The sequence below is a fragment of the Barbus barbus genome (genome assembly GCF_936440315.1).
Source record: "Barbus barbus genome assembly, chromosome: 40".
NCBI classification, from domain to species: domain Eukaryota; kingdom Metazoa; phylum Chordata; class Actinopteri; order Cypriniformes; family Cyprinidae; genus Barbus; species Barbus barbus.
Window position 1 is genome coordinate 20693167 of NC_136718.1, and position 129213 is coordinate 20822379.

The 129213-nt window shown below is 36.4% G+C and overlaps 9 protein-coding genes and 1 pseudogene across 14 annotated transcripts in view; 5 read left to right on the plus strand and 5 right to left on the minus strand.

Annotated features, from left to right (window-relative positions):
- Positions 1 to 8513: 8513 nt before the first annotated feature.
- LOC306859752 (testis development-related protein-like) lies at positions 8514 to 23879 on the plus strand. Its single transcript, XM_079400992.1, has 4 exons — positions 8514 to 8979; positions 14359 to 14406; positions 19028 to 19143; positions 21329 to 23879. Exons 1-4 carry the CDS (start codon positions 8893 to 8895, stop codon positions 21759 to 21761), a joined length of 684 nt encoding a protein of 227 aa, XP_079257118.1. The 5' UTR covers positions 8514 to 8892; the 3' UTR covers positions 21762 to 23879.
- A 370-nt stretch (positions 23880 to 24249) lies between these two features.
- LOC306859502 (F-box only protein 25-like) lies at positions 24250 to 32860 on the minus strand. Of its 2 annotated transcripts, XM_079400545.1 has the most exons (11): positions 32764 to 32860; positions 32226 to 32376; positions 31319 to 31419; positions 30607 to 30656; positions 30348 to 30440; positions 30135 to 30228; positions 28341 to 28525; positions 27676 to 27858; positions 27239 to 27382; positions 26335 to 26361; positions 24250 to 25202 (listed from the first exon to the last, which is right to left on the minus strand). In XM_079400545.1, the coding sequence occupies exons 2-11, from the start codon at positions 32351 to 32353 to the stop codon at positions 25113 to 25115; spliced, it is 1095 nt and encodes a 364-aa protein (XP_079256671.1). In that variant the 5' UTR covers positions 32354 to 32376; positions 32764 to 32860; the 3' UTR covers positions 24250 to 25112. The 2 variants fall into 2 exon arrangements, with proteins under 2 accessions (XP_079256671.1, XP_079256672.1); XM_079400546.1 differs by lacking the exon at positions 26335 to 26361.
- Positions 32861 to 34629: 1769 nt separating this feature from the next.
- On the minus strand, positions 34630 to 36996 carry LOC306859194 (protein FAM110C-like). The gene is made up of 2 exons (XM_079400100.1): positions 35853 to 36996; positions 34630 to 35120 (listed from the first exon to the last, which is right to left on the minus strand). Exon 1 carries the CDS (start codon positions 36924 to 36926, stop codon positions 36000 to 36002), a length of 927 nt encoding a protein of 308 aa, XP_079256226.1. The 5' UTR covers positions 36927 to 36996; the 3' UTR covers positions 34630 to 35120; positions 35853 to 35999.
- Positions 36997 to 43741: 6745 nt separating this feature from the next.
- LOC306859663 (low molecular weight phosphotyrosine protein phosphatase-like) lies at positions 43742 to 57665 on the plus strand. 3 transcript variants are annotated; one of them, XM_079400813.1, is made up of 7 exons: positions 43756 to 43802; positions 44710 to 44783; positions 45474 to 45587; positions 45662 to 45775; positions 48979 to 49040; positions 52519 to 52624; positions 57309 to 57665. In XM_079400813.1, the coding sequence occupies exons 1-7, from the start codon at positions 43760 to 43762 to the stop codon at positions 57384 to 57386; spliced, it is 591 nt and encodes a 196-aa protein (XP_079256939.1). In that variant the 5' UTR covers positions 43756 to 43759; the 3' UTR covers positions 57387 to 57665. The 3 variants fall into 3 exon arrangements, with proteins under 3 accessions (XP_079256940.1, XP_079256941.1, XP_079256939.1); XM_079400814.1 differs by lacking the exon at positions 45474 to 45587 and having other exon boundaries at positions 43742 to 43802; XM_079400815.1 differs by lacking the exon at positions 45662 to 45775 and having other exon boundaries at positions 43751 to 43802.
- Positions 57517 to 63199, minus strand: LOC306859664 (ALK and LTK ligand 2a-like). Its single transcript, XM_079400816.1, has 6 exons — positions 63163 to 63199; positions 61998 to 62282; positions 61297 to 61350; positions 61134 to 61214; positions 60828 to 60901; positions 57517 to 58881 (listed from the first exon to the last, which is right to left on the minus strand). Exons 2-5 carry the CDS (start codon positions 62221 to 62223, stop codon positions 60837 to 60839), a joined length of 426 nt encoding a protein of 141 aa, XP_079256942.1. The 5' UTR covers positions 62224 to 62282; positions 63163 to 63199; the 3' UTR covers positions 57517 to 58881; positions 60828 to 60836.
- Positions 63200 to 97418: 34219 nt separating this feature from the next.
- On the minus strand, positions 97419 to 99050 carry LOC306859356 (transmembrane protein 18). Its single transcript, XM_079400371.1, has 5 exons — positions 98682 to 99050; positions 98395 to 98512; positions 98136 to 98190; positions 97966 to 98059; positions 97419 to 97873 (listed from the first exon to the last, which is right to left on the minus strand). Exons 1-5 carry the CDS (start codon positions 98772 to 98774, stop codon positions 97778 to 97780), a joined length of 456 nt encoding a protein of 151 aa, XP_079256497.1. The 5' UTR covers positions 98775 to 99050; the 3' UTR covers positions 97419 to 97777.
- Positions 99051 to 99630: 580 nt separating this feature from the next.
- LOC306859693 (cyclin-T1-like) lies at positions 99631 to 108832 on the plus strand. 2 transcript variants are annotated; one of them, XM_079400875.1, is made up of 9 exons: positions 99638 to 99846; positions 100634 to 100715; positions 100823 to 100951; positions 102499 to 102559; positions 103747 to 103809; positions 103927 to 103972; positions 104388 to 104551; positions 104768 to 104838; positions 105089 to 108832. In XM_079400875.1, exons 1-9 carry the CDS (start codon positions 99677 to 99679, stop codon positions 106328 to 106330), a joined length of 2028 nt encoding a protein of 675 aa, XP_079257001.1. In that variant the 5' UTR covers positions 99638 to 99676; the 3' UTR covers positions 106331 to 108832. The 2 variants fall into 2 exon arrangements, with proteins under 2 accessions (XP_079257000.1, XP_079257001.1); XM_079400874.1 differs by having other exon boundaries at positions 99631 to 99846; positions 103747 to 103972.
- Positions 108833 to 110999: 2167 nt separating this feature from the next.
- LOC306859378 (melanocyte protein PMEL-like) lies at positions 111000 to 116212 on the plus strand (the record flags this gene model as incomplete). Its single annotated transcript, XM_079400393.1, has 12 exons — positions 111000 to 111042; positions 111244 to 111357; positions 112064 to 112210; positions 112339 to 112479; positions 112958 to 113119; positions 113202 to 113567; positions 114456 to 114647; positions 114781 to 114921; positions 114997 to 115102; positions 115186 to 115391; positions 115496 to 115589; positions 115786 to 116212. 12 exons carry the CDS (start codon positions 111000 to 111002, stop codon positions 115922 to 115924), a joined length of 1851 nt encoding a protein of 616 aa, XP_079256519.1. The 3' UTR covers positions 115925 to 116212.
- Positions 116213 to 116841: 629 nt separating this feature from the next.
- On the minus strand, positions 116842 to 120384 carry LOC306859379 (tubulin alpha-1A chain-like; annotated as a pseudogene). The gene is made up of 3 exons: positions 120249 to 120384; positions 120017 to 120165; positions 116842 to 117359 (listed from the first exon to the last, which is right to left on the minus strand). The product of its transcript is annotated as a tubulin alpha-1A chain-like (transcript).
- A 6780-nt stretch (positions 120385 to 127164) lies between these two features.
- LOC306859649 (tubulin alpha-1A chain) overlaps positions 127165 to 129213 on the plus strand; it is a 2671-nt gene continuing 622 nt past the window's right edge. The window contains exons 1-4 of the mRNA XM_079400782.1: positions 127165 to 127279; positions 128193 to 128415; positions 128499 to 128647; positions 128725 to 129213. The exon at positions 128725 to 129213 is cut by the window's right edge and continues 622 nt beyond it. Coding sequence (XP_079256908.1) covers positions 127277 to 127279; positions 128193 to 128415; positions 128499 to 128647; positions 128725 to 129213 — 864 coding nt within the window. The 5' untranslated portion in view covers positions 127165 to 127276. The remainder of the gene's footprint in view (positions 127280 to 128192; positions 128416 to 128498; positions 128648 to 128724) is intronic.

A 129213-nucleotide genomic window follows, 5' to 3' on the forward strand; every position in this document is an offset into this window, starting at 1 on the left:
GTTACATGTAATCATGTTATTGATACTGTGTGTGCATGTTTTTACTTGCTATATTTTTTCCTCTTATAGCCTAGCTATATTTCGCTCCAGTGGTCCAGCAGATCAGTTTTTGTGACGTCCAGAGAGTTGTTTTCCAGTACATGAGGCACAAACATGACTAGTTGTCAATACTAAACTGCCCCTCTGTGATCTGATTACAGTTTCATAGCCTTTAGATTGTTTACGCTCTGCTCAACCCTTATTAGGGTGGGACATTATACCTGTTATTAAGTGAAGATCTGCCCCGAACTCATTAGTTGTATCCAGGGCCAGCTGGGGTATGTGGGACCCCAGTGCAAGTTGTAGCTGTGGGCCTCAGTTAAAATCGCTGTGGGATCCCCCAACAGCCAGGGGCCCAAAAATCGTTACTACCTTTCTCGCTACTAGCAACATCCCTGGTTGCATCAATAGTGCTCAGTGCAACAGAAGCTTCAAACAGGCTGTATGAACAGCTCTGTTCATAAATCAGTGTTAAGAAGCTTTAAATCCCACTTTGATTCATGACGTTCACGTCATCTGTTGCAACAAATGTGGAAACAATGAGACTGTGACCTAATCCAATGGTCTGCATCCTAAATGTCAATCAGGAAAGTTCATTTGTTCTCATGTTTACATATAAGTAGCCATGAAAATATACATAGAAAATGAAATACTTATTATTATGTCTTTAATAGTCTCGCGTAGCCAGACCTTCAGCTGTTTAGCCAATGTTTCGTGGGCGTGACGTCTGAGGCTGAGACTAGGTCTTTAATAACATTCTATAATAACCAAAACATTATTATTCATCGTTAATGGAATGTTTTTCTTTAAACGTTATTACTTGATGCATGTTTCTGAACGTTAATAGAACATTCAAAAGTAACATTCCATTTGAAAAATTATAAAATTGAACTTTTCCTGTTTCTCTAACGTTTGCATAACCGAGAAAAAAAAGTGTAAAATGTTTAAAAATGGACATTTTGAACTCTCAGACAACATTGAGAAATAATATTTAACTCACTTAATGGGAACATTAGCAAAATATTCTTAGGACCTATTTTTGTTAGCTCAAGTTGGCTCAATTACAGTAACAGATCCAATTATTCATTAATTGCAATTTATGTTGACCAAACCAATAGACTTATATATCTGGCCTGTATTCCAAAAACGTTCCAGTTTTTTTCTGAGCATCGGGCACACACACGCCATCCCTTCACAAAAAGATAGACAGGATTTCTTGTAGACATGTGACCAGTTATATAAGCAGCCAAAGCTTTATAAGTCTGCAAGTGTCTGAAGAGCAGTGGCAGATCCGTCTGTTGTGTGTGTGTGTGTGTGTGTGTGTGTGTGGACAGGATCTTTTTGGTTCTCTGGCCAGAGGGACTGATCTGCTCCAAGAGACGCGGCTGAGATGTTCTTCCGCATTCCTCTCCTGACACCTGGATACATTCGATACCTGCAGGTGAGTGTCCAGTTTCTAACTGAGCAAAATAAATGAGCCTTCTCCAAACTGTGGAAAGTGACTTACTTTCTTTATGTTGGAGGTCCTGGTGATTACTGTAAATGTAAATATAATAATGCTAGTCCAAATTCGCTTATAAATTACTTATGGTTTGTCTTATATATTTGTGTGTGTGTGTGTGTGTGTGTGTGTGTGTGTATGCATGTATGTATGAATATATATACGTATTACTCTGTCTGTAGAAAACGTTTTTTAAACTCTAGCAAAAATATTTTGTATAATAACACAATTAAACAAATGTTACACATTTTACAGTGTGTACACAAATCAGAGAGTCTCAGCATGCAAAACAATCATTGAATTCATTCATGTTTTATGGGGATTCTAAGACACCAAGATACATTTTCTATGGAGTCTGAAAATCTAAAAATGCTTTTGTTATAATAAATTCTCCTAAAAGGGAATTTCAATGTTCTTCAATAATTTTTATATATATATTAAAAGGGCCTTGCACCTCTTAGACCCCAAACAAACATCTAACATGTGTGCGTTGTTTTCTTGTAATGGTTGTAGTTTGATATGCAAGTAAACATAAAAAAAATTTAAAGTGACTGGGCATGTAAGAGATACAGTAGGGCACAACTTTTTACAATAAAAATATTATTTGTTATTAATAAATTTCCACAGGAAATTGGATACCAAGCCCAATGACATGAGACGCTTGCTCCAAATCTCTAAAACTCTCTTTGTAGTTATTTTTGGCAACAGATTCATCTGCAATTAATCACCTTTGGCATTTTGGTGTTTGTTTCCATCAGTGATATTTTTACATGATATAAAATGATTCTTTCCTTTTTGATGGAAGATTGAAGGTGGCAGCACTATATAGTAGTAGACTATAAGAAACACTCAATTGTTTGCAAACCGTATTAATGGAAACTGCTTATATATATATGTTTGTTTATCATGATAAGCTTCTTACCGGTCTTAATCTTGATCTAGGAAATTCAGTAATACTTCTCAAACTTGTCTGATGTACCAAGTATTTCTGAGAACTACTTCCTGGATGGATCTTCTCTCATCTCATGTTTATAAAAGAGCCATGAACACTGAACTTTGACCTTTTGCTTTTAGACTCAGGCGGTGCGGACCTGTCTGCAGAGGGAAGGGCCTGTTGTACCCCGCTTTGCCATGCTGCTAGGCCTTGTGGGTATTGGGATGTCAGGATACAGCTCTCGCCAGCTGACCTTATACCACAAGCCATCGCCACATCTCCTGCGGTGAAACACAACGCAGGAAACAGAGAGAAAACGCATCGCTTTTGTTTAGAGGTGCGTTCTTTCTTAAACAGACTGAACAACCCAAATATCATCATTATAGTTTTACCCCATCATGCTGAAGCTCATAGTCTTGCTTTGAGTGCGAGGATGGACGATCTTCAACCAAGCTCTCCCAAACTTGTTCTCTGGCAACAATGGAGTGAATTAAATGCTTTTACTTTTTAATTAGTTAGTGAGCATCCTTCTGAATCATAAAATGACAAAGGGGATATTATATGGCCTTTTGGACCTCTAGGTTGTCTCAAAGGCTACTTCAGTTCACCATTTGGGACAGGGGTCGATTTAGCACTGGATTTTATTTTGGATATAATCCCAATATGCAATCCCAAAAATAACTGTTTGTGCACCTAAAGTTCCTATAGACCACCACAAGGTCCGTAGTAAATGCAAACCAGCCAAAAACCAGCAGTTAACAAGATTAGCACAGCTGTCACAGCACAAACATTATACAGAAGTATGATTTCAGTGTTTATTGATCTTCTTAAAGTAATTTTAAAAGACATATTGCTCTAATGAAGAGAGCAATTTCAGCAGGTCACCTTCATAGCTATGAGTCACTATTTGCAGGACAGGGCGTCATCCTTAAAATACACTGAGCATTTAATATCCCATTTGTCTAAAGCAAACAATTTCTCTCTGGCTGTCAGGAAGTTATTATTTTTATATATATATATATATATATATATATATATATATATATATATATATATATAAACTTTATATAATTAAAATTGCATAGATTATATACATTTTAAATGTTTTTCTTTGTATATATACTTAATTTATTATACATTGTCACACTTGTAATTTTGTTTGTATAAAGAGTTTTTGAATGTACAGTACGTATAATGTAAATGTAAATAAGTTTATTAAATGCATACATTTATATTTGAAATGTATTTTATGTTATATAAATTGCATAGTATATATGTGTCCCCTGGAGCACAAAACCAGTCTCAAAATTATTGATTTTTCCTTTATGCCAAAAATCATTAGGATATTAAGTAAAGATCCGTGAAGATATTTTGTAAATTTCCTCCTGTAAATATATCAAAACTTTATTTTTGATTAGTAATATGCCTTGCTAAGAGCTTCATTTGGACAACTTTAAAGGCAATTTTCTCAATATTTATTGATTTATTTATTTTGCACCCTCAGATTCTGGACATGGAAAATGGACTTCTCACTGGTTTTGTGGTCTAGGGTCACATATTTATGAATTCTTTAGCTTTGAGAGTAGGACAGTGTTTTTTGATGGGCCTCCGGCTTTCCATTCACAAGCGTGTACAGAAATCCTCACCTGGCTTTTCTCTTCCAATTTGGGTCTGGCATTCTGGTTTGCCAACCTCCGTGTCACCCAGACAGCAGACGTAAATTTGTAACCACCAAAATAGCCCATGAAGGACACTGACCTTTCAGAAGCTCTCTCTTAACTAGGCTTCTGGTCAATATGATCTCATAAAAGTGATTATTTATGGGAAAAAAAATGGTGTGTTTTGGCATTGACGTATGTAATGAATATCTCACCGACAGCGAAATGTCATTGGTTTTGTGAATGGGACAAGATTGATGTGAACTTGAGTGCTGAGTCATGTAATGATGTCATGGCGTCTCAGACAGACACTCAAGAAGAAGAAGAGCTTATGTTCTTAAAACGGTCTAATCTGCTCATCCAATTAGACTTGGCTGTTAATGTAAGGTCAAAGACCTTTATTTAGAAAACAAACGGTTGGCCTCTCAAATGGGGACATTGTGTTGTTTTGATTCTTTGTGGACGCTCTGACGGATTTGCAGTGATTTTTTGAATTGTTGAGTTTGTCTGCAATGATTGTCACTATGTTTGCACTTTGATGACAGGATTGATTGTATTTTCAATGCTCTTTTTAAAAAAAGAGAGTATAGCTTATGTTGTAACATCTGTATTTATTTACAAAATAAAATATTCAAGCACATAAAGAGACTTTATGCACATTTACATACCTATTTAAATGAACACAGTATAGATTTCTGTTCATTTAATGTAAATCTAATTAAAAATAGAGCTATAATTTTAAACCTTATTTTTATAATTATTTATTTATTGGTTGTTTGTTTAAGTTTTAAGTGAACGCATTCATAATGTAGGCACAAAGTATGCACACAATTATACCTGATAGTCCAAATACCAAAACTTCAAATTCACTGGCAAAGTCATGCAGTAGGTGGCAGCACTGCACCAAAACCTCTGAAAATAGCAATAACTTGAACTTTAAAAGTAGGCAGGAAACACTCATCCACTAAAATCTGATTACAAGCTACTAAACTGTTCATGTTTGTGTTTATGTAAGACAAAGAAACACTAAATAAGAGTTTTTTTATGAATGTCTGATCTTCCAGACAATCACCTGTGGTCTTTAGTAGCTATGTTGCAAATGCACTGACACACTTTAGCTACTAAACTCTGCAAATCCAAACCAGAATCAGCCTGTCGGAATTACTTCTCCTTTAGGCATGCAACCACATACATTCAAGCAGCAATTTAAAGGGATACATGAACCTACATAAATGTGTGCCCAAACAATCTCTTTCGTCTTTGCACACACAGATTTGTTCTGTTAGGTTAATAGTGCACCTTTCACGAAGGCAATCTAATTATGTTTGCTTGCCGGTCATTAAAGACCATTGGTCTTTTGCCATTGCACTTTATGTGTGTGTAAGTGGCCGTGTATGCAGAAAGAGAGAATAGGGGTAATATCCTCGGGATGAGTCAGCGTGTGATCAGTCTTACGTCCTTGATATGGGTGTGGGCTGGAAAGAAGATTTATAAATGAACAGAGCACTTTCTCTCACGACTCTCTCCCTCTCTCTCTCTCTCAAAAAAAATGCATGTTCATAGGCCTACATTACGTTTAGGCGTAAAAATGAATCTTAAAGCGTTTTTTTTACCTTGAAATATCAGGTTTAAATCATTATGATGGTGCAATGCATTCTAATAAAGCGAAAGGCTCCTGTTTCTATCCCAAAACATGTTCTAAGTTTTATTATTATTAGTATTATTAATGTTGAAAATGATTGAGCTGCTTAATTTTTGTGGAAATACATTGTAATACATTTTTAGCAAAAGAACATCCTGTATTTGAAACATGTTTGTTGTAAATATTATAAATGTTTTTCAGTCACTTTTGAGAAATTTAATGTATCCTCGCTGAATAAAAGTATTGATTTCTTTAAAGAAAAATTTTGAATGTAGTGTAGACAGATGCACATGCACTGTATCTTTGGTTTAAAGTATGCAAAAACAGTCTTCACAGATCAATTCTGTGCACATCCTAAATCAGACAGGACTCTTATCACACCAGCGCTCAACACAGGTTCTGTTTATGTATTTACTGTAAACATGCCTCTATAAAGATGATGTCTGATGACCCTTCTGATCTGTAGTTTTTTGTGTTTTCTCAGATAAGGTCAGCTGTTCTGACTTTGCTGTGTGTAAATTGTAATATTATAGCATAAGCTGCAGTTTCCAAGGTATTCTTCATATTTGCCAGAACTCACAGTGGGAAATGGTCAACTTCATAAACAGCTTCATAACCCTCAAGTTCATAATCTCCTTAATGAAGACCCCGAGGAGACCTTAGAAGTGCTCTGCATGTGTTTAAATTCTTCAAGCAGTTAACAAAGAGTATATTCTTTACATTTAAAGCATGGGAACATTCACATCACATGAGCACATTTGTACACATACTTCCAAGTTATGTCTGATAAGCAAGACTATTGATTAAACAGACTTATTAAATGGAAAACTTTACATTGAATTCACATGGATATGCTGCTTAGCTCTTTTACAAATAGTGTATTCTTCACATTTAGCGTGAACACATTCAAAATATACCCAACACATTCATGGATTTTCTTCAATGTTGGGTATTTTTATTGTAAAAAGAATATTTTTTTGAGAAAAGTTTATTTTTGTTAAATAGAGGTTATATTATAAGTGCAATATTTGTTTTAATATATCTTGTGTAACAGTGGATTAAATCCCAAATCACAACCATCCCTCACATGTTTCCACCATGATACACACAGTGCCCTCCATAAGTATTGGAACAGTAAAGACAAAATTGCTCTGTTGGCTGTGGAGTCAAGACATTTTCAAATATGATTAAAAGAAGAATATGAGACAAAACTACAGAATGTCTAATTTTATTATTAGCCGTTTCAACACATACAGTGGTGTGAAAAAGTGTTGGCCCCCTTCCTGATTTTTTTATTTTTTTGATAAAAATGTTTCAGATCAAACTAATTTAAATATTAATCAAAGATAACACAAGTAAACACAACATGCAGTTTTTGAATGAAGTTTTTTATTATGAAGGGAAAATAAAATCCAAACCCACATGGCCCTGTGTGAAAAAGTGCTTGCCCCCTAAACCTAATAACTGGTTGGGCCACCCTTAGCAGCAACAACTGCAATCAAGCGTTTGCGATAACTTGCATTGAGTCTGTTACAGCGCTGTGGAGGAATTTTGGCCCACTCATCTTGGCAGAATTGTTGTAATTCAGCCACATTGGAGGGTTTTCGAGCATGAACCGCCTTTTTAAGGTCATGCCACAGCATCTCAATAGGATTCAGGTCAGGACTTTGACTAGGCCACTCCAAAGTCTTCATTTTGTTTTTCTTCAGCCATTCAGAGGTGGATTTGCTGGTGTGTTTTGGATCATTGTCCTGCTGCAGAACCCAAGTTCGCTTCAGCTTGAGGTCACGAACAGATGGCCGGACATTGTCCTTCAGGATTTTTTGGTAGACAGCTGAATTCATGGTTCCATTTATCACAGCAAGTCTTCCAGGTCCTGAAGCAGCACAACAGCCCCAGACCATCACACTACCACCACCATATTTTACTGTTGGTATGATGTTCTTTTTCTGAAATACTGTGTTACTTTTACGCCAGATGTAATGGGACACACACCTTCCAAAAAGTTAAACTTTTGTCTCGTCGGTCCACAGAGTATTTTCCCAAAAGTCTTGGGGATCATCAAGATGTTTTCTGGCAAAACTAAGACAAGCCTTTATGTTAATTTTGCTCAGCAGCAGTTTTCGTCTTGGAACTCTGCCATGCAGGCCATTTTTGCCCAGTCCCTTTCTTATGGTGGAGTCATGAACACTGACCTAAACTGAGCCAAGTGAGGCCTTCAGTTCTTTAGATGTTGTTGTGGGGTCTTTTGTGACCTCTTGGATGAGTCGTCGCTGCGCTCTTGGGGTAATTTTGGTCGGCCGGCCACTCCTGGGAAGGTTCACCACTGTTCCATGTTGTTGCCATTTGTGAATAATGGCTCTCACTGTGGTTCGCTGGAGTCCCATAGCTTTAGAAATGGCTTTATAACCTTTTCCAGACTGATAGATCTCAATTACAATATATGTGTGTGTGTGTGTGTGTGTGTGTGTGTGTGGCCCATAAAAAACACAAAGTGCCCTATATAAAAGTATTTGCACACTTTAAATGAATGCATTCAGTGCACTATTGCAAAATATCAAACCATCCATAAAAACATTATTGCAATTTTTAAAATTCATTTTTATTTTTTACTTAAAGATTGAGCTTTTGCCACTTGGTTTGATATTTTATCATTTAATGCTATGCCTAGCTTTTGAAAGCTGAGTTAAGCGTCTAATTTAGCAGGCTCACTAAAGTCTACTTATGAAAAACTTCTACACTGCTTGAACCTCTAAAGACATATTTGACTGCTCATGATAAGACCTCCTGTCCGGGTGGGAGGGTCTGAGGGGGCCGTGGCCCCGCCCACGTTGCCACGACAACCAGCTGATCAGCGGCAATCTGATCCACGATGGGAGGAGCGGCGGTCCAGGTGCTCTAGCCAACCGTGTGCTCAGACGTTCATCAGAAGATAGTGGGCCGGAGGAAAGTGTGCGTGTGGGGTATCGCGAAGGGCAGGGCGCGATCACAGACGTGTTATTGTTCTGATTTAACCGCTGCCTCCTCTCGATCTCCTCACCCCAGAGTCTTCACTCGCATCCCATGGGCTTGGAAAATATCGTGCTTCTGAGATATAGCTGAACTGCCTGCGCGTATAATGTTCAAGAAGAGCAAGAGCAAAGTTCTGGTGGATGAAGCTTCAGAGGAGGACGACGTGTCGTGGCATCACGAGCACGCGAGGAAGGTAAGGTGGGATGTTGCCCGTGGGCTTCAAACTTGAGAGATCAGATGTACTTGAGTCTAATAGTTTGGCTGTGTCGCATTTCTGCCTGTACAGTAACTGTATTGTTTACAAAGCGGATGCGCCCCGGAGTCAGTGAGTCGTAAAATCTGATTATAAGAACAGCAGCGAAATAATAATAATTATCATCCCCTATCATTTAATCCACTTATTAATGTGTCACCCTACTTTTGAAATCGCTCTTGTTTGACAGTATGAAGTTCTGGAGGTATTCAAGTATGAAGCATATGGATCATGCAAAGAAGGGGAAATCGGAATATTTTGAGGAAAAGCACAGTATTTATAGTATGGATGAATTAGAATATACATAGGAATATGTGATTAAACTACACAGTAAAAATAACTGTTTACAAGCTTTTTTGGTTATTTAAATCTCATTTGCATAAACCAGATTTCCATATCTAGATAAGGCCCCATTTTGGTTTTATAAATCGGAATGCAATCATTTGATCCGTTTTAATCAGAATTTTGCGTCATGGAAACCCATAATGAGAATGGCAGAATGTGAGTGTAGAGAACAAAAAGTGTATATACATAACTGAATGTTCCTTTGTTTTTGCGTATGCCATCGGCCCTTAATAAACCCATATCTGTTGACTAGGATGAATATGGAAGGAGAGAACAGGACAATGAAAATATAGCAAAAAGAGAGTATTTGTAATTATGCAGATATGGGAGAGTGAGAATATAAATGGGAATATTCCAATAAAAGAATTGAGAGTGTGGTACAATATCTGTGTTTACATGCTTTTTGGGGTTATATTTTGGTTATTTAGATGGCATGAGTATTAACCAGATTGCTGTACACAGATTAGGCCATGGGTTTTAGAAATCAGTATAGAATCAGATGGCCTGTTTTAATCAGAATTTTGGGTAATGTAAACACCTTATTTGAAATATGCATCATCGGCTTATGTCATCGGCCATTAATATCTGTTGACCACTAGGGTTGACCAATATAGTGTGGAATGAGAGAATAGGACAATGAAAATCATGTAATATACCACCAGAATAAGAGTCAAGAGTATGAAAATGGCAGAATGAGCGTATTTTCCACTGGAGTTCAGATCAGTCATGAGAAGTGAGTACATAACATATAAAATCATACTTTAAGTTTTTTTATTTACGTTTCCCTGTTTCTCTGAGATGGTGCTGTGATATAATACTGATCATGTAGTTTGATTGTCATGGATAAGATAATAGATCTATATTAATTAAATGTGGCTTTGCTGTGGCTGAGTTTAGATACAGATTCATGGCATTCGCCTCCGTCCTCCTTTTCAGATCTAATGTTCTGTCAGCTGTTAGACTGCAGGAGTCAGATAAGGTCCCTACAGCGTAACAGCAGGAGACGGTTGCAGATAAGCTTTCTTTCTCTCCCCCTCACACTTTTTTAATGTATTTCAGAAGCTTGCACTAAAAAGTTAAACATTCCCACTGCGTTCTGTTTCAAGTGTGATATTAGACGGCCTTGACTAGGCCACAGTCACATTCTTCCCAACAGAATCTGTTCCACAAACATGTTTTTGGTCTCAGAGATGGGACTCGTCTGATAGTGAAAGATATTATGACAACTAGCTTAGCTGCTAGACCAAACTAGACCAAAAAAAAACATATTTTACGAGGTGGCTGATTCGTACGAATTTGTACGACCTCACTCGTACAGATTCATATGATTTTTGCTAAATCGTACGTATTTTACGAGTTGCCAATTCGTATGAATTTGTACGAATGACCTACACCTTACCCCGCCCCTAAACCTACCCGTCACTGGGGTTTAGACAAATCATACTAAATCAAACGAGTGAGGTCGTACGAATTCGTAAGAATTAGCCACCTCGTAAAATATGTACGAATTGCCGTGAGATAGCATTGGTCTTTCCAGTTTTTTTATTTACTATTGGTTACTCGCTTACCAATAACACCATCATCTGCTCGAACAACTTGATGGAAATGCACCTAATTCCCTTTTTTTGCTTCATGTTTGGATGGAAACCCAGCTGAAAGTTGGCCATTGATAGAAGACCAGATTTTTTCAATATTACATGCAGCAATATGTTACCCTAACTGCTTTCTATTTAATTAATTTATGTGAAAGTTAAGATGATAAGGTGACTGATTATCCAAAAATACCATGGTATTTTCAAAGTTTCATAGTATTTTATATTAATTTTATATATATTTCCAAGTAATATAGCAAACATCTGATACCATCTCTGTACCATGGTATTGCAACAGTAAAGTAAGTAAAGGAAAGAGCTTCAAGGAACACCATGGTACTTTTATGTAAAGAAAAAGAAGATTTTTAGTCATTTTAAACCATATGAATGTCCAAAAACAAGTGCTGGCAAACGATTAATCGCATCCAAAATAAATGTATTTGTTTACATAGTATATGTGGATGTACTGTGTATATTTATTATGTGTATATATAAATACACAAACATGCATGTATACAGTATATTTAAAAAAAAAAAATTAATATATTAAATATTTGTGTAATATACATTTTTTTAATATAAATATATACATGTAAATACATGTAAATGTTTTCTAAATCTATGTTGTATGTGTGTGAATTTATATATATATATACATAATAAATATACACAGTACACACACATATATTATGTTAATAAAAGCTTTTATTTTGGATGCGATTAATTGCAATTAAATTTGACAGCACTACCAAAAACCATTACCATGATGCCAAAAAATTTTAATATTTCCAAAAATATGGAAATATATTGGTACTTTGGTGTTTATACTGAATGTTTACCATTGGTATTTACACACTTTTTTAAAAGTACTGAAAACCTACCATGGTACTATCATGTTTTTTGGATATGTACCATGGTTTTACCTTGGAGTACCATCATACCATGGTACTTAAATTTCATATATCAAATATCACTGTACTCCCATGGTACTTTTTGTAAGGGCATGCAAGGTTCTTCAAAAAAACATCATGGTATTATCATAGTACATGCCCACTAAAACAAAGTATTACTGAGGCAAATATTCAAATATTTCTAAACATACTGTACTTTGCAAAAAATACTTTGATATATACCATGGTACTACTGAATTAGTATTTACACAGTGATAAAAAAAAAAGTACTGAAAAGACCATTGTAACACCTTGGAATACCGTCTTGTAAATACTATGGTACATGAACTTTAGGACCCTAAAATATGTCAAAATACCATAGTATTACCATTTGATACTGTACCGTTGCGTGTACTATCACAGTACTTTTTTTTATAGTTTATGCAAGGGACAGATAAAGCATAGTACTATCAAAGTACAAAAACATATGACTGTTGTAAACTATTTCCATTGTACCATGTTCAAAACAAGGTAGTACCACGGTAATTTTGATTAAGTTTATAGCTCATTCTAATAGTGGTATAGGCTTGTGGATAGTATGTTGGAGAGGGAAAGGAATGTTCTGATGTTGTTCGGTCTACAAAGGGATATTTCAGTGAGCTCCGCTTCCTTCAGCTGCTAGTCAGTTTGTTCATCCAGAACTTGGTATGTAAAGCAGGAAGCCTGATGGATGAGGACACTTACATTCAGCTCCAGTTCTATTCAGGTTCTGTCAGGACTGTCAATTTTGTAGAAAGTTTGGATTTGCCAGGTTGCCAGTAGGTAAACATCATTATTTTGAGGAACAGTCTTGTTGATATTGTGGTTAGTTCCTTCATAAATCAACTGAAGGCAGAATAAATGGACTCCTATGACCCTGTATTCCTCAATCACAAGCTTTTTTTCAGTAAAGTCAGGTCTGAGCTGTCCCTAATATGCCACAGTCATAAGAAATGGCAGAGTGCAGAGGGCAAAAGACTTAAAATATCCCAAACATTCCTCTTTGCTCAGTCTCCGCTTCACTCCTTCATTTATAAATTAGCACTCGAGAGAGTATTTGCACTAATCAGGCCAAACGCTTTGGTAAGATGGGGCGGAGGTGTGTGGCAGTGATAGAAGGAGTGAGAGGGAGTAGAAATGAAGGAGGCAGAGGGTTGTGGGTAGAAGGAGGAGGGAGGAGTGACATGGACATTGCAGAACAGAGGTTGATCTCTCTCTCTCTCTCTCTGTTTGTAAGAATCATATTCTGCCTTCAAGCCATTTGAGAACAAAAGTGTTTGCTCTGGATTTGCTCTTTAAACCTTGTCTTATTGACATAAGTGTTGGCCATAATCAAGGGTCTATATTTTACAGATATTTTACATTTTATATATATCAAAGCATTTGGAGTCAGTAAAGCAGTAATATTATGAAATATTATTACAATTTAAAATAATGTTTTCTGTCTTTATATATATTAAAATGAATTTCAGCAGTGTCACATGATCCTTCAGAAATCATTCTAATGTACTGATTTGGTGCTCACAAAACATTTCTTCTTCTTATTATTATTATTATCAATTTATTAACAGTTGTGCTGCTTAGTATTTTTGGGGAAACTGTGATACACTTTTTTAGGATTCTATATTGAGGATGTAAGATTAGGAATGTCTTTGCTCTCACTTTTGATCAATTTAATACATTCTTGCTGAATAAATATATTTAATAAAAAGTAAATAAATAAATGAAACTTACTAACTCTAAACTTACAATCATTTACATTATATTCTGGGGTCCCAAGAGCAAAGATGACAGATATTTTTTATTAAATATACATATAGTCATAATTAGGTTTTCATCATGAATGTGTATTTTGTATGCTGTTAATGAAGAATAGCGATAAAACATTACCAAAATATACACCAGTTCATGAGGGTGAAAGTGTTGTGACAACTACATTTCCCATAATTCCCTATAGTGATAAAGCATCAGTTACACACCTAATGTACATCCTTTGCTCTTCAGTTTGTTGCGCTAGAGCTAAAAGTTTCTTGTCTCTGTAGGGCAGTGAAAATGTGAAGTAAGAATTTTCCAGGAGGCAGCAGTAGTGCAGGTGGGGCAGGAAGGAAGGGGAAGAGGTCAGACCCTTACCAAGAAGTTGAATGCCAGAGCAGTTCTGATTGATCACCCAAAATAGAAACACTAACAGATCAGATTATTACTTGAAAATAGTGGGATATCCATATGAGTTTTTAATTCCTCACCATATTTGTGTTACGACTGTTTCTTGACAGAAAACAAGATGATTTTCAAGTCCCTCCTCAAATGTGCAAGACCTTGTTTATGTTAGTGTGCTAAAAATATTCCTCGCATTTGTGTGTGTGTGTGTGTGTGTGTGTTCGTATACATTATCACGTGTTTAAGTGTGTGTGCATGTTCTCATTGTTTTGTTCTCCTTGGCCTTTGCTTTTCAGGATAAAGACTCTGAAGGAACAGAGGAAGTTCTGAGCCCTTCAACAAAGGTAAACACACAGCAATATACACACGCATAACATTTTGTTGCTTTGAACAGAAATGCAAAAATTAGTTGACAGTGTCCGAAACAATACCATTGCAGCATTGTTAGGATGTGAGTCGAAAAGCCTGATGTAAAACACTGAATTTCTGTTGTCTTTTTATTTTTGTTAGTTCTTAGTGAATGAACGCATTGAATGGCAAGATTTTGATAGTACGGTATGTGTGTGTTGTGCATAATCTGTTAAACATGTAGAGAGGATGTGACGCATTCTTTCAGAACAGTCTGGACAATAGCAAAAGCCGTCTTTGAGACTAGCAAACATTCAGTGGCGTGCTTTCCTTTAGTGAACTGCTGCTGTCATGTCATATTTTAAGTTGTCTAATAAATATCTGAACTATTCTGTGTTTAGTAGAATTAAACAGCTGTTTTTGGCCTTCTGTGTAATCAGGGGTTAACCTTTGTATTGTTAGCATGAGCAGCTGGTACTGTAAATGCAACGAAATACACATTTATGCAGTGTAAAAAGCTCCACCATAGACCTTACCCATATTTAATTTCTGACAGGAATGAAAATGAGACCGTGAAGGATAGAAGTACAGCACGTTCAGTGGATTATACTGTTCTTTAACAACATACCAATTGTTCAGCTGACAAAACATCTTTTCTAAAATAACTTGCAGTAGACAAGAGCTCCACAAAAGAGGTTTGAAAGTTATGAGTCGTGAAAATTAAGTGATTTTGGACCTTTACACAGCACATTCCTCTTACCCCTCACAGCCTCATTTTCATCCACATAAATTCAATATAGCATCTAAGGTCTATTAGCAACTATTCAAACGTATCTGTATATTAGGATGAAAATATTTTTTCAATGCAACATAAATAACAAATATTTAATTTATGTTATAGTGAGTGTTTATTTATTTATTTAATTAATACATTTTTGTATTTCTTTGTTTTTAATTTGTTTTCATTTGAATTGCCATTAATTTTCCCCAAAGAGAAACTGATTTCAGGATTCCATAGAATCCTAAGTGTTTGACTACCATATATACGTCGTGGTCTGAATTATTGGCACCCTTGGCAAATATGATAAAAGAAAGCTCTGAAAATAAACCTGCATTATTAATCATTTTGATCTTTTATTTAAAAAATTCACAAAAATCTAACCTTTCACTGGATAATAAGAATTTAAAATGGGGGGAAATATCATTATGAAATAAATGTTTTTCTCAATTAACGGCACCCTTTTATTCAATACTTTTTGAAACCTCCATTTGCCAGTTTAACAGCTCTAAATTTTCTCCTATCATGCCTGATGAGGTTAGAGAACACCTGACAAGAGATCAGAGACCATTCCTTCACCCAGAATCACTCCAGACCCTTTAGATTCACAGCTCCATGTTGGTGCTTCTTCTCTTCAGTTCACCTCACTCGTTTTCTACTGGGTTCAGGTCAGAGGACTGGAATGGCCAGCAGAAGCTTGGTTTTGTACTCAGTGACCCATTTTTGTGTTGTTTTTGGATTATTGTACGGGTGGAAGATCCAAACATGGCCCATTATAAGATTTCTAACAGAGTCAGTCACTTATTGGTTTTTTTATCTGTTGGTATTTGATAGATCCATGATGCCATGTGTCTAAACAAGATGTCCAGGACGTCCAGCAGAAATATAGGCCCACAACATCAAAAACACAGCAGTATATTTCATTGTACACATGGGGTACTTTTTATTCCTGTGTTCACCAAACCCATCTTAAGTGTTTGCTGCTAAAAAGCTCATTTTGTAGTTTCATCTGACCATAGAAGCCAGTCCCATGAAGTTCTAGTCGTGTCTGATAACTGAATATGCTGGAGTTTGTTTTTGGATGAGCTAGGATAATTTTTCTTGAAACCCTCCCAAACAACATGTGGTGATGTAGGTGCTGTTTGACCTTTTTTTTTTTTAGGTTTTCTGACCCCGAGACTCAACTATTTTCTGCAATTCTCCAGCTGTGAGTCTTTAGCCACTCAAACTCTCCTTCTCACCGTGCATTAGGACGATATAGACACACATCCTCTTCCAGGCAGTTTCGTAACATTTTCTGATGATTGGAAGTTCTTAATTATTGCCCTGATGGTGGAAATGGGAATTTTCATTGCTCTAGCTCTTTTCTTAAAGCCACTTCACTAATTTGTGAAGCTCAATTATCTTTTGCTTCACATCAGAAATATATTCTTTGTTTTTTTCATTGTGATGGATGAAACCATTTCCATTTTCAATTGTTTTAGTTCAATGAAAGGTTAGATTTTTGTGATTTAAAAAAAAAAAGATCAAAAGGATTAATAATGCAGGTTTATTTTCAGAGCCTTCTTTGATCATATTTACCAAGGGTGCCAATAATTCTGACCATGACTCTATATATATATATATATATATATATATATATATATATATATAAGAAATTAATTTGTGATTTTAAATATATTTGCTTATTCACAACCGATGGCTATAAATACATAATTTTATATTGTAGCATCATTCCATGATTTCTTAATTTGCAAGTCATTTGATTGTAGTTTATTCCTTCATAAAATATTTTTTTTCTTGATTTTTCATATACTTTTTCCCTTAAAATCAAAGGTTGTAATGTGATACATTTTTGTTGGTTTAATGAGCTTAACAACATATAGAGATGTTTTCCCAATTAAGACTTTTACGTTCTATTATTATTGTTATTATTATTATTATTAATTTATTTATTGTTTTTTATTATTATTGTTATAAAAAATAGGAATTGCTTCCAGAACTGAGTGACCAGGAGCAAAAATAGCAGCATTTAGTGTGTGCTTTTTAAAAATAATTGCTCTTTTTATAAGTTTTGTGTTCTGATATTTACAGCATGTTTTCACAGCACGATGAACTCTTTTTAATCCCAACAGATCATGAGAAATCAGTTTTCCTTGATATGACCACTTTATAGAGGCTAACAGATAGAGTTAGACTTCCACAGAGCTCTGCTGTTTCCTCGAGTGATAGCAGGAGCTCCGTCTCAAGTTAAAGTGACAGTTGTTTATTTCCACTGCGTGCTTTAACCAAGCGGAGAGAGAGAGAGGGAGGACAAGACAGATGGAGCGATTGCAGCCAAACGAGTGTTGTGCTTTATTTGAGGTCAAAGAGAAGTCCGATAGTAATGTCTGTTTATCCGATGGAATGAATAATGTGCCCTAAGACTCCTAATGCTGATAAATGCTAAATAAATGTGCTGGAACTCATAATAAGAACCGGTCCCGACATAACAAGCGTTTATGTGTTCGTGCATAATCAGATAGCATGTTTTAGCACAGCGGAGTGACAGAACACAAAGGTCTTTGGTTTGAGACAAGACCGGGAGTGGCGAATAAAAATAACCACGTGCTTTTACCTTTTTTTAGTGTTTGGTACATTTTAATTCCTCCAGACACGCAGTAACAACTACTGAATATCTGGATGATACACAAATGAATGCAATGTAACTTGTAGATCTTTACATATTTAGAAAAGATGCATTTGGGTGAATCTTGCAGAAAAATATCTGGGTTATATTTCAGCATCAAATCAAATATTAGTTTTTTTGTTAAATTACCATAAACAATATTGTAGATATTTTTATACAATAATACAGTATAAATGCTAAAGTATAAACTTGGGGGGGATTAGTGAATGTCATTATAATTTATAATAATTTTAGTCAATTTTAGTATGTGGTTAAAACATCCTCCTTTGAATGTTTCAATGATTTAGATTTTTTTATTTAATGTTTTTTTTTAGGAAGTTTAGGATTTACCATAAAAACATTTTAAACAAATATTTATTTCTTGCTGTGAAAAAATCTTTGAGCGCAACAATGAGCGTAACGTGCTTATATATATATATATATATATATATGTGTGTGTGTGTGTGCAAAATATGAATATAAATGAAATATATATATATACTACAGTGTCATTAAAAGAATGTTTTAACCAATTATCTTGATTTTTTATTTTTGTTTTTTGATTTTGGAGTCTCATATAACCCAAAATATGGTGTGATTTAAGATATTATTTAGTTACATTTTGTTTTCTATTTAAATCGAGAGAGAACATTCTGTACAAGGCAGATCAGAACAAAATGAACAACTTGTGAAAGGGAGCAAGAAATTGTGTCAAAGGTTCTTTCCTATATAATAAGCTGCAAAGCTGGGCCGGTATTTCAAATCCTGAGGGTCACACTGAACGCAGACAGGAGGGAGTCTGAAGGAATGAGTCAGATCGCCAAATGACCCAAAACATGCGCACACACACACACACACACGTGTGTCTACCTAGAGATCCGTCCCTGCAACCCGCTGTAATCAACATAGGCCTTTCCTGTTTTTACTGCGTGAAGCCCTCTGTCCGTCCGATACAGCTTTCTACTCCTGCGTTCAAGATGTCTTAGTTTGTGCCAGGCCTAAACCTACCATCATCTCTTTCCATCTGTATTTCTGTCTCACTAAGAAACCAAAGCTTAGTCTTTCTGACCCATAACACACAAACAGTCGTTTTACTTTACGCAGAGCCCTGTTGTATGAATAAACGAGCGATTTCTGTATGGTTTCTGACTCTGTTTTTGACCTTTTGTAGGATTCAAAATTAAAGAAGGTTAAATCAAAGAGAGAAAAAGGAGACAAGAAGTTGTTTCCGTCTCAGGACGATGAGCACATCTTGCTGACAGGAGTCACTGTCTCTCACAGAAGAGGGTAAGCTAAAGCTAAATGAAGCATGTTTTGCAAGCCTCAAAATTCCAATATGTATTTTTTTAGATGATTACAATAATTTTAGATGATTATACCCAGTAAGTAGGGCTAGGTGGGACAACCAAAATCGTATAATTTAAATGTATGAGTAATTTTATATTACAGTAGCAGTATACAGTATTCAACACTTGAAGTGGATCAAAAAAGTTAATCAAAGTTGTCCTAAGACAAGAACATATTTTGGTTTTAGGACAACTTTGATGAAAGGTTTTGATCCACTTCAAATGTTGACTGGCATATGTCATGCCATAGGTATCTTTTCTGAAAGTTTAACCTAAAAATGTTCTTTTAATCATGTATTGATTGCTTATTTATTATTATTATTATTTGTATTTTTATTTTTTCATGACACCTTCCAAAATATAATATAGACATTTTTAGTTTTTTGGTATTTTTATTACTTCTAGTCATTTTTAGTAGCTTAAACATACCGTGTTGACGTTTTAATGATGTTTAAGAGATAGAATGTACGTCAATTCAATGTTTTTGAGATGATTATCACACACACACACACACACACACACAAAGACGTTCAAAATAGAACACAATGGTTTCTAGCTTATGTGCTTCTGCATTGGATGTGCTTAGTGGGAAAATTCAAAACCACATTGTCCAAATATTTTGGTCTGCCTCGAGCTCGCGCCATTTGAGCCAGAAATTGCCATGTTGGGCTGCTGAAACAAACAAAGCCATGTTGTGAGAGCAGCACAGAGCTGCAGTGTTTACAGTCAGTCTTTGGGGGAAATTTTAACACAAGAGATACACACACGACACCTTTGAGTGCCTAGAAATGAACATATCCATACTGTATGCAATAAAAATAGAGATAAATATATCATATTTACATAGCAATGGAATGTCTCGCATACATGTTTTTGTACATAAATATAGTGTGACTTTAAATAAGCAAGTCAATCATCAAGTAAGTGTCTGAAATGGAAACCGCACCCTGTGGCCCAGCCTCTGTCCTTCCTGCTGAAGCATATGTGACTGCCGTGTGCCATTATGACAAAAAACTAAACACCACAATGTACGGACAGCATAATAAATTCTTGAGAGAGTCTTGTATCGTTTCATATAAGCAAAAAACAAATAAATATATGTATATACACTATATTGCCAAAAGTATTGGGACACCCCCTTCTAATGAACAGGTTTGACTGCTTCCATGAGTACAAATCTTAAAGGGTTGGTTCACCCAAAAAAAGACAATTCTGTCAATAATTACTCACCCTCATGTCGTTCCAACCCCATAAAACCTTCGTTCATCTTCGGAACACAAATTAAGATATTTTTGATGAAATCTGAGAGCTCTCTGACCCTCCGTGGACCGCAATGCAACTGCAATGTTCCCAGGTCCAGAAACGTAGTAAGGACATCTGTAAAATAGTCCATGTGACATCAGTGGTTCAACCGTAATTTTACGAAGCTACAAGATTACTTTTTGTGCGCAAAGAAAATAATAACACAATATATTCAACAATTCTTCTCCCCGCGTTACCATCTTCTGCCATTTTGGAGAGTACCCCAGAACATAATCAACGTAATCAGCGTTGTTTATGTTCAGCATGTGCACGCTCTGAAATATATATATATATATATATATATATATATATATATATATATATATATATACACACACACACTATAATATATGAGGAGTAACGCCGATATGAGAGAACTCCGTTTTTAACAATTTTCAAAAATCCAGTTTTTTCATTGTGCCTTCCAATTAATCTGAATTAAACTGCAGTTGGGTTATTTTGATTTGGTTAAAAAAATAACTAAAAAATACAGCTAACTAACACAGTAAAACACAATAATAACATGATAACATAATAAAAAACACGATTTTTGAAAATGAAAAAAACTATGAGTTATGTTTTTGCAAATAAACTCTTCATACATATATACAAACAAATAAATATATATATATATATATATATATATATATATATATATATATATATATATATATATATATATAGTTTTTTATTTTATTTATTTTTTGCTGAAACTTCTTGGAATTTCTTTAATTATTGAATTTTTTTTCAGTCTTCCAAGCAGTACCAGAGGTGTTAATTTATGGTAAAATAAAAAATTCTTAATTTTCTTCATTCTCTCCCAGGTCTGCTAAGAAAAACTGGGAGGATGACAAGAGTAAAGCCAACCCAGAAAAAGACAAAGCGCACTGTCTGTGGGACAACATCACAATGACGATGAAGCAAATCACACCCACGAGGAAGATCGACAAGATTGAGGGCTGGGAGCCACCTCAGCTGAATGACGGAATGGAGGAGGAAAGAAATGAGCTGGAGAAGAAGAGGAGCGACTCGTCCCCGCTGTCCTCCCCTCTGTCACTGTCTCTGCCGCATTCTCTGGGTTTGCCGTCCTGGGTTGGCTTGGGTTCAGAGGAGGACTCGTCTCGTTACGCTAGTCTGACTGAATCACAGACGGGCGGCCCTGCCCAGTGGGCAGCTCGGGCGCGAGATAAATTAGCCGCCGTTCGTCGCCGAAGTCCAGCCAGTCAATCAGAGAGTAGTTGGGAGGGGCTAAAATGATTTACATATTAATGTCTGAGGATGGCCACACCCCCTTTTATACCAACTCTAATTAGACAGCCCACCGATGTGAAGAGTAGGACCAAGAGTGCCTGCTTCCAAAGCCTGTCAACGATTTATTGTCACTCTCCCATTTGATATAAAATGTGTGTCAAACTTTTGAATGGAGCTCCTTTAGAGAAATCACTGGATGTCCTCGTAGTTAATCACCATGCTGTTTTGTACATTACTTTTAAAGGCTATAAAAGACATTTAAACACTCAAAGGGAGAGTTCAACCAAAAATTAAAATCGTCATTTATTCACCCTCATGTCATTCCAAACCTGATTTATAAAATGTTCTGTTTTGTTGAACACAAAAGATGAAGATTAGCAGAATCCCAGGAACCATAAACCTCAGTCAGCCATATTGAGTTTAACACGGATGATAACGAGTCTGTGAGGGATAGGCAGTTCTTACAATAGTATGTACTGTATACAGGTCCTACAGGTCTTTCAAAACTGTTTTAAGTTTTTGTCTACCAAAAGTTTTTCAGAAAGACATTTCGAAGGCTTAACAATCAGCATGTTTTTAAATAGCGGTACAAATTGAGCGCACTGTGCTACTTCTATCCCTCACAACCTCGTTTTCATCCCTGTTAAAAAAATATGGCGCTATACTGACCAAGGTCTATTGTCCATTTAAAAGACATGGTAGCTGCTAAAATGTCAACAAAGTATCATATATATATGTATATATTCCAAATTACTGTCCAGACAGCCTATGTCATTGAATACAGCAATAAGTCTCCATTCATCCTTCTCCAGTCATTGTATGAAAAGTCAGTCAGGACATTCTGCTAAACTTCTCTTTTTCACAGAATAAAATCAAACTGGTTTGTGGTGACATAAAGGTGAATAAACGACGACAGAATATTAATTTTGTAGGTGAACCCTGTCACTTTAAATCCACATTTTATTAGTGCCGATTAATCTGAGGCTGCAGTACCCATCTTCACAGACAGATTGCCATATACTCACTCCTGCTTGAATCGTCGATTCACTTGTGACTTGTCGTTAATTTATGCCGCTATGTAGTTGAAGAGTGAATGTGAAATGATGTAGAAACGCCTTCCACTGATCAGTGATTTACTGCCTGCTGATTCACAATCATAATGTACTGTAATTACTCTATGCAATGATTTTCTTGCTATAATCCCAAACTACTTGCTATTTTGATCATGCTTACAATTTATTCAGTGCCACTATTCAGTCACAAGAACTTACTGTGACTTGAAAAGACATACAGGGAACAGCTATGAATTGAATGTGTATGTGCTCGGTTCAGTCGCTGGAGATTTTGAGCTTTAATCAAACAGCTAATTATAGTTATTGGATTAATTTGGTGAAAACACCGTCTTCTAGGATTGAAACTAAGTTCTGAAGCAGGTTGGATGAGTATCCAGGTTTCTGTTACAAACCTTGATATTTGAAGCCTTCCAAAGACCTCAAGAGCTGTGCCGATTTATTATGAAGTATTCTTCTTTGCTGTGCCTCGACTTAAAATTCATTTTGAAGTGTGATCACAACATGTTAACCCTTTATTCTCTTCCAACACCCCCAACATGAAAAAAATGACAATCACCATTTAGAAGTCTAATATAAAATGTATTTTATAAGCCTTTGGCCGATGCCATTGAACTGCCTAAGATCTTTGGTTTGCTAGAAGAACATTTCTGAGTGTCTTATTGCTGATTTTAGGAGATTATTTATAATCGGATTCTGAAAGTAAGTGGGTTTGCTGCTTTTAGTTGTTCATAGTAGCTTTATGTGATTAGTCTACCAATGTGTTTGAAAGATGATTACAAATTGTTAGTTTCAGATTTTTGCTCTTTATATTTGGGGCTTTGGCGAGAATCTTATTTTGATTTCTGTCTTGATACTACTGAATGATTTTTTTTCTGTATTATGATTTAAATGCAAATAATAAAATGTTGTTCCAGGGGTTCAGATAAATTGGTGAATCTGACTAAAAAGTTACTTTGTATTCCTCGCTAAGGTTTTTAAATGTCACATTTTATTTAGAGCTGTTTTGGATGGTTTTAATAATTAAACATGATCTGTTCATATTTCTCTCCTGATTCAGACAAGATGACTTTTTCACTGAAGAAAGCAATTTTAGCTGGAAGTAACAGTTTAAAGTTGAAGCGTCTTAAAGATGGATTTGTATTTTACATACTTTTCACAAGACGTTAATTGATAGTCATGTGGATTTTTGTGATGTTTTTATCATTTGTTTGGACTGACGGCACCCATTCGCTGTAGAGGATCCATTAGTGAGCAAGTGATATATTGCTAAATTTCTCCAAATCTGTTCTGATGAAGAAACAAACTCACCTTGGATGGCCTGTGGGTTTGTAAATGTTCAGCAAATTTCCATTTTTGGTGAACTATTACTATGCCTTGGTCTCTATCAGCCTTTTTTCTGGGCACCAAAAAAAAGACCTATAGGCTATTTCCCAAAGGTTTTAATTATTTTAAGTAACCATGTTTCTTGCAAATGCTTGATAGTATCAAACACATCCTACACTTAAGCCATTTGAATGACATTTATATTACTGGAATAGTAAAGCAATATTACAAAGTTCAGAGAAAGGATATAAAATACATTTGTTCATAAATAGCAAAGCTTACATTAGATTTTCCATCTGCCCTCATGACAGATTTGACAAGTGTATCGTAAAAAGTTATTTTGTGCAGCAAATGTACACTTTAGTGTTAACGCATCAAATATATTCGCACAGCATGACAAAACAACAACGAGAACCCACGTAAACATTAACCTACGACTACTTCTGACGTGCATTTCATTGGTATAGAAAGGAAAATACATGAAAACACAAGATAACCTGTGCGTAGGATCTCCCACACTTTTCGCTTCAGTCTGTCTTTCCCAAAAGCAAGTTTGTTTTCTTTTTTTCCTTTTTTAACAAACAATCCTTCACATATTCCACCTCTTTTTGCTGTTCATCTCCCATCTTTCTGTGCTTAAAGAACAAATGAATTCTCTGAGAATGCAACGAGGGACAAAAAAAGAGGACAATACAAAAGAAACACTAATATTATGACATCTTTCCATAAGCCCTTAAAGTTTGGGTGAGGCAACAGAAAATTCAATCATTACATTTTCGGAAGTTTGAACGTTTTAATCACAGAACGACTGTCTGGGAAACGTAAAAGAGGAGAGGAAAGGATATGGTTTGGAGCACAGAGTTGAAAAGTCGAAAATATTTGATCAGTTTCAGAGTCTTGGTTAGAGGTGTTTGTTTGCAAAGGAGATCAAAAGGTGAGAGGTCCAAGAACATTCTGAATTTCAGAACTTGAAGAGGTCTATGAAGTGCTGAGGAGAGACGGGGGTTAGGCAGCTGTCCGGGTCGTTCGCTGTGCAAGGATGTCCCGAGTCCTGAGATGGAAAGAGAGAGCGGTCAAAATCAGTTTGAAACATCTTCCTGAGGAAAATGTATGCTTTTTGTCCGTGAAAAAGTCACTGCCACATTGGTCGGTTCATAGGGTCCCTTCTTCCCTCTTAAAAATAAACAGTTCCAAAAGGGGGGGTTTTACCATAGACATATATAGATTCCCTATTCGACCGCTCCAGGCACATAGATGCGAGGAAAGGTCCACTTGATGTCATTCATCATACTGTAAATTCGCAGACCATCAGCTGTTCAGGATTGTGACATCTTTCGAATATTCAGTGACTACTATAGTGAATGACATCAAGTTGACCACTACAATGTGGTGGACAGCTTATGTATAGCGCCCATAGAAAGAGTCACTAATGAGGCATCTACGTATATAAATCTATGGGTTTTACAGTGATGATTTGGAAGAACAATTTTGGGCTCCCCAAAGAGCCTTTCAAATGAACAGTTCTTAAAATAACTTTTTTTTTCTTCTTAGCGTGAAAAACATTTTAATAATCTATTCTAGAAGATGAGTTACCAGTGCTTGGTAAATTACTTATAAATAATTGTAGCCTGTTACTGATTTGTACTAATTAAAATTCGTTTTAGTAATGTAATGTAATCTATTAGACTACACATTTTAAGACTACTTTTAGATTACTTTTGACTTAATTTGTTTATCATATTTTAAGTGTAACCTAATCCAGATTACATGTAACTAGTTATTATCTAGCACTGCGAGTTACACAACCCAATGTAATATGTTAGAGGTTTGTTCAAATTCCTAATTAGTATTAGCAAAAATAATGGTCATTATGTTCATGTGGTTCAAGCATTAGTGTATAACGTTGTGGGAACATACTGACGACATAAAGAAGCAAATGGGAAAAAAAGAAGACATTTAGGTTAATATATCCACTCAATTATTACAATGAATACAAAACACGACAGATAAAGTCCAGCTGATTTTGAATGGACTGAGGTGCAAGACAGAATGATGGACAGAAACAGAATCAAGTTGACAGAGGTAATGAGAAAAATAAAAAATGACTGATGAAGCAAAACAAATTTTATTTACAGACACTCATTTCAAAACGCTGGCACACTCATATAAGATTTAGCATGTACCTTAAAGATCAAAGCCAGGTGTCTGTCCTTTAGGAGATAAGGGACCAGGAGGAGAACAGGAAAAAAATAATAGTCCAAAGGTCAAAGGGTACAGGAAGAGGCCTGATACTACAGAGTATATAAGATATAACCTGAAAGTGTTGAAATGAAACCTTTTCGAAGTAAAAATAAGTATGTTAAAAGTGAGCCTTCATCTTTCAACTTCTGTCATGTTCTTTTAAATACACTACTGTTTAAACATCTGGGGCAAGAAAGAATATTTTCTTCAAAAAATTATTACTTTTTTCAACAAAAATGCATTCAATTAATCAAAAATGACAGTAATGACATTTACAATGTTACGAAAGATTTCTATTTCAAATAAATACTTTTCATATGAACTTTGTATTCATCAAAGAATCCTGAAAAACAAGTACCACAACAAAAATATTATGCAGCAGGAATTGTTATTTCAAACATTGCACAATATTACTTCACTTTTTGGTGCCCAGAGCTTATAGAGACTGAGGCCTTAAAGGAATAGTTCACCAAAAAATGAACATTTGCTCAGCCTTGGTAAGCATAAGAGACTTTTCAAAAAACAAATCTTACTGACCCCAAATGTTTTAACAGTAGTTACTACGGAGTTAATGCTGGTCCCCTATATTTTAAATAAAGATGACTGGAACAAACTGATGCTTGTATGTTGTTCTGGGTTTTCTGCCCAGAAACTGCAATTAAAGAAGATATTTGCACACACAAAAAAAGCATGCAAGGGTAGGAGCAATCAAGTGTGCACATACTGTACAAGGCTTCAATAAGGGAAATGTCTGAGCAGAGCACTTTAATCTAAATAGTAACAAGGAGGGATGTCTTTGTTTATTCACAGACCAGAATGTTTGACATTTAAATAAAGATTTCTTACATTCCAGAAGAGGATGCTACAGTGCTTGCAGAACTGCAGAGTGTCTCCGTACTGTTCTTTCTGAGGGTAGTATTTCTGAAGTGTGTAAAACATCAGCTTCCAGTCCACATGGCCCTTCTCTGACAGAATCAAGTGCCTGCAGAACTGAACACCAAACAAAGAGCTCTGTGAGGAACATGCCTGACTGCCATCTTGTGGTCAAATCAGGCCACTAACCCAACTTTCAGCTATTTTTAATCTCCAAAGAGATGAAATTATTATTAAGTGCTTAAACAGACAATTATATCTGGGCAATTTTTCAATTTGAAGTATAACTAAATGAAATATTGATACAGTATACGTGGGTTTGCGTGTGATGGTAATGACAGTATCTCTTAACTGATGAATCATCCAATTAGGATTGTTTATGAGTGAATTTTTAAAGTCTTATTCCTCACCTGTTTCTCAGCAAAATGAAACTGGCACAGTTTCTTCCACAGATGCCAGTCCTCACTCAGCATGTGCAGTGTTGGTGTGGCTTGTCCCAGATTGACGATGTCACAGGCATCACTAAACTTATACAGGATGTTGTTTTGCATGTGCAAAGGGAGGTCACTCAGCGTCATGCCATTTGAAACTCGCTGCAACAAGACATATTTAGCATTATAGATTACATTTTACCATTGATTATTATTTTTCTGCTTTTTTATAATATTTTATAAATTTATAATATTTTGCCTTAAATCTGATATATTTATTTGTATTAATTATTTATTATTTAGTAAGGTTTAATTATTTATTAGTTTATTCAATTATAATTCATTTAAGGTTATTATTTATTATTTCATATTATGTATTATGTAATAACATTTCTTTTTTATATATAATAAATGTATTGTATATTGTACCAAAAAAATTTAAATGCTACAGGATATAGAATAATAATAATATAATCATATTATTTATTAGTCATCCCACTGCTCACAACTAGATGCGTGTTGACTGTGAAACTGATATGTGCATTTACACAAATTAATTTATTTATTTTTCGGTGCTCATTCAGAAAACCCACTGACCCACTTTTGCCCATGCCTAACCCTTAAGAAAATTATGCAAAGACTACCTTTGGAATTTGTAAATTGTTGAGCTGCTGCTGCCAGTTTAAGATGGTTTCTAAACGGCAGACCCAAATGTTGATGTTGCCAATCAGCACAGACTTCCCAACTTCTCGGATGAGGATGCAGAGTGTGGAGCTTAGATCATTCAACAACATCTTGACCAGTCGTGGGTTCTGATGGTCATCCAGAACTGCGCAATTAAAAAAACATACAAATATAAAATGTATATTTGTATATGCACATATATCAGGACAATATGTGACCCTGGACCACAAAACCAGTCTTAAGTGTCAATTTTTGGAAATTGAGGGTATATTCACACCTGTCTTGCTTGGTTCGATTAAAACGAACTCTGGTTCGTTTCCCCCTTTGGTGCGGATCTTTTGGGCAGGTGTGAATACAGCAATCGCACTCTGGTCCGCACCAAACAACCGAACCAAGACCCAGCTGAAGAGTGAGTGCACAAATAAAAATAGACCCTTTACAGTTCCGAATGATGTATTATTCTTACCTTCATGAGCAACAATTATGGAGTATTTAATTTGTTTCCACTGATGTCCCAAAGCGCACTTCAGCTTCCACTCTCCGCAAACGGTGAGCGTAATTTCACCAAGTACAACATGTTCCTGGATCAACATCCTTGTTGATCCTGGAACAACATTCCAATCAACCAATCAGAATTGAGGGATAACTTTACAGGAAATATCTGTTTTAGGCTTACAAACAAGGGTTAGGGGTAGGGATTGGGTTAAGTCTATATTTTTAGACAGTAATGTTGATCCAGGATCAACTAAAGATGCTGATCGAGGAACATGTCTTACTTGCCTAAATCACGGCGACCCTCCGCAAATGATTGGATATGCGCCTAATAGTGCACATTTATCTAGGTTGAATGTTTAAGCTAACATTTTGATATGCTTTAAGTATTTTATATCTATAGATTTTATTTTTGGCAAGTCGTAATTACATCATATAACATTGTCTCATTTGATGCTCATAAGTTTCTTCATATTGCGTTAATGTACATAACAGCAAATTAGTAAAAGAATAAAAATTGCACTACGAAAGATCTTCATGATTAGCCTGTTTTTGCACTTCCTGTTTTCCCTGCTTGAGAATTTCTGTCCAATGAATGGATGACCTTGGCACACGTGTGGTTTTGTTTACAATTTCTGGTTCACTTGCAAAAAGGGCAGTGTGAAAGCGAACCGAACCAAACAAAAAAAACAAACATTCTATTTGGTCCGAACCAAAGCAGGTGAACTATCGGACTTTCCTGGTGTGAATACACCCTGAGATCATCTGAAAGCTGAATAAATAAGCTTTCCATTGATGTATGGTTTGTTAGGATCAGACAGATTTGGCCGGGATACAGCTATTTGAAAATCTGGAATCGGAGGAATTATCATTTTGACCCATACAATGTATTTTTGGCTATTGCTACAAATATAATCCCCATCCTCCTAGTAATCCCCATCCACTTGATTGGCTCTATCACACTCTCCTCTCCACCTGTAGCTGGTGTGTGGTGAGCGCACTGGCGCCGTTGTCCTGTGGCTGCCGTCGCATCATCCAAGTGGATGCTGCACACTGGTGGTGGTTGAGGAGAGACCCCCCCCACATGATTGTAAAGCGCTTTGGGTGTACAGCAATACACAATAAATGCGCTATATAAATGCATCATTCATTCATTCAAATATACCCCAGCGACTTAAGACTGGTTTTGTGGTCCGGGGTCACATATGCCTTCCACATTTTCTATGCAACTAGATAAAGTCAGAAAAAAGAGATCTGCTCACCTTTTCTAACTATCTTCTCCAGGACATTGAAATAGTTTTTCTGAGCAGCTCCACTCAAAGACGTCAGCTGGGATTTGGCAATCAACTGCAGAAGCTAAGAGAAGTAAACAGAGTGGATGAAGTGAGAGAGGATACAGAAGGGAAGCAGAGTAAGTAAATCAAATGGAGAGAGGCATTCTTGCAATTGTTCAGCGAAGGTCGGTTCTTTCTTACTTTGACCACATAGTTGAATCGCCTCACATCCTGAATAGCGCTGGAAAAGTCTAGACGATTGAAAGCCTCCCCAAGCGTACAGTACCCATGCCTCTGGAACAACAAACACACGGTTCGTATTTGACAAAGGTTAGAAAAGACTACCGATGGGAGAACTGAGATATATAAACAATGACATTAAACGTCCTATGACTCATGTTGTTTGTTTGCTACTCTTTGAGTCTTGTACATGTTGATGCTATGACATAATTCATCTCACCTCTCGCGTACTCTCCTTCTGAACGTAGATCCACCTCTCCTGGAACAAAACTAAAAAAATATATATATGTGTATATATATATATATATATATATATATATATATATATATATATATATATATATATATATATATATATATTTAATCTATATACTATAACTTTAAAGGTATGTGAAAATTCTAAATGAAATGAAAATTCTGAATGAAAATTCTCACTTACTCACTCCTATATTGTTCCAAACATGTATAGCATTCTTTTTTCTGTGGAACGTAAAAGAAGATATTTTGAAAAATGTTGGTAACCAAACAGTTTCAAATCAATGGGAACTGAAACTGTGTGGTTACCAAATGTCCTTTAAAATATGTTCTTTTGTGTTCCACAGAAGAAATAAATGCATAGATGTCCAGAACAACTTGAGGGTGAGTAAGCGATGGTAGAATTTTCAACTGCTTCTCATTATATCTGCATTTATCTGTGATTAGCTAAGATGTTAAAAGTATAAATTAGTAATCAATGCACAGCTCTCTAGAAATCTTAATTCTGATTGGACACTTGTAGCATTCTGTGGTCATATATTTTTGTATTGGTCAGCATTCTGACCACTAAACAACATAATTGCCCATTCTCCCAAAAATCTCTGATTTACTGTGACATTTGAGATCATTGTTGTGATGATTAAGTGTGATGTAATAAAATATTATGTCATTTTTACACTGTGACTTAGTGTTGTTGTTGAAGAAGTCTTTTTTTCTCTTCTTTGCAGCTACTTCACAGACATCTCCCACGTAGACATTCTCCTTGTCATTGTCCAATCTGTAAAGTTAATAAGGTAAGTTTAAGTTTAAGTTGACTATTACATAAGTTTATTATGACTATTACAAAATATGCTTTAGACATTACATTTCCTTTTAAGCCATATTATTCAGAGTGACCTACAACAAGTATATGATCATGTGATAAACAGATGGCAAGCATACAATATAAACTATTATCTGCTAGGAGCACTAACTGGTACACATAAACTTGACACAAAATGCAATAAACCTAGTGCAAATAAACAAACCAATGCAAGTTCTTTTTAATTATTAATCTAAGTATAAATGAGCTCTGAAGATGTTTTAGCTTACATAGGTGAGTGTTCGCTCTATTGTCTAGCGAAATTTAACACATGTGATGCAGAGGTACACTAAAACTATCCAAACACCTGCTTGCATCTTCACATATCCAGACGGTTTCAAATGATCACGTTTCCTCGTAGTCTGTCTGACCGACCTCAGGTCTGTTTCCATGACAGCATGGTCAGACTAAGGTGTTTTTAGCTCAGTCGGTGTGTGTATCATTGTCAGAATGCATTCGAAACCAGTTCACGGCTGTCTATTCTATGCTACTCCAGACAATAACCACAGACGGTGAAAATAGCACACACCAGCTCTAAACACGGATATCTGACTTCCCACATGCCACATACATACTTCCTTCCTTTTTCGTCTGTTCCTCAATGCTTTTCTGAGGTTGTGTAGCCTTGTGGTTAAATATCGGAGGTGGTAGCTGAAAGGTTGCAGGTTATCACCCTAGAACTATCACTACATTACACTGACATAATTCAAAGCATTTCTTACTCTTCCAAGGAGAGTTCATTGATGTTGTCTCCCAGTTTGTGGCTGAAATATTCAAAGCGTTTCCAGCCGTCCTCAGTTTTGATCCAGCTCCAGCCTGGAGATCTCCAATCTTGGCCCAAGAACGGCATCTTCTTGCACCTGCTCCAGAGATCTGAATACAAGAGACTCTTATCTCAAACCATTATAACTCAAAGACTTATCACATATCACGTGATGAAACAATATCATCCTGATCTGATCAGAAAACACACAATAACAGTCATTCAAAGCTTAAGAGCCTCATTTCACAATCTTGATGTAAACCATTATCTTTGTAAAAACAAAAATTACGCATTTTAATGTGCATTTGTAAATGAGCTCTGGCTCTTTGATCAACTACTGAGAATAAATTTGCTCAAATGCAAACCCTGCCAAGAACCTTATCTTTTTAAACGTCGACAAAACACTAAAGACAGCTCAAATCTCTAACTCTATCGTTGTTTCACTCGCAAAATCGTGTATTTGTATTCATAATAAACGTATATTTAACTTTACTTACCGCGAGTCCTTTGTTATGATGATAATTTTCTGCTTTTCTTTGAATATTGACGGAAGTAAACATTCAGACAAGCGGAATGTAAGACACGCCTCCCGTCGTTTGTGATTGGCCGCCGTGTTTGTATTTATTTTGTTGCTACCCGGAATTCCCAAGCTGATTGGCTCTCGGCCCTGTCGATCACTGATCGATTTATTCCGAGCTCTCTGCTGCTGCAGGTTCTTACACGTGACACAGACGCCGCACATGTTGTCATGTTTTGATTTTGTGGGGGGGAAGGGAAATGGAGATAATGAATGATGGAATAAACATAGAAGTTTTGGATAAATAGGTTTATTTGTTATCCTCTCAGCCAGTCATGAGTACAAAGCTTTGTATGATAAAAACCAAATTATTAAAAAAACAAGACAATGAACAGCAGCTAGAAAATGTAAAGATGTACATTCTTAATTTTAATCATATCTTATTTCTAATGTATTCTTGTATTTATACAGCTGTATTATATTTAATTTTAATACTTATTACGAAATATTGTATTTTTAATATTAGCTTATTTATATTTGAGTTTTTTATCTTATTTGATTTACTATTTTGTGTGCATTGATGAAGTACGAGATGAAGTCTTTCTTAAAAAATAGTTTACCCTTGTCCTGAGAACACAGTTAAACTAAAACCTATCTTTATTATTCTGTATAATTAACCTTTATCTGAATGTGTGTCAGTGTTTCATTGTGTTCACTCAACATGTATTACCAAATATGACAATATTGGATAGGTTTTATTTTTATTTGTAGGACACTATTCAAAACAATTTCCTGTTTTTACGATTTTTAGAACTATATCTTTATCGTTATCTTTATCGTGCTTGGTGTGAACGGGGCTTTAGAATAGATAGTTCACCCAAAAATTAAAATTCTGTTGTCATTTACTCACCCTCAATTTCTTCCAAACCTGTATCTATTGAACACGAAAGAAGATGTTTTAAGGAATGCCGGTAACCAAACAGTTGATCAAACAGGTCCCCATTGACTTTCATAGTATTTTATTATGTAAAATACCCCCCCCCCCTTATATTTATGTCAGGTAAAGCCCTATGAAGATGAAAGTCCACACCAGGCTGCAGGGTATTAGAAGTCATGCCATTTAAACCAGTGAGAAAACCAATCTGAACATTACATGCTGTGCACATAAATGCTTAGAAGCATTTGTGAACATAGCAAGTAACATGTGTGTGTGTGTGTAGTGTCAATAAATTTTTATGCTCCAGTAAAGATTCATGACCCCTGAATAATTTTTACCATCTGAATAGAATTGACATCAGCTAAATAGTTTCTTACTTCATAATTTTCATAAAAGAGGCAAATGCCAACAACAGTCATAAATGATGCTCTTTTGTTTTTGATGCGTTTAGAAAAACTTGTCAGTTTGTATATGTAAAGCAAAAATGAGAATAATTCTGACATGCATCCGCAGCTGGAAGCCAAAAAACCTTGCATTTCCAATAATTATTTAAAGTAGTGTAAAGGCCATGGACACTCCTGCTGCAAGATCTAACCTGCCACAGCCTGCATTTGAGAGGCCAGAGGGGTAAGTTTTTGTGTGAGTGTGAAAACACTGCGTACAATGGGTAAAAGAAAAAAGTGTGTAGAGTGACGAAAAGAAGCACTGGGTCAGTTAAGTAACACCTGTAAAACCTATGTTGTAGAGTGTGTTTTTTTTTCATTATAAATATACATTTATGGTCATTAAAATACTTGTCCCATTATCTTCTTGAACTATTTTAAAATACAAGAGCTATAACCTAACAGATTTAGAAATTATACTAATGTAAACTGCATACCCTCTTAGATAACAGTAACAGGGCTAGAAAGGTAAGAAAACATTTTATTGACTGATACATATGATCACATAGCATTTTTGCATAGCATGTCAGGTTGTTTGACTCAACAATGCACACACTTTATCAAGTTACTTAAACTCTAATTTCATATTTGCAAGGCATACTGAGTCAGGGAAGATATGACTAGACAGTCAGCAGTCAGTCGGAATAAACAGACACCTAATCTTTGAACTAAAGTGACAGTGGCACAAATTAAATACACCCACATTGGGTGTGAATGTACTTGCTTTTTGTTCACCGCTTCCGCTGTTGCACAACAATGAACAGACGTGCTCGTTTGAAGCCGTATCTTTCCATATCTCAAGGCCAGGTGCTACCTTCTGCATTCCATAGCTGACAGGCTTGATGGTCTGTTGGCTTGAACGTCATTTGTCTCTGTAAACTATACTGTTTCCATAGATTCTTGTGCAAAGGTGGTTTTCACATAACAACCAAAATAAAATGCAATGGAAATTCTTTCCTAAAAAAAAAAACAAATCCAACTTTTAATATATTACACAATCAAGTAACATGATATCTAGGTAGATATCGTGGAATATGTAACCAGGATCAAGTACCGGCATGTACAAAAGGCTTAACCAAAACAGCAGTTTGAGGTCCTAAAACCAGCAAGATAATTAGCCATTTTTCAACCATGTGTTCTCTTTGGAATTTCCTATGGGTTTTTAGAATGATAGTTTTGGATTTACGAGTAAAATACGGTCTGTACTTAGCATTCCCTTAAGAAATATTAATGTCAACATAAATTACACACTAACAAGCTGTTAAATAAAGACTAAAACCACCACAAGGACATGTATGTGCTTGACAAAACTGTTGTTGTCCCTAAATAGCAATTTGTTACATATGCTTTCAGGGGTATAAATGTATGTAATTTATGTTGTGCAACAAAATATTAACCACAGACCTACACACAAATCTTAAAACCACCATTCTAAAACCTCATAAGAAATTGGTGAATGTTGAATTACAACATGTCAGCAGAGAGCGTCTCTGATTGGCTAAATACCAATAAGATGTTCACAGAGTCAAGGGATCACAGCACATTAACATCTCAGAGACATCTATTTGACATCTGCATTTGGATGTATTTTTTAGAGTGTTTGCTCATCTGCAATGTGACGTCTATCAGATGTCAAATAGACGTTTATTAGATGTCTTTAAGATGATTTACAATGTATGTGAAACTTACATCTTACAGACTGTCTGATGTTTGTACACAACAGATGCTTTCCAGATAAAGCGATCTTTAACAGACATCGTGTGCTATCTCATATAAAGCACGCAGGTCATTTTAAGCTTGATACTGGCAAAACCAGCGCTTTTAGTATGACCCAAATTAATCCAGATCTCGCAGAGTCTTTCCCGACTCCGCCGCATTTCTGCAACTGTAAAGCCACTTGATGATCCGAGCGTTGCGCTCGACCACCGACGACCCCTGACGCACAGTCTCCTGCAGTTCCTCCTCCTGCAGGCCGTCGCTGCTCCTCGAGAACCCTTCATCTGAAGTCGAGGCACTGATTTTGGAGCTGAGGTCTTCTGCGCTCGCGGAGAACTTCTCTCTGCCCAGGGACTCGATGACGTCACCCTCGAGTCCGCAGTATTTGAAGAACGCGTCGAAGTCCGCGAAGTTTTTTGAGTAGCGCGAGCTGATGTCAGAGCTGGAGCGCGCCACCCCCCTGCGGCTCCTGCGCTCCTGCTCCTGGGTTTCAGTGACTTTCCTGTGAGGAGGTCCTTTCGGCTCACCCGAGTGCCTGTTTGAGATGGGTAAAGTTACCCGAGTGGCCTTCAGTGTGGCGCATTCACCACCGCGCGCCTCCGAAAACGCGTTTGTCTTGACTTTAATAGCGAATAGCGACTTTTTAATCAATCTGCTGCTCCCTCCAGGCGATCCTCTTAAGAGTTCACACTTTTGCCTGTATAGTAAAATCGAGTCTCGTTTCTTCGAGCTGCTCCGTCTCACCACAGGCGACTGTGTATCCTCAACATCAACATTAGCGGTGTTATTGACGGACCCGTGCCAGTTTGAAGACCCTTGGCTGCTCACGGAAGCAGACTCGATGCTGATAACCGGTTCCTGAGTGGAACCCACCACTTGTTGGCTTTTTACATATTGAGGTTTAGTGGCTGCCAACCTCTCCACCGCACTGACGCGTCCTTTATTCGCCTCGCTTTCTCGCTCCATCTGTCTCCTCAAAAACTCGGGCCCCTTCACAAGAATGCGCGACGCGTCCACGTCGGCCGAGCCTTGCGTTTTCTTCAGCATTGTGCAGTCTAGTATTTTGCGTTAAGTCCACAACCGCTGTGTTGCAGAATGTTTTGAGGGGTCTGATAATGAGATGAGAACGCACTGACGCACACCTTTACCTGTTCATACTCCTCATCAACTCCACCCACTAACAGGTCAAGACAACGCGAGCTCTGGCTCCAGAGATGTGTAGGCAGTGGTGAGGAAGATGTGCAAATAGATTGTGACTTAACGTCTTCAAAGCAGGGCTTGCAAATACTTTTACAGCTATTTAGAATTGTTTTATGTTTTTATAAGAATTGACTGTCATGTCATGCTCAGTTATTTTGACCGAGAGAGGATATTATTTTTGCTGAAAATGCTAGTTACTGTTAACTTACTGACTTTGCTCACCGTAGGTTTTTAGGATTTCTTTCTCACCTTGTGTTCCTTTTCAAAATGACCGGCCTACAAAATATTGCTTGTAAATCTCTAATGTTATGTTATCATGCTGGAAAGTTTGTGAACCCTTTCAAATTTTCTATATTTCTGCATAAATATGACCCAAAAACATAATCAGGTTTTTGCACAATTCCTGAAAATAAACAAAGGACTCCACAAATCCACTGTCAGACAGATTGTGTAAAAATGGAGGAAATTCAAGACCACTGTTACCTTCCCAAGAAGTGGTCGACCAACAAAGATCACTCCAAAGTAGAACGTGTAATAGTCTGCGAGGTTGCAAAAGTTCCCAGGCTAACTTCTAAGCAACTAAAGGCCTTTCTCACGTTGGCTAATATTAATGTTCATGAGCCCACCATCAGCAGAACACTGAGAAACCATGGTGTGCATAGCAGAGTTGCAAGAAGACTGATCAGCATTTACAAGAAACCTTACCTTCAGTTACTGCAGCAAAAGGGGGTCACACCAGATACTGAAAGCAAAGATTCACATACTTTTGCAACGCACATATATGTAACACTGGATTATTTTTCTCAATAAATAAATGACAAAGAATATATTTTTCTCTCACTTGTTTGATTCGGTTCTCTTTGTCTACTTTCAGGACTTATATGAAAATCTGATGATGCTTTGGGTCATATTTATGCGGAAATATAGAAAATTCTAAAGGGTTCACAAACTTTCAAGCAGCACTGTATATTATTTCTTTGTCAACTTGCTTTCGTTCAGTTAGCACAGGTTTTTTTTTTCTTTTTGGAATTGATTGGTCATAGTCCTCATTGATTGAGCATCTGTACCTCATTTTTAGTGAATGCTGGTAAAATGATCACAAATTTTTTGGTGCATCAGCTCAAATAAATGAGGCCTGCAATCAAAAAGAAAAACAAAACCTGTGGTAATTGGAAGAAAACAAGTTGACAAAAATATTAAATCCAAAATTTGGTGATAAAATTGCATAATTTATTAGGCAATTATCAGGTAAAGGAACATTAAACAATGAAGGAATTTAAAGGGATAGTTTACCCAAAAATTTAAATTCTGTCATTAATGCATTAATTACTCACCCTCATGTCGTTCCAAACCAGTAAGACCTTTGTTCATCTTCGGAACACGAATTAAGATAATTTTGAAGAAATCCAAGAGCTTTCTGTCCTTGCATAGACAGCAACGTAACTAGCACCGTCAAGGCCCAGAAAGATACTAAAGAAATGGTTAAAATAGTCCATGTGACATCAGTGGTTCAACCTTAATTTTATGAAGCGACGAGAATACTTTTTGTGTGCAAAGAAAACTAAAATAAAGACTTTATTCAACAATTTCTTCTCTTCCATGTCAGTGTTTTTGCACCAGAGTACTACAAGGCATGTATGTGCATTCATCTGCTTGTAAACAAGGTGCAGAGCTTCCGCATCAGCAGTGCCATACGCATGCGCACTGACACAGAAAAGAAAAAGTTGTTTTCTTTGTGCACAAAAAGTATTCTTGTAGCTTCATAAAATTACAACGTCCTTATACTACCTTACTGGCCCTTGAATGTCGTCAATTGCATTGCTATCTATGTAGGGTCAGAAAGCTCTCAGATTTCATCAAAAATATCCTAGTTTGTGTTCCGAAGATGAACGAAGGTCTTACGGGTTTGGAACGACATGAGGGTGAGTAATTAGAATTTTAATTTTTGGGTGACCTATCCCTTTAAGGGAGGCTGGGTTTATTGTAAAACCTTTTTAGTCCAGGTAATATTTCTAAAGTGTAAAAAATCCAGTTCAATGATTTTGTGACAAACAACCAATATCTTTTTTTAAATGATTTAATTCTTGTTCTGGTTCTTATTGTTTCTCAACATCAGTTTATGCTTTGTGTGGCCTGATTCAACATTTCTCCCTGTGTGCAGGGTTGTAGTGTCAAACAAAGAAGAAGAAAAAAAGGAAAACATCTTTTGACATCTGACCTGCTAATTTTGTGTTTGTTGTACTCTTGTGCATATGGGACTATCCAAAGGGATCATTTCATAAGCGTTATCATGTGTGTACACTTAATAAATAGCAGCACATGCACTACACACAAACTTTAATTGGCTTCCACTCCTACTCTAATTAAAAGCATTCTACAAATTTAGATTTATGGCAGAGAGACATTGGGAGGGGATTTAGATGAATGCAGGATCTCCATGAAACCAGTAGATGGCAGCACACTTGAGGAGGTGGTGTACACTGCTGTGTGTGTGTACTTTGGATGGGTTAAATGCAGAGCACGTCACCATACTTGGCTGTATGTCACTTCACTTACTGTTTCTGTATGAGAGAGAGAGAGTGCTTGATGAGAGAGTGCAGTTACTCACTCATAACCTCTAATTCGTTATACCTCATTTCTGGGCAGTAAAATCACTTAGAATTGCTTTGACTTTTCTAAGCCATCGGTCATATGATTTTTATTTGGTGAAAAATACAATTAAACAACTCCGACCAGTAAGCAACCACCCAGAATACCCTAGAAACCGCATAGCAACCTATCAAAAACCACTGTAACAACCCCATATCATCATCCTAGCAAGATTTTCTCCAGATTGGATTCCTGCGGAGTGTTTGTGCATTGCGCAATGTGCAAAATGCACTAAACTGCAGACTTCAGAAAGCAACTGTAGCGTAACCCAGAATTCATTTCTCCACTCAACTCAGAGTCAGAACCAGGAATTTGCGCGGATATAATTTATGTGTTTTAAAGTGCCTGCTGTACAGTTAGCTGGAAAATATCCAAGGCAATAGCAGTACGCTAAAACCAATATATGGCTTATCTGACCTCAGAACTTCTAGAATTGTTCATAGATCCAGATGATATAGGGTGAGACTCATTATCGTGTCAGTCTGGTCCGAAATACGCAAACATCTTTAAATTTTCAGCATCCCACATCACTTGCAAACATTAATAACTATAATTGACGGTATCAGCACACTTATATTGGTATTGAACAGTAAGCTCAATCCAAATCCTAAAGGCCACAATGAGCTTTTTTCCCAAATACAGAGCCCTCTTCATCGCATGTGAATTATAACATGTGAAACCACTGCGTGACAAATTACAACCAAAACCTTAACCTTCCATTAACCTTGTTTACACATCTCACAAAGCAAATGGTTTTGATGTGTCCATTCCACACCTTAGAATGATCACTCAAGGACTTTCTGAACAAATACATGAGTGATTCCAGACATGATCTCTGATATGAAACAGCAATGTGATTACATGACCTTAGGTTAATCATTTAGGTCTGGAGCGAGGTATGATTATGTCAGACTCTCTACACATAACCTCTACTAGATTGGCAAGGGTGTTTAGGTCTTGAATAATGCGTTACAGCTTTTTTATTTATTTATTTATTTTAGAGTTTACAGATTTAGAGCAATAGTTTACCTAAAATTAAATATTCACTTTCAGGCCATGCAAGATGAATCTGATTCTTCAACACAACAGATTTGGAGAAATTTAGCATTACCTCATTTGCTCACCACTGGATCCTCTGCAGTGAATGGGTGCCGTCACAGTCCAAACAGCTGATAAAATCACAATAATCCATGCACAAGTAATCCACATGACTACAACAATTAAAGTCAAATAACATCTTGTAAAGTGATAATCTACAAAAACAAATCCATCATTATTCCTTCAGTAAAAAAAGATCCCTGTTATTTTCTCACATCAAAATCTACTGACATATTTCTTTAGAACTATTATGGACTGTTTTTGCTTTTAAACGGTGCTTGATATGTGTATATTTCCCTCCTGATTCAGATGAGATGACTTTTTCACTGGAGAAAGCTATATTATAGATGGACTTATATTTTTAATTATTGGAGGTTAAAACGTCTTAATGTTGGATGTGTTTATTAAAAACACACCGTTAATGAATTACTTGGAGTATTATGGATTATTGTGATGCTTTTGTCAGCTGTTTGGATTCTGACGGCACCCATTCACTGCAAAGGATCTATTGGTGATCCCCAATCTGTTCTGATGAAAAAACAAACTCATCTACATCTTGGAACCCCTGAGAGTGAATACATTTGCAGCAAACTTTCATTTTTGCACTATTAGAATGGTTCAAATTAGGAAACAAGTTTTTCATTCACTCAAATCTGAGAGGCATTTTCTGCCAAAAGCATATTGTGTCCATATGCAAGGCTGAGGATGATAATGTGAAGACATACTTAATGAAAGTTCCAAGAGTTGCTCATTACTGAGAAGTAAAACAAGAAGATTTGTGTGCGGAGCAGCTGCAAACCAGCTGAATTTGAATTTGTGAATACAACATGTAAGAGATCAAGCTGGATAGATTAATCTCTGGCTCAAGCATGATGCTAAAGGTTAAAGAAAAAAGTATTTGTGCTGCATAATCCAGTCAGTCAAACCAAAAGAATGACTATGTCAATGGATATCAGTTTTGTTGTTGTACAGAGAAGATGTGCTGGATCTCTCAGTAAGTTGGATTCATATATCACCTCCCTTAAAGTTTGGCACAGCTTGAGCCACTGGCCCTGGAATATGGTTTTCATTAAATCTCTTACTGGTCATTCTCTTTGACAGTGTTTTGCATCAAAGCCAAAAGAAGAAAGCTGATAGACCTATTAGTATCTGATAGGTAGAGTGAAATGATTTGCCTACAAATGCTGACATGTTTCTATGGAAATCATCAGATGGTTAACATGCCATTCAGACATTTGGGGTTGGTAAGATTTTTAAAGTTTTGAAAGGCGTCTCTTATGCTTACAGAGACTGCATTTATGTGATCAAAAATACAGTAAGATCAGTAATATTGTGAATTATTATTACATTTTAAGATAACTGTTTTCTATATTTTAAAATGTAATTTATTTCCGTTACAAAGCTGAATTTTCAGCAGCCATTATTCCAGTCTTCAATGTCTTATGATCCTTCAGAATCCTTCAAAGAAAAATCTTTTGTAAAATAAATAAAAAAATGTAAATAATATAATTAATACAAAAGTCTTAATTGTTTTGTGTTTTTTTTTATCAATACAATGCACAACAAACATAATGCATGTTAATAAATAAGAGTATTAAGTTCTTTCAGGGAAAAAAATATTGAACAGGAGTGTATAAAAAGTATTTTATATTTTATGTTCTTACAAGCGTTGATTTATACATACCTCTATTTTTCCTTTCTCTGTTGCATGAACAATGTAATTTCCATTTTTAACAGCTAATGATGAAACATAAACATACATAACATCACAAAATAAAAAAAACACTTTGTCTGTGTGAATTGGGGGGGGGGGGTGCAATTTATGTTCTTGTAGCTAAAGGTTAAACTAACAATGCTAGTTCACGGATTCCATTCCCAATAAACTAATAAATAAATATCTTGAATGCACTGTAAGCTGTTGTGTTTAAAAGTGTCTACCAAATGAATGTATTACTACACCACCATAGATTTACGATGCATTTAATTTAAATCCTGTCTTATTTTCATTGGCCTAACCTCATGTGTAGGCTCCTTTGTTGACTTTGTCAGATGTGTATGCACATAAATTCATTGTGCAGTAAATTCACATCTGGTGCACACTATTAAAACACTGAATAGTGGCATGCACAGGAGGTGGAGGTAGGGGGATACGAGCCACTGCCCCCTTAATCGTCAATGCTAAAGTGCCTTTTCGGGCCTATATCGAGGTGCCTTTAGAACGCAGTTTCTGTAGCGTTATCCTTCCTGCCCTGGGAGCGTGATTCCTGGGAGATCTGTGCACACCACTGACACTGAAGTATAATCTGCTTTCATAACAGAGCAAGTATGGCTAAGCAGGCCGGGCAGCTGACTGAAAAATACTGCAATCTAAACTCGTTCTAAATATGGTCTGGAAAACAGGACTTTCCCACAACCTGACCACCTAGATCTGTATCTATTCCACTAAGGGGACAGTGATACCAATAATAGAATCAGGACTGATTAGGCTTATAAATGCAAGCCTGAAAAGACATCAGAGAAAAGTTTCTGTGTAGCTTACTTTCCAAACATAATATGAGACATTTACTCAAAACTGTATACGCCACATACAGTCTGGAATTTTTTCATATTTTGTTGGAGAAGATTCCTCTTGTCACAGGGGCAGTATTGATAGTTGTGTAGGAATTTATAACTATGTAAACGTAAAGGATAAAAGTGTGTGTGTCAGGCTTTTTCGCTCTATTTATGTTTAAAAATACTGTCTACTAATTTCCTAAGAGTAGATTTTAAAAACAAGAATTATATTACCCGCTATTTACTCTATGTGTGTGAGTAAAAACAAACACAGGCTTTTTAAACTCTAGCTGAATCCTGTTTAATCTTGTTGAATTTGGAACAGGCGGTAACTTGGACAACCCTCAGCGGTGGCGCGGGGACCTATAACAGTGACCAATATGGCGACTCCCGGAGGAAGGTCGGTGTTGTTTGTGTGCTTGGGTAAGAAAGTTTTTGAAATATCACCAGACCTTCTTTGATTTGATTGTGATGTTTAAACGAGCTGCTGATAAGGCATCATTAAACCGGCAATCACACGCATATCTCATCTGTTCATATATTAATGAACACATCGCGTTAATATTGGCGTTAGTGACATAAACGATAAACTGTATATTTTGTCATCATTGATCATCCATATATTAATTCTCTAAGCACTAGTTTGGCCTTTTTCCACTGGCCTCAGTTGAGTCATATTGCTAAAACCCCGTTTAGAGAGCTTTCTTATTTTCATAACAGGTTTAGTTTTGTTTTGTTGTTTTCAGCATCTAATAAAACAAGAGTGTATAAATATAAAATGTATATCATGAATCATAAAATGTATAAATATACATTATTGTTAAAAAGTTTGGGGTCAGTAAGTTAGTTTTTTTTTAGTAAGGACATGCTCAATTGATCAAAAGTGACAGTAAAGATCTATGTCTGTGTTCTTTTCAATTTTCTGTTCAGCCTGAAAAAAAAATGTATTACAGTTTTCCAAAAAATAAAATAAGAAAATTTAATTAAATTTAAAAATTAAGTGGCACAACTGATTTCAACATTGATAATAATAAGAAATCTTACTTAAGCACCAAATCAGCAATTTTATACTGATGGTGTATATATACATTTACAAAATGCATAAACAAGAAAACATAATAAGATCAGTCTTAAAATATACAGAACAAGTGTGCTTTGCTGTGCTGTTTGTCAAGTTAATATGTAACTTAACATAATGCTTGATTTTCTGTCTAAATAAAATTAGATAGTGTATATGGGATTTACTCAGAGTTAGACAGAAGTATTAGGTTTCATATAATCCTTGTCTACGAGAATAATACATTTCTTCTTCCCTTTAATCAATACCCAGGGAATATCTGCAGATCCCCAATTGCAGAGGCTGTTTTCCGGAAATTGGCCACAGACAATGGGGTGGTGGACAAGGTAAGTCGCTGCATGTGATGCTACTTTTACTGAATGATGTATACATTATTATTTTCTCCCGGCTTACTAATACTCACAACTAATCACATGTGCTTCAGTGAATTGTGAATTCAGTGCACTGTGCATCATCTTCTGGACGAAAGTAATTGGCTGGTCTTGAAGTTTGTTAATATTAAGTGTTATTACAGGTATGTAACAAAGCGACATCTGCACTCCAGTGCAAAAGTGCACAAATATTTTGAAATACTTTTAGCCTTGCACCACATCTACCCTTTTGTTGAGAGTATCGGTATCGTGATCATGTTACGCTTGCTCTTGTGGAGATTTGATATTTCTAAGGTTGCACAAGAGACAAACATGAAATCATAAAAAAATTGCTGTTCAAAAAGTTTGACAAGAACAATAAAAGTCAAAACCTTAGCTTCATGAGCCAAAAATACAAAGAAACGGTGTCAGATTCATTCCAGCCTTAAAGTTTAAGGCCTGAAATATTCAAATATGAATGCTTGGCCAACATGGTCCCATTGTACATGCTTAACTTGCATTTTTGCGGCAATAGCAAACCGCTATATCGTAACATATAGTTCCAAGTTCTTAAAAAAAAAAAATATATATATATAAATATTAGTTTATAAATATTCATGTGTATTGCTGTTATCATCATAATGCTTTATGTATGTGTGTCTTCAGTGGAGAATAGACAGTGCCGCCACATCCACCTATGAGATCGGAAATCCCCCGGATCACCGCGGCCAGGCCTGCATGAAGCGACACGACGTGTCTATGAGGCATGTGGCGCGGCAGGTACGGTGGGGTCCTGATTAGCACTCGAAGCTAGAACCGTGTTCTCTCTGTGTGTGTGTGTGTGTGTGTTACAGTGGGTTATAGACTCTGGTGCCACCTCAGATTGGAATACTGGCAGCGCTCCTGACGCCCGTGGTCTGGCCTGCCTCAGGAAACATGGCATAGAGACCGATCACAGGGCACGACAGGTACTGCAGATATGGGATTTTGTGTGTTACAGAATGAGTGCAAGAAGCTTTCAGCACAGTATTGTTGCACAGTACGATATATATGACACATTTATCATAATTTCATGAACTTCAGTTAATGTCACTCATATGAAAACCTCAAACATACACAAAGGCAGTTTTGGCTTGTGTGAGCATTATCTAATCACAATTTACAGCCAAAGGCACTTCATCTTTGTCACACACCATAGACATTTTATCTTTTTCTGTATTTTTAAATTCTTGCCTATAAATTGATTTTGACAGGCATCCACTGTCTATCTGCTGTTGACCCCTTTTCTCCATCTCCCTCTGTGTTTTCTGCTATTTTTCATCTTTCTTGTACATTTCCTGAGGAAAAGTCTCCACAGAGTTTGTTGTTTTCAGTTGGCTTCCAAATAGTGTATGATCTTTATTTTGATAAAAAACAGTTGCTCCACAATGCATCATCAACGTATCCTTCATAGCACATACATAAATCACAAAGACACTTTCTTTCCAGTGAAGCCAAACTGGTGCAGGACAGGAAATGTAACTGTCCCACAAACAAACATAGCAGCTTTTTATTTGTTCAATTCTGTTGGATAGTTAACTATAATGATAACTATATTAAATTTGTTCACCATGAACGCATACGGCTGTTATGTTGTCTTTAGGTTTAATTGCTCAAGCCCTTTAAAGTTGGTAGATTCTGATTGGCTGTACATGTTTTTTATAGTTCAGCTATAAGATGAATGACACAGAAGAGCGATATAGTTGGAATGACTTTATAGTTACCTTCACTGTGAAAGTGCCTTTAGCAGTGAGTTTTTAACAGACTATATAGTTATGCCAGTAGGTGGCGACAAATTATTCTATGGTAACACTTTATTTTAAGGTGTCATAATACAGAGTAATTAAAGGGAAAGGGTGCCGAATTACTAAAGGTCACTGTTCATTAAATGTGCATACGAGAACACGCTTGGAAAAAGGTGTTTGCTACTTTGTATCTCGCAATTCTGACTTTTATTCTGAGAAGGCAGAATTTTAATAAAAGTCAGAACTGTAAGATATAAATTCGCAATTATGATAAAAAAAAAAGTCAAAATTGAGACAAAAGTCACTGTAACCTTAATTTTGTGGTGGAAACAAACAAAAAAAAACTGAGTTGCAAAATGTAAACTCGGAATTGCAATAAAAAAGTTAACAATTCTAAGAAGTTGCAATTACCTTTTTTCAATTTTTTTTTTTTAAATACTATAATACAGTATTATTGTGACTGCAGTAAATAAACTACTTTAATGTTACCCAAATTCATTCTGGTGATGTCTGTCCTTTTCTCTGATATGAACAGCTGCATACCACATACAGCAGGGTCACTAAATCTGCCGCCTTAGAGTTTACGGAAATCCATATCCCACTCTATTTAATACACAATGACTTCAGTGTTATCCATATTCACTCTGATGTCTAGTCTCCTTGGAAAAAAACCTTTTGGTCTGATGTGAACAGCTGCACACATAGAGCAGGGTCACCAAATCTGACAAGGCTGCATTAGAGGTTATTGAAATCATTACAGTTTGACAGTTACTCTGACATGCAATGTGCAATGTGCCAATGCATGGGCATTAGCCGACTGATTCACTGGTGACCCTGCCGTAAATCTACAGCTGTTTACTTCAGAGCAATATGCTTTCTAGGATATAAAATAAAGAAGTTAAGAAATTAAATTGGATAACAATAAAGCCACTGTGTGGGAAATAAAGCTGATTTTGTTAACATCTTATGCTGTGTTGTCAGATTTGGTGCCTCTGCTGTGTGTCTGTGACGATTCACATTAAAGCAATATGCTTTAATAGCATCTGGATGGGCTGGATTGTTTTATTATTAGATTATACAACCCCAAATCAGAAAAATTGGGACCTTTTTTAAATGCAAAATATCAAGAATCTCTCATTTGATAATTCTCTGTAACCTTTATTTAATTGACAAAAGCACAAAGAAATGATTTCCAATGTTTTCACTGACCGAATTAATTGTATTTTATAAATATATAAAGTCATTTTGATTTCGATGGCTGCAACACACTCCAAAAAAGATGGGAATTAGGCATAATTAACGCAGTCACTCTCATCAGCTTTCCTTTTAATTACAAAGTTTAATCATTTGAGAATTAGGGATACTAATTGTTAAAGTTTTGCAAGCAAAATGTTTGGCTTTATACAAGACTTCAGCTGCTCAATTATATTATATTTCAAAAACAGTCTGAATGGTAAAAAATTTAACAAGCAATAGTCCTCATACAGCTTGTCTAAAACTAAATGAACCTGTTTTACCGCACCAATTATTTGACGATTTTCAACACTTTTTTTTTTTGTTCCTTTTTTTTTTTTTTAAGCAAATCCCAACCTGTGTGGGACAAACAATAGCTTCTTTGAAACTTGTCAAATGTTAAGTTGGCCGCTGCATCACCTTGCCTGAAATCTACATGTTTTGGCCTTTTACTGTCAGACTAAGAGAAACTCCTAACTCGCGTGCTTTCCACCCACATTTTCCAGCCGTCAGTCAGATATTCCAGTCATGTGGGCAGGCTTTAGTTCGGACTTTAGAGGTCAGGTTCATACGAGGCTGTACAGAGCTGATCTCACACTAAAGACATCTTTGTCCCGTTGACCTCACACAAATCACAGCCCCCAATTATCCAAGAAAACACGTGTAGCCAAGGCAGCCCCCCCCCCCCCCCCATGTATGTGTCATTCATGATTTCCAGCATTTGCACTGTTGTATTTGTAAATTGAAAACATATATTCCTATCATGACTGTCTCTGTGCAGTAACGTCCCAAATGAATCATGTGCTCTTGCTCAATATATGCAGACACTTACATGCAGCTACAGATGTGCTTTGATCCGTTTCTTAACTCCGCGTCTTGAGTGAGGGTAGCGAATGTTCGAACAGACAAAGACGGCATGTCTACTCGCTCTCTGGCCCTTTGCTCATGTTCCCTGGAGCTTGTCTAAGCCAGCGTCGTGCTCTTTTGGCGGCAGATTTGCCTCTTTCAGTGAAGGACAGGAAGAATTAGAGAGGAAAATGGAGAAAGAGGGGTGGATGTGGGCCGAAACCACTGGCCCGTGCTTAACGGGTCACTGCAGGACAATGAGAATGAAGTGTTACATGCGTTACTCATACGGTCTTTCTGTTTGTTAGGTCACTAAAGACGACTTCATGACTTTTGATCACATCCTCTGCATGGACGAAAGCAACTTGAGGTACGTACAGTGGTTCAGTTGGTGTTCTAGAGGTGGGAAAACCATTAATCTGGTCATTCTGGTGCCTTTTGTAAAATAAAACATCTTCGCCCAACCCCCCAAAAAATAATTACCTTAAGATTTGTATTATACAGTATATTATGATATATTAAATAGAAAAAAAATATATATTTATTTTTTTATATTTAAAATATATATTCAAAATAGAAATCTTTGCAATCAATTTAAGTCTGTTCTGTCACTTTTCTTTATCAATTTAACACATCCTTGAATAAAAGTATTGATTTCTTAAAAAAGAAAGAAAAAAATGTACTCCCCCCAAATTTTTGAACAGTTGTGTATATTGTTACAAAATTTCTGTTTTAAATAAATGCTGTTCTTGTGAACTTTTAATTCATTAAAGAATCCTGAAAAAAGCATCACTGTTTTCAAAAAATAATAATAATCGGCAGAACTGAATTTTTAATATTGATAATAAATGTTTTTACAAAGGATCGTCTGACACTGAAGACTGGAGTAATGGCTGATGAAAATTCAGATTTGCATCACAGAAATAAATTGGATTTTAAAGTATATTAAATTAGAAAACTGAAAAAAAGTATATTGAACAAGAAAATTTGCAATATTATTTCACAATGTTATTGTTTTTTCTGTATTTTTGATCAAATAAATACAGCCTTGATAAGCATAAGACACTTCTTTCAAACATTAAAAATATTACTAATGGTAGATAGATAAATGCTTCCTTTGAAAGAAAATAATACTTTTGTTCAGCAAGGACACATTAAATTGATCAAAAGTGACAGTAAACACATTTTTACATTTGACATAAGATTTCTGTTTCAAATAAATGTTGTTCTTGTGAACGTTTTATTCATCAAAGAATCCTGAAAATGGGTATCATGGTTTCCACTAAAATATAAAGCAGCACAACTGCTTTCAAAATTGATAATAATAAGAAGAAATGTTTCTTGAGAAGCAAATCAGCATCACAGGAATAAATTAAATTTTTTAAATCTATTCAAATGGAAAAGTTATTGTTTAGTAATATTTCACAATAATACTGTTTCACAGTATTCATTTAATTTATTTAACATTTTCCAAATGTATGTTTTTTAAATATATTCCAAGATTCCTTTATTATTACATATTGTAGGTCATTTATATCTATATCACTCTATATTTCTTGCTGCCTACAACCATGATGTGTTTCTTACGGTGGCTGAGAAAGCTCAACGCGCTGCAAATAGAAAAAATACCTGCAAATTAAGAAAACAACTTCCTCGATTTTACAACGCACACGCTGCAAATGCTCACAACACAACCAAACAAAGAAACGCACTGCAAATAAAATGTATTTGTTTGTGTTGTGAGCATTTGCAGTGTGTTTCTTGATTTGCTGGTGCTTTTTCTATTTGCATGTGTTTTCTGAAGTTGCAGCGCGTTGAGCTTTCTCGGCCACTGTAGTTTCTGGTGTTTTCTTGTTTCATCCTCAAAGGAGATATTTTGAGGAAACGTTTGCTGAGAATGTAAGAAAAGTGGGTTTGCTTCTCATTGCGTTTACTAGTACAAAAGCGATGAGCAGCAATGACGCCCTTGACATTTGCTGAGTGTAGGAATTGACTCCCACCTTACTCCTTAGCCTTAGTCTTTCTGACATGAGAATGATGATTGATGTCGAGCGAAACTGATTGAATGAATTATGCATTACTTGGATCTGTCAACACTGCAGAATGCATTAAACGTTCTGAGTCTGATATGGGTAAGACACTGAAATAAAGGGAGCAGGAGGGTCTTTTTTCTGCCGGATGGGGTGTGTAGGGCAGAGGGGGGTTGGGGGTAGGTGTAGGATCACATGTTCCTGCTAGATCCGGTGCTTATTAAGAAGATTACTGAGTTCTTTAGATTCCTTGTCTTTGCTCTGTGATTCTAGATCTTGGCTTTCGTTTCTTCAATACTCGGCATGACAGACTGACGTAATATCTCACAGTCATATTTAGTGATGATGGTCTGTTTTGGGTTAATCGGGATCAAAAATATACATGTGAGGTCATAGCTGTTGTATTTTTGCATCTGTATTGTGACGTTATGTGTATGGGTGTTAATGGTTAAAGGTCTGAGCTGGTAATCCTAAAGGTCATAGGTTTAAACCTGGAAGAGATGATCCCTGAAAAGGAGCGTTAATGAGACCCCCTCTTGGTTAAGATGCTGAACCCCCGGCACAAGCAATTGCAAGTGTGTCAAATGTTCCTTGAAATTCCTGCGTTCTGTGTTTATTCCTGTGATGGCAAAACTTGTTTTCATAAGCCATTACTCTAGTGTCACATGATCCTTCAATAATCATTCTAATATGCTGATTTGGTGAAATATTTTTATTATGAGCAATGTTGAAGACAATTGTGCTGTTTAATATTTTTTCAGGATTCTTTGTGAAATAGAAAGTTCAAAAGTTCAGCATTAACTTGAATTCTTTAAACATACATTTCTTTTAATAATAATAATATTTTAATAATAAAAAATCTTACTGAAAACTTTTCTATTGTAGTTTATAAAACCAATTTATAATGTGTAAATAATAATAAAAAAAAGATTTATAAATGTTATGTGGAAATTTTTACTATTAGGTTGACACTGTATTTCAGATGCATAAACCCAAAGAGAATTATAAGAATATGGCTGTCAATATAATAAAATATTTGTAATTAATCTATCAAGAATGAAACAGCAATAATGTCAAATTTGAAACATTTACCTGATCACAATTTATTCTAATGTCCAGTTCTCACTATTAACAATAATTTCTGCTTCAATAAACTCCTTTACTGCTTATTAATAGTTAGTAAGGTAGTTGTTAAGTTTAGGTATGAGGGGCCTAATATATGGTCATGCAGAATAAGTCTTTGATATGTGCTTTATAATTACTAATTAATAAACAGCCAATATGGTAGTAATATACATGCAAGTTAATAGTTAGAATTGGTCCTGAAAATAAAATGTTACCATTTATCCATTTTTTTCACACTATTTTTCTCTCCTGGTTCAGACAAACCACAACTCGTTTGAAGATATGTAGTTTTGCACATCCTTGGTAGTTATTGTTTGTTTTTAATATCCTTGGTGTTCATGATCAGCCACACCAGCTGTCACTACCTAGGCGCTGTTGTGTGTGTTGTTATAAATAAATATTTTTTTTTCAGCTGTCCGGTGTGTGTTGCAATGTCTTGCTCCTGGGAGACTGTTGCAGAAAAAACAGTCAGATCCTGTCAAGATTCATTGCTGTTTAAAACATATTCCTGAATTAGTCTGAAAGAACATAAGGAATCACGCCATTAATATGAATCAGATTATGAATCAGTCCATTGGCTGCACAAGATCTAATGTGTGTGTGTGTGTGTGTGTGTGTGTGTGTGTGTGTGTGTGTGTATGTGTGTGTGTATGTCTGTGTGTGTGTACATGTGTGTGTACGGTTTTCTTACAGAGATCTGAACAAGAAGGCAAGTAGCGTGAAAAACAGTAAAGCCAAGATTGAGCTGCTCGGCTTCTACGATCCTGAAAAACAGCTTATTATACAAGACCCGTACTATGTAAGTGTACACACATGCACACAGCAGGATCAGCCCCAATCCCTGGTCGTTTATTGCCAAATACTCAATCAACGTAGCAATAGGCCCAAAATAAAATTTATGTGATGTCTTGGGGCTCATGTCACACTCACTATTCCAGCTCAGTCCGACTCCAGCTGTTAACTAGTGTGGGAACTGCTTCGGATCAATCTTGCTTTGGTAGATTATTCAGGGCTTAAAGTTCTCCAGCACCGTGCCGGATCTCCGGCATGCAGCATTTGGCTGTGAAAAAAAATAAATAAAAATCCTACATTTAAAAAAAACTAGTTGATATCACTCTCGAGTCCATGAGTTCACCTACCAATGGTATGAGCACAGCTTTCACTCTCAACCAAACTAACATTACTAGCCAATCAGAAGTTTTTGCTCTTATAAACACGAGACGCGCATAATAGTATGCAGTAGCAGAGCCGCAGCCCTGATGAATAGAGAAGGTCGACACGTTAAAAAAGCTGCAAGGTGCAATGATCGAAGATGTCCATCTAGCACATATTTACCATAGACTGTAAAAAACACGGAAAAACTAGAAAGCAGCGGAGCTTTGTAAACAGCTCAGAGTAATCATGTCATCTCCATAAGAACAATATGATTGCCAGAATATATTTACCGGGATTTTTTAAAAACATATATTCACAAAAAAAAAAATCAGTTTGAATATGGAAAGCAATAACTATGCCATAGTATTCTTTCAAATGTTTAAGTTGCCACAGTCATTGCATGTGTTGCCCGCCAACCCCATGCCCCGGCCCGCCCCACCCCGTCCCCCGAAAAAAGTTCAGGCTCAGGATTTATTTTGCTTTAACCCCTGATTATTTCAATGTTCCCCACAACAATCACTCTCTTTTAACATTTATTCTTGTATGATTCATGATAATTCATATTTTCAATTTTTGGATATTATTTGGATGTTGAAATACTTCTATCCAAGCTTAATGTGACAACTGTAGGTAAGGTTGTTGTTTTTTTCTTTTCGAAAACACTGTGGAGCATCCTGACTACTCTGACATTTACAGTCAGCATTGACCAATGGTGTGAGTTTGTGGGCGGGACCAATTATATGTACACCACCAGTGGTTGTAATTTTTGCATTTTAATGCTAGTAGTGCAGAAATAATACACATTTCACCTTTAGGATTACAGTTTTGTGGTTGGTTATGGGTTGTGATGAACTTTTTGGGAATACTTCAAGCTGCTTAATTGGTTATGGCGTGCTTGGATAAAGACTTAATCATATACTTAGCCAATAAATCATGTCCTCTGTCGGGGTCTCTGCAGAAGAACCGAGAATCTGATGCATTGTGTGGTCGTGGCCCCTGACTGATGTTTGAGAATTAGGATTCCTCAGTGGATATCTGTGTGTGTTTAAGGCGTACTCTGTATGCAGAGTTTCTTCAGCTGTCAACACGCACTGGATATGAATGTCTTGTGGGTGAGGACAGCTTTTAAGGAAAAAAAAGAAAATTCTGTCCTCGTGTCATTCAAAGCCTGTATGACTTTCTTTATTGGAGCACAAAAAGAGGGTTTGGTTTGAACTTGGTTCAAACTTCACAGAGGACCCCAAAAAAATCATGAAAATTGTCAATATGACTCTTCAGATATTATTGACTAATTTGAATATAATATTTGCCAAACCGAGGAACTGTGGTTTTGAATAAAAATATTAGCAAATGTTACAATTAAACTTGCTGACAATTAGGGCTGAATAAAATCGTTTTCCCAATTTTAATTCTAATTCGATAATGAAAAACAATTATAAGTTGTTAAAGGCTAACAAATCGTTCTGAAAAAATTGCCATATGGCCCAGCCCTAGCTTTAGCTCTCCTTCTATTGTTATTGCGTGGAAAATAGTGTCCACATTATTCAGTACATCTCCTTTTGTGTTTCATGGAGGACAGGCATGTTGGTTTGGAACATGAAGGGCGGTAAATGATGCCAAAATTGCACCATATAACAACTAGGTCAAAATCTCTGGATGAATCTGTGTGTGCATTGTAGTCTTTCAGCGTCTGTTAATGTGAAGCCAATGTAAGAGTATTATTTAGTGTTTTAAACAGAGGTGCTTAGTGTCACAAAGTGTCACAAGCACTCAATTATGACAGAAAGGTTGATTTAGCCAACTTGTAAAACCACAAAACTGATGTTTGGAAGGGAGCCGTGTCGATTAGGGACCGGGTGAGTGTGTTGAGAAATAGAAACTGGAAAGAACCTGACGGGCCACCCCAGCTGAGATCATTAGCATTCCTCCTCCAGACACTGTCAGGTCATCCCACTCACACCACCAGCTCTCCAAGACACATCTGTGAAGATCAGAAAATTCGCTTTTATTTGAGAGGATGTCTCAAGGACTGATTAAAGACACATTTTGAAGATGTTCCCTAGGCTGAAGGCTTCCAGCACATGTGGGTCACAGCCACATTGAGATTGTTGAAGATAATCATGGAAGGTGTAAAGTTGCCTTTCTGCCATCGCAGAATAGGAAACCGGACAGTTCGTAAGCCAAATGCTCTTGTGGCGATGATCACTCTTCAGATAGCTGAGTTTTCTGTTTAGTCCCTCAAGATTCAAGTGTGAGAGGAAGTGTGGTCCTTTGAGTGCAGTTTCTTTTGATGGAGGTGGTACATTGTGTGTCCAAAGATGTGATCCATGGTAATTTAGCACAGCAACTTCTCAAACTGAGCTTATAGAAGAACCTGATGGTCAAATTTTATTGTTAACAAAAATGAAACCATTAAACATCATTTTTGGTAACTGAAATAAAGCTGAAATAAAATAAAAATATAAATATTAGATGACAAATGTAAACTTAAAAACCCCAAAATTAGAAATATTGTCTTGGCAAATAACTGAAATAAGTTAAAATAAAATAAAAGCCGATTCAGAATAGGAATAAATACTATAATAGTATACAAATAGCATTAAAATAACACTGGTGTGAAACCTTTATTATATTTTTAATGTGATCTGTATTCATATTATTATTCCATATTGCAGTCTAGAAATGTTAATTTCCTCTGTTTTTGCTTTTAGATTTAGATTTACCTATTATGTCATCTAACACTCACTTAAAGTGAATTTTTAAAAACACCAGTAATATAGTAGAACTCTTAAATGTATTCTTTAGCAAATCAAAAATGATATCCATTTTTCATATGCTACACTAAAAATATATTTTGAAGTTCTAAATAAAACAAAGATAATTGTTACAAGAAAAAATCTTTCTATTTCAAAATTTTATGTTTATAGGGGTCATATGTCATCCCTTGCACATTTCTGCCTCCGGAGGCCGTTAAGGTCATTGGCCATATACAAACATATGTTACTTGCATACCTCTCTTTATAATGCACCTTCTGTTTATATTTCCTTGCAACCTAAGTTGTATGTACAGTCATTTGCACTGAGCTAGTCTCTCCCCATCTACCTCATAACTTGCACTATATGTCATAAAAACTGAATGTATATACACATTTTTATATCTATTTATATACTTTGTTATTTGCATTTCTGGTTAGATGCTAACTGCATTTCATTGGCTCTGTACTTGTACTCTGCACAGTGACAAAGTTGAATCTATCTATCTATCATCTATCATGTCAATGCTAAAAATAACATTATTTTGTGTATTTGGTGTTATGCAATGTTTACGCTGTTCGAAAAACATTATTTTCCACATACCGTATATTATTGTTGCTCCCCTCTGCCCTGCCTGCCTTAAACGCATTGATTTTTACAAAGCTCATTATTCTGAAAAGCGCTGTGTGTTCTGATTGGTCAGCGTTGTGATTGGTCGAATAGCTCAAGCGTGTGATGATAAATGTTACGCCCCTTACCATATATGGAAACACACAGCATCTCCACGACATGGCGGGGGCAATAACAATAATGCAAGGAGAATAAAAGTTCTTTCTTTGCATAAACATTTGGGCGGTGTTATGCAAATCTTCCAACATAGTTATGTAGATTTGTGGGGGCGTCTTTGAATGAGGCGTTTTAGGAAGAGGTGGATGAGTCTTAACTTTTATAAAGAATATCTCTTTGGGTTTGAGACTTTAGTCTTTGCAACTTTACGGATCTTATCTTTGCACGAACAGCTTGTAACACTCCAAAGACAAAGGAAAACTTGAAATTGCATTATATGGGCCCTTTAAGTCTTTTATGCAGTTTCCCTTCAATTACATGTGAAATTTACAAGCAATTTCTGAGTGAAAACTGTTTAAAAGTAAATGCCTGGCTGAATTTCTTTCACTGGACATTGATTATGATTCTAAATTCTATTTAAAACATTTAGTTTTTAGTATTGCTGTTTTATTTAGACAGAATAATATATATCGCTACTGTTTGCCAATGTTAATCTGATAGCCGTAGTTCATTGGTTAGTGATAAGTGGTACGATCGTGGTACGTCACAAATTAAGGAAAACATTTATTGTTTTGGTTCAATAATCCTAATGTGCATAAGCTTTTTAAATTAGTTGATTTAATTGTAAATTAGGTTGTAAATCTGCTCTTAATCAATTATCAAATAATTTCAGCTCTACTGTCTTTTGGTCATTCTTAAGTTCACATGTATCTCTTGCTGCTATGCTTGGCTGCATAATTTCTGTTTATAGTTACATTTGAATGGCTCCTGTTTTTTTTCACTTGCAGGGGAGTGATAAAGACTTTGAGACGGTGTATGAACAGTGTGTGAGGTGCTGCAAAGCCTTCCTGGAGCAGCACTCCTAACACACACACACACCGCGACCATCTCCTGAAACCTGTGACACCTCATCATGAGATGCTTGAACGTAAATATCCATTTGAAATAAGTGTCTTCATAAGCAAAACGCACACAAACCAAACAATAGCAGCGTATAGAGAAGCACTATGTCTTTAATTGTAAAATACGTTGTAATGAAATGTCATTGGATGCTTGTTTGAGAAGCTGTAAACTGCTTTTGTTGACCATTCTCTCTGAAGAGAGTAAATTCACCAAAATAAACCGGCTGAAAATGCTGAAATCACTTTTGCGTCTCCTAATTTTTTAGCAAAATTTGAGTGCATATTTATGGATTTTCCCCTCATTTCTTTGAATATAACTGTGGTTGTGCCAGTTGTTTTGATGACTTTTCCTTTCACCTCCAGTCCTTTCCTCTCCCGTTCATTCTCTTCATCTTTTCGGGAACCCTCTGGAGAATTTTCCTCATCGCTAAGATATTTATCAACAGAAGTTGACTGTTATCTTTGGTGTGGTTACAGACAAAAAATTCAACATCTCTGAAGCATCCAAAGCATCCACCATGAGTGATAAGAGATCTTGAACTCCCTTAAAAATATATTTTCTGATGTCAAGATAAGCTGTTAAACTAGATAGAGACTATGTTTTATGCTACAGAAGATTAACCTTTAATTTTTTGGTCTATTTTTATAACTTTTAAAGACCACAGTGTTTAAACAATCATAATTTAAATATATTTTCTTTTAAATATACACACATCCCATCGTACGTCAGATGCCTATATGTTTGTTATACAGATTTGTTTTGAAGTCTCATTTGTACAACATTTACATATTAAAATATACTGAATATATTCCACAGTCATACACTCACAGTCTCACACAAAATCGAAAAGCTTTTCACGGATTTACTGCAAAAATCTACCTGTTTGCTGGCAAACAGAAGCGAAAGGAAACGTTCATGCAGTTAACTGGTTTTCAGTTCTAGCAGAGAAAAGCAAATCTCTCTCTTGTCGCAGTGAACTAACACAATTTGTCATCACGGCTCTGAATTGTAGCCCCATCCGAGGCATGTCGCACAAAACATCAGCACTGACTGTGACGAGTCTCAATATCTGATGAGAAAAAAACGCAAAACCATGGCAATCCCTTTTTTCGTGATGAAACGATGGAAAATGGTTTTGTTATTTGGCAGATAGGTTCAGAACCCAATGCGCCAGATGCGTTTTCTGTTTTCTTTCTCTGTCATCCTGTGTTTTAACATTGGCTCCATGCTCTGTCCAGCAGACCGTCCTTGTGCAAGTGCATCCATTATATTGTGTCCGTTTACTGCTCTATCAATTCTTTCCCACATCTATTCCCCGGAGAGGCAGAGCAGTGTTCTGGATGCGATGTGCTGATTATGTGGAATGTTGCGTGTTGGTTTAAATTCTCTTCTCTTGTCCAAAGGCACATTGACTGCTGTTTTTTTTTTTCTGGGTCACTCTGGTTTGGCTTCAACCTGCTTGATAAAGGAAGTGAAGTTTAGTGCTGTTTCAGAATTGGCTGTGTTTGTATACATGTGTGCACTTGGATGCATCTGAAATGTTTCCTTCTGTGAAAAATTGGGAAACAGGGCTTGTTACATGTTCTCCCTCTGAAGTGGTCTTAGAAAAAAAAAAGCGCTGAAATGTAAAAGATTTCCTTAACGTTAAATCACATCTGTAATAGCTAGGATAAATGATCTAATCCTGGAATGTGTTCTGTCATAAAACGTTTAAGTGCATGTGTCCTCTCTGAATCTGCAGAACAAAGCAGTTATGTTTTGCTTTCGTAATTTACACATTTAATAGCTTTCTGTGCTTTGAATCTGCCATATCCAGAGTTCCCACAATTTCTGGCAAATTAATGGATAAGTAAATAAATATACACAAATATAAATCTACATCAAGAATTTATATACAAACACACACACATAGGGCTGTCAAGGTTAACGCATGCGATTAATCTAAAAATTTTAACCCGTTAATATTTTTTTAATGCAAATTAATCGTTTGAGAAGGTTTGAACTTCTTGCCGTCATTGCAGCGCGGAAGATAATCTATCATTGCCTGCATCCCAATGTGCACACTATCCATCCTAAATTCTATGTGGTATTAGTAATTTTCAATACGATTTAGGGCAGATAGGGTGGATAGTATGCACATTGGGACGCAGGGAGTGTGTGATTATGAGGCGCAGGGCTCGACAAAAGTGAAGCGAACTCCGAGAGAAAGAGCGAGTGTGTCCGAGAGAGAGAGAGAGAGAGAGAGAGCGACAGTGCGCGAGAGATATACTCGTATGTGATAAGGGTACAGCAAACCAGTGTTGCCAGGGTTGCGGTTTTCCTGCACAATTGGGCTGTTTTGAAAATACAGTCACTGGAAAAATTACAGAGCTGTGGGTTGCGGTTTTTTGGGCTACTTTTATAATGTACTGTGGCCGCCCAAAGTGTACACGTGTGATCACAAAAGGAAGCTATTACAAACACTCGATGGTGGTTTAAAGTGAGCTCTGAGTAAAAGTAAAAGTGTACTATTAATTTTCTTTTAATTTACTATTTAATTGCCTTATGTAGCATGATGCTAATGTTAGCTCTAATGCACCTGCAGAACAGGTCCAATTCTTCATGATGCATTTTATCATGATACTTCATGTAAGGTCGCAAGAAAATGTTTTGTTGTATTTATTTAGAAATACTTTTGATAATAGTTGGGTAAACGTATACTGGGATTGAAGTGATGTGGCTTGGTAAACGTTTTATTGCCAGTATAAAGGCTGATAATGGCTGAATAAAAACAAAAGAATAATAAGGATTATGTCTCGTACCTGGCGGAGATGTGAAGTTCTGTTTCCTTAAACCAGTTTGTCATGCATTTCTTTATTTCAACACATTTACAGGTAAATCCTAGTATTTTAAATTTGTGATTAATCATGATTAATCGTGATTAATGCGATTTAAATATTTTAATCGATTGACAGCACTAATATACATACACACATTTACACAATATGTGCTCTTTAAATGCCATAGTTAATATAATATTAATATATTTTATTTATATAAATCAATGCATTTAAAATCTGCCATAAATTATATATATATATATATATATATATATATATATATATATATATATATATATATCATCCATCTATATATAACATCTATAACATTTTGCAGATTCTGTAATATGTAAAAATGTGTAAGTAAAGAAAAATGTAAACTTTTGTCCACAACTGTATAAAGTAAAAATAAATATATTATGTTTTTATGATTTAGAAATTTAGACTTTTCCATGAATTTTTCAATTCTTTTAATTTTAATGACTTTTCCAGGGCCATGAGAATCCTGCATTCTCCCTCTGTTCTCCAATTTATTGTTGAATTACCTTCATTCAAAGAGAAACAAAATATTAAAAAGTGGCTTACCTGGTAACGTTAACCCTCTTGACATCTCGGACTCCCTGCCAGCCGCGTCAGAAGTCGCGCGCATCTTTTGTAGTCTGAGGACAGGAGTAAAGCTGGATGAGTTGGATAATCAGCTGGATGAGTCCTGAATTTGTAGCCTATAGTGTTTCTGTGTTAAAACTCCATGTGCAGGGGTAAATCAGGGGCACCTAGCCGACATGAGACTGTCATGAATATAAAGACAGTTTGTAGAGGGTCGGGGTGCATGTGGGCAGATGTGACCTGTTTGTGGGGTCTGAAGAGATGGGAATGCTTGACTGTACTCACATGCAGGGATGGTGCAGTCTCTGGTGTTATGATAAAGCCTGTAGACGTGCTTCCTGCATTTTGGACTGAAATAAAGAGGACCTGGTGAAAGAAAAACAGCCAGGTTAAAACTCTCAAACACCATTTTTGTTTCGAGGTCACAGAAAACTCAAAAGTCTCTGACCTGTTAAGATTCTGATAACCTTCTCTTTCTTTCTGACGTCTCTGGGAAAGATTTCTGTGAAAAGAAGGAAACATTCAAAAGTCAAATCCTGGATATCCTCTGATCCTTCAAGAGGGATGATTCCGAAGCTCAGACAAATCCCCAGCAATGATCGTGCTCTGACTTAGCAGTTTAGACCCCAAAACAAGCTTTCTGTACACATTATGATCACTTATTCTTAGTATTCAATATTATAACTATTCATTGAACACACAGCACTTTTTTTGAGTACTTCTGTTCCTGCTTCTCTCTTATATCATAAAATCTTATGTAGGCCAGAGACTATAGCTGGGAATAGCTGCCCACCGATACCACATGTCTGACTCGGCACACAACAGGTGCAATGCAAAACTATTTCACCTATTGCTTGGTGAGTTAAGACTTTGGCTGGTGCCCTAGTGGGTAAGTCACATCCCTCTTAAATAAAGGTCAGGGGAAAAGAAGGCACACTCTCATTGCATCAAATGAGCTTTTTTCTAAACTAACTTAACTTTTAATAATCCAAGGTAATGTATGAAATCAGTTTCTCGGTATGAAAATGGACATGTTCCACTAACGTTTCACAACCAGAAAGTGACATTTTGGCTTAACTTTTTTTACTGAACATTTTCATCGCATTAACATTTGTACATTTACATCTGTGCATCAAACGCCATGCTTACTTAAAATTGTTTCCCCGGTTTCCGATTTGAGATGATGAGTGTCCTTAAGCGCGCTCTCTTTCTCTTGCGCGCTTGCGTCGTCAGCGCTGTTTTCCACCAGTCTCATGATGTCTATTATCCGTCTGAACGTTTTCTCGACCTTGTTCACGCTGGCGTCGCTTTGTGCAGTAGTACAGATTAAGATGACGAGCCCCATTACTAGAACTGGAGCCCGCAACGCGCGCATCGCTCCCGCAACCAGAGTGCGCGCAAGTCCCGCGCTGCCCAAGTCCTGGATCACGCAGTCTGCTGAAGAAGTGACAGGGTTTATAAGATGCAAAAGTCCACTTTATGTTAAAAATAAACTTTGGAGGCTTTTGCGATTTCTTAAATAAATAAAAAAGAAGTGCAATTAACGCTTTCTCTACCAGTCAGCATGGACACACCTACACCTAAGTCATCAAAACTCAAACTATCTCTCCACACATTTTCTTCATTAGGAGATGTGGTGCTTTTAAACACCACTGAATGATTTCACATGTACGCCGAGCATTTGGCTGATTTTCCTTCACTAACGTGGTCCAACTCATTCATTTAAAAATAAATCAATCAGAACGTTAGCTTTATTGATATCATATCAATGATATGTAGGCACTTTTTATATTAGTCCACAAGTCTATTTCTCCTCGACAGCAATAAGAGCACATGAAAATTCAGATAGAGAAAGAAACCCCAAGCTCACACCACGTGTCTCTCAGTTACAGATTTCAACACGAACTGTGTACAATTAAAGGTCTCAATATGAACTCAATAATTTCTTAAATTCTTCCGAGACCAAATAATCTGAGATGCACGTGGATTATACAGTCTATATTCTTACTATGTTTACATGTTTGTCTTTTTGAGAGTTAATAAACAATACATTCGATTTAAATTACCTCACCTTTAAACTATGAAAGAGACACATACGTTCAATTAACTTCAGTTGTGTATGTCCAAACTTTGACTCGTAGTGTGGATCAGTTAACTGGTTAAACAACAACACTAAACTACCAAGCAACATTGATTAGGCTGCTAATTTACAATCCACTTTGTATATGAAGAAAAATAGAAAAGCTTAGCAAATTAGGATAAAAATGCTCAAAAAAGAATCACCATAAGTCATAAATGCCTCTAGTAAACCTACCTGAGGACTCTCGTGTTGCTGCGTTTCTTTCCCTGAATCGACTGAGCGCGTCTCGAGCGGCCGGTGTCTATATAACCCCACGCGAGGATCGCAAAAGGAGAGAGAGAGCGCGCTATCCTTTAAAGCGACTCGTCCTTTAATACGCTCAAGCGTGGGAAGTTTGCGTGGTCAGACTCCCTTCTGATGTCTCCGAGACTTGAGGAAACTCCAGTGAAAGCACGCGTCGCTCGTCTTGAACGTCTCCAAACATTCGCCGTCGATTCTCGCCAATTTATTGAGGCTCTCAGAGGAAGGAGTCGTCCCTCGAGGGTTTACATCGCCGTGTCTTTAATTAGAAACTCGTTACACATACGCCGCACATCTTCATATTCCCGTTTCTCACATGCAGCATCCCATGGACTTTTTTTCTTGCCCACTATCTCATTAGAGCACTTAGCTTGCAGGAAGAGATGCAGCTATACCAGGAACCGTCCCACCATTCTACAGACTGGAACTCCTATGGTGCCTGAAAGTCAGGTTTTTCCCCTCACACACCACCATAGATCATTCCATCCCCTTGTGTCTCCAGAGGATTGATTCGGGTTACAGATCGATGCCTGGAAGTGGCAGCAGCTGATGTAATTATTCTGCGTAATGGTAATGATAGCACAAGAGAAACAGTCAGCCCAACAGACAGGAGAAAAGTGAGTTCGGATTAGTTTGTGTTTGCTTTCGTTCATACCACTCCCTCAAAGCAAAAGAGAACATGGAGCAATATGGCTCCTATCCCGGTCACGAATGGTGATCTGCATGGGCGGACTCATAGGCAAAGGAAGGCAGCCGTCTAGGGCCCCTTAAAGTCAATTAGACCGACACCTAACACCGTAAGTGTTCACTGTCTAACACAAAATTAAACCTGGACATTGAGGAGGAGAACATGTTTAAGGAAAACGAGGAGGGCCCTGTTTGCCTCTGAATCAGTGTGCTTTTTATAACATCATAACATTGTCCAGTTAAAAACTTTGTCTTCTACTGTTTGGGAATGTTTACATGGAAACACCTTAATGTGTGTGGTTATCTTATCAGTGAAGTGCTCATGAAGGCAGGTACACCTGATAAAGTGATTACACTACAGATCTGATAAAAACCCTTTTCTGTGCAGTGAAACCTAAAGAATATTGGTCAGCTTAGTGGTTGAAGATCTAGACTGGTATCTTAAAGGTTGTTTAGGTTCATTCCATTCAAAAAGACATTTAAAGCGATAGTTCACTCATAAATGAAAGCTCATTTTTCCTCATTTACCTACTGTCCCGACTTACTCACCCCCATGTCGTTTTAAACCTGTGTGACCCTATATATCAGGGGTCACCAGACTTGATCCTGGAGGGCCAGTGTCCTGCAGAGTTTAGCTCCAACTTGCCTGAACACCCCTGCCAGGAAGTTTCGAGTATACCTGTGTTCAAGTCCTCCTGGGACGTTCGTACTTATAAATTGACAAGTCGTAATTACGACAAGATGGCGATATATAACTGTTCTACATAAAATTCTATAATTTTTTTGAACTCTACATCTACAAAATGATGAATGAAGAATGTGCATCATTGTGTTTTTGCTTATTACTGTTTTTATTCAATTTATGAAGATGTAAACATTTACATTTAGTCATTTGGCAGACGCTTTTATCCAAAGCGACTTACAATTGGGGAATACAAAAAGTGATTCATCTTGAAGAGGCAATCAGACAGAGGAAGTGCTCGTAACACCAAGTCTCAGTCATTGTTTAAATAAGTACAAGCTAGTAAGTGGAGAGAAAGATAGAGAAAAAGTTTTTTTTTTTTTGAGTTTAGGATGAAGTCAAGTACTGCTGAAAGAGATGAGTTTTCAGTTGTTGCTTGAAGATTGCCAGGGATCCGGCGTTCCGGATAGGGGTGGGAAGATTATTCCACCAGCCAGGAATGGTGAACGAGAATATTCTGGAGAGTGATTTTGAGCCTCTCTGTGATGGTACCACAAGGCGTCGCTCACTAGCAGATCTCAAACTAAACGAAGTCTATATTGTATGGTAAATTATACAATAATGTAATATTTTGTATATGTAACAGTTTTATTGTACATTACAAACAAATAATTTATTCATTTGAACAAATTTACCATCAGCCCAGACGCTGCATATCTATAGTATTTGGCTGCGTCCATTGCATCTGACACACCCCCAACTCGGAAACTCTGGGCTTAAAGAAAATTTAGAGTTTGCCCACTCATAATAACAACTTTGTGGTAGCGTTCATGTGCGTTCAACTCGTAAAATGTATCCAACATGACTTGAACACACTATAAGACCTTGATTAACTGGTTCAGGTGTGTTTAATTAGGGTTGGAGCTAAACTCTGCAAGACACTGACCCTCCAGGACTGATTCTGGTGACCCCTGCTATATATAATGTAAAACAAAAAAAGAGAGAATTAACAGAATGTTGACGCTGCTTTCTAGAAACCAGAGGATGTCAAGCTCTTAAAATCAGCATAAAAGCAGTTTGTAACATTTTGTGTGAGGTTTTCATGCGCCGAGTTAAAATATGCACATTCGCAAATGATATTTGTGAATTACAGCAGAAATAACAAGGTATAATGTTGCATTAAGCACATAACTGTGCATTGTTAACAACATAACTAAGAAGAAGCATGCGATTTAACATCGCAAAATGTGATGGGTCATGCAGCGAAAGTCATCTGGAAACAATTTTGTGTTGTTCACTAAAAAGTATGAAAATTAAAATGAATGAAAAATGTTAACTTGAAAAAAAACTATTTTAGCAATGTTACTATAAAATTACACATCTTTCCTTTAAATATATGTTAAGATAAATACTTGTTATAAGATATATAAATACTTTATAAATGTATAATTCATTTTTTAAATAATTTAATAATTATTATTTAGAATTAATTGTAAGTGTAGTGTTTTTACATTCTTTTTCGATTCATTTTTTATTTTTGGGTGAACTATTCCTTAAAGCTACTGTAAGGGGTGCTGTTTTATATAGAAACTTTATAAAACAGCTTCAAATAAATGACAAATTAGTAACTCAGGAACAGGAATTGATGGAAATTATGCCTCTTTTAGTCTCAACTCTTCTTGACCTACACACACACACACAAAAACCGTGAGAGGACTGTAAATATCTGTAAATGTATAATTCAAACATGCCACTCAAAGGATTCCCCCATAAATGATTGAAGTGATTTGAAGGGCAAGCACCAGGCCTCATTAGAATAGATTTAACTGTAAGCAAACAAAGCAGGTAAGAGAAAAATTAGTTAATCTTAAAGGGCAAGTTCGCCAATTTTTAACCAGATTTGTATTGTTACAATGTTGGTAGGAAAAATGAACAGTGTGTATAGTTTTTTCCATGTGACTTGCACCAAGAACCCCTTTATTTTTCAGCAAAAGTATGCCAAATGATATAAAATGTCTCATACGGGGAACTTTTGACAGCTCCAGAGCTTTTATAAAAACAACAGATCAAGGATCTGCTAGTAAGATCGATCCCAGTGCATTATGGGTGTTGGTGTTGAAGTTTTCTTACCTTTTTAGCCATCTCTGTTTTCTCTAGTTGTGTAGCACAAATTAACAAAATGCTTCTGCTACTTTTATTAAATTCCCATCTTGCCAGTGGTGGATTACCCCTTTAATTGAAATGATGGTGTTCTTATGTGACATACTTTGCATAAGTTTGTTTGCACTGCAGTGTACCAAACATTCAATTTTTCTTAATCTGAAATGTCACAATTTAAATGTCCAAACCTTATTAAAGCATTTGGAATAATAAGGCTTTGTCGATGAAAAGTGGTCAATCTCATAACAGAGATTTTCAGCATGGGAGTTTTCTCTTCATTGCATCCTCATTCACCTTTTGCGTCTGTTGGAGTCTTTCTCAGACTGCCCATCTGGTTTGTCTATTCATCTTCCTTTGTCCTTTCGGCTCTGAAATAGACAAGAGCTTCTTCTGCTAGCATTTGGATGCTGAAGTTGTTTTTTTTTGTAATGTGACCACCTGGGGAATCTTTAAGTCCAATAAATTTATTTTATTGTGTTCTTTTATTCCATGTTGGCTGAACTTCTTGGCGAAGTCCATAGAGATGTACTTTTCTGAGATATGCATGGCTCTGCTGGTAAAGCCAACATAAAGTTTATTTTCTAAATGGCTGCCATATTAACATCTGATGTTTTGAAGTAACAAATACACGACAAGCTATCCATCCCTTTCCTTTTCTTCAAGGAAGACAATTTCATGTAGACAATGGCCAAAGTTGACCTGGCAGGTTTTTTTATTTATTTTTGGCTTTGTTCATTTAGGACTACACCTCTTGGAAGCTCTTTTGAAAAAGCATTTACAAGACAAATTAGGCTATATTTAGGTTAAATGGATGTTGGTGAGGATGTGTGGGTTTTTGTTTGCTAATTTGTTTATCTCCTCAGTGAGAGCCTTTTTGTAACCAAGGTAAAGTACACTGGCATCAAAACAATACTTGTCCCTAGAACAAGATGGATTATTCCATTCCATTGATTCTATAATTACCTGGAAACAGTCTAAAATAGAATCAAATTTGGAAACCCATTTCCACCATGTAATAAAAATAAAAAAGGTAATTGCAACTTTTTATCTCACAACTGGGACTTTTGTTCTTGTAGTTCTGAAAAAAAAGTCAGAATTGTGAGAACAATTTTCAGAAATATGAGATTATATCTCATAATTCTGACTTTATTTCAAAAGTCCAAATAAATAAAGTATATATGTAAAGTCATAATTGACTCAAACTGTGACATATTAACTCGCAATTCTAAGAAAAAGTCAGAATTGCGATATATAATACCAGAATTGCAAGATATCCATTGTGAGATACAAACAAAGAATTCTTTAAAAAAACTGAATTGCAAGATATAAACTCACATTTATGGGAAAAAGTCATAACTATGAGATAAAAAGTTGAAAATACCTTTTTTATGTTTTATTTCATGGCAGAAATGAGCTTCCATAGTAAAACTGTATTGAAGATGTATTTCAAAACACAAACTTGAATACAACCGCATGCGCTTTTTTAAAACAGTTGTGCCCTTGAAGACTTATTTACAGATGGATTTAAGCTCCGTGCAAAGTGCCTATAGGTGTGGCTCCCCGGGAACTCAGGTGTAGTAGATACATAGGTGTTTAAAGTACTTGTGAAAGGCATGCGTGATCCTGCTGATTATTTACATGCATTTTGAAATTGTCATATGGCATAGAATCACAGTTATGAGTGATTACGTGTCAAAGGAGTCTTTTGTAAGACTGAGTTATAATCCAGCAGATAGACAGATTGAAGGATTGTTGAATGATGTCACACTGCCAGTTCGGCCTTTATCTGTGAATTGTTTTCATGCAGATGTGTGGTGCCGAGTGACAAAATGAAAGACTAGCTGTTTGCAGTTGCAACAGGTTTTTTTTTTGTAACATAGTTCAAACAACACTGCCAAATGTTTTGTATAAGAGTTTGCATGAGTGTGTGTGTGTGTGTGTGTGTGTATGCACGGTTTCCAGTGGAACTGAGCGTCAGGGGAGGACGAAACACATTCCCCATCAAAAAGAAAATAGTTATGATATGAAATGATGGAGCCGAGTGTAGAAGTCTTGTTTGCATTCACTCGCTGAGCTGTTGTTGTAAGGCTGGGAAACAGCAGCCACGCCGTGCATGGGAAGCTTCTGGACGTGTCAGTGATGTTTCTCTCTTTTTCTGAAAAGTCTGTAAAGGGTAAGTTAGGACAACAGCTACAAGCCAAAATCAGCAAGTAAGAGGAACGAGTATCAGATAGCCACCTGTGGAGGAGAGGTGTTGAAGATGAGATCTCAGGCATATCAGTCTCCTTCTCACTGTCTGTCCATCTCTCACATATACATCTGACATCAGGAACAGGGCCTGATAGTATTAAAAACATGAATGAATAATTGTTGCGTTTTGTATATATATATATATATATATATATATATATATATATATATATATATATATATATATATATACATGTACGTGTGTGTGTGTGTGTGTGTGATATGTAATGTAATAATTGTAGAAAATGTGTGTATTATATATTCCGTAATATCATTATTGAATATACATAATATTTCTTTTAACTTTAATATTAAATAATAATATAATTCCGTAATTAATGTAATAATTTAATAATTTAAATATCATTTAGATGGTTTTCATGTCCAAAAATATAAAAAAGAAGAATAAAAGTTAAGAATATTACAGTTGTGCACATTAACATTAACATACATAAAAAATAGACTATAATGCTACATAAACAATATATATATATATATATATGTATATGGCTATAATGTGTTTATTTTAGGTGTGAATCTGTGGAATGCATTTAAATGTTATGATCCCAGTCTGTGTTCCCCTGTCTTGGTCTTGAGTCAGACTTTAATTTTGAAGTGTATTTTGTTCCCCATTGTTTCTGGGTTGCTTCCTGTGTACTATTCCTATTTCCCTGTTTCTCTGTCTGCCATAGTTCCCCTTGTTTGTTACCAGTGTTGGGAAAAGTTGCTTTTAAAAGTAATGCATTACAGTATTCCATTAAAAAAGCAACTAATTGCGTTACTTAGTTACAAAAGTAATACATTAAGTTTTTGTTACCTGGGCCAATAATAGATTAAAATGATATATAAATTATATCATATAAATTGTGTGTTTATTTTTAGAATATATTATTAAAATATAAATAGAGTATTTTAATATAAATAAAATATTTACAATAATTTATTAATAAAATTCTATATTATATATATGTGTGTGTGTGATTTTATAATTAATATTAGCACTATATTATAATCATCATATTTGTTTTTGCACTCTTATCATAATTTCAGTAGATAGTAAAAAATAAGTGTAATTTTAACTGTAAAATTTTATAAAAACACTACGGGAAAAACTGTTAATTGGTTAACAGTAAGTTCCTGTACTATATAACTGTAAAAGATCTAACCAGACATATCATGTAATTTTACTGTAAAATGCTGTTAATTGCACCGTTTTTAGAAGTAAAAAGAACAAATCAATGTATAATTTACAGTCAAAAACTGTAAACTGATATTCCCAGAATTCCCTGCGTGACACACATTTGGAAGTATTTTGTTTTGAATAATCATGTTTTTTTAATAGTTTTTGTTATCAGTTATGTACATTTGGGCTTTGTTACATCTTCTGTTGTTTAGTGAATGTTTATTGCATTATTTAAGTGTCATTAATGTGTTACCATGATGGTGTTGTGTGTTTGCATGAATGACTCTGTGCACCTTCTATATATTAGTATATACTCTTGCTTGTGGTGAGAGCTATTTTTCATGTGGCTTTCTCTGTTATAGGACACAGACTGAGTGACGTAATGTGAACGGGTTTTAGTGACAGACTTCAGGTGGTGGAATGAATCAGGTAAGTGATGATACAAGGATTCTTCGGTGTTCAGAAGGGATGGTAACTTGAATATCTTTTTCCAAACAGGAGTAACTGCACACCTCTCCAACACAGTGGATCAGGACGAGACTCGGGAGCTGACAGACTTGGGATGGAACACAGCAGGTAAGTAAACAAGACGGTAAGTATCAAGCATAGAGATATGATCGCTACAGTAGTCCTCTTTGTAGGAACGAGACCGGACACTGGAGTGTTGTGAGGTGTGAGTATTTGAGGAGTGCGGGATGATTGCCATTGATGACTTGCAGGTGCCGGTGCAGGTGATTAGAATTCAGGTGAGGGAGTGCGCTGTGATTGACTGGTGATTGAGCCTGGCCGATCTGTGACATTCTCTTGTACCACCTGCATTATTATGGTGGTTGTCAATATGTTAAAGGTACAAAACAGATTTTAATGGCAGTGTGCATTGTTGAATTTACTGGTTTACATTCAAATTTTTTCTGTATTTTTTACAAAATTATTCTGGCAACCACAGCTGGCAAAATTATTTTGTTAAAAACTACAGAATTTTTTTTACAGTGTGGTTTTCTAAAGAGAACTAGAGATTAAAAAGTAATTTGAGGAATATGCTTAAAAAGAATTTTACTTATTGTAAACAATGCATCATTGCACATTATTCCTCATTTTTTAGAAAAAGCCAAAATAGAATGTATTTGACTTTATCAATGTCATGCTAAATGGCTGTTAATGACTTGAATCCTATATGAAATACAAGTCCTTTGAAGTCAAACCTTGCTAGCGTGCGTGTGGGCATGCATGTGCTTATTTGTATAATTCTCATTGTGTGCGGTATTTGTGATTGCACGTCTGGTATGTCTGCGAGTGAGTGAGCCCACATGTGCATCTCGGTAATGACCTAAACTGTTTGATCTGATGTATCTGTGATCCTTGCTGTTGGACTCATTACTACCAGTAGTGATGAGATTATCTGAGTCGTCGCGGCATAATTCGTGTGTGCGATTCATCTTCCACACCCACTGTCACGGCTCTGTTTCTCTTCCTGAGCAAATGTCCTCTGATACAACTAATGATAATGTCCTATGACCACCATTTAGGCTAACAGGAGAGGAGGGGCCGACATCCGAGTGGTTGTTGGTGTGTCGGTGGTTGGAGTTATTAGTGTGTTGGTGGTCCTCATAAGTGTGCGTGAGTTTGCCGGGTGAGGAAATGGAGGCAGAAACAGAAAGAGAGCTCTGTGATCCGTTTCTGATGAGGCACATCTGGTTGAGGTGAGAACATCTCTTGTGTCACAATCTACGGTTTGATTACAGCCAATTTGATGGCTAAATAAAAGCCCCTGCAGTTGCTCCAGTTTTTTGCTATTTGCATAATAACAAAGAATTAACAGAACAACAACATGGCAGAAGTGCTCGTTTCTCCACAGCCACAAGCCACAGTCCTGATGGAGGGTTAAACATTTACTGTAACACCAATCAAATACACATTCACTCACCAGTTGAGGTCTTTATCGTTGTATAATCCATCATTCTGGCTAATTCTGTACGATTAAAACTGTCTGTCTCTATTAAAGCTGACAATCACCCTTTCTGTCAGACCTCCAATGCTTGTTTAGGCAAATATTAAACTTTAGAGCGTAACTAATCTCACAATTGCTTTGAGAATGAATGATACCTTAAATCCTGTGGATTTGTGAAGGTCGGATGTGCTGTTACTTTCGTAATTGATCTGGAGGGCGATAAAGTGGATGGAAATCTCACACTTACACTACCTTAGGGGTTAGTATGAATTTCATTTAAAGGGGTCATCGGATGCCCATTTTCCACAAGTTGATATGATTCTTTAGGGTCTTAATGAAAAGTCTATGGTTAAATTTTCTCAATGTGTAAAACAACACCCTTTTTACCCTGTCAAAAACAGCTTTTTTACAGCAAGCCGTTTCAGTGCATTTCCCTTTAAATGCTAATGAGCTCTGCTATCTCTGCCCCTCTCCCTCCGTGGGGTGACGTGCAGTTCTCTGAGAGACTGTAAACTTTAGCCGCATTCATCGTGAAACTTGCTAACTAGCGTATTATTAGGAAAGGCGATTTGCAAAATTCTTAAAAAAAAAAAAAACTTATACTCACTTCTTCTGTAGGTGAAGCTGAATCATGAATGATTCGCGCGAACATAGACGCATTTAGGTAGATCAGGGGAGCATTCCCTTCAAAAACAAACAGCGGCTCAGATGTCGGGAGTAAATGAGGACTGGTATGTTCATTATTACATCCAACAAAAAAACACCTCAATTGCTTAGGAGACATTCTTGTCTACAACCGCTCCGGCGTCGAAAAACAATGGCGGACTGATGACAGCCCACTCAAGGCAGGTCTAAGGTAAGACCTTGTGAATTAACAATCGTGGGAGGGTCCTGGGTCCGTGTGACGTCACACAGCCAAGAATCTGAGAACGGCTTGATTTGAAAAAGGGGATATTATTTATCTGGATTTTTAAAAAGAAAAAAACACTGGGTGGATTTTAATCATTATAGGGTGGTTGTGTACACAAGTGAATTTTACATCTGATGACCCCTTTAACAAAGCTGCATTTATTTAATTATAATTACAGTAAAAACAGCAATATTGTGAAAAAGTATTGTAGTTTAAAATAAATAATTTTTATTTTTATATTTTTTTAAATGTAATTTATTCCAGTGATGCAAAGCTGAATTTCCAGTCTTTAGTGTCACACGATCCTTCAGAAATCAATCTAATATAATGATTTGGTGCTCAATAAACATTTCTTTTAATTATTAATGTTGAAATAAATTGTGCTGCTTAATATTTTTGTGGAAACTGTCAGCATTTAGTCTTTATTGAACTTTTGATTAATTAAATGTGTTCTTGCTGAATAAAAATATTGATTTCTTTTAGAAAAATATATCATACTGATCCCAACCTTATATAAAAAATTATAATAAAATAAAATAAAAAAATTAAATGAGTGGTATGAAATGGAATTGCAAGGATGCAGTAATGGGAATGGCTAGGGCCTTTGTTATTCTTTTACACTTTGGTAGACATTTATATCTTACATTGCATTGAAGGTATACATTTTTATCCAGCTCATGCACTTTCTGGGAATTAAACCCATAACCGCACCATTAGTCCCGGTTTTAGTCCAGACTTGGAATTTTATTTTTAGACTATAATTTGCATTAACTTTCTGTCCGTTTTAGCCTCACAAAAATACAACCTTGTGTTTCAGCAGGGGGGATGGTAGTCTTGATATTCTTAATGTCATGTGCTGTTACCTTTTGCACAAATCGGCATGCTTTGCATTTAGGTAAAACAGCTCAGCTTTAGTTCAATTGCATAAACATGTCATTCATTTGTGTGTTTTTGCATAGTTCAAAAGTGATTCAAGATGCTCTCTTTTACAAAATGGCTGCCTCTGATGTACACTGCAAACCACATTTGTGAATTGCTGGGATTACCAAGGACAACTGAAGTTCTTCTTATGATTTTCAGATTTGTGTTAGCTACAATTTCACGCTCACGGTTGGGTGATTGTTATAAATGTTCACTTAAAGGGGAATCCCAATTTTTCTTCAGTCCTGAGATGTTCTTTTACACTCAGTTGCATTTAAATAGATTTAATGGCAATTGCTTTAGTCATTTTTACAGCCAAAGATCATCTTATGCAAAACTAAGCCCATATTGTCATATTTAATATTACTCATAATGGCTGGTTGAAAACCTACCAAAAACATCAAAACAACTTGTGCATAGTTCTTTGAACATCTATTAGATAATTTCCCTGAACTTCAGTTGACATTTATGTTATATATTCATTTCATAGTGATGTATATTTCTAATATGGTGCATTTGCTATTAGGGAGGTGAACATGCAGGTAATAAATTTCAATCATTATGTAAAAACTTGTCTGTAGTGTGGATCTAATGACTCAAACCTAAAGACAAATTATTCCAAAGAATGTATTTGCTCCAGACGCATTTGTCAACTAGTTAGCATAGTATGTGAGTCAGAGTTGAAGCAAAGTATTTAGGGGGTCTTCCTGAAGCAGATTTGGGAAATGCAGACGCATTCAAAGTTAGACGCAATGACTTTGAAGTCATTTACTTAACCTTTAGACAACATCTCACTCTTGACGTAATGAAATGAGGGGGAGACACTAGCTGGTGTCTGGTGTTCCAGACAACTCATTTAGACATGGAGAAAACCTGTAAAGCGCAACGCTTTGTCAGAGGGGTGAAGAGAGGCTGGGCCTCCTCAAAAATGAATTTTAAATGGGATAAAATGAATGGTTTAATTTAGTGTACATATTAATGTAGATATTCAAATTTTCAAAATATAAAGATGTTTTTAATGTGAATTTTAAACACTGCAGGAACGCCAAAGGAAGGCTCACAAGAGGAGTCTAATTGAGTTAGTAAACTGACCAATCAGAATTAATATTTAAATGATGCTCCGCCACTGCTTATTCATTATTATTCAAATTTCTCCACCAACAAAAATAGTTCTGTACAAAGTCACAGCAGAACATTTGAAACACAGAGTAAAGGTGTTTCATTCTTTAGTAATTCATTTGTGATGGAACAAATCAGTGGAGTGAATGAATCATGTCATTTGTAAATGAATCAGAATTTTTAACGAATCAATTCAATGATTCAATGACTCATTCATAAAAACAACAGCTTCTTTCCACCGCGTTTTTGAATGAATCGTTTTGCATCATTATACCAGTGAGTAGCAACTTTATGACTTTATGAGTGATTCTGCATAAAGAATCAGTGAAATATTCAGAACAAAAATGTAATATCACAAGTTGCATTTGCATGGTAAACATGAACTAAGTTACAGTCTCTAATAAGTTCTTGTTTAAAAATGTTTGCATATTAACATAAATGTTAAATGTTAGCATAAAAGGTTTAAATATTTTGCTTTAAATTTTGATTTGAATTTTTTTCTACATCATTGCACATTATGTAATTGTTTTACTCAATTTATACAGAAAAATTAAATGTTTGTTGATTAAAGTTTATGCTATTTTATTCCAAGCCTAAAATTGATAAATATGATAAGACATCTAATAACTTTAATGGACTGTTTGCCAAAAGACAAAAATTATGACAAAAAAACTAAGTGAACACTGAGTAGCGAATAGAGGTGAGTAGTTGTTAGATTAAATGTCTCATTTATGCTCATAGTGATCATAAGCACAAGTGCCTCTGCTTGAATTTGACAGTAGTTTTGAGATAGCCACTAAATATGATTCAATATTGCAAAAAGGTGGCTGAGAAGTTTTCTTCATTGCACCTTGAGATAGTAAAGTGACAGCATGAGTCAGGATCTCACCTCATGTAGGCACCGGGTGAGAACAAGTCAAGTTCATTCAAACTTCTCTTCCCTTAACGCCCACTCTGTGTAGAAAAACTCTGATCCCAGACCAGCTTTCCATCACAAAAGTCTCATAATGACCACTTTAGCTATTATAGAAAACTGGCCTCAGATCAGTACTAAAGCCTAACCACCACCAAAACCTGCGCCATCCACGTATGTTCTCCATCAGTAGGTGTGAGTGCCTATAGACTTAATGGTTGAGAGCGTGACTCACGCTGACATTCGACTGCCACTGGTGTAAAGGGTTCGTCACACTTTCAACAGTTTGTCATCTTTGAATAATAAGCTGAATGTGGCAAGGCCACATCTTTTTCTGCCATGACCTATGATCATTTTTGAAGCACATGGGCCCACAAACCTGAAATGATTAGTGAACTTTTCTATTTTCCACCATGACTGGAAACATTAATAAACTGTTAGTGTACTAACGCTGGATAAGGCATAATTTTAAATAAAATAATAAAACACCAGAACTAAAGGTTTGCTGCTGGCAGCATGACTAGTTTGTTTAAACTAAATGACTCTTATGAGTTGGTTCTTTTTAGTGAATCAAAAACATACAGGACAATCAGTGTTGTTTGACTCCTGAACAAATGACTCTTATGAACAGGTTCTTTGAATCAAAAACATACAGAACAACCAGCGTAGTCTGACTCCCGAAAAATTACCAATTATTTACTCACCCTCAATCCAGGTGTATATGACTTTCTTCTTTCAGATGACTACAATGTATTCAAAGAGATGTATTAAAAAATGTCCTGGCTCTTCCAAGATTGGCAGTGAATGGGGGTCGAGATTTTGAAGCCCAAAAAAGTGCATCCATCCATCCATCATAAAAAGCACTCCACATAACTCTGGGGGTTAATAAAGGCCTTCTGAAGCTAAACAAATTTTCACTTAAACATTGTTTAAGAAAAGTAATCCTGCTAACTGTCGTACACGCATTCCAGCAGATGAAGTAGGCATAGCATAGGCTCTGGTGAAAAGTGACAAACGCGGAGGTGCAGAGGAGAGGGAAAAAAGACACTGGTCACGAATTAGAAGTACAAAATTAGGATTTGTAAAGGAAAATGTCATAGGATTTCAATATAAGCCAAGAGGAGACTGGTTTTCCTTTACTGTAAACAAAACTAGCATAGCATTGCAAGACTAGCATATTCTCACTGGAGCTTACGCTATGCCTACGTCCTACTTCACGTCCGCTGCAACAGCACTCTCTCATGAATGTACATACGACAGTTAGCAGAAGCTATGGATTATGGTTTATAAAGTATTAAATATGGATTTTTTTTTTTACACAAAGTGGAGCACTTTTTATGATGGATGGATGCACTTGTTTGGGTTTCAAAATCTTGATCCCCTCATTTACTGCCATTTTAAAGCTTGCAAAAGCCAGGACATTTCTTCATATAACCCAGATTTTAAGTCACCTATACACCTAGGATGGCTTGTGGGCGAGTAAATCATTGGGTAATTTTCATTTTGAGGTGAACTAACCCTTTAAGTTGGTTCCTTTTGGTTAATCAAACATATGTACTATATTGCCAAAGATATTGGGACACCCCTTTCTAATGAACATGTTTGACTACTTTAGTAATTTCCATAAGTATGAATCTTAATGTTAAAGCATATTATGATATTCTAGGGAATTGTGTGCTTCTAATTTTATAGCAACAGTTTGGACAGGACCCTTTTCTATTCTAACATGAGAGTGTCTCTGTGTATAAGGCAAGGTTCAAAAAGACATGATTGATTGAGTCAGTGTGGAAGAACTTGACTGGTCTACAGAAAGCCAAGTCCTAATCCCAGCTGAACTCCTCTGATGTGACTTAAAATGATGACCTTGAGCCAAAAACTCATCACCAAACACCAATGACTTGTACATATGGGTACTGTCATTTTAGACTCTTCCAAAACTGTTGCAACAGCGATGGCACACAATTCCCTAGAATATCATTATATGCTTAAACATGAAGATTTGAACTCATGGAAATTACTAAAGTAGTCAAACCTGTTCATTAGAAGGGGGTGTCCCAATACTTTTGGCAATATAGTGTAGCTACAGTTTATAACCAACTGAATAACTAATAATTACTTAATGGTTGTTCATACAACACTTCTGAAAAATGGTGTAAACATACCTTTTGCTGCAAATGACTCTTTTGAGGTGGTTATTTTTAGTGAGTCAAAAACATACTGAAAAACCAGTGTAGTCTGACTCTAGAAGGAATGACTCTTATGAGTCATATCTTTGAACCACAAACATACAGGATAACCAGTGTAGTTTGTTTGACTCCTTAACAAATGACTCTTATGAACAGGTTCTTTGAATCAAAAACATACAGAACAACCAATGTATTCTGACTCCCAAACAAATGACTTAAGTTGGTTTCTTTTAGTGGCTCAAACACATACCTAGAGTTTATAAACCATGGAACAACTAATAGTTACTGAGTGGTAGTTCACACAGTGCCTCTAAATAGGGTGTCAACATACCTTTTTATATGTATTTATTATTAATAAAAAAAAACACATTTCTTTTTCCCACATAGCCTCTTTATTCCAAAACTAAATTAATTGTTAAAGGAACCATTAAGAATTCAGAATCGCTCAGAGGAATTGGATCCGGGATTAAATAATTAAATTCTTTCAGATTCCATCCTTGCTAACAACCACTCAGAAGCTCAGATCATATCAGCAATAACATAGCAACACCCTGGAAACCACCCACAACAAACCCTCCTGGTTTCAAATAGAAAACCATGGAAGTTTTATAACAATATAGGCCTACAGATTCTGAAGAGGAGCTTCTGAATAGGACCCAAATTCAGTCCAAACCCAGCTGAGTTCATCTGATCACCTCTCAAGTCATTCATCACACACTCTATCAGATTCATTCTCCAAGTCTTTCTTCATCCAATCAGACTGTTTCTTTCCTCTCCCACGCTATTTCATCCAATCCGACTTCATCAGCCTGCGGCCTATTTCACAATTCCATTCATTAAAGCTGCAAAGTAGATAGAAGAGTTTGAGACACAGAAATAGAAAGATAATGTCTGACATTCTGACATTATCATTATCTGCCCAGAAAATCCTCATCTTTGAAAAGGAGGCGGGGTGTAGAGCGAGAGAGAGGAGTCATTCATAATGTCCTGTCTGCAGCCCAAGTTAGTTTCTCTGCCTATCTGTCGATTTATCCAGACCTGTTCCATTTCTCCCTGTTAGTTATTAATGACCACCCTCCATAATCACCATGGCGACAGCAATAACAATCAAAAAGTAGATGTAAAACTAAACCAGGGTCAAAAGAAAGCTCTTCTTTGAACACTTCTATGCATGTGTTATTAAGTCGAACCCATAAACCTTCCATACTGTAACCATACTGTAACCTTTAGCTTTCACATCAACCCTCTCACCCTGACCGCGAAAGATAAAAGCAAAAATTTAGGAATGCTTCAATCATACTCCTACTGTCATGTGTTGGCATTTGTTGCCAGCAGGGGCTAGAGACGGTGGGGTGAAATCACCCTCTATATTTATAGCAGCCATAAAACCCATAACCCTGGGCAACAAATGTTAGCATGTAACTCAACCCATTTTATATGCATGTTTGTTGTTTTTTTTAAACATGAATGTTAAAGAAAATCAGATTGACCAGAAGAGATTTGTTATTGTTTTTTATGTCATCAAAATTATGATTTTCACCTGTCGGACACTAAAACAGCAAATATATGAATGTATAAGCAACCAATCTTATACAGTTACAAGTTTGGAATAATTTAAATTTCTTAAGATGTTTTTAAAATAAATCTCCTATGCTCACCAACACTGTGTTTATTTGATCAAAAATACAGTGAAAATTGTATTAGTTATTTTAAATTGTAATAATATTTCACTATATTAGTGTTTTTATTGTAGTTGTACTATATTTTTTTAGCCTTGGTGAGTATAAGAGACTTCTTTTAGAATAAAACAAATATATATATCTTAATTATTCCAAACTTTTGACTGGTAGTGTAGCCTTACATTGATGGACATATCTAGAGAGCAGAACGTCATAGACATAGATATGTATAGGTAGATTCCGCATTCGTCCACTCCAGACATGTCAAGTCATCTGCCGTCTTGGAACGGACAATGTGTCAGCACTCTCAGTAAAAATCAATGAGTTTTCCTAAATGCTACAACATTGTGCAGCCTCTAGTTGTAAAAAAAACATTGAAATCTAAATCCCCTGAAAAATGAGATAAACTTTCACAGGTGAGAATGTTGGATTTTTAATATTAAACTCAGTATTACAGGTTTTTAAATCTTTTTAGTGTCATGTTAGCTAACAGCTTCTTCTTGTTTTGTGTTGGTTTAGCAAATTCATCTGCTGAAGTCTATTGCACATATATAAATATTCTTACATGCATATAATAGCTACATTTGCAGATGCAGATGTTGAGATTTGAGAGCAGTCATCTTGCTCTCAAGTGTTCACAGACTGGCTTTGACCATTCCAATATGGCGAACGGTTTACATGTAGCGACCCATAGAATCAGCCACTAAATATGGATATGGATTTTACTGTTGTGTTTCAGCCTATGCAATATTAATTCAGCGATTAGGTCTATGCATTTTTAAATGCTGTAATCAGATTTATGCTTTATGTATAGCACTTTGGTCAACCAAAGTTGTTTTAAACGTGCTTTATAAATAAATTTTCATGTTAAAATCCACCTTAGCAACCACATAGAAATGCTCTAGATAGCACTCAGCTGATTCAACAACATTGATTAATTCAGAAACTATGACTGTCTTTAGGAGTCACTGAATTCCACACACAACCAATTCATTTAAAAACGGCTGAATTCAGAGTAGCAAACTGATTTACTACTCTTACTATTTCTGCTATATAAAGATGAGTTGTATTCTATTCCGATTTTGGCGACTAATTTAGATTTAGACAAGTTTACATCTTCATAAGTGATTCATTAGTTCATTCGCTCACTCAACAGTATCATTAATAAATGCTGATTCATTAATGAACACTGCTACTCTGTGTTGTTTGAAAACACAACGTTAAGTTCTACTCTGGCGAACTATTTATGCTGCAAAAGCAGAAGTAAAGTTCAGTTCACACTAAGCACAATACTCATTTTAAAATAGTTTTAGCAAATAGCCGAATCTACACCAGAGCTATAACAAAAACAAAAGAGAGAAACAATATTATACGCTTATTACAAATAGTACATCATTATGTGTTGGTGTGAATGCTAATATACTTATCGTTAGTTTTAATCTTGGCGTGAACAGAACGTAACCTTCTCTAACTAAAATGTAAGTACTTGATATTAAGGCGAGGTGAATAGGGTAAACAAATTCACTAATAGTTATCACCTTACCTAATTGATTGATTACATTGATAATTGCAAACATTTTTTGTATTACAAGCTTTCTAAAATGTTATGCAAATGTTTAAATATGCAAATGATGCATTATTTAATGAAATATGCGCTAATTTGCATACATTTCTAGAACAAAAATCTAAACCGTGGATGAAGTTGATTTCAAAATTCTTATTTCATTTTATTGACATATTAGAGTCAAATGTTTTTACAGAGGGAATTTTGGGTATCTCATTTTGTCACTCCATAAATCAGAAAATACTTTGTATTAAAATGTTGTATATAATCAAGCAAATTATATATGAACAAATCCCTCGGTAAAAACCTTCAGGATATAGACGGGAATAAAGATGTAAAGTTTGGTGTGTGTAAGTGCTACTGAAGTGGAGATATATGGCTCAATGTAGGAGAGAAAACTCATTTTGAGAAAACGGCTTTTAAAATATGTATTGTAATTGAAATCTATTGACACAAATAGATACAGTGCTATAAAAGAAACACTTAACAGTGTCTTTTGGATGTTTTCTTTCCACTAGTCTGAAAAAATACTTAATGAAAAAACAAAAAACCCAAAATCTCAAATTTGACAGGTGCATGAAAAAACGTTTTGCCTGCAGTGTCTCCCCTTAGCGTCTGTTTGTTGAAAAGTTGTATAAAAGCTCCCTGCTGCATGTGTTTCTTAAATATATAGCATAGACTGTTAACTCAGATCTAGTTTTAGACCAAAGATTCACATTTATATTTCTTGCCAAAGGAAGATAGAATGTGTTATCATTGGCTCCATATAAAAACAATACAAGTTCATGGAATTTCCCCACTATGATTTTAAAGCAAACATGCATCACTGCATGTGCATGTTTTGATATCAGTAATGAATGCGCTGAATTGGGGCTTCCCCCATGTCATTAAAGCACTATCACAGCTGATCCAGCCAAACCACACTCAGCATGCTTTCACTCGCACATTACCTCCTGCACGCATACACACTATGATCAAATAAACACACACTACCTTATAAGGAAACAACAGCAGCCTTTAGGCCCAGAACAGCCAACACTGACCACGATGTAATCATCCATGTTACCAACGGTTTAGCTGTTATGAAGATGCTTATGTTTGAGTATCTGAGTTGATGAGATCAAAGATCAAACTAGTGACATCACAGAGATTCTGTTGAAAGAGACCACGAGTGACTAACACAGCAGCCTTTGATGATGATTTTCATAATTGTCAGCATTATGTACGCCACTCGACATCCAAGTTCTGTCTGTCTTCAAAGTGGTTCTAAGTACCACATGATATATGAAGGTTTATCCTCCTTATTTTGCAATGCGGAAACTATTTTCTTTGAATGTGCAAGACTTTTCATTCATTAGCCCCTATAGCTAAAAAATAGAAGAATAAGAAAGTGCAGTAAATTGTAAAATTATTTGTTGTATGAACCAGTGTAGGTTATAGTAGGTTATAGTACTAGTTAGCAACAGCACACTAGCACATGCTAATGTAGTTATCTAAAAGACTCATGACAACATGCAGTATATGGAGTCTTTAGGCTTTGCTGTCCATCCTCAACCTATCCACAGGCTCTACTCTTCACCACAACGATAACACTACAAAACCAACATAACAGAAGCCTAAGTATATCCCAACATAACACAACATTTAAGTACTTACTTATGTCTCTTTATGTTAATCTTGTGCAAAAACACACAAAATAAAACTTCATTTTTACATTTATTTTCCATGTTGTCTGATGCAAAGCATTCTGGGAACTAGAAAACGCAATCATTTTAAGTTCACCATACTACAACAACATTTGGAGTTTACAGAACTTATTTCAATCAAGTCCAATGAACTTTCATTATTATTTGAGTGAAATTAACTCATTTCATTTCATTCATTTCACTGTTCGGTTTTACAGTGCTAAACTTAAATAGTCATCTGACACAAAACCTTTCAGTTTGTTTGTATAAAGTAATGGGTTGGTTTGACCCAGGCAAGGACACAATTCAGTATAATCACCTTCTTTCCTTGCTGAATGACACACATTGAAAATTGCAGCCTCCTTCTATCATCCTTTCTCTCTCTTTCTCTGTACATCTCATTTTTCTCTGACTGATTTGATTTGGCTGCTTGGCCCTTACCTGCGTCATCATGTCTTTTTGAAGAGATTCCCATCTGCCTTGTAGCTGAGACACGTTGTCAAACACAGACAGCCCTTCCGGAAGAATCTTTGAGACAAACAAGGGCAGCCAAGTCTAATGGGATTTCCAATAGTCAGAGACCCCGGAAGTCCCTAAAAATATCACAGGCATGCTAAGAGAGTTTCACCCACCTTTATGCAGCAAAACATCAGAAAGAAATGTACACTACCGGTCAAAATGTGGAATAAGTGATACCTTTTTAAAGTTTTAGAAAGAAGTCTCTTAAACTCACCAAGGCGGCATATTTTTCATTAAAACTGTAAAAATATAGAAATATTATTATTAATATAATAACATGTATTACATAAAATATCAGTTTTCTACTGTAGTATATTTTAAAATGTGATGAAAAGTGATCTTTTAAATTGTAATAATATTTCATGATATTACCATTTTTACTGTATTTTTGATCAAATGAATGCAGCCTTTATGTATGATCATAAGAGACTTCTTTCAAAAACAAACTTTTGACTGATATTTTGCTTGTGCTATTTTACTATAAAAAATCTGGATTAATATCAGTGAACTAATTCTATAATTAATACATTTTATTTATGGACAATGTAAACTAGCTCAAGACTTTGAGCTCTTGCAAAGGTCTTTCAGCTGAGGTGTATTGATTTGTTGCGTCTCATTTTTGCATGTAGTCAGCCAGTGACTCACTAATCATATAAAGTTACTGCTGACCACTCGCTGCTTTTATGTAATGACCACGCTGAATGTGTGATGATGTCATTAAGAACAATCACGCGCTGTTGACATCATGCTGTCATTTTATAGCATAAATGCATACAAAGAAAATACTCCTTTGGGAGGATATTATAAATAAAGGTACTACAAATAAACATCGCACTGCTGGATTTGCTGCTTTGCATCAAGCATTTGTTTGCTTGGATTATTCATCACCCTTGCATCACATCAAGTACATGGTGTTGGTACAACATAGAGGGAGGAGATGGAGAGGAAAGGCAATTAATAAAATATCAAAATATCAATATACAAACACAGAGTGTGCTTGTATCCTGAACCGGAGATTTCATTTCAAACTGAGCAAAAACGTGTGTGCTTAGAGATGTGGAAATCATCTCAACTTTCATTAAAGTCTAATTCTACTGGTAAAAGCCATAAAAATTAAGTAGGCCTATTTGAAAATATTCATTTTGAGTCACAGAAAAAGGTTGCCTCAATATTTTCCATCAATGAGTAAAGCATCCACAAGCCTATTCAAACCGAATTGCTTGATTTAAGAGGAGCTGGCAACATTCACCAGAAATATTATGTGTACATTATTATAACTTATTTTTAAAAGAAAATATATAATTTATATCAGTTTATTTAATAAAAATGATTTAACATTTATAATAACATTATAAATAACATTTATAATTTATATTTTTATGAATATATTATATTTTTATAAAATACCTTTTGAACTAAAAAAAAAAAATCTAAAAGATTTTCAAAAGCTGTTCATCTGAATATTAGAAAATGTGCATGTTCCTATTCATTGCAATTGGATTTTAATTGATAGCTTTATATTATAGCTGGCTGTTTTTTGCTTCATGCATTTTCTGAGAAACGGCAGAATGTGTCTTGAAATGGTTCAAACCAGGGGTTCCTCTGCTTTGCCTCTGCTGGTAGTTGCTGTAACTACAACATTAAGCATTTTTCTCCATTGAACATTCAAAAGCAGGTATTCAAGCCACATACAAACCAAAAATGCTATTACATTATAGTATACATAAATTTATATATATGTGACCCTGGAGCACAAAACCAGTCTTAAGTCGCTGGGGTATATTTGTAGCAACAGCCAAAAATACATTATATGGGTCAAACTTATCCATTTTGTTTATGCCAAAAATCATTGGGAAATTAAGTAAAGATCATGTTCCATGAAGATATTTTGTAAATGCCCTACCATAAATATATTAAAACTTAATTTTTTATTAGTAATATGCATTGCTAAGAACTTCATTAGGACAACTTTAAAGGCGATTTTCTTAGTATTTAGATTTTTTTGCACTCTCAGATTCCAGATTTTCAAATAGTTGTATCTCAGACAAATATTGCCATATCTATACATGCCATATCTATACATCAATGGAAATCTTATTTATTCAGCTTTCAGATGATGTAAAAATCTCAATTTCCAAAAATGCACACTTATGACTGGTTTTGTGGTCCATGGTCACACACACACACACACACACACACACACACACACATATATATATATATATATATATATATATATATATATATATATATATTGAATTATGCAGCTCTCAGTGCACTGCACCATGTTGTGTCGAGAACATGGTTGCAGTAAGGGGAAATGTTGTGTTTATCAGGTCATGCATTTTTCATTCATGTTAAATGCATTATTAATGCTTTCATAACATTCACTTCCTGAATATACATAACATTTCCTAACATTCACTTTCATAACATTCACTTCCACCCTACTTCCTGAACCATTGTTTTATTTTTCACCCCTGGTGTCACATTAATGAAAGATTTTGCTTTATTTTCGCATCAACACAGACTGCTTCTGTCATAACACGCTGTGACATGGTCAGCCATTAAAGCACAGTTCAGCGTGATGAAGATGTTGCACAGATCCTATGATCATTTTTGCATTATTTCAGGTAAAATTCTAAGTTATCATTGATATGCAGATTGGCAGTCAGATGGGGAGTTACTGAAAACATAAACAGCTTAGATTTGTAGATTGATGGCATAGAGAAATGTGGATTTACAACCATACTAAATGATTGAATGATGTGAATGATTTTCAGTGTGTCTTTTCTAGATTACCTCATATGGTCTTGATAACTTCTCGACAGTGAAAATGATTTAGACATCTCTATATCCGCAAAGGGCTCAGGTCTGAAGAAATATGAGTAGATAAAGCTTAAATAATCAGACAGTGGGTTTTTAACACTCACTATATTACACACTCAAATCCTTGGCTAGCCATGTTTTTCTCAAAGTCCAAACAAATTAATTGCTTATTTGAATGATGACAGACATTCAAAGTACTTGGATGGAAAAACATGTTTTGTTTTGTTTTTTGTTATTTTTTTTTAATCAGATGATCTGCTTGTGAGGGATCCCCTTGCTAAAATATAATATATATATATAAATACATTAACAATTCTACTGTGTGGAACGATTTGGAGAAATGTAGCATTGCCATCAATTGCTCACTAATGGATCCTCTGCAGTGAATGGGTGCCGTCAGAATGAGAGTTCAAACTGTTTTTTTTTTGGGGGGGGGGGGGGGGGGGTTACATTTAGCAGACGTTTTTATCCAAAGTGACTTACATTGCATTCAAGTTACAATTTTACATTTTATCAGCACTTGCTTTCCCTGGGAATCAAACGACCTTGGCATTGCTAGTGCCATGCTCTACTATTTGAGCTACAGGAAAGTTTTATTAAAACAGGAAAGCAGTTAATAAAAACATCATAATAAGCCACAAGAATTCGACTAACTCCAGTCCATCAGTTAACATCTTGTGAAGTGAAAAGCTGAAGTTAAACTGTCACTTCTGGACTAAATGAGTCCATAATCCATAATAACACTTCCCCCAGTGACAAAAGTAAATTTCCTGTTGTGCTCTCAGATCAAATTCCACTGACATATTTGTTTAGAACTGTTTTAGACTGTAAACGGTGACTTTTCACTGCTCACTTGTGCTTGATCTGTTTATATTTGTCCCCTGATTTAGACGAGCTAGCTTTATCACTGGAGACAATTTAATAGGAGAGAACTTATATTTTAGCAAGAAGCAAAGGTTTAAAGTTAAAATGCCTTAAAGATGGAGATATTTCTTATAAACACACAGTTTGGACTCTCATTCAAACGGCACCCATTCACTGCAGAGGATCTATTGGTGAGCAAGTGATGTAGGCTAGTCCTACAAATGCATATTCAACAAGGTCAGGTGCAAAAATAACTGTGTCCACTCCTTTTCAGCGCTAATTCTTCACTGCGTGTCTATAGTAAATCCTGACAGAACTATATATATTTTTTTAAGTTATATATATGGGGGTTTTTTGCCTTTGAATGAATGAATGAATGATGCATTTATATAGCGCTTTATTGTGTATTGCTGTACACCCAAAGCACTTTACAATCATGTGGGGGGGGGGTCTCTCCTCAACCACCACCTTTATTCAATAGGACAGTGGAGAGCAGACAGGAAAGCATTGAGTGAAGAGAGGGGGGCGGGATCGGCAAAGGACCTTGAGATGGGCATCGAATTCGGGTCGCCGGCAGTACAGTTGCAATATATGTCGGCATACTAACCCCTGTTTTACCCCACGCACTATGTTTGAGAAAAAAATTATGTCATTCTGAAAATATAATTATATTTTTATTAAATAACACGTACTCCCTATCTACAGGCCATGCTGTTCTCATATCATATACTGTATAACTGTTAAGTTCTACAACACAACAAGCTTTAAAACACTTTTTTTCTTACTGCTGAAAATTAGATTTACTGTGAAATCCATTTTCTCTCCGGTACATCACCAGTCATAGTGAAAACTTCAACATCACTCTTCTCAACGTAGTCCATAGTTACAATAAAAAATTATCTTGACTTTATCGTATGGTAGTTTTGGTAGCGTTTTCACCTACTCTACCCCTATACATTTTTATGCTATTTTGTCTTCTTTACAACCGTAGAGACTGGCGTCATGATGTTGGCACCTGTTGCTGCTTAGCATCTGTCAATCCTTCTCCTTTTCTCTCTCATCTCATTTTCTGTGGACTTTTTTTGCTCTTTTAGAAATACTTCAGTGTATGATAATCTGTTATAATGACAGCACGCATGTGCTTTTCGGCTTGAATGAAGACCCATCTTGTCTTCCTTGTTTGAACAAAATAAGTGTGTACATGTGCGTCCGTGTGTATTGTTGCGCAGAAGCAGTGTCATTAGCGTCCCTTCTTAAGCCTTTAAAGTGCAAATGGAGAGACCCACTAAAGTGTTCTCCTCAAAAATATCACACACACAGTCAGCCTACACACAATGCCGTCCTGTCAGAGAGAATACTCCGCCATCTCTAATTATGCTCTCTGGAGGAGGGAAGACACTCTGCCCTTTAACATGATGCAGGGCAGGGAAAGAGACAGATAGTAGGGAGGAGTGGGAGAGAAGGTCAAACTGAAGGTCATCGAGTGGCCAGATTTTTGGAAGAAGATGGACACACCCACCTTCTTCCCTCCCGTCTTCTCGAAAGCAGAGGATGTTTCACACACCCATGTCAACTGCATGTTTTCCTGATAAAAAAAAAACATTGGAACTGTCTTTGCTGGCTTGCGGAGACAAAACAGAGAAAAACAAGTGGTAGATATCTGTGTGGCTCTGGAATGTTCTGTTTCATCCTCCCTAAAAGAAAATAAATCCTTTTATAGCCTCTCCCAAAGTTAAGAGGGTCTACACTCTTAAAAATAAAGGTTCTTCAAAAGGTTCTTCACAGCGATGCCATAGAAGAACCATTTTTGGTTCCACAAAGAACCATTCAGTCAAAGGTTCTTTAAAGAACCATCTCTTATTTACCTTTTTATAATCTGAAGAACCTTCTTTCGCCAAAAAGAACCTTTTGTGAAACAGAACCATTTAGACAAAAAGGTTCTTCTATGGCACCGTGAAGCACCTTTATTTTTAAGAGTGTAAATAAAGTTTCAGGAGCTTACAAGGACAAGACATGAGACCCCTCTTCTGGAAACGTTATTGGCCCCCAAAATCTAGTTTTTTCTTTTTTGTCACATACACTACCCTTCAAAAGTTTAGGGTCTGTAAGATTTGTGAATTTTGGAAGAAGTTTGCATTTATTTGTTGAAAACAGTTGTGCAGCGTAATATTTTTTGGTGTGGAAACTGTGAAACTTTCTTAGATGAAAAGACCGTTCAAAAGAACAGCATTTATTTGAAATATAAATCTTTTGTAGCATTATAAGTTTCTTTGCTCTCACTTTTGATCAATTTAATGCATCCTTGATGAATAAAAGGATACATTTATTTCAAAAAATAAACTTTTAAAGGGTAAAAAGTAATAAACTTCCTGGCATGCATAAATCATACTTTTTCATATCCACTTTGTGCAATCCATTGTTTTTCCTATCAGAATTGATATTAATAGTTTTATTTTTTATAATTAAAAGTCCTGTATTTTCTTCTAAGCACATCCCTACATATGTATTTTGGCATTTATATTTTTCTGTACATGTGCTTTTATTTATTTATTTGTAAATGCAAGACTTGATGAAAACGTACTACTGTACAATAAGTTGATCAGCAATATATATTTTTAAAGACAACCCGAATTCTGAAAATATTGGGACATTTTTTAAATTTTAATAAAATGAAAACTAAAATACTTTCAAATCACATGAGCCAATATGTTATTACAATAGAAAACAGATAACACAACAAATATTATGAAATTTTACAATTTTATGCTCATTTCAAATTTGATGCCTGCTACAGGTCTCAAAATAGTTGGGACGGGGGCATGTTTACCATGGTGTAGCATCTTGGTGTAGTTTGAAGACGTATGGGCATCGAGGTTATGAGTTTCTGGAGTTTTGGTGTTGGAATTTGGTCCCATTCTTGCCTGATATAGGTTTCCAGCTGCTGAAGAGTTCGTGGTCGTCCGATGTATTTTTCGTTTAACCCTTAAATGCATACCTCAGGTCTTTAGCGACCCGGTACATCATTCTCTACCCTCCCCCTCAATTTTTTTAAGTTAGACATCAGCTTTCTTAGTATTCCTCAATCTATTCATTATAAACAATATAAAAATAAATATAAAAGAATGCCTGTTTTCTGATTATTGTTTTGTAAAAAGTGTATAGGGTCGCTAGAGACCCAAGGTATGTAAATGTGTAAGTATTTTTTTCCATGCAACTATATTTACATATCTTATGACTCAATATGTGCAGTGCATCTTTTTTTCCTCAAGGTGGCACTGTTTGATGCACAATGATGAAGTGGTGTTTCACTCATAATTACCTCAGGCATAAAACAAACGAATATCATCAGCAAAAATGTAATTGGTTTGAATGGCTTTACTGCAGAGCATTACTATACGCAATGAAATATAAATGTCACTGCCATTTGATACTGGATGTGGTAAACAAGCTGCCAGTAATCAAAATATTGAATATGAAGTCATTGAAAATGATCGTTTTGAGAATATGGTTGAGATCACGAATATGAGCCAGATGCTGAATGCAGATGCAGATGTGGAAGTGCGCTCTGACGATGATGGCGGTGGTACAATCATCTGCTCAAATTGAACCTTTTTAAGTTTCAAAAGGTAACAAAATATGCTTTATTTTATTCTTCTGTAATTGTTCTTAAAATATCAAGAGAGTTTTTTGCTATTGCAGCAGTTAGAGATCCGTCTGTGCTGGATATATAGATCCAGGTCGCTAAAGACCCGAATATGTAAGAATAGTTGACGAAACATTCATGCATTTAAGGGTTAATGATGCTCCAAATGTTTTCTATAGGTGAAAGATTTGGACTGCAGGCAGGCCAATTCAGCACCCAGACTGTTCTACTACGAAGCCATGCTGTTGTAATAAGTGCAGTATGTGGTCTTGCATTGTCCTACTGAAATACACGTCATCTGGAGGGGAGCATATGTTGCTTTAAAACCTTTATATACCTTTCAGCATTCACATATGGCTTCCTTTTTGCATCTGCAGATGGCAAGGCGGATTGTGTTTACCGACAGTGGTTTCTGGAAGTATTCCTGGGCCCATTTAGTAATGTCAATGACAGAATCATGCCGATGAGTGATGCAGTGTCGTCTGAGGACCTGAAGACCACGGGCATCCCACAAAGGTCTTCGGCCTTGTCCCTTACACACAGAGATTTCTCCAGTTTCTCTGAATCTTTTGATGATGTTAGGCACTGTAGATGATCAGATTTGCAAAGCCTTTGCAATTTGACGTTGAGGAACGTTGTTTTTAAAATATTCCACAAATTATTATTTTAATTATTAATTACTTCTGAGAGACTCTGCCTCTCTAAGACATCCCTTTTATAGCTAATCATGCTATAAACCTGATGTCAATTAACTTAATTAGTTGCTAGATGTTTTCCCAGCTGAATCTTTTTTTTTTTAATTGCTTTTTCAGCCCTTTGTTGCCCCTATATTCTCCATGTTCTATTGTGAATAAAATATTGGCTCATGTGATTTGAAATTCTTTTAGTCTTCATTTTATTGAAATAATAAAAAACGTCCCAACATTTCCAGAATTTGGGTTGTAAATTTAAACTTTTATTCAGCAAGCATGCATTAATTTGATCAAAAGTGACAGTACATACATTTATAATCAATTTCAATAAATGCTGTTCTTTTGAAATGGCTAATGACCCAAAACAAATTTGGGAAAAATATATTGGTTTTCACAAAAACATTAAGCAGCAAAACAACTTTTAGCATTGATAATAATAAGAAATGCTTATTTCTGCTTATTAAATAAAGTGTCTCATGTTTTCTTTGGAAATTGTAAAGCTCTAGTTATAGTGACACAGCATATTCTGTTTGATGGTGTCATGGCATTACAATGCACTTCACAGCAACATTTCAATGAAATAAAATGTGACTCAGTTATATAATTCATGCTGCAAACAACCTGTCTGCCCTATCTTTAATCTCGCTATCTCATAGCTAACCTCCTTTGCTTGTAATGTAACTATGTCCACATTCACACATCCATCTATCCATTTTTTAGTCATCAGCCTCAGAATTAAAAGAAATTCCTGTTTTCTGGAAGATCGTGGAGTATGTGTAATCAACATCATCATTTCCTCTAAGTCAACATATCCCTTACATTACGATAAGTGCTGTGCGGCAGCGCAGTTCCTGTTAGCACCATGGTACTTCCTGGATTATTTGTGAAGATCAGATATTTAGTAGCCAGGCATCAGGAACCTTGACATAAACGCTGCCAGTCAAACCAATATTATACAATGATGGTGTTTGCGATGCTTTCAAGGAAATCATTAATAGAGGTTTTCTGACGTCTAGACGGCACGTGTGTGTGTGTGTGTGTGTGTGTGTGTGTGTGTGTGTGTGTGCCATCTCCGGTTTCTCTGGAAGAACTGCACTGACACACTTTGCTCTATGATGGGAAAATGCAGCGTTTGGGTCATGTGACTGGGCGGAAGTGTGATGCAGTCAACGTCAGAGATGCTGGGAAAAGCAAAGACCTCTGATTAGCTCTTAGACAGACAGCATCACTGTCCTACTGAGCTGATAGACTTCAGCTGAACCATCTCACAAGCGATCAATAGCCTTGATACGTTTACAGTAAACCATACAAGCCATAAATACAGAGACAGCACACTTTGTTTCTCTCTTTCTGTAAACATTTACATGAATCTGACCATTTGAGCAATTCACTGTACTAAATTTTATTATTAGACACTCACCAGAAAGGAATGTTAATCAGTGCTAAACTTTTTTAAACACTGAGCAGGGTGTTGTTTATGTGACATGTTTACATCCCAGCCATGATTTGCTACTTGCTAATACTGGGTGGTACTAACAGGAGGGAAATGTTCTGCTGAAAAATCCAGCCTAGGCTGATTTGCAGGTCTTAGTTAGTCTGCTTACCTGGTCAGATTGATCTGTTTGGTTGGTTTGGACACTTTTGAGCTGGTCGGCCTCAGGCTAGGCCAGCTAAGATCAGCAAATTGTGAGGGAACTTAAGGTGGTTTGTGAGGTGAATAAAATCAAACAATTAAATAAAAAAAATGTCAAATTAAATAACTAAGTAACAATTAATACATAAATAATAAAATTATTAATAAATACATTTTTAAATAAAACTAATAAATAAAACACTAAAAGATTTTAGACTATATAAAACACTAAATATTTAAACATTATAACATTATAAATATTATAAAATATTTTATTTGTTTACCTGTATGTCTTGTGACCATTAACCAACATCAGAACACGGTGAATGTGTTGTTAAGTTATTGAAATATTAACTTAAAATCTCAGGGGGTGCTTCAAGTAAATATTATTCAAATATGATGGATTTGCAATCCATCCATTGTCACCCTAAGAAAAAGTGTGGAGATGGAAGGAAAATGGAAGAATGTGAGAATATTTGTCTCTCTTTGTAGTCCATTTATTAATATTAATATTCTCTCAATCAGGAGGGACTCTCTCTAATGTAAAATCTATCTTAAACCAGCTTAGGTTTGCTGATCTTACTCTCCCAACCTGGTCAGAGTGTTCTGTTGGCTGGCTTTATAGTAGTTTGGGCACTTTTGAGCTGGTCTAGTCCTGATAAACCAGCTAAGACCAGCAAAATAGGTTAGGCTAGTAATACATAAGAATATAGTGTTTGTCAAACTGGGGTTTGTGAATTGAATAATAAAAAACACTTTTTTTAAATAAAACAATATATTTGATAATAATAAAAAATGAAATAATTAATTTCCTTACCTGCATTTCATGTGACCATTAACCACGAACATGTGCTTCAAGTAAATTTTTTTAGCTTAAAGGCTGACGAAAAAGTTTGGGAAACCCTGCATTATCTAAAAGATGTGAACTGGATATGAACAGAACCACAAAACTTGCAACACATTAAACATTCCTGTTCCACCAGTCAGCACGTGGCATTAATAGTGGCATTAGTGATACATCATTTATCCAGGATCTGAACTTTTGTCGTCCTGGGGAGGCTGAGAAAAAGTGTGAAGTTGAAGAAAAAATAAAAGTTTAATATGAGAATATTTATTCTTTCTTTGTAGTTTTAACTTGCCTTCTCGGAGACGGTGAGTGCCAGGAGTTTGTAGTTGGATAGTTTGCTGATGCTGCATGTGAGACCCTTTAAAACGGAGTGATCCACAGCTGTGAAGAAAGAAGATTCAGTATCATCACCATGTTTGAATGAAGCTTACGTTAAAGAACATAATTATACATTATAACGGAACATAAACGTACATTACAGCTAAATGTTGTTAGACTTTTATCGTTTAGGAGACTTAATTGTTTTCATCTCATTTTCTGGTAAATGTCTCCTCAGTAATGTTGGAAGACTAATATCTTCTTGATTTAAGAGTTTTGGCTCATTTCAGGACCATGAAGGTAGTGAAATGAAAGGATGTTCTTAAAGCAAAAGGAGGTTTCACTAGATACTTTTTGTGTCAGAAAACCATAAATTCTCTGACATTGTAAAACTCATTTATCTTCCTCTTGAGTGTACAGAAAACAGGCCTTTGACATCTCAGGACTCCTCAGAAAGCAGAAAGCTTTCCAGGAAAGCACAGAGCACCTGAGCAGATGGTTTCTGTGTAACTCCTCTCATAGTTTGTCCATAGAATTGGCACAGAAAACAAATGAAAATTCTCATAGAATAGAAATGCTGGGCAAAGGCCAGGGCTTCACTACAGCTAACTCACTTTGAAACATATGAACGTTCAATCTCAAGACCCTTGAGAAGGATTGTTAGCTTTACAACTTTCCAAAAAAGAATATCATGTAACATCACACATCGCACCTATGTGAAACAGAATGCATTTTGGAATCCACAGCTGGATTTCGTCTCATTTTCCTGTAGAGGGAGTGAATAATGAAGAATGAAAAGTCAATAATCCTATGAAATATGACTTCATTTTACGAACTCGGGAGGTCGGTAGTGACTTTGAAGTTTTGCCACTGTTGGTTTCAGGTTGAGATCTCAAGACTGCGTAAGTGAAGCGTGATACCTGATAGTCGCAATCCAAATCACCATCATTGCACATCAACAATTCTAAATCTCCTTGAGGCCAGATGATTTTCATAATGATTAGCTTTGCATTTTGAGCATCACCTCAATGGATTGTATAATCTTGAGATCTTCAAAGCTGCTTATAATAGTCCAATTATGCATGCATGCATGTGACTCTGACCATATAGGGTGCACTGCCACATTTATGGACTGCTCTACACTGAACCCTGAGGAATTGGTGTACTGCCCCCTCTAACGGTTAAAGAAAGATATTTCATTTAAAGAACAAATCTTCTCTTTTCCTTTTTACTAATGTGATGCTAACTTTTCCATTGCATATTATATTACCTGCATAATAAATTGTGTGGAAGTTCATATATATATAAAATATATATATATAAAAAATATTAAAGGAATAGCTCACCCAGAAATTAACATTTGTTAATAATGTACTCATTCTAAGGTTTTCCAAGACGTAGATGAGTTTGTTTCTTCACTGTAACAGATTTGGAGAAATTTCTAAGCAAAAAAAATCTAAGCATTACATCACAGGCTCATCAATGGATCCTCTGCAGTGAATGGGTGCCGTCAGAATAAAAATCCAAACAGCTGATAAAAACATCACAAAAATCCACAATTAATCCACATGACTCAATTCCATCAATTAAGGCCTTGTGAAGTGAAATTTGTGTGTTCATAAGAAAAAAATCCATCATTAAGGTGTTTTAACTTTGAACTGTCGCTTCTGGCTAAAATCCTCTATCCGTAATATTGCTACCTCCAGTAAAAAAGAAAAAAAGAAAGAAAAAGTTTATTCTGAATCAGGAGAGATATTTGCACAGATCAACCATGTTTACAAGTCAAAACTGTCCTAAACAAATATGTCATGGGTTTTGATGTGAGGGGATAACAGGGGGTGGAGGAAGCATTATTATTTATTATAGACTATTTTAGTCAGAAGCGATGGTTTGAAGTTAAAACGCATTAATACATTTATTTCTTAAAAGCAAATGCAACTTTTCACAAGATGTTAATTGATGGACTGGAGTCATATGGATTACTTGTGGATTATTGTTTTGTTTTTATCAACCGTTTTGACTCTCATTCTGACCTCTGATCCTTTACAGTGAATGGGTGCCGTCAGAATGAGAGTCAAAATGGTTGATAAAAACATCACAAAAATGCTAAATTTCTCTAAATCTGTTCCGATGAAGAAAACAAAGTACATCTTGGAATGGCTGAGGGAGAGTACATTTTTAGCAAAGGTTCATTTTTGGGTTAACTATGCCTTTAATGTTCATATTAACATAAAATAAAAAACTTTGTTTATTTGAAGGTTTAAATAAATTAACTTTCAATGTGGTCTTAGACTTAAGGAGTTGTGCATCTCAGTCTTTGATGTAGTGGTAACATTAAAGAGGACCTATTATGCAAAAATCACTTTTCTAAGGTGTTTGAACACAGTTGTGTGGCCACAGTGTGTGAAAACAACCAGCCTATAATATTAAAAATCCAACTCATTTTTTAATAAAAACCAATAAATCATAAACAGTCTCTCCAAACGAGCTGTTTCAGATTCTCCCTCTGTGTGTGTCACTGAAGGGAAAAAGCCCCGCCCATCTGTGACGCTCTCTGCCCTATTAGCATAAACACAGCCCTGAGTGAGAAGCTGCGGTGCATGCGAGCTCATGATCAGAAGTGGGACTTATAAAGTTTGTGATAGCATGAGACCAGCTATGTTGTTATTTTTATCCCGCCGTGCTCCCTGTCTGTGTAACTCATAAACGCAAATTTATTATGCACAGTACAATCAGATGACTGACTTCTCCGGGAGCATTTAAAGCAAAACACTCAAAACAGCGCATTTTGGCTCATACCTTAAAAGTGGCAATTTTAACAAGCTGTAAAAAGTTATCTGTGGGGTATATTGAGCTAAAACCTCACATGTACGCTCTGAGGACATCAGAGATTATATTACATCTTGTAAAAAGGGGCATAATAGGTCCCCTTTAAAAGAAAATCAAAATGATATCTTTAAAAAAAACAAATTTTATTGACAAAAATACACAATTTACATGTTCGACACTCAAAAACAGGGTTTTATAGAATCCATTCAATGTTAACAACAGACAAATAAGCAATATTAAGCTCTGGAATGGTCAATATGTACACAAAGCACTTGCATAAAACAATTGATGGCTTTGTCCAAAACCACATGTACCATGGAGCATCTGCTAGCAGGTGGAGTAATCATCCATCAGCAATCTGAAATAATACTTAAGAACCTTCACCACCACATTTTCTAATGATCACACCATACTAAACAGTCGTTTTTCACTATATTTGCCCTCCACCACTGGACTTTATGAAATGGAGCACATCCTGTTCATGTCTTCTATTGCGTTTTTTTGCTCTCTCTGGCAGCTTTTCTCTTTAATTGCATTATCTTTAATTCGGTCATGGTTGAGAAGGTCCTCCATACCCACACAGCCTAAAAACAATAGATTAAGTTGAAATCAATAGCAACATACTGCAATGCATGCATATTTGAATGAAGAATATTCTAAAAGAAAAAAAACTTACCACAATAATAACAGTGTTGAGCAAGAGTGGGACTGAGTATACTAGTGAAATGAACATTCCTTTTGAATCAAAGTATTGGAACTTTGAAAAAGACCTAAAAACACAATGCAGACACGTTCAGTATAGCAATAAAACATAATGTCAGGGGGTTATGGTGGGTATATGATCACCTCCAATTCATCGCTGCCAGCTCATTCAGGTATTCTGCACTGTAAACCATAGCGACTGAAAAGAAAAGGAATACTGCGTTATCTGGGTGTATAAATATCTAACATATTTTATATCATTAAATCAATTTAAATTATATTTGGGGTGCTTTCACAATTCACACATTTTCTTGGTTGTTATGTAATCAGAAAGTTAATGCTGTGTTTTTCCCCTATAATTTTATAAATTTTCTCAGATAATATTTGTATTGCAAAAACTCACCCATTAAGAGAAAATGACAGATCTGAAGGCGGTAGTATTTGCAGGACAGGATGGTGAAAGCGAAACACAAGACATGAAAGGCCAGCAGACCCATCAGCCAGGGTTCAGACCAGTCAACCTGGAAACCAGATCACATGATTAGTTAGTTCTTCCTAGGTACATAAAATAGATTTGCTTTACTTAATACACGTGGCTTCGGTTCTACTGAAAAACAAAATACCTACGAAACTCTAGATTAGCGTTATGTGAACCATAAAAAAGAGAATGTAATGTTGCTGTAAACTTACAGACTGTAGGAAGCTCCATACTGATGTGATGCGAACATTGCTGAATCCGTCGATTGGAACAGCGCTTATATTTTTCGCTTTAGACTCGGTCATTTTATTTGACTACACGCCACTGTTTTAGCAGCAACTAAACCAGTTACAACATAAACACTTCCGCATTCGTCACTGTCCTTTTCTCTCGACAGAACCTCCTGAAATTCACCAATGGATCTCTTAAAAATAGGTGATGCTGAAGTGCGGTTTATCCACATACATTAGAACTGGGTTTGAAATAAAAATAGAATGTTTTAAATTTCCGCATCGGGTTAAAAGGGACAAAAAATACCCTAATAAATGAAAGAAGATGTGTGGCAAAGGAAAATTCAAAATAAACGTCCCATGCAAACCTTTATTTTGGAGAGGGCTGCATCTCAAACAACGCAAGTACACTTCAAGAATATAAGATGTAAAAAAAAATACATTTCAGTATATTATTTAGCCTTTTTATTTTGTGCCCATGCCTCTGTTGAATAAGTTAATTGTAATTTGAATGCCGTCTTGTAATATTTTAGTTTTTCTTTTAAAAGATGAGTTGTGAATGACTTTTTGTATATTTGATATGGTATTTTGTGTATTTAATATGTTTTAATTAATTAATTAATTATTTATCTGCTATTTGTATGCCTTCGCGTTGAATTTGTTCGTTTAAGAAAATCACTTGATTTGTTAAAACTAACATTTTGTATGAATGTATAATTTCGTTTTCTTTAAATAGCATATCCTTATATCGGGGTTTCTAGTGTTGTAGTGGGCATTACAAAAAAAACACAACTACTAAAATTGTCAGAAAATTAATTCATTTTAATTAATGGATGCATTTGGAGTAGAAATAAAGATAATTTTGTGTGTCCGGTTCTGAAGGGGTTAAAGTCAAACCACACCGCAGCAGCGTTCCAGCCGGCGATGACGCGCTTCCTGTGACGCAGTGAAATTTTAAAACATTGTCCTTCTCAGTAATGGCGGCTTCGTTCCCTTCGCTTTCGCTAAATAACAATAAATGGTACTTCACGCGCGAACAAATCGAAAACAGCCCATCTCGCCGAGCGGGACTTGATCCCGACAAAGAGCTCTCGTACCGACAGCAAGCTGCTAACCTGCTGCAGGACATGGGACAGCGGCTCAACGTGTATCTTTTTCAGTTTGTGAGGCGTCGTTTTCGGCAGCTGCTCTGAGGAGCCTGACGCCGGTTTGGGCGGCTTGTGTGGTGTTGAGTTTCAGCATTATAATGACCTGAAACAGCTCTACCAGTAAACACGCCTTTTCTATTGTCAAACTTGTGGATTAAGGCGAACGGAATAAAAGATTTATGTCCCAGTTTTGTGTTTTTGGCTTAGTTTAGGCCGCAGGGCCTAGCTGGAGGTGTCTCTCCTACTGAACAATAGCCTAGCCGGTGTCACTACCATTCCCTCTCTCCATTATTTTCTTCATTATACCATTTGTTTACACTTTAGTATTAGATTTATTGGTTATCTATGCCATTCCAAACATATATCTGTTAGTATTAATTAAACATACCTTGATTTGCCCTGCTGGAGAGAAGTTCTGATACAGTTCTAGAATATATATATTTATATAATATTAGAGAGAATGAGTTAATCGGGTTTTATTCTAGATTAATGATGTTCCTTAGATTAAAGGGAAATTATTGCGTTTTTTCCATTTGTCAGGAGTGAGTACTTTCACTTTTACTTTGAAAAATGGTTCTACTGTGTCTTTAAAAAATCAAAATAGAAGAATTTAATGGAAATATTAATCTGTGATTGACAAGTCCAGCATATTGGTCAAGGCAGTTTGGCTGGATATGCTCTCCTAAATATCGATATTAGTTATGATCCTTTTGAAATACTGAGTTTAGTTGTGCTGTTTTCTTCAATGTGTTTAATGTGTTAAAATCCTTAACTTTGGACCTTTAGGTCTCAACTTACAATTAACACTGCCATTGTGTATATGCATCGGTTCTACATGATCCAGTCCTTCACTCGCTTCCACCGGAATGTATGTGGTTTATCCTTCCTCAAGTTTTATTACAAACCTTAATAAAATCAGCTGGCTGCATTGGACAGGACTCAGTAACCTCTTTGTTTTTGTCATGTGCCGTGCAGGTGATTGCTCCTGCAGCTCTCTTTTTAGCCGCGAAGGTGGAAGAACAGCCCCGCAAGCTGGAACATGTGATTAAGGTGACCCATGCGTGTCTCAATCCTCAGGACCCGTCACCAGACACCAGGAGTGATGTAAGTAATGATAGCGTGTGTGTGAGATGGACTTCAAACCATCTGAGAGAGTCACTGGTTCCATGTACTTGCTTTGTTTAAAAGTAACTTGTCAGAGCAATATTGATTTATTTTGAACAAACTATTTCTTAAAGGGATAGTTCACCCAAAATTAAAATTCTGTCATATTTTACTCACCCTTATGTCGTTTAAAACCTGTTTTACAATCTTTCTTTTGTTGAACATAAAAATATATTTTTATGAATGTTGGTAAAGCTGGCTGCACACTAGTCTATTTTCCAATCTTAACCTATTTTAGAACCACGTGAGACCACAGACATGAAGACCGTTCAACCAATTTTTAGCCTTATAATCCTCTGAACGCGCACACTAGAGCAGACCACTAGACCGCACACTTGAAGATTGTAGGAACGATTTCACAGTGACACGCAATCTTACAGAGACTCGGGAGGTCAAACGTGACTTGAGAAGAAAAACAAATAGAGGACTATTGACGTTGTCAGCTGGCCCTCCTAGCGCGCGTTCTGCTTCACCGTGAAAAACAATGTATACAAAAGAATATGGGTGATGTTCTCTGCTTTCACAGCATGTTTGTGGCTGCCAGGTTTCAGCTATAGAAGCATCCAACATCCGGTGAGTGACACTTGCTCGCTCTCATTGGCTATCGCGGGTATCACGTCAAAGGCAGCCCAATCAAGAGTCATAAATATCTCACGTTTGATAGTTACGATTTGAGTCCGACGACGCTCAGTCTCTATCAGGAGCAGATAAATAATCATAATGACACCACACAGTAGAGGATTTTTAGACAAAAAATCTTTTGTGACAAGCCGCGAATTGGCCCCCCCCCCCGATCATTCGGGGGTGCAAATCGGGCTTAAAATCCTCTAGTGCGCAGCCAGCCTAACCAAACAGTTTTGGGTACCAGATACTTCCATTGTATGAACAAAAAATACTGTGATATTTCTCAAATTATCTTCTTTTATGTTCCAATGAAGAAAGTAAGTCACAGATTTGTACTTAAATGAGGGAGAGTAAATGAAAGGATTAATTTCTTTAAGAAATAGTCCACTTTCGAATGTCCTTGAATAGTGGATTTAAAATTTTGTGTTATTTATTTTTTACTTAAATGCATCTTTTTTGGGGGGGTTTCTCCATAGTCTTTCAGGCTGACAGTTTATTCACTCACACTTCAATATTTGTATCAACTAATCTAAAATATCACATTTAATCACAAGCAGCAGAACCACAGCATCGACCATAACATTGCTTTTCTTTTGAACAGGTTGTGTAACCCACGTATTTCTATATTTTCGGCTGAATTGATCAAATTTTTTTTCCTCTTAGGTTGGATATGTGTAAACTTTCTTCAGTCTTTATCTGTTAGTCTTCACTAATTATCATATTTATGAATTGAAAGGGCATATATTGTATCATAAGGTGATTGGCTTGGTGCAAAAATAGGGTCATGATAATTTGATGAGATTGAGTATGTAGTCCATGACCAAGAGACCATGTGAGTAACCTGCCTGTCCTCTCAATCTCAGACATACCTGCAACAAGCCCAAGACCTGGTCATTCTTGAGAGCATTATACTCCAGACCCTGGGTAAGTTTGGAAGGGCAAGAATGAGTCAGTGAATCACCATACTAGAGAGATGCACCGAATCACCACATTTACTCTCATTCAATGTTAATTCCCAGGAGTCGACAGGATTTATTACAAGCTCCTCATTAAGAGCCATTACTACTGTCACCTTTGTCATTTTTATTTCCATTTCAATCTGGCAATGCACCCTTCCTGTGTGTGGTTTCACAATGCTATAAATGTGTGTTAAGTCTAGTATATTTTGAATCCACTAGAAATGTCAAAAGTTATTAAATATAAACATGTAACAGTGCACATTTTTTTCAGCAGTATCAGTGCCAAGTACCAACCTCAGTCTGCTTAAATCATAATTTGTTTAATTTATTTTTAGTTGACTGTCAACTAAAACTGTTTTACAGTGTTTCTGAGTGTCTTAATTCACCCTACCACAAATGAAGGCCTAAAAAGCGCTTAAATTGAAGCAGAATGTCTTGGATTCATAAGTCATGGCTTTAAGTGTTGCATGCCCTGTGAAAAATTAATATCAAAAGGGACAGTAAAAGTTATTTCCATAGTGATTGGAAGCAGAGCTATCCAAGCATATTTCTTTTTGTAAAATAAATTAATTGGAGATCTATTGTTTTTTTTTTTCTTTAATTAAAGCATTGCTAATAATACAAGACATTTACAGTATAGGCCATATTAATGTTTTTGTTTTCCTTTAAATTTTTCTGTACTTAAAATGGTCTTTAAAAGTTTTAAATTTGCCTTCTCAAGACTCGTAGAAACCCTGTTTTAACTTCATTGGCATTTGGCCTTCAAATCTTTTTTGTTATTATGAAATTGTTTCTATGAATATCTTCTCTTTTAGGATTGTGTGCTATAGCAAAACAATTTTACAGAATATTAAGTCAGGAGTTGGTAATGGTATCAGCGGCTGACGTATTATTATTGTGATGTCCTCCAGTTTGGAAAATTCTCTTCCTGTGCCCATAAAGGTCATTTGCTTTGAAAATTTTGACTATAACCAAATTGCCCTACAGGCCACTTGCATGGAACTCAAAGATATTTCCCCAGTCAAGCACAGGAAGACCCATGTTTGTGATTCACTCACTCATCATGTAAATTGTGTGAGGGGGTTTCACTTCTAAAGAGTCATTATAGTTCAAAACTAAAAGTGTCTCTCTCATCTGCTCTCTTCCTTCTAGCTTTTGAGATCACCATTGATCATCCCCACACACATGTTGTCAAGTGTACCCAGCTTGTGCGAGGTGAGAACCAGCTGCTCACTGTAAACTGTGCTTCGTATTGCTCAGTAATGGGTACTACTAGCCCACCAAGCTCACAGATTTCACGTCTGATTATGAGCCTTCCATTTGTTCTTCCAGCGAGTAAAGACTTAGCTCAGACCTCATACTTCATGGCAACAAACAGGTATGTTGATTTTCAAGTTTTTCAAAGGTTACATTTTTACTATAGATTAGATTAAAAATGCTAAAATTAACATTTGTTTTTAAATGGCTGCCACTTACTGAATTATACTTACAATGTTGCAGTGCAGTGTAGCTTACCACGTTTTGAAATATATGTTTGTATACCAAATAGAAAGTTATAGAAGAGCATTTACTTGACATTGAAAATTTTTTAACATTATAAATGTCTTTACTGTCACTTGGTCAATTAAATGTATTAATTTGATATTAGAGTATTAATCTATTAAAGAAATCTTATTGACCCCAAAGTTTTGAATAGTAGTGTATGTATTTATCACTGTAGAGTGACAATAGTTTTAAGTGGTTTCTTGTTTTTTTCGTGTTTTTTGTAATCATGGGTGCTCTTTTTGCCGCAGTCTCCACTTGACTACATTCTGCCTGCAGTACAGCCCGCCCATTGTAGCTTGTGTTTGTATTCATTTGGCCTGCAAATGGTCCAACTGGGAGATTCCAGTTTCCACAGACGGCAAACACTGGTGGGAATATGTTGACCCCACGGTGTCCCTTGAGCTGTTGGATGGTAAGTGTTTGCAAGTGATTTTCTTTTGAAATGGTAATAGTCTTTTGTAAAAGAGAGAAAGTATAATGCTAGAGATTTAGAAAAGATTGTGATGGTTATTTTTATGTTTGTTTCATTATTTAAAGCCTTTTTATTTTTTGCCCAGTTTACATTTAAAATCAGTTAAATGTAATCTGTTTTTCACAAGTCCTAAAGAATTTGTTAATGATTTCACAGAGCTCACTCATGAGTTCCTGCAGATCTTGGAGAAGACGCCCAGCCGCTTAAAACGTATCAGAAACTGGAAAGTAAGTCAGTTTACCTAATATTTGATTTTTCAGAATGTTTTGATCAATAGAACTTTCAAAAAATAGCATTATTTTGAAATATAAATAGTTTGTAACATTATGAATGTCTTCACTGTCACTTTTTATCAATTTAATTATTAATATTAATTACTTTCAAGACTAAAAAAAAAAAAAAAAAACTTACTAATGCCAAACTTTTGATCAGTATTCTGTTCTGACTATATCAATTGTTTTGTTTGTTGTACCTCAGGCTGCAGGTCAAACTGCCAAGAAATCAAAAGTTCAAGATGGTGATCAGTCAGAAGCCATTATGAATATGATCTCCATGGCATCAGCTGACAGCACGTTGGCCGGGCTGATGAGCATCTCCGCCCCACCCTCCGTTTCCTCCATGGATGACTCAGCCGACGACCAGAGCGCTGCTCCCTCATCCCAACACTGGCAGCCTCCTGCCAAGGACCAGCCAACAACCAACGAGCTTCACGTGCCTGCTAAGTTGTCTTTGAGCGAGTATCGGGTGAAGCATGCAGACGAGCTTGCGGCGCAGAAGCGGAAGTTGGAGAACATGGAGGCAAGTGTGAAACAGGGATACGCCACTGCCGCCCAGGCCCTCATGAACCAGCAGAGGAAGGAGAAGCACCATCACCACCAGCAGTCCAGCTCTAGTTCCTCAGACCTAAAAAACCCTTCACCCATCGTCCTGAAGATCCCGCTGGATGAGCGATCGGAACGCAGTTCCATAAAAATGCGCTTCCCAGCGCCAGGCCAATCAGGCAGCGGGGGGCACAGCAGCAGTAGCAGCAGTCGAGGATCCGAGCATGACATTAAAGTGCGGATCCGAGTTCCGGAAAGGCGAAGTGGGTCTGGAGAAGACGGGAAAAGTCGCGAGAAACACCGAGAGCGGTCCAACCACCATCACCATCACCACTCTTCCGCCACCGGCTCGTTATCGGCATCGTCTTCCTCATCCTCAGCAAAAAAACACTCGAGTTCTGCCAGCACATCAGGAAGTAGCAAAAAGGTCTCAGGTGATTCTGTCCGAACAAGTTCTTCATCATCCTCATCAAGAAAAAGGACCCACTTGCCGGATCCTACTTCCGGCAGCCATCACTCGAAAGTTAGCAAATCGTCCAGAAACTCATTTCAGTTGCCGACGCTTTCTGGAGTGCCCTCCCACACGATGGGTCAGGGGTCTGACATCCTTCCCTCGCTGAGCCTCTCGCACCATCAGGGAAACTATTCGCACTCCAAGTCGGATAAAGCCGACATGAACGGACACAATACGGGCAGCCAGTCCAACGAATACCAGGACACGTTTGACATGTTGAACTCGCTGCTCAGTGCGCAGGGCGTTCAGCCGGCACAACCTCAGATATTTGACTATCACTCTCAGTACAGAGACTATCGGTATAGCAGTAGCGCTCGCGGAGGAACCCAGGCGCCACCTTTACCCTCAGAACCACCTCCACCTCTGCCGCCACTGCCCAAATAAACCCCTTTCCGCTCATCCGTCCACATACGCTGATCAAATCAGTCGTCTTGGGAATCCTGGGTTCCTTTTGTGCATCTAACTTTGTGATATTGAGTTTGACAGCAGAGTAATGTAAGGCAAAAAATGTACCTGGTGAATCTTTGCCCTCATGTTGTCTTGCGTTTTGTGCGAGCGAGTGTGTTCACAACACCCATCTGTGGCAATAATGTTATAATAGAACAAAATATTGCAAAAAAAAAAAGCAAAAATATTATTTATTGAAAAACAATTGTACATACTATTTTTGATGTTGCTCAGTTTTATATCAGCGCTAACAGAAAATCGTAATGGAATTAAGGGTATGTATTACTGAATGAGAGGGACCCATTGTCCTCTTTAAAAAGTGTAACTGAATGCAAAAATGGAAAATGTTTTTGTTTTATGTATGGATTTAAGTCTTGCTAACAATGTCTTTTTTATCGAGTATGGTATTTATTATTAGCCTTTTAAAACCATAGTTATTAGCAGTCGTTGCTTGAATGCGTCAGACGATGTCTGGATTTATTTTTATACTGTTGTAACTTGCTTCCCAGTCTGTATTTACTTGATACGTCATGTATGGTTTGAGAATGGACATATGAATCCCCAAATATTTGCATCAAAATGTATGTTTCTAATATATGAATAGTCACTGAAGTAATGTTCTGATTCTGTTTGGTAAATATTTGTGGTGTCTTTTTTTTTTTTTTTGTTACCTTCAGCTTTGTATTAATCCTGTAAATTGACTATTTTAAAATTTTTCCAAAAAAAACATGCCTAGTTTCGGGAAAGTGTGTCTAGTAGACCTATGGTTCTAGATTCAGAGTCAGATGCAGTCATTGTTTTAAATGGTTGTAGAATATCACGCTCCTATATGATACACTATACACAACAGTATGTCCAGCTTGTACTCATTTCATTCTTGTATTTCAGTTTTTTTATTTCACAAACCCAAATGCTTTCAGATACAGACTATTTGTCATTTTATAATGTAACTGACTTATAAATGGCCTTTAAACTTGAGTGAAAATGAATCTGTGATGGGTAAAAATGCAGTCCACTGAATCATATTTCCACCAATTTTCTGTTTTTTTATACTTCTTTGGTTGAAATAAATGACAAAAGTATAGGATTCATTCTGTCTGTTTATAAAATGATGATGCTATTGTCCATCATAGCTTCATTTTTTAATGTTAAAGGGATAGTACACCGAAAAATTGTCATTTGCACACCCTTATATATGACTTGATTCTCACAAAAGTTATTTTTTCCATATAATGAAAATCTGTGGGGATTGATGTTTGTACTCCAAAGTATCTTCATTTTTGGATGACTATCTCTTTAAATATGCTGTGTCTTCTAAGGTCTGTTAGGTATTTATCTGTCTGTATTTGAACACTCAAATCGACACTTGCCGAGCGAGCGGCAGAAATGCTGACCGCTCCTGTTTATTTGTTGTAATACCTCCATTTATGTTTAACCCTGTGATTGTTTCAAGGTCATTTTTTCGTGTTTGGGAATGACAATGGTAAGCCATCCGGTCCTGATTCATGAAATTAAAACTGTTGAGAACTTAAGTGATTTGAGCCAATCGGTTTGTACCTTTAACAAGATTGTCTCCATATTCGTATTTTGCTTGATCGTGTTTTTGTATGCAGTTAATGATGCAGGTGATCTTCTCTAACGGTCCTGAATTAACAGCATGACTTTCATTGATCTATTTACAGACAAAAAAGTGGAAGCATGAAATGGAGTTTAGTAAATTTTACTTTAATGTTACGTTCTTTTAATAAGATGTTAGCAGGGACTCCGCCGTACATTAATCGTTTTCCTGATTGTGCCTGTTGATGTTGAGGAACTTTTCAGGAACATTGTGAAATTATATGATACACAGTATAAGCTATAAAAGATCTGTTTTGGCATATATTCCCTATCCAATGTACTCATTTCCTGTCCCTGTTTTATCGTTGCTCAGTAGAATTTGAAGGTTTACCATCATGTTTTAGTTTTGTGTTTGCTGGTGTGGTTCAGTAAGACTGAAGAGAAGGCGTTCTGTGGGTCTAATGCAATTCATGTCACCACTGTATTTTCTATGTACCTCCGTCTCAAGAATATAGCATTTTATCAAATGTATATACTGTTTTCTGTGTTTTAGTGGTACCACATGAACTCTCAGGTTTTGAATTGAATTGTTGGGGTGTTACTTGTCAGAAGTTAAGGTTTGCATTTTTGTGAACTTGGTTCCTTTTTATAAATGTGGTTGATGTACAATAATGTTTTATGAAAAACATACTTGTGGGTGTTTTTCTTACCGATTGCAGTGTAAATTGTAATAATGTGACAGACGTTCTACTCATGCTTCTTGCAGTAAATTCACTTTTCAGATTTTTATACGACAAATTGACCAGTTTTGCTTCCACCTGATGTCAACACCTTCATGGTTTGCCTTTGAATTCAGTGCTGGAATAAAGAGATACAACAAGGAATGCTAAATGTGGCTACTTAGAACAATTCTGAAAATCTGATTATTTTTGTAAGGATGCCAAAAAGACAAAAATCTGGGTAAACCAAAAAATCACAAGAGCTGCCATAATCCTGATTAACTTTCCATTCCAGACATTTTTGTCTAGCCGTAATGTGTAACTTATTGTTTTATTGACGCCTTAATATGGAACGCTGCCTGAATTAGAGTGTCATAATTCAGATTTCACCCCAAAATCAAAATATTTTTTTTTTTTAATTATATTTTGCATAAAGGTAATGAAGCTAAATGAATGTGCTATTAAGATGTTTTGCATTGTGCAATTACTTCTGACAATTAAGAGCATTTCCCCCATCCTTAGTTAAAGGAAAAAACTTATATATTACTCATATGTGACCCTGCCTGTGAAAACCCAGCTAAAGTCATTTTTTGGTTATTTACTATTTTCTGCATAAAATCATCCTTCATAAGGTAAAGAACATTCTGTGAAAATGTAACCTTGATATCTTTAATATTGACGGAGTAAGATCATGTCAAAGATTGAAATCAAAGTTGATGCTTGTTGTCTCATAATTAGATTTTGAGACTTTAGCCTGGATTTCACAGAGAGGGTCACATATATCAAAGTAATTCAAAGTGAAAAACAAACCCGTTAACCTCTTTGCGTTAGTTTTCAAAAATGCAGATAATTCTTGCAGTATTTAGTGAATGAGCACTCTGACCTGAACAGACTCTATTGTTCATGGAGTCAGCCACCCTTGGTCCCGCATGACTCTGATACAGTATCAGCCGTCTAGTAAATCCAACACAGTTTCCCTCCATTTGCATATAACATTGTTTTTTTACTCACATCTAAAAAATTAACATGCATGTTTATTTTTAGGACCAAATCTCAAAATGCAGTCTATTGCATTTGTTAGGCTATTAAAAATATTAAGATGTGGCAAAAAAAAAAAAAAAGCATAAGATGTTTATGACCACTGACCCAATTAAGAAACAACGCTTTCAAAAGCATCAGATGTCCAGCCACATGCAGGTCCACTGATATCACATGTAAGCATTCTCCAACTACGTTCCTCATTAAAATAAGCTCAGCCTGGAAAAGAGTTTGTAATCTCAATGTGACCCTCAAAGTAAAAATAAGCCTCAAGTTGGCAAATCAACCATTTTACACTTTTAAACAACAACAAAAAAAAGTTATTCAGTGGTTATTTGCAGCGCTAAGGTTAAAAACTATTTTATATATATATATATATATATATATTTTATATCTATGGTTCATTGGATATTTTGAGTAAAAATCAGGCTCTACAAACTGCACATGAATGACTGATCAGGCCAATTAATAAATTAGTTTAATCAAATAGTATAATTAATCAAATCTTAATCCGATAACTCTCTTGAACAGCATCACCAGGGAATATTACACATTTGTGTGTGAGTTTGTGTGCACGCAAGCATGGTCTTATGTGATGGGAGGAGCTTTCAGCCCCAGATGTAGGACGCGTCTATATAAAGTGCGATGCCTCTGAAGCTGAAAGTCGTTAAGGTGCCAACAACAAAGTGACACAATGAAGCTACTTTCAAGAATACTGATACTGACCTGTTTGTCTGTGGCCTTAACAAGTGAGTAAATATTTCAATATTATTTATATTTATTGTATTATGTAATATTATTGTATCTAATAGCCACAGCATCATGTATATCGTATTTCACTAAACCTGTATTATGTTTAATGTAGAGTTCTTTTAACTGTATTCAAAATAATACTGGATATCAGGAAAGTCAAAACAAAACCGTTAACTATAATAGTTAATTATTTTAGCTAGAACCTGCACTACCTAAACCCTCAGGCAGATTTAATGATGCATGACAGCATCCTGATCTCCTTGACCCCTTTATAGTCATTAAAAGTTCAGTAACAATGTGACACAAGAGAATGTCTGGGAATTTCCAAGATCAGTCAAAACATGCGTTAGCTAATCAAATCAAATAAGACATTATACATTACATAACTTGAAAAAATACAACATAGCCCAAGAGCATTACTGTAATGTGTTAAATACCAATAATGCAGTGGTTTTGACTGAGTTTCATTGCATTCAGATTTTGAGTTATGCTATGTGCTCTGAAAGCAAGCCCCTGCTTTATGCGGTAAATCTGAAAGTATGGTCACATGGACAGCTGACCATCACATGCACAGGATTTGGGGTAACACTGCAGAAAGAGTGCTAAATGTTTGATCTGGTCACATGCCCCGCCTCTCAATCCCTCCACCAATTGTAGACTCGAAAGTTTGTGGCTTTCATTGTCAAATGAGAGTTAAAGGGATTCCAGTGCCTTTAATCTCAAATGTACAGTTTTCTCTAAATAATTTCATTTAAATTTCCCTTTATTTTTCCTCTGCACAAGGACAAGTCGACAGAAGCAACTTGAAATCCAGATTCAATCGATATCAGACATGGAATACAAAACGGTTCCCAGTGTGGAAAGATGGAGACCCACGCTACAAAAACAGCTGGACAGGTAATAAAATGCAGCCATGAAAGAAGGAAAGAAAGAACCAGATTTTCTACACTATATGTTTGCATCAACATAAAAAAAATAGTAAAATATATTTTCAACTGTAGTATTTAGCTCACTTTTTTTCAGTGGCATTTCTGTAAGTTATTCTGTAGCATTTCTTTTTGTTTCTCTTTTTTTTTTTTTTTTGATTCATATTAATTATTTTTGATGTTGGCTTCTTTGGCTCCATGAAGAACCTTTGAAATCCTTGGACAAAAAAGATTTTAAAGATTATACAGATTATTAAAAGATTTAAAAGATTCTATAGATTATTAAAATGTTCTTCACACTAACTTAAAAAATGGTTCTTTTAAGAACTGATCACTGAAAGTTTCGGGAATTTAAGAGTGATTCTACACTCTTAAAAATAATGTTCTTTATTTGCATCTATGAAGATGCAAATGAAGGTTCCATGAAGAATCTTTAGCATCCATGAAACCTTTCCATTGGACAAAAGGTTCTTTATATGTAAAAAAGGTTCTTTAGATTATTGAAATGTTCTTCACACTTCACACAGGTTCTTTTAAAAAACGTTCACTGAATGGTTTTTTGAGGATCCCAATGGTTCATCTATGGCATCACTTCGAAACCTGTTTTGATACCCCTAATTTGTGTGTAGAGATAAAAGCGTCAGTACATTAAAAAGCATAAATGTAAATTTCTACAGGTGGGCAACTGAAATTTGATGTGGGGAATGATGCACCCACTTTGACTGGTGCCAAAATTACCTTCAGCATTGACATTGTGTTCCCTCACAACCAGAAGGTCCTGCCAGATGGACAAGTTGTTTGGGCAAAAAACTGCACAATAAATGGTATGTTTCTGTCTTCATCTCACTCTATTTAAAGATGAAAATGTACATTCTGTTGCTGCACTATGACCAGCAAATGTATTTGCATTAAGCTTAAACATAATGCACAGATATGCATAATTCTAATTTAGGCACACAGTTCCACGAGGGTGAGCCTGTCTATCCTGAAGAGAACTCTGTAGATGAATGGAATGCTGCGTTCCCTAATGCTCCTCTCCTTTCTAGACAAGGGGACAAGCAACCTCCATATGTGTTCGTGTGGAAAACCTGTGGTAAGGAAAGAAGCACTTGAATGAATGAATGAATGATGCATTTTTATATAGCGCATTTATTGTGTATTGCCGTACACCCAAAGCGCTTTACAATCATGTGGGGGTCTCTCCTCAACCACCACCAGTGTGCAGCATCCACTTGGATGATGCGACGGCAGTCACAGGACAACGGCGCCAGTGCGCTCACCACACACCAGCTACAGGTGGAGAGGAGAGCGTGATAGAGCCAATCAAGTGGATGGGGATTACTAGGAGGCCATGATTGATAAGGGCCAGTGGAGGGAATTTGGCCAGGACACCGGGGTTACACCCCTACTCTTTACGAGAAGTGCCATGGGATTTTTAGTGACCACAGAGAGTCAGGACCTCGGTTTAACGTCTCATCTGAAAGACGGTGCTTTTTACAGTATAGTGCACTTACTGCACTGTTACATGCAGTCATCTAACGTTCCTGACAATCCTCTATTGTGTTTGACAGGTAAATACTGGCAGGTGTGCGACGGCCCTTCCTCATCATTAACCATCGGAACTGATGACGTTCCTCTTGGCTCTTACATGATGGATGTTGTAATTTATCACTACAGGCAAAAAGAGAAATTCATCCCTATTGGATATGCATCCACACAGTTCAGTATCACCGGTAAGCTTAACTCAAAGTTAATCTTTTAATAACAAGTTTTACGGTTTAAGTAATGCAATATATTTAATCCCTGTGTTTCTAGACCAGATCCCCTTTGCGGTTTCCCTGACGCAGGTGAATGACAAAGATGAAGGCGATCGGAAATTCATTCAGAATAGAGCAGTGGCCTTCAGCATCACCCTTCACGACCCCAGCCAATACCTGAGCAAATCAGACGTGACTTTTAACTGGAACTTCGGGGATGGCAGTGGCACTGTAATCTCCAGGGAACTCACCGTCACACACACCTACATTGCAGCCGGAGCTTTTAAGCCCCAAGTTGTCGTACAAGCAGCTATTCCGGATTCATCTTGTGCCACTCCACCAAACCTTCCCACTGAGGCCCGTCCCACCACCAACACCTTCAGCTCCGAGAGCCCCATCCGCCTAAATGAACACATCCCTGCAGGTGCTCTGCATGGCTTTGCTGGTTACAGTTGTGAAAATAGTACAAAAGTACTTTATTTTATTTTTTTTGCAATTTTAAAACACCTATTTAAGGAGGGAGGGGTCTAATATCCTACAGATCTTCGCCCAGTCAGATGTTTTGAATTAGTATGTATGCACTGCAAAACATGATTTTCTTACATGAGTATTTTTGACTTGTTTTCTAGTATAAATATCTACAAATTCTTGAATCAGGATGTATTTACTTGACAAGTAAAATTACTTAAGATATGTCTTGTTTTCTGAAAGAAAAAAAACAAGGAAAAATATCTGGCAACGGGGCAAGAAAAATAATCTTGTTTAGCCTTTGAATTTAGATTATTTTTCTTACCCCGTGGATAGATGTTTTTGCTTGTTTTAATCAAAATTTGGATAATCTAGTTTTTGCAGTGTGGTAAACTAGGCCTAGTCCTCAGCACTTCAACACAATGAGCTTTACAGCTCGGCTTTTTACAACAAATTCTGTTCACTAACAACTTACAGTACTTTATGTTTAGAATAAACATTACTAAGATTCAGTATTAGTCACTTACTTTTCGCGCCATCAGTCAAATCCTTCATTCATGAATCAGACGTCTCGATTTCGGAGCTGTGCGATTTCTTCATTTCGAAATAATGAGGAATGATATGATTTCTAAAATGTAGTGGAGTAAAAAATTAAACATTCTTCTGTAGAAGTTAACACATTAACTAAAAGTTTCCATCAAAAATTCTCTTTAACACCATTTGACTGTTTATTTGGCTATGCCTGTGTGAAATATCAGAGAGCATATAGAAAACAATCAATGTGAATTCCAGCCAGAGTAGAAGTCAGAGTGGCCTACTTATCATCTACTTCATGATTCAACAGATCATGCTACCAGTAAGTCTTCAGCTGCCATTCAGAAATCAACACCTGCATCTACAATGAAAACTATTCCTCCCGCACCTACAAACGGAGTTCCAAAAAGATCCAGCCTTGAGAAGGTCTTTGATCTTAGATCTGCATCTGAGATGTCTGAAACTTTGAATACTGCAACAAAGACAACACTGAAGGCTACTGGTGAGTTGTAGTTGATATTTTGCATTTCAATTAATATACATGATATATTATGTAAATACATTTACATAATAATGCTAATAATGTATAATAAAAAATAATATATCAATTTAAACACATATTTCCAAAACACCAGCCGCTGACATGGAGGCGACGATGCAAGATGACTACATTGAAAACCAGGCCCATGTATCCATAATAAAGCGTCAGGCTCCAAACACAAATGACTATGTGATTTACCGCTATGGATCCTTCTCAACTGATATTGAGATTATTGGTGAGATTCCTCCCTTGAACAGCATTCCATTTTTTATGTTTTATATTGAAGAGTAATGTAAGTTTGTGTTCTCAGAGGGCATTGAGAGTGTGCAGATCGTCCAGGTGGCTGTAGCTGATGGTTTTCCGTTTACGGAAATGGAGCAGAATGCTGTTGATTTCACTGTTTCCTGCCAAGGAAGGTGAGATCTGGCAAAAATAAATGTAGCTGGAACCACAGAATACAGCCTTATGGAGAATTCACGCCCTTACCTCCTCTTTCTAGCCTCCCCACTGAAGTGTGCACTGTAGTATCTGATGCAGACTGCCATGTGCCAGTTACGACCATCTGCAATGCTGTTAGCCCCTCCTCAGATTGCCAACTCATCCTTCGACACTACTTCAATGACTCTGGGATCTTCTGTGTCAATGTGTCAATGACAAATGATGTCAGTCTGGCTTTTACAAATGCCAGGGTTAATATTAACATAGGTGAGTTCACTTATTTACGGTTGAAACATAAAGCGTGGTGCTCCAAAAATGATAGCAGTGCTGTTAATTCATCTTGCATGTCTCTATTTCTGTGCAAAATTTAGCAGATTCCAGGTTGACATCTGCAGGGGCCGCTGCCCTGTTGTTGGGCATCCTGACTGTCATATCAGCAATAGGTGCTGTGGCTTTTGCATATAAGTAAGTCATTCCAACACAGCGTAATATTCATGCACTGATTTATTCAGCTGGCATGAATTATTCATTAATTACTATTAATTTTTCAACCTGCTCCTCTAGATTTCCTAAAGCTTAATCAGTAAGCAAATCATTGTGTACATTAACTGGTAAAACTGGTTGGAAAGCACTAACTGGCCTTGTTTTTGAAACTTTCTAGGCGTCTTAAACGGTATCAAAGGCTGAATGAGGATCCTGCTGCATGCCAATCCAAAGACACCGGCGTGAGCTCAATGCCAGTGCTCTTCTGGAGCCTGATGAACCAGCAGACGGCAGATCAGAAAAAAGGAGTAGTGTGAACCTTCCTTTAAAACCTTCAAAATTCAAATTTAATGTTACATTAGCACTACTTTGAATAGCGTAAAAGCATCTAAACCCTTTTTTACCATTTCATTTTTTAATCTTTAATGTTTGAATTGAGATTTTGTATTCTTTTATACACATATTTGAACCCAAATCCTTTTTCCAAAGGCATGTTTTTCATTACATTACATACAATTTTGTGCTGTAATTTTAATTTGAAGAAAAAAATTTGGCCAACAAGCATTTTTTAAGCAGTTGAATAAAATATCACAAAAGCTGCTATTACTTTCTGGCCTTTTTATCTTAGACATTGGTGTCAGATTTTGTGGATTATAAAATAATCCACTTAATTAAGGCTTTTTACTACAAGACTTTTTGATACCATGACCTGCTTTCCTTCATTCATGCATACCACTGCTGTAACTCATTCCTCCCTAAAAAACCAATAATGTCCTTAATACCGACTGCTGAGTGACTACTAACCTACTTTTCCTTCAGCCGAAGCGGTTGGAAGCCAAGCCTGTCAAAGGCCATCAGTTAACCTGTGGAAACTGGTTAGTAAGCAGATTACTTCTCTTGAATGCCTGTAATTACTTCAAACCGACAGCTTATATTAACATCCATAAGAAAGATTTAAAGAACTGCACACAAACTGATTTTTTTTACATCACCATCAATTTATTCAGTCAAAATTTGGCAAGCAAATTCCACAAATAATAATCATACTGGCCATACAACAACTGATCAAGAATGTGTCTCTAACATTTAGGAGTTGACTTTACGCTTGATACCTCATGTATATTGTGCATAAATTACCGGTCTACTGTTTTTAGTTTTAGGCCTTTAGTGAACATTTTAATATTCCTCGCCCTCCTCTTCTCCTTCACCCTCGATGGAGTCGACACCGACTTCCTCATAATCTTGGCTCGAAGCAAGCATTAGTGATTTCAGACACAGAGAGCTGCTCATGGTAAGCCTTCTCTGCGGAGATCACTGGGGCATAGGTAGCCAATGGGAAGTGGATACGAGGATAGGGCACCAAGTTGGTCTGGAACTCGGTGAGATCGACATTGAGAGCACCATCAAACCTGAGGGATGCTGTGATGGAGGACACAATCTGGCCAATGAGCCTGTTGAGGTTGGTGTAAGTAGGACGCTCAATGTCAAGGTTCCTACGGCAGATATCGTAAATGGCCTCATTGTCTACCATGAAGGCACAGTCAGAGTGCTCTAGGGTGGTGTGGGTGGTCAGGATGGAGTTGTAAGGCTCTACCACAGCGGTGGAGACCTGAGGAGCAGGGTAGATGGAGAACTCCAGCTTGGACTTCTTGCCATAGTCCACAGACAGACGCTCCATCAGCAGAGAGGTGAAGCCAGAACCGCAGGGCTCGCAAAATTTCTAAATCCCTGGTAGCCCTTCGGGCAGGAACTCTTTAGATTTTGGTAGCCCGAAAATTAATTTAACTAGCCCAAATAAAATAAAGACCATAAATGTCAATCAAAAACATTTTCAATACACAAATATCAACGAATATCAAGGAAAGAGTTTTATTTGACTATTTACAAGGTATCTGCAGAATTCTTAAAAGTCTATTTAAGGCAATTTGAAAAATTATTTCTTAGACAGTTTTAAATACGTTAAATGGTATAAGGCCTGAAAAACTCTTCAGTTTAGTATCAAATTTAAGGACCCGTGGGAGCAATGCTCCCTCTAATTTTTTTTCTTGCTGAGCAAAACTTTTCTCTATTGGGCGGACATTTCGGGCACCTGAGCAAAAGCATTCTTTAAAGTAAAGTAAAGTAAAGTCGTGACGTATTGTCAAGTATGGTGACCCATACTCGAAATTGGTGCTCTGCCTTTAACCCATCCAAGTGCACACACACAGCAGTGAGTAGTGAACAAATCCACACACACACACACTCACACACACACCGTGAACACACACCCGGAGCAGTGGGCAGCCATGCTGCGGCGCCCGGGGAGCAATTGGGGGTTCGGTGCCTTGCTCAAGGGCACCTCAGTCGTGGTATTGAGGGTGGAGAGAGCGCTGGACGTTCACTCCCCCCACCTACAATTCCTGCCGGCCGGGGGCTCGAACCCACAACCTTTCGATTACGAGTCCGACTCTCTAACCATTAGGCCACGACTTCCCCCAATTTATACCAGACCTGTACAGCATGCACACAAACAAGTGTGTAACTTTTAACTTTAATGTGCTATTTATATTTGATTTGACCCCTGATGTAACTAAATGATGTGCATTTCAGGTTACCTGAGAAAACATTTTTACTGTACAATACACTGCAGTTCAAAAGTTTGGATCAATAAAGTTTTTTAAAGAAGTTTCTTATGCTCATCAAGGCTGTATCTATCTGATAAAAAATACTGAATATTATTTCACAAAATAATATTGTGAAATATTATTGCAATTTAAAATAAATGTTTTCTATTTTAATATACTTTCAAATGTAATTAATTCCTGTGAAGCAAAGCAGTATTTTCAGAGTCACATGATCCTTTAGAAGTCATTCTAATACGCTGATTTTTAATCAATGTTGGAAACAGTTGTACTGTTTTGTCTTTTTTTTATATACTGTATTTTTTGGGACCTGTGATATTTAAAAAAAATAAAAAGTTAAAAACAGTGTTTAATCAAAATAGAGATTTTGTGTTACAATATAAACTATTCAAAAGTTTGGGGTCAGAAATTTTTTTCTTTCTTTTTTAAAGATACTTTTAAAAAGTTTAAAGAATGTTAAATAAACTTTATTCAGCAAGGATGTGCTGAATGGATAAAACTGATAGTAAAGACTTCTATTATTAGAAAATATTTCTATTTTGAATAAATGCTGTTCTTTTAAACTTTTTATTAATCAAAGAATCAAAGAAAAAAGTAACACAGGTTCCAAAAAAATATTAAGCAGCACAACAGTTTCAACACTGATAATAAATCAGTATATTAGAATGATTTCTGAAGGATCATGGGACACTGCTGGTGTAATGATGCTGAAAATTCAGCTTTGATCACAGAAATAAATACTATTTTATAGTATAGGTATTAAAATAGGAAACCCATATTAGAAATTGTAATAATATTTCACTATATCACAGTTTTTTTCTGTATTTTTTAAATGAATACAGCCTTGATGAGCAAGAGACTCAAAGTCAAAGACTCAAAAACAAGGTCAATTATTTACGGGGTAGTCATGGCCTAATGGTTAGAGAGTCGGACTCGTAATCCAAAGGTTGCGGGTTCGAGTCTCCGGCCGGCAGGAATTGTAGGTGGGGGGAGTGAATGTCCAGCACTCTCTCCACCCTCAATACCACGACTGAGGTACCCTTGAGCAAGGCACCAAACCCCCAACTGCTCCCCGGGCGCCGCAGCATAAATGGCTGCCCACTGCTCTGGGTGTGTGTTCACGGTGTGTGTGTGTTCACTGCTGTGTGTGTGCACGTTGGATGGGTTAAATGCAGAGCACGAATTCCGAGTATGGGTTACCATACTTGGCAGTATGTCACTTCACTTCATATATTATCTAAAGAAACTGAAGCAAAACTTAAGCTGAGATCTGTAAGTTAAATATAACAAAAACATGAACATATGAATTCTTCTATAGCTGTCTAAACATCATGAAGTACAGTTTGTACAATACTCTTGTGTGTGGCTGTACATGTTTCAGAGTTTTGTTACCGTTCTTTGCCCATCCTCCGCTATTTCCAGGACTTAATCAACCACTCTTCTTTAATACATGAGGATACATTTATTTCACGTCATTGCGTTTGCGTTGGCTCTCATGTTGAGCGCACCGCAACTATTGAAGTATTCAGTTTCTACAGCGACTCATTTGGTGCACATCGTTCTCTTTCTATGAAACCTGTAAACCGCATTCACCGGCTCTAACTCTGTCGTGACATCAGCTCTATAACGGTTTGCCCGAGCATTGCTATTCTTTCCCTTTTACTGGCGGCATTCAATCAAATGGTCTCTGGAGACCTGTGCACTGGTCAGCCTGAAAAGAAACAGTTTGGAAATTAACCCAACATAATATATAATTAATTTTATGTTCATTTATTTACAACTACCTACCAGTTTGTGAATCCTGTCCAGTACCAGGTCAATTATTTCCTTTCCAATAGTGTAGTGACCACGGGCGTAGTTATTGGCAGCATCTTCCTTTCCAGTGATGAGCTGTTCAGGGTGGAAGAGCTGACGGTATGTACCAGTGCGCACCTCATCTGGAAAGATGGTCAACCTTTAGTTAACGGAGCACTTTGATGTACAGAATTATCACAATTAAAATGAAGTCCCATTCTCTTACCAATGACAGTGGGCTCCAGATCTACAAACACAGCCCTGGGGACATGCTTTCCGGCTCCGGTCTCACTGAAGAAGGTGTTGAAGGAGTCATCACCTCCTCCAATGGTCTTGTCGCTGGGCATCTGCCCATCCGGCTGGATGCCGTGCTCAAGGCAATAGTGTTCCCAGCAGGCATTGCCAATGGGGCAGTCGTGGCCTAATGGTTAGAGAGTTGGACTCGTAATCCAAAGGTTGCGGGTTCGAGTCTCGGGCCGGCAGGGATTGTAGGTGGGGGGAGTGAATGTCCAGCGCTCTCTCCACCCTCAATACCACGACTGAGGTGCCCTTGAGCAAGGCACCGAACCCCCAACTGCTCCCCGGGCGCCGCAGCATAAATGGCTGCCCACTGCTCCGGGTGTATGTTCAAGGTGTGTGTGTGTGTTCACTGCTGTGTGTGTGCACGTTGGATGGGTTAAATGCAGAGCACGAATTTCGAGTATGGGTCACCATACTTGGCAGTATGTCACTTCACTTCAATCTGGACTCCAGCTTGACCAACGTGGATAGAGATGCACTCACGCTGTGCGAAGGAATGGGAAAATCTTTTAATTAGGTTGTTGGCTCTCAAAACATACACAAAGGCTTCTTTTGCACCATCATTCTGTTGACATTTGCATGTATTTAATATTTTGGGCACAACAATAGACACATAACTGACATTGCTAAAAGTCTAAAAGTCTTTCTTTGGAATCATAAATGCATTGTAAACACCTGCAAAATGATATTTATCTTAAGGACTGGCATACAAGAAGTGAACTGGCATGAAAAAGATTTAGTAGGTTACCAAAAAGGAAGAACAAAGAAAGCAGTCAGTTCTCTTTATTCAAAGGGAATGAGGTAGCAGAATGGGAACAAGGCACATGCCCCACCCACATAGAACAGGCTTGCCAGACTGTGCCTGACTTGCCGTTAAAAGAGAACAATAAAAATGTTGACAGAAATCCACCTTTTCCCATTTATGTCATCTCAATGGTCTGCACAAGAGTATGGGTTTCAATAAAGGAACAGTTTTTTAAGGTTTTTAGAAAGACACTGAATTTTCTCAATGGCTGTAACCACTATTGGAAGGGATTCTGCTTGATGAATATGCGTTTTTAAATGAACATTTTTCGTTATTTTTATATTTGGTCACCACTAATATTTAGATTCACTGTTGAATTTCCCTAAGAGACAGTGTGATGAAAAAAGCCAGGTCCCAGAAATTTACATTTATGCATTTAGCAGACGCTTTTATCCAAAGCGACTTACATTGCAATCAAGTTACAGTTTTTACATTTGATCAGCTCTTGCTTTCCCTGGGAAGCGAACCCATGATCTTGGCGTTGCTAGCGCCATGCCCTACTATTTGAGCTACAGGAAAGTGACAGGAAATTGAATAAAAACAAATTTAGCAAAATAATGAAATGCATGAAAGCATAAAATTCTATGAAAATCTCTTTTGAAAATGGAAAATCTAAATGGAGACAATAACAGCTGTGGAACCGAACAGGAATAGAAATCCAGTCATCTGCTGCACAGGCCAGACATGAGCTTCTGCAGACAGCTGCAGTCCCCACCCAGTTTACTCCTCATGCGGATGGGAGGAGGATGCAAATTTCAAGAAAATTCTGTCAATCTCTGATGACAGAGAGCTTGTGACAAAAACAAAACAAAACAAAAAAATTAATTTGTGCATTTTTGTTAAGATATAATTTATTAACTCACATTTATTAACTATAATACATTGTGATTTTAATTAAGCTGCAATTTTTTAAAAGAAAAATCTATATTATATTATTAAATCATGTATATATAGCCTGATAACTGAGATATACTATTTTGGTTATAATTTCACATGCATTTTTCAAAAAAAAAAATTTCATCATGTAAGGTGGTTTTGGAGATGCACCTTCAAAACAGGTGGACTAAATGTAATTGATGTGAAATGTTTCACTATTTAATAATGTGCATCATTAAAAACTCATGATATAATTAATAAATGCATTTGAAAAACGAATGAATGAATTGATGGATGGATGAATGTGATCCTGTAGGCGTTTGCAAAGGCATTTATAAAATGAATGCATATAATACGAATAGTATTTTTAAATGTATCATTCTGTGCATTACAATAACTAAAATTATTTGTTAAAAAAATATTTTTGCGGCGCTACATTGTTGCAATGTCTCCAGCTTTGCCTCCATTTTAAGCAAAGGGCGCGCGCTGAATTACAAAGAAAAGCCACTCGAGCTGCTTTGAATTCATGTTTCAAATTACCCTTAAGGCCTGTGCCTGCTCTGACCCACCTCAGCCCTTAGTATCAGTATACAGTTCAATGTAATTTTTTAGTTTAACATTTAGTGTAAATTAAATGTTTAGCGTAAATGCATGTATGCCACCTCTGAGCAGCAATAAACAGTCTGTTTAAAGATGCCTAAATGCCACTTCAGAAGCGCTTTTGTGTGTAAATTAAGCATTAGAGATGCTGAATGAAAAAATATCACAGGTAGGCCTATATCACATTACTGTAGGAAATACACTTGGATTTCCTAAAAACCGCATTAATTTAACCTTTAATTTCTCTCCAATGTGTTATTGAACCTGTAATCAATTATTATATGAAAATGTCATGAGGTTTTCTGTAGATATATTGTAAATTATATCTGATAAAAATGGAGTATGATGTACACAGTAGTGCCATTTACTACTGAATTGCATAGCCTGCGATGCTTTGACAAAATAGAATTACATGAAGCTGATTCAGTCATATTAAAGGTAGCTCACCCAAAGATGAAAATTCTGTCATTAATTACTCACCCTCATGTCATTCCAAACCTGTGAGAACACAAATTCAGAACGCAATTCTTCAGAACACAAATGAGGATATTTTTAATAGAATCTGAGAGCTCTCTGACTCTCCATAGACACCAATGATACTACCACGATCGAGGCACAGAAACATAGCAAGGACATTGGTAAAATAGCCCGAGAAATAACAAGAATACTTTCTGTGTGCAAAGAAAACAATTATAACATAATTTATTCAGCAGTTCTTCTCTCCGAGTTACCGTCTTCTGCAATTTGGGAGAGTACCCCAGAATGTAATCAACGTAATCAGCATTGTTTACGTTCAGTCTATGGCGGATCAGAGAGCTCTCAGATTTCATCAAAAATATCTTAATTTGTGTTCCGAAGATGAACAAAGGTCTTACGGTTTTGGAACAACATGAGAATGAGTAATTGATGAAGAATGTTTTGGGTGAACTAACCCTTTAAGTATAGCTGAGGTCAAATTTGTGACTAATACTGAATAATTGTAGCTTGAGACACCAGCACAAACCAGCTAAACTAACAGGTTCAACTGTTATTCTCAGCAGGGACCACATGAAGTACACTTTAAGGTTACCTGACTTTTTTTTTTACAGTGTTGAATTTGTGAACACTGCGTAACACTTTAATGCATAAAGTATCTGAATGCAGATACAATCACACAGTAGATGCTATCAGACTGGGCCTATAGAGTCACATGGTACCATGAACACTCCTCCCTCTGTCCTCCTTGCCTTCTCTCCTCCCTCTGTGTCCTAGATTTTGTTGAAATGATGTCATCGTGTTTGTCACGTGAACAACTTGACTCTTTTTTCCTGCTCTGTCAGTGTCAGTGAGCTGTTCACATCTGTAACCGGGTTTCTGCAAAACTGGACGCCTGTTTGTGTTTGTTTAAACATACCCATGACTGCACATTCCTAATTGCAGGGTCTGGATGCACACTGATTGGTTTGAGACTCCTACTTACTTCCCCTAGTCAGCTATCTCTGGTATTTTAGGCAGTTTATTGAGTCTTTCAGACTCCTGTTTCCTTAGCTTGCTTGTTTAAATAAATATTATGGTATAACCCTTGACTAATATAACCAGAGTTTCATATAATCACATATTGTTTATCCAATCAGTGTGCTTGCTTACAACATAGCAAAAATCTCAAATGATTCAAGCTTAGCATTCCATCGGAAGTGTCTTATTGGCTGGAATACTGTTGGGAATTTTCACAGCTGCTGCTATGAGAATAGGATGGGAGGCATGGGTCTGTGTGCAGTTGCCAGTGGTGAGCAAACTTTAAACATAAACCACACAACCTTTTTGGTATTCTGCCATTGACTGTGTGTACTTAATGTCAGTCTGTAACCCATATTAAATGAGTAATGGACTTTTTTACATCAGCTAAATGCTTGCAGTGCTTTACGAATATATATAGCTTGCTCATGTAAAAGAAATCTCCAAACTTTTTAAGTAGTATTTTATAATAACATGTGTTGCTCCTTTTTTTATAATGCATTTATTTAAACTCTATTGTTCAGATGTCTAAATGTCTCCATGCATCTGGAAGTAGTTAAGGCAGAAGAGAAGCTCTGAATCTAAATTATAAGATAATCGTATCATGTCCTTCAGTCTTTGAATATCACTTTGCATATCAGTATTTGTTATATCTTGTTCTCTTACTATTATAACCACTTGTCCCTGCAGGATAGCTGTAGTCTGTTTTAGGGCTGCACCACTGACTATATTGATTTTTTGGCCTTGTCTTGATGGGTTGTGCACTGCAGTGAGCAGAATCAGAGATTATGCTGAAAAAGCTACAGAGATGTAATCTGTTTTAGAGCAGTTGATTGATCTGGCATTAAAAATTGCAAAATGAAAGGGCTAAACATGCAAGGATCTTTCAATGTTCATTGCTCATATATACACACACATACATACATACACATACAAAAAAAATTATATATTTATATATACAGTATATATACATATACATATAATTTAATCAAATATATATATATATATATAAAATTATATATTATAAATATAAATTGTTTATATAATATAAGACAGTGAATTCCTGAGGTATAGTGTTATTATTCTAAACGTGTCCGAGGAGCTGTATGAGACCTGTAGGCTTATTGTCTTCACTGCTTAACTGTTGTTAGCAACCAGACTATAAAAAGTAAAATGAAAGCTCATGCATGAAAACAAGGAAAGGGAAGAGAAAGAGAGAGAAGAGGGAGCAAAGGACATTTAGGAATGAACTGGTTTTAACCAAACTGTAATATAGGCTAAAGTAAGAATGTTACATTCATCAATTGCAATACAATATATTAAATGCACGTTTAAGAGGATATATATATATATATATATATATATTGAAGAAGTATGGCTATTTATGGCAGCCGATACAAAGCAAGTAACCATGACAGAGTACAAACATTATGTTCCCTGAGACAATCATCATCTTTCAAAGGCCAATGATTATGAGTGGCTCAAAAAAAAGTGATTCTGGAAAAAAATATTTTGGGGCTCACATAAAATTTAGATAGATAGATAGATAGATAGATAGATAGATAGATAGATAGATAGATAGATAGATAGATAGATAGATGGATGGATCGATGGATCGATGGATCGATGGATGGATGGATGGATGGATGGATAGATGGATGGATGGATGCTCTGTTGATGATGACAGAATCAGAATGTGGAATTGGGGTAAGTACTGGTAAATTGGGCCAGATGGAAGAGTTGGTGTTGAAAAGGATGGGCCTTCCCCTCACTCCCTGCTGGGGCAGCTGCATCTCCCCCTAAGTGCTGCTATTCAGATTCGGGGTCATGTGATCTATACATAATGGCCGTAAATGTAGGCCTGTGTATTATCTCCAGGATACTAGTCGGTATCTAAGCAACTCCGTTATTCATCTCTTAGCAACGGCTGGAGCCTGGGAGGAGGGAATGGGGGGTTGGGTGTCTTAGTCCCTGGCCTATATTCCCCAACGTCTATGCAGGGTCATTTCAACTGATACATTTATGACGCAACATTTTAAACATTTCACTAATCATTGAATTCATATTCATATGCATTTTAGTACAGAATAGTGAGGAGATGCTGATTAATGGCTGCTGATTGTCATATTATTTCTTGAGTAATAGAATATGTTGTACAACGTCATCTGTAACTGTGTTTAGCTGTAAATCATTTATATTTTTCACAGAGTCTTAGAATAACATCTGTCACCTCAGAAGATCATGTAGGCCTAGTAATTTCATCTCAGTAGCTCATTTGAAATTGGTTTAAGTGCAGCTTGGTTAAACTATATACAATAGTCCCTCTCTTAATTAAATTAATTAATTAATTTTTTGAGCACAAAGATAAAAGTTTAAAGAATGGGAAAAGAATATGTGACAACTAATTCCAAAATACCTCAGGCAAAGCTCTTAAAAGGGGCAGAAAGTATCAAAGAGAACAGATGGAGAATAGGTTGATCAAGTTACACAGAAATGCTAGTAGGCCTACATAAAGGTTCAGATGTTATACAACTAAAGCAAATCTTGATGTACATAACTTGATGTATACGGTTATATTACTACAACCAATTTTGAGTCATTAAAAGCATAAAAAGATGTTGATGGAGAACAACCAAACGTACATCAATTTACAGTTTCACTCTTTCTCCTTTCTGACTAAAGCAACATTCTTAAGATAAGATGATTCTGAAACAATTAAGTATTTTTTTATTTTTATTAGTTGTATTTATTTTTTTCAGTTATACAGAAGTAGCCTACTTAACTTCAAGCATAACTCACACCCAAAAACAAAAAAACAACAACAAAAATAAATAAGAACATGGGGGATACAACAATTAAGTCTTGGAATAAAACCTTTTTCAGTAGGCCTCTGATTTAATGTTTCAGATCTATTGGGTGAGGTTCTGGGAGGTGTCTAACTAACCTTAATCTTCCTGACAACCAATAGAAATTCGTCTAGCCCTCCGAACTGGGCAGATTTCACCGCGTCTGACCAATCAAAGATAAAAAACGTAGTCGCCTGTGCAACACTCATATATAAAGTCAGGTCAGTCCGTTATAACGTTATTCTTCTTACATCGACCCGTTAGTTGTCGAGCTGTAAGATCTCTCCGTCAAGAATCTTTTCTCACCCGGCCAAGCAACACTAACAGTCAACAATGGTGAGCACGACTTCATATACTTAATATTAATTACTTATTGAAGTAAACATTTTTTATTCGGCTTAATGACTGGCTTTTAATGTATCTTATGTTAACTGCGTATTTAAAAAATATTTCTGGTATATAAAATATACCTTTATGAAAAGCATACCTTTTAAAGAAACGATTGAATGTTAAAAAAAAATCACAATCTCAAAAACGCTTTGGTTTTGTAAATGATGTGTTTGAAATCCTTTTTTTATTATTAATTAATTTATGTATTTAAATGTATGTATTTTACATGCATAGTCATGGATATGTTTATAAACTAAGAAAGAATATGGGAAAATAAGAGGTTTTGGGAATATGGTGCACGCTAGACCGAGACAACAAAGAGAATGGAGCCGCATAAATAATCTGGGTGTAGCCGGCTCCATGCTGCCCGGTACGGTGTCATACTGAATCAATGGACCAAAAAAGAGAGGGGGGAGAGAGATGCAGCGCCTCCCAAAGGATATGGCTATTTCTTTCTTTCTTTCTTTTTTTGAATCAGAAGTACTATTAAGAATATTTAAAGAACGGTTTATTCGAGGGACGATCCATTGCGATTAAATTTATTTACAGAAATCGTATCGCATTTCAGGGCTGTGGGTGAAGCGGTTAAATAGTCATGGTGATGTAGGCAGCATCACTAATGCAGCTGATGGACATTACCAGTAAGCCAGCAGTTGGGGGTGTTATGTGATCACTTCCTCTAACGTGATATCTCACTAGGATATAATTGCACCGGATATACAAGCTGTATGTAGCCTTAGAATTTCGAATTTTGGTGAAATACAGCTTGACATGCTAAAGCTTTACAAGAGAGTGACATTTATATAGTGCAGTGATATTTGTTTAGTTTGACTTTTAACTTTTGCCATTTTCTTCACAGCGTGAGTGCATCTCTATCCACGTTGGTCAAGCTGGAGTCCAGATCGGCAATGCCTGCTGGGAACTCTATTGCCTTGAGCACGGCATCCAGCCGGATGGGCAGATGCCCAGCGACAAGACCATTGGAGGAGGTGATGACTCCTTCAACACCTTCTTCAGTGAGACCGGAGCCGGAAAGCATGTCCCCAGGGCTGTGTTTGTAGATCTGGAGCCCACTGTCATTGGTAAGAGAATGGGACTTGATTTAATTCATGATAATTGTATATATCAAAGTGCTCCGTTCGCTAAACATTGACCGTCTTTCCAGATGAGGTGCGCACTGGTACATACCGTCAGCTCTTCCACCCTGAACAGCTCATCACTGGAAAGGAAGATGCTGCCAATAACTACGCCCGTGGTCACTACACTATTGGAAAGGAAATAATTGACCTGGTACTGGACAGGATTCGCAAACTGGTAGGTAGTTGTAAATAAATGAACATAAAATTTATTATATATTATGTTGGATTAATGACCAAACTGTTTCTTTTCAGGCTGACCAGTGCACAGGTCTTCAGGGTTTCCTGGTGTTCCACAGCTTTGGTGGTGGAACCGGTTCTGGCTTCACCTCTCTGCTGATGGAGCGTCTTTCTGTGGACTATGGCAAGAAGTCCAAGCTGGAGTTCTCCATCTACCCTGCTCCTCAGGTCTCCACCGCTGTGGTAGAGCCTTACAACTCCATCCTGACCACCCACACCACCCTAGAGCACTCTGACTGTGCCTTCATGGTAGACAATGAGGCCATTTACGATATCTGCCGTAGGAACCTTGACATTGAGCGTCCTACTTACACCAACCTCAACAGGCTCATTGGCCAGATTGTGTCCTCCATCACAGCATCCCTCAGGTTTGATGGTGCTCTCAATGTCGATCTTACAGAGTTCCAGACCAACTTGGTGCCCTATCCTCGTATCCACTTCCCATTGGCTACCTATGCCCCAGTGATCTCAGCAGAGAAGGCTTACCATGAGCAGCTCTCTGTG

Bases quoted from the DNA above. Each gene is read 5' to 3' on its own strand.
- LOC306859752 (XM_079400992.1), top strand. From the start codon at position 8,893: ATGTTCAAGAAGAGCAAGAGCAAAGTTCTGGTGGATGAAGCTTCAGAG. The intron at 8,980-14,358 runs GTAAGGTGGGAT...TTTGCTTTTCAG, and splicing joins ATCACGAGCACGCGAGGAAG to GATAAAGACTCTGAAGGAAC. The intron at 14,407-19,027 runs GTAAACACACAG...GACCTTTTGTAG, and splicing joins TTCTGAGCCCTTCAACAAAG to GATTCAAAATTAAAGAAGGT.
- LOC306859502 (XM_079400545.1), bottom strand. From the start codon at position 32,353: ATGCCGTTCTTGGGCCAAGATTGGAGATCTCCAGGCTGGAGCTGGATC. The intron at 31,420-32,225 runs GTAAGAAATGCT...TTAACTTTACAG, and splicing joins AATGAACTCTCCTTGGAAGA to ATTGGACAATGACAAGGAGA. The intron at 30,657-31,318 runs GTAAAAATGACA...ATATTTTTTTAG, and splicing joins CAACAACACTAAGTCACAGT to TTTTGTTCCAGGAGAGGTGG.
- LOC306859194 (XM_079400100.1), bottom strand. From the start codon at position 36,926: ATGCTGAAGAAAACGCAAGGCTCGGCCGACGTGGACGCGTCGCGCATT.
- LOC306859663 (XM_079400813.1), top strand. From the start codon at position 43,760: ATGGCGACTCCCGGAGGAAGGTCGGTGTTGTTTGTGTGCTTGG. The intron at 43,803-44,709 runs GTAAGAAAGTTT...ATCAATACCCAG, and splicing joins GGTGTTGTTTGTGTGCTTGG to GGAATATCTGCAGATCCCCA. The intron at 52,625-57,308 runs GTAAGTGTACAC...TTTCACTTGCAG, and splicing joins TTATACAAGACCCGTACTAT to GGGAGTGATAAAGACTTTGA.
- LOC306859664 (XM_079400816.1), bottom strand. From the start codon at position 62,223: ATGCGCGCGTTGCGGGCTCCAGTTCTAGTAATGGGGCTCGTCATCTTA. The intron at 61,215-61,296 runs GTCAGAGACTTT...TTCTTTCACCAG, and splicing joins GGTTATCAGAATCTTAACAG to GTCCTCTTTATTTCAGTCCA. The intron at 60,902-61,133 runs GTGAGTACAGTC...TCCTGTCCTCAG, and splicing joins AGACTGCACCATCCCTGCAT to ACTACAAAAGATGCGCGCGA.
- LOC306859356 (XM_079400371.1), bottom strand. From the start codon at position 98,774: ATGACCGAGTCTAAAGCGAAAAATATAAGCGCTGTTCCAATCGACGGA. The intron at 98,060-98,135 runs GTGATCATATAC...TTGTGTTTTTAG, and splicing joins CTGGCAGCGATGAATTGGAG to GTCTTTTTCAAAGTTCCAAT. The intron at 97,874-97,965 runs GTAAGTTTTTTT...TATTGTTTTTAG, and splicing joins TCAACACTGTTATTATTGTG to GCTGTGTGGGTATGGAGGAC.
- LOC306859693 (XM_079400874.1), top strand. From the start codon at position 99,677: ATGGCGGCTTCGTTCCCTTCGCTTTCGCTAAATAACAATAAATGGTAC. The intron at 100,952-102,498 runs GTAAGTAATGAT...TCTCAATCTCAG, and splicing joins CACCAGACACCAGGAGTGAT to ACATACCTGCAACAAGCCCA. The intron at 102,560-103,746 runs GTAAGTTTGGAA...TCTTCCTTCTAG, and splicing joins CATTATACTCCAGACCCTGG to CTTTTGAGATCACCATTGAT.